The sequence below is a fragment of the Embiotoca jacksoni genome, unplaced genomic scaffold, assembly GCF_022577435.1.
Source record: "Embiotoca jacksoni isolate LCO1_2020_lvr unplaced genomic scaffold, fEmbJac1.0.p SCAF_12, whole genome shotgun sequence".
NCBI lineage: Eukaryota > Metazoa > Chordata > Actinopteri > Embiotocidae > Embiotoca > Embiotoca jacksoni.
In genome coordinates, this window is record NW_027185252.1 from 360636 (window position 1) to 504814 (window position 144179).

At 43.4% G+C, this 144179-nt stretch overlaps 4 protein-coding genes across 4 annotated transcripts in view; 2 read left to right on the top strand and 2 right to left on the bottom strand.

Annotated features, from left to right (window-relative positions):
• Nucleotides 1-29341, top strand: part of atrnl1a (attractin-like 1a) — a 197228-nt gene extending 167887 nt beyond the window's left edge. The window contains 2 exon segments of the mRNA XM_069144142.1: nt 15208-15322; nt 27484-29341. Of these exon segments, the coding sequence (XP_069000243.1) occupies nt 15208-15322; nt 27484-27605 (237 nt within the window). The 3' untranslated portion in view covers nt 27606-29341.
• A 7498-nt stretch (nt 29342-36839) lies between these two features.
• On the bottom strand, nt 36840-120488 carry gfra1a (gdnf family receptor alpha 1a). The gene is made up of 10 exons (XM_069144145.1): nt 119756-120488; nt 118886-119194; nt 117905-117985; nt 60431-60609; nt 58968-59140; nt 56966-57075; nt 55427-55561; nt 48642-48826; nt 42209-42256; nt 36840-40032 (listed from the first exon to the last, which is right to left on the bottom strand). The coding sequence occupies exons 1-10, from the start codon at nt 119793-119795 to the stop codon at nt 39880-39882; spliced, it is 1413 nt and encodes a 470-aa protein (XP_069000246.1). The 5' UTR covers nt 119796-120488; the 3' UTR covers nt 36840-39879.
• A 2262-nt stretch (nt 120489-122750) lies between these two features.
• ccdc172 (coiled-coil domain containing 172) lies at nt 122751-132479 on the top strand. Its single transcript, XM_069144095.1, has 8 exons — nt 122751-122829; nt 122968-123053; nt 124848-124964; nt 125515-125680; nt 126604-126705; nt 127765-127867; nt 131932-132019; nt 132268-132479. The coding sequence occupies exons 1-8, from the start codon at nt 122751-122753 to the stop codon at nt 132289-132291; spliced, it is 765 nt and encodes a 254-aa protein (XP_069000196.1). The 3' UTR covers nt 132292-132479.
• Nucleotides 132480-134229: 1750 nt separating this feature from the next.
• On the bottom strand, nt 134230-136023 carry LOC138194964 (uncharacterized). The gene is made up of 6 exons (XM_069144018.1): nt 135916-136023; nt 135751-135842; nt 135511-135625; nt 134848-134960; nt 134628-134742; nt 134230-134466 (listed from the first exon to the last, which is right to left on the bottom strand). The coding sequence occupies exons 1-6, from the start codon at nt 135962-135964 to the stop codon at nt 134291-134293; spliced, it is 660 nt and encodes a 219-aa protein (XP_069000119.1). The 5' UTR covers nt 135965-136023; the 3' UTR covers nt 134230-134290.
• Nucleotides 136024-144179: the final 8156 nt, after the last annotated feature.

Sequence of the window (144179 nt, forward strand, 5' to 3'; positions counted from 1 at the left end):
TCCTTCACTACTATTTTTCCCCGGGTCAGACGAGTCCTGTAAATGACCAGGACTTAGTTTCTTTTATTTTAACTGCAAGGAACACCAACTTGACAAATAACGTGAGGCTTATAAATCTCTGTTCGTTTGAAATAGTTTATAAAATTTGATTTGATTTGTTCTTCTTTGGGATTTTAGAGCAAGTTTACGGTCTCGATAAGCAGCTCCAGTTAAAAGTACAAACCTGTTTCCCAAAAAGTTGGGACGCTGTGTAAAATGTAAATAAAAACAAAATGGAGTGATTTGCAAACCATGTAAACACACATTTTATTGCAAATTGACCAAAGACAACATATCAAATGTTAAAACTGAGAAGTTGTATTGTTTTATAAAAAATATTTGCTCATTTAGAATTTGATGCCAGCAACCGGTTTCAAAACAGTTGGGGTCATGTTTTGCATCACCTGTTCTTTTTACAACACTCTGTAAATGTGTGGGAACTGAGGAGAGATCAGTTGCTGGAGTTTTGAAAGTGAAATGTTGTCCCATTGTTGCCTGATATAGGATTTCAGCTGATCAACAGTTCAAGGGTCTCCTTTGGCAAGCTACCCATACCACGTTCAGTGATACCACGTTCAGTGATGCTCGCTTGCAACTGTGCACAGACAACAAGCCGGGTGGTCCCTCTCCTCTTTAACCCGGTGGACGGCAGCGTCCACGATATCCAAAAAGAATCAAACAAATTTTCATTCGTCAGACCGCAGGACAGTTTTCCACTTCGCCTCGGTCCGTCCTAAATGCGCTCGGCCGTGTAGAGCTTTATATTTGCATTCTTGCGTAATTAAACAACAAGTCACACGAGGTCCTCCAGCTTTGCGTATAAAATAGTTTTTTCCCTCCTTTACTGCAAATCTTTTCCTCTTTCTCTTCTCTCTCTTTCTCTTTCTCTCTCTCTCTCTCTCTCCTCATTAATCCACCTCCTCCTCTCCCTCCTTCTTCTTCTGCCTGACTCTGTCCATCACGTAGTTTAGTGCCAGTTTCAGGTTCAGCTGACTAAGCAGGAGCTCCTATTATGTACTGAACACTCTGCCAGTGAATACACTGTGTGTGTGTGTGTGTGTGTGTGTGTGTGTGTGTGTGTGTGTGTGTGTGTGTGTGTGTGTGTGTGTGTGTGTGTGTGTGTGTGTCCTTGCCAGCATCAGTTCTGATAAAAGCATGTGTATTAAAGAGGTACAAACATGCAGTAAATCTGAATCCATGCTGATGTGTGTGTGACAGCTGATGGGTGAAGACAGTAGAAGTGATTTGGGGACTGAGGGAACGTTTCTATATTACAGAACAGAGAGTTGTACCCTACATTTTTGCTGCTTTTTCTTTTACGCTCACACGGGAAAACTTTGGGAGGTTTTGGCCCTTTATTAAATTTCTCCGAGTTTTACCCACAAGACACTCAAACTTATCAAATTCTTCCTGAACAGCTGCTGTATACAAGAACAAATAACTTTTTGGTTTCCTCAGAGGAACTCCGTCAGAACGTTTAGCTGCTGTCAGATCTCATCTTTACTCGTGATCAGACTCCGTGTCACGAGGAGAAAAGTTTCTGATGAAAACTTCATTCCTCCGAAGATGGCCTTTAAGGATCAAACAGGAGTTAAAGGGAACTTACTGATCTGTGAAGGCAACCGCCGACTCACTGTGATGGTTTTTAATTAGAAACCAGGAGCTACGAGAGTTACTTAGTTTGTGACCCAACTTCCCTCCGCATCAAACAGTTATCTACAATTTGTAAGAATCAATTATTTAAATCACAGAAAACAAATCACAGACATTCATCATTTTACAGTTTACTGGACATCAAGTTGTTTGTAGGTTTTATTATAGTTTGTTAATAAACGTATGATATATGAATATGATATTAAAATGAAGGGTCCAGCAGAATATTCGAATTGTCGTTAATATATAAAAAAAAATAGTTCTTACTTACTCTGTTTTTACCGGCGCCTGGTTGTAATGCGTTTCTCCCGTCAGAAGGTGGCGGTAATGCACCAAAAAGCTGTTTGACAACTGCCATTAAAAAAACCATTAGAATAAGAGGAAGCTGCGTTGCTAGGAGATTAGCGACTCGGTGCAAACAACATAAACATGCAAAGATGACTACATCCGCCACAGTTACGCACCGAGCAGACGGTCCAGCCATCGGTCAATATTCAGACGAAGTGAGTTTGATGTTGGACGCATTTCAAAGATGAAACTGAAGCTTGTAACGTTGAGAAACTCTCGTCTCGACCAACCACGAATGAGCGTCGGATATTTCAAACCTTTAAAGCTCCTGGGAAACTCAAACTGGACTTCTTTGATTGTGTTTTTTTTTGTCCTCCTTTGTACAACACGTCCTCTCATGCAGGTACAGTTACGTACGTCAAAAAATATCTATAAAAAAGTGAGAAATGTTCAGTGTGCTTCAATCCAACTGGGCCTCTTTAAGTCTTCAGATGTGTCGTCCAACCGTATAAATTCTCCAATTTAGCGTGATGAATTGCACAAATGGAGGATTATGGAGCGCACTTCCAAAGAGTCTCTCTTTGAAGGCGTTTGTGATACACACACAAAAACAACAACACTGAAGCAGACGTGTGAGGAGCAAAAAAACGCTCTGAAATAGGAGCTTAAATCTTTCTCACCTTCTGACACGGAACCAACTTCTCCGTGAAGTCGGACGTCCGTCTGCTTTTAAACGTGATAAAAACATTGTTGGATGTTTTTTTTGCACTTTGACTACCATCAGTTTGAACAGTGACGATCCCGCTCGGCCTCGCTGACCTGTCACATCCTCAAAATGGACGAAAACAAAACCCAACTTTTTATTTTTTGTCTTTAAATCTCTGACGACGTCTGGATGTGTTCGTATGTCTGCTGAGAGCTGGCAGCCATGTTCTTTATCAGTAGTTTGGTTCCTCCTACTGACGAGTGTCTCTGTGTTCTCGTCTTTCCTCCGTGATCGATCTCTCCTCCACCCGACCCCCACCTTCCTCCCCCCTTCCTCCTCTGCAGTCTGTCAATACTGAGTTTAGAGGAAAAAACATTTTCAGGAACGATGATGGTCTTTGGAGCGTCGTTATGTGGGTTCACGTGCACGTGTGCACATTTGTACAGTGCATTTATGTGTGTGTGTGTGTGTGTGTGTGTGTGTGTGTGTGTGTGTGTGTATGTGTGTGTGTGTGTGTGTGTGTGAGAGAGAGTGTGTGTGTGTGTCTCTAAGCTGCTCCCCTATGGACGCCACTACACATCCTCAGCAGTCAGAAAACACATTAATCTTTCCAGCACTAATAGTGAGAAGAGAGGAGTGTGTGTGTGTGTGTGTGTGTGTGTGTGTGTGTGTGTGTGTGTGTGTGTGTGTGTGTGTGTGTGTGTGTGTGTGTGTGTGTGTGTGTGTGTGTTGTTGTTGTGCGGCCGAATTTGGGTTAAAACCCATATTTATGAGGACAAACACACACTGTGAGGACATTTAGGCTGATCCTTCCAGCCTTAATGAGTCCCTCCAGGAAATCTTACGATCGTCATGATTAACACAAATTAAAGCAATTCTCCGCAATATTTGAGGAAGCTTAAATTTTTGTCTAATTCCAGTGATTTTTCCACAAAAAACAATCGACAAGAGAAGTATTACGACATAAAGTATTCTTTTCAAAAGAATTAACAAAAATAACCAATAAATCGTTTTGTTTTTTTACTTTGAGCCGTGTGGTTTAGACTCAGGTTTTAGATTAGGATTAAGATAAGAAGCTAAGGAAAGCCTAATGTCTGCACAAAGACAAGTGATTGTGTGTGTGTGTGTGTGTGTGTGTGTGTGTGTGTGTGTGTGTGTGTGTGTGTGTGGAGGAGGGCAGTGAATAAAAGATATGCTCCACCTCTAATATTAAGAAGAGGCAAAAAAAAAAGAAAGAAGAAGAAGTGTGTCTTTCATGAGGCATTAGAGAGATGATTAATTTGCGGGTGTCGGTGATGGAGGGATTGAACGGGGGGGGGGGGGGGTGTTAAGGAGTGTGTGTGGGGGGGGGGGGGGGCTTCTGTCCTCCAGCAGTAATAGGATTGTTCGCTCACTGACGTGCTGATTAAAATGGAAATTCAACTCAACTCCCGACACACACACGCACACACACGCGCACACACACACACACACACACACACACACACACACACACACACACACACACACACACACACATACACACACACACACACCCATGTGCTCAATATGCAGGTGTGTAGAGAAGGATGCGACCCGGTGTCCCGCAAACCGAGGAACGCGAGACGAGAAATAACAGACAAGAAATAAAACCAAGAGAGGAGCGATGAAGCTGAGGAGGAGACGGAGGAGATGAACGGAGGAGGAGACGGAGGAGGAGACGGGACGAAGGAAGGAAGGAGAGGTGGAGGAGGAAAGTTGGAGTTCACTCAGGTTCAGAAAGTCTCCGAAATGTTTCATGAACACTGAAGAGGAAACTGAACGTTTGAGCTGCGTTCACAAGAACAGATTTAGCAGCTGATTAACCGGAAACTCGTTTTTCCTCCTCCTCCTCGTTTCTCCTCTTTCTCCTCGTTTCTCCTCTTTCTCCTCGTTTCTCCTCTTCCTCCTCGTTTCTCCTCCTCCTCCTCATTTCTCCTCTTCCTCCTCCTTATTTCTCCTCTTCCTCCTCGTTTCTCCTCCTGTTTTCTCCTTTTCTCCTCCTCTTTTCTCCTTCTCCTCCTCCTCTTTTCTCCTTCTCCTCTTTTCTCCTCTTCCTCCTCTTTTCTCCTCCTCCTCCTCTTTTCTCCTCTTCCTCCTCATTTCTCCTCTTCCTCCTCCTCTTTTCTCCTCCTCTTCCTCCTCCTCTCGTCTCCGCGGCGTCTCCTCATGTTTCCTCCCTCCGACTGTTCTTCTGACCTTCTAAGCTTCTTTTCTCGTCCTCCTCTTCTCCTCCTGCTTCTCACTCTTTCATCTCCTCGTTTCCTCTCCTCTCTCCTCCTCTTGTTTTGTGTCCTTGTGTTTTGTTTCATCTCATCTCTCCGTTTCTCTGCTCGTCCATGTTTCCTTTCCTCTCCTTCCCTTTTCACCTCCTTCTTTTTATCTCCTTGTCTCCTCTCCTCGCCTCCTTGCTTCTCCTCTGCTCTCTTTTTTCTTTCACCTCGTTTTCTTTTTTCCATTTATCTCCTTTTTTTCAATCCTTGCTTGCTTCCTCCCTTATGTCCTCGTTCCTTCTCTCGTCCTCTCATCCTTCCTCCTTTCCTTTCCCCCGTCTCCTCCTCCTCGTCTCCTCCCCTGTTTCCTCTTCCTCCTCCTCCTCCTCCTCCTCGCCGCTCCGTGTCAGCGCGTTCGTACCTTTGAGAGGACGGCCTGCAGGAAGCTGTCACCAAGACACAACAGCTTCTTTCTGTTTACTCGTTTACAACAAAGTGTTTACGAGACACGAAGCTCAGCTTTTATGGAGAGGAGAAGAAAAGAGGAGGAGGAGGAAGAGGAGAAGAAAGGAGGAGGAGGAGGAGGAGGAGGAGGAGGGCCGGCGTGTCTCCTGTTGGATCTCTCTGATTACAGGGATAAAGATACCACTTTGTGCCGGAAAATCTCCTCTCACTCTCAGAGCTCCGGGGGATTTTCGTTTTTTGTTTTTTTTCTTTCTTAGAAATACCTCAAACATGTTGCGTCTCCGCCGGCTAACGGCTGAATCCAAACCAAAATGCAAACTGCTCTTTTTTGTTTTTTATTCTTCTGTTCATTAAAGGAAATAGTCCGGTTGTTGTTCGTTTTTTTTTTTTTTTTTTTTTAGCAAATTGCATTTTCCTTTTCAAAAGTCTCCTCACAACAAACTAACGCTGCGTTCAAATGTCGGTCGTATTCAGGAGTTGTGACGTCTTTTGCTGACGTTTACAGAAAGGTCAGAGGTCGTGGAAGTTCATGTTCGGTTGGACGCTCAGATAATATCTTGTCATTTTAAATCAAGTAGCGTTTGTCTCCATAACTTAGATAACGGCCTCATCTTCTCCCCTCTGTGACGTCGTATTCGCTCCATCACGTGACTACTTTCTGAATCCATCTTTCATTTTTGCGCCGTGTTTCAACGCGAGCTTCTAACAAACGAGAAAATAACCGATTTTGCCCCTTTTTTAAACTTCCTCCGGAGAAACACGGCCGACGCGAGACGTTAATCTGCGTGAAACAATCACTGATCATCATTTGTGCGAACACCTGCAGACTGTCATCCCTGTGTGGCACGTAATTGCTTGTCCGTGGTCTGTCGAGGTCAAAGTCATTGACTTTGTCTCCGACTGTTTGTGACGTGGCTCCCTGCTGCAGCTGTCTGCATCTGGGAGGTGAAACACGACAAAACATCTCTTCAACGCCGGATCAGAACACAGACGGTACGACAGGACTGCCGTATGTGTTGATGCTTAAAGTTTAAAGTATATTCATTTTTTTACTCCGACTGATCAATATGTGTCTAATTAAAACAAAATCAGGCCGAAAACATCGCGGAGGAAACATCTGAGTTGCGTCTCTCCCTCCATTCAGGTACCTCAGAGGATCTTAAGCCCCAAATTGTGGACCTGATCTGAAACAAACCTTCTCGAAACTGACGTGAATATCATTTTTCCAGGACTTATTTTACTTTCATGCAGAAGGATCCTAAATTCAGCTTTAAGTACCTTTTTAAGAAATCATCCTGCTAAAACATGTTCCAAACCTAAAGTAGAAATATCCCGTGGATAAGCACGTCAAATGCTCTCTCCACACCGACACACACACACACACACACACCGACACACACACACACACACCGACACACACACACACACACACACACACACACACACACACACACACACACACACACACACACACACACACACACACACACTCACACACACACACACACTCACACACACACACTATCTGTCCGGCTCCCTGATCAGCACCGTTTCTTCTCAATCCTGCGGACTCCCCGGAGAGAGCAGCGACAGACACAGACAGAGAGAGAGAGAGAGCAGGAAATGAAAGGAAAAAAGGAGGTTTGAGGTGGACGGAGGATTGGACAAGACAATTTTCTGCCCCGCGGGGGTGGACATGCATGGGCGGCCTAATCGGCTAAGGAGGGCGCGGCGGGGGGGTGCACTCTCCACACCTCAGGGGTCAGAGAGCGAGGCTTTGTGTATCTGTGTGGTCCCATGTGTAGACCGATCTGAGATGTGTTCGACCCGAGGAGGGAGGGGGTGTGGTGGGGGGGGTGGGTGGGTGGGGGGGGGGTCAGAGCCCCTCGGCCCGGCATCGAGCCTTTTGTGTCACTTTAAAGGCACTTAAAATGCCACCAGGGAGGATGATGAAGAGGAAGAGTGGAAGAAGAAGGAACGAGGGTAGAAGTGATAAATCACGACTTTAAATAACCTTCAGACATTTTTTTTCGTCTCTTAATTAAATTCCTCAGCAGTCGACTCAATCTTGCGGACTGAAAGACTTGTTTCATTTCAAAATCCGACTTCAGCCAAGTGCAGATGAAGTAAGTGTTCGTTGAACCGGCTTCACCCACGGGAGCTTATTTGTGTGGACTTTCGATAGCCAAGTATCGGAGAATACATTTTATGGTAATCAGTTTTGTTCGAGGCTCAAAGATGTTATAATTCCTGGACTGCTTTTACGTCATTGAATTAAGTTTGGATTTATCAAAAAACTAAAAGAAAAACAAAAGCCTCCATAGACTCCCATTCAATGAGTTCAGTCTGCTTCAGGAAGATGACCGCTACTACAGCGCCATCACCTTCATGGCCACACCTGAGCAGGTAACACAGAGCTAGTAAAAGTGTTCGTAGCTTCAGGTCTGAAAAATGGTTCTGATCCAGAAGTGTCTTCAGCTGCAATACCAGCGAGTGCCACTAGAGGTCGGCTCCAAAAAGCCTCCGACTCCATAGACTCCCATTCAACTTCTCTCATCAAATCCAAAGTGAATAAAATGTGTCCATCAGTTATCTCGGTGTTGTTAGCTAAAGTCACTCCTTCTTATTAGTTTTCTGGAGGTCCATCTGAAAATAATCCCTCATTCATTAGAAAAGAAGATTCAAGAAGACCTGTTTTTGGGGGGCGTGTCTTTGACAGGCCTGTGGTGCAGTCAGGTTACAGCTATCGGTGGGTGGGCGTAGTATCGTCAGGTTTCCAATCAGATCGGTCAGATCCATCGCTGGCTCCTCCCCCAGCTCATCCAAATATGGTCACTTCCTGCTCCAAACCGCTCCGACCTAACAAACATGGTGACGGACAGAATCTGAACTGGAGGATTCATAACGTTCACAAACCGACAGGTGACGTCACTACTGGCTGCTGATTGGTTAATACTGAAAGGGAAACACTGCAGACCGCTGATTCGTGTGTGAGCGACACCGGACGTCCTGCTCAAACCCACCACCGGACGTCCTGCTCAAACCCACCACCGGACGTCCTGCTCAAACCCACCACCGGACGTCCTGCTCAAACCCACCACCGGACGTCCTGCTCAAACCCACCACCGGACGTCCTGCTCAAACCCACCACCGGACGTCCTGCTCAAACCCACCCACCACCGGACGTCCTGCTCAAACCCACCACCGGACGTCCTGCTCAAACCCACCACTGGTCACCAAGCTACTGTTACGGCTGCAGTTTTTTTTTTAATTCATTGGACTACTTGATTAATAGCAACACACAAAAACCACAGTATAGTGAACCGAGGAGGTGCAGAAGTTCCTGCTTGTGCGTGATGACATCACCGCAGATTCATGCTGAATCACGGGGCCAGAAAGGTACCGGGTACCGTAGGCGAGTAGAGCCGGTACCTGCAGCAGAAAAAGAGCTTTAGAGAGTCAGAGAAAGATCCTGGTTCTGTTTCACATGACAAATGTTCAAATTCGTGGGTTTTGGCTGTAACAGAAATCACCCGACACGACGTGATCACATCTCCACTGAATCTTTTATCACTCGCAAAATGTAAAAACGCTCGAACCCCACGTAGACCCGATAAAGGAATCAGCGTAACGGAATCAGATTTGGATTCAAAGCCATTTTCAGATTTGATAAAACTCTTGTCAAAACTCTGTATAGATCGCCGGCGCTTCACACACACACACACACACACACACACACACACACACACACACACACACACACACACACACACACACACACACACACACACACGCTTAAGCTTTGAACACAGACGTTTTAGAAGTGTAACATCCAGACAATCAGCGTAGCGGAGATCCTGCTGCGTGTTGAGATTGCGCTCGAGGCTTTTTTTTAGTTGTTGATATGCACGAAGATAAAGAGGAGCGCTGCTTCCAGGAGATGAACCTGATACCCCTCCTGTAATGCCAGGATTTTTTTTTTTTTTCCTCCACTCGTTAGAAAGCGTTCGGGTGAAGCCTTATTTGACCTCTACTGTCAGTGTAAATGTGTATGCGGAGCGTGCCTGGCATTTATTTCAGGATTTACCTAAAACAAATAAAAAATAAAAACCTATTAAAGCAAGTGTAGTCCGGTTTAAACGCTTTTTACAAACAGCATTTATCCCCCTGACCTCCAGCCACTTTATTAAATTATACTGTTTGTTAATTGCCGTTGACGTTGCTGCAAGTCTCAGCTGCAGATTTTAGGGTGAAAGGTCAGCCTTCAAATATTCAAGCAAATCTGTTATTTCCAGTAAAGTCTGACCTCAACCTTTGAGGTAAAACAAAAAAAAACAGCACAAAATATTTCTCTCAGATCTCAGTGATCAGTCAGTGAGTTTTTCCTTCGAATCCTTTTCTTTAAAATTTTTACACTTTTAGACTTTTTTGAATTTTTGAATGGTCACTATATGTTTATACTCCACCTGGTAGTAATGCGTTTCTACCGCCAGAAGGTGGCGGTAATCCGCCTAAAAGCTGTTTGCCGACCGTGGTTACGCAACAAAGTTTGATGGCTTTTGTTGAGCCCGATTTTAATAATATAGAATTTTATTTTGATGCTGTATAATAGTCTGCTTGGTGTACGTGGTTGGTTACTTCTTTGTTTATTTGGATGATTGGATCAAGAAGTTTAGCACATTTTGATATTTCCCCCCCCGACTACGTCCAGATCCGGAAATTCAGTGAAAGCTGTTCGAGAACACAACAAGCAGCAAACAGCAGTGATTCAGAGGAAGATAAACTTTTGCTTCGATGTCTTCGGGCCTCGGACAGTTTATCTCCGCTGCTGCTGTCGCGGCGCTCGCTTCCTATAAACTCTTCAATTGACCACTTTTGTTCATCCGGGGACATAAAAACGAAACGGCTGTTGCAACGGCCGTTTGCTCGAAGCAAGTAAGCAGAGACGATCGGAGAGGAGATGGCAAACGCAAAAAGCGAAGAGATGAGGAAGGAAGCTGCGAGAGGAGGAAGATGAAAGCAGCAGAGAGGTGAGACTGACACTTTGTCGAATGACCTCACGCCTCCGAATTTTCTTCTTTCGTCTCTTGTTATCTTTGATAAATGAAAAGGACAAAACACGCAGAAAGAAATGGACTCAAAAGAAAGTGCAGCGTAACGTGACCTCGCCTGAATTTTTTTTTTTTTTTTTTTTTCAGGTTGTTTAATGGGAAGAGAAAGTGTTTGTGAGTTACCGTCGGTTTCATGAACCGATGCTGCACAATAAAAGCATGTTGACGCAACCAAGACCAAAAGGACCAAAAAAACCAAACAGCCGTTAGCTTTCAATCGTCAGGCCGACGTGCTCGAATCCGACTCCGTCTGTTCTCACAGGAAGTTAGATGATATCAAATCTGTATTTAACAGATTCTTGACTAATCTGTACACATGAATAAAAAGATCTCTTGTAAAGTCAATATTAATACAGGTTTTTAGTAGCATGTAGACGTGAGGGTCAAAATCTATTGCTGAGGTTTCCTTCTGGATCTGTCGGTGTGATGTGATGTTACTCTGCGGCTGATTAAAGAGAGAAAGTGACTTAAAAAACAATTAAAAGTGACTTCATTCTACGATGAAAGCCTGAAAGACGGTTGGTCCAATTTTGATCAAATAACCTGCTGTTAATTGTAGATGATTTTCTGGGCACAAAAGGATTTTTGTAAAACACACAAAAGAAGCCGGGATGTTTGAGTGATGGCGATCTGCAAGCCAACAAACCTCTGCACGCTTCCAACTTCATAAACAATATCTGAGAGATCGTATAAAAATAAAAGTCTGGCCGCTCTGGCACTCACCAAAGATTAAACCGATAGAACAAACGGCTGAAATTGCTCCAATATTGCCAAGTTGCCAATTTCGACATAACGCGCAGTCAGCAAAACCCGCTCTCTGAGCCGAAATGACATTTTATATTTAACATTTAAATAAAACGAGAGTGATTTCTCTGTCGGGTCAGAACCTCTGTGCTGTCAGCTCTTCTACCTCGACACACAACTCAGCAGGCTTTTTAACGTTTACTTAAATGCCCACCTGGACTCCGCCCACTTCACTAAACGTCTCCACTCAGCCCTCTTCTCTTTCTTTCTTTTTTGTTTTGTTCCTTCAGTCTCTCCGTCTCACTTACCGTGATTAGTTCGGGACGGGAGCCAGAGAAAAGCTCTTACTGTCGACACATCACACCGCTTCTGCTTCATCATTGACTTTCTCTCTCTCTCTTTCAGACACACACACACACACACACACACACACACACACACACACACACACACACACACACACACACACACACACACACACACACACACACCTCTATCATTTTGTGAAGCAGACTGTTATAAAGCAGTAAGTCTGACGTGTGATGTGTTGAGGGCCGACATGCTAATTATGCAACGCACACACACAAGTTCTTCAACAACCGTGTGTGTGTGTGTGTGTGTGTGTGTGTGTGTGTGTGTGTGTGTGTGTGTGTGTGTGTGTGTGTGTGTGTGTGTGTGAAGGTTCATTGCTAGAACTACTTGGCAGTGCTGTAAACTGACCATGCAGGAACTATAAGTGTACAATACACTGTTTATTAAAGTGTTAAGGTCTGAAAAATGGTTCTGATCCAGAAGTGTCTTCAGCTGCAATACCAGCGAGTGCCACTAGAGGTCGGCTCCAAAAAGCCTCTGGCTCCATAGACTCCCATTCAACTTCTCTCATCAAATCCAAAGTGAATAAAATGTGTCCATCAGTTATCTCGGTGTTGTTAGCTAAAGTCACTCCTTCTTATTAGTTTTCTGGAGGTCCATCTGAAAATAATCCCTCATTCATTAGAAAAGAAGATTCAAGAAGACCTGTTTTTGGGGGCGTGTCTGTTTGATTGACAGGCCTGTGGTGCAGTCAGGTTACAGCTATCAGTGGGCGGGACGTAGTATCATCAGGTTTCCGTTGAAATCATTTGACCTGCAGTTTCAATTACAGTCATGGCAAGACATTAAATGAGAATTAATGAATTAATTATCAAAGCTGTATGTCTTTTCAAGTTTTGATAGTAAATAAAGCACACACTTCCATGTGCTTGCATGACCTTTTTTTTGACTCTGCACGTATCTTTACTGCTTCCTGAAGTGTGACTTTTAATTATGTTTTTACGCAATTAAGCAGAAATGATTTCCTGGAGGAAACAGCAGGATTCATGTAAACGTGACGTCACCGTGTGCGCTCTGTTTTTCTTTTTGATGCATCTTAGGTCAAAGGAGATAGTAGGTCATAACTGTACACACACACACACACACACACACACACACACACACACACACACACACACACACACACACACACACACACACACAGAGCTGCCGTTGCCGTTGGAAACCACGAACTAACTAAGTGAACATTAGTTGTTTATGTATGTTAATGACTGAAATGTGTGTCTGAGTGCATTTTACAAACACAAGGAAACATCACTTTGAGGACTAACAAACACCTGTTGCTCATTTGTCTCGTTAGTTCATCCTTCTTCATCCTCTTAAGAACTTTCAACCAGAATGAAATGACTCATCTTTTCGTCCGTTCTCTCAATCTGGAGAAAGAGTGCTTGTTAATAAGAAGTTCTCAGGTAATAAGTTCCCGCGTGTGTGTGTGTGTGTGTGTGTGTGTGTGTGTGTGTGTGTGTGTTTGTAGTTAGTGTGGAATTCATCATTTCTTGACACTGTGAAAACAAACCGAGGAGCCTCCAGCCTCTAATTACGCCGTGCGCTCCAGCACTTAAACCTATTAGCGCCGGAGGGGATGTTTACATGTGTGTGTCCTCTCTGTTTGTACCGAGGATGTCCAAGAAGACGGCGTGAGGTTGGCAACTGTGTTGGTAGGAACCAACTGCGTCGTCCTCTAATTACTCCGTGCTCTGTCTGCTGCCTGTTTAATGATGTTACGTGGGATTATTTCATCCGGTTTTCAAATGTCAAACAGTTGGAATTTTAAGTCCTCCGTAGTGATCAAATATTTGTAAAGCCATTTATTCTAAAATCTTTATTTGTGTTTACACTATTGAGCACAGATGGTGGAGTTGTGCTTTGAGCTGGCCATTTTTAACCCATTTGATTGTTGAATTTGTGCCTCACAGTTTGTGTGTTACATATTTAATATTCCCTCGTGTGTTTGTTTTAAAAAAGAAACATGTTTTCTTGTTTTTGGGGTCATTTTATTCACAGTGAAAAAGGGACAGGAGCTTTTTCATCGCACCTTTGTTGAATAAGGTTACGAGTCAAAAATACAAACGCAGAAAAACTATCTAAATTATGTTTATTCATGCTTTTTCCAACAATATCGCTGCAGTAGCTCTTCATCCTTTTTGTCAACATCATTTGGGGTTTTCAACATTTGGCCAATGGAAAATCTGTCCAAGATGTTCACCGTTGAAGTGTATGAAGGGCAGATTGTCATGATTGTTCCATCAAATTGATTTCTTTATTTCACATCATTTAGACACACAAAGCCTCGAGCATTGATCCAATAATCGAAGTACCGAAAGGCTTCAAACTACAGCTGTTTTTATCTCCTCAAATTTTGAGTGGTTTAAAATGTCAGAAAATATTGACAAACTGCTTTTCTAAAAAGCAAATTTTAGCAAAATGTTGTACATTATTAACATATAATTTGGATGATTCATTATCAGAATTGTTGTTGACTAATCGTTTTAGCTTCTTTGAGTTCTGCATGTTTCTGTATTCAGTTTATCTGTGGTGACGTCAGTAAACTGGTAGATGAAACAAATTAATGTGTTTAAAAAAAAAAAGGAAATATGGGAGACAGGCTGAGAAAGCCTTTTTACATGCAGTATATATACATATATATGTGTGTGTGTGTGTGTGTGTGTGTGTGTGTGTGTGTGTGTGTGTGTGTGTGTGTGTGTGTGTGTGTGTGTGTGTGTGTCCACTTCCCCCACAGACCACATTACTAAAAAGCGTCTGTCTCTGTGACCTCTGTGGTCCAGTGTGGCCGAAGGGTCAAAACCAGATCAATATCTCAGTGACTCCTGCTCTTGTGAATTCAGATGAAATGTAACACCATCCATAGACATGAGGTATTATTACACACATATGTGTACAGTGTATACAATGAGTCCCAGCGGGCCTGTACATATAGGGAGGGTTGTTATTGATTCAGATCTCAGTCCTTTTTCTAGATATTTAATGTGGGGATTTATAGGAGGCTTATGGGATGGATGGATAGATGGATGGATGGATGGATGGATGGATGGATGGATAGACGGTTGGTGGATGGATGGATGGATGAGCGTGTGTGTGGTTCCTTTACATACATTCAGTCAGACAAACAGTCAGACAGACAGACAGACAGTCAATCAGTCAGTCAGACAGACAGTCAGTCAATCAGTCAGTCAGACAGACAGTCAGTCAGACAGTCTGGTCTCTACATCAGCAGCGCAGCAGGTGGAGCTCCGCAGGCTGCCGGTGAGTCCTGTTTCCCCCAGCTGGGAGCTCTGCTCCTGGGGGAGGAGGCAGCAGTCCTCCTCGATGGGAGCGTCATGTGTCTCCTTAGGCACACACACACACACACACACACACACACACACACACACACACACACACACACACACACACACACACACACACACACACTGCTGCTGGTGGTGATCGCGTCTGTTCTCCTTGTAACACAATATTGTTTTGCATCTTTGTCCTGACTATGTGTTTCGTTCCAGTGTGTATTTGTTGTGTACTTATCTTTTTGGTGTGTGTGTGTGTGTGTGTGTGTGTGTGTGTGTGTGTGTGTGTGTGTGTGCAGGCGGTGCCGAAGCCCATCGCCATGGAGCCGTGTTGGGGCAGCAGAGCAGGCGTCCTGACGGTGCTGCTGTACCTGCCGAGAGTCCCGTCTGGGATACCTCCGCCGGGACAGTCCGGTGCGATCCTCACACAGTACACAACACACACAAATAAAACGACACGTAACGGCTTATTTATTCATTATTCAGACGTGATAAACATCTGAGACACTTAAATGAATGTGAAGCTTGTGTATTTTCACTTCTGCAGGTTTGTTGGTTTGTTGGGGGAGTAATTACCTTCTAATCTGACGTTGGTGACGTTCTTATATTCTTACCATATATTGTCTCGCGCTCTCTGGAGGTAAAAAAACCAAAACAAAAACATAATTTCGGAGGCCGGTTGTTCATAACGACCGGCTGCAGGTAACGCAGACGGTGTTTCAGTCCACCTGTCAGCTACCGTTGACTCTTCATGATTTAAGCGTGACACATATGAACCCCCCCCCCACCCCACCCCCGCTGGTTATGTCTCTGCTTTCGTTGTTGTAAAAGCGTCAGCTGTCTCCGAACCCGTGAAATCACACATCTTCACCGTTTGTCATCCTTTTTTTGGTATTTTTTTAGGAGCTGATGTGTTTCTTTTAGCGAGCGGTGCTCTTCGTCGTGCCTCGCGGCAGCTTCCCGTCAGCTTTCGTGCGCAACAGGCTCTGGCATTTTAAACAAAAGCCGAGTAAACACAGTTGGAAAAAAAAAGAAAGAAATGCGGTGGCACCCGAGGCATCATCAAACGTGGCTGTCATCATTAGAGCAGGCTTCTTTCGTAGCCCAAAGGTTACACGTTCGATTCCCTGCGAGTTCATTTCCTCAGTCGCAGCACACCAAAGACTCTTTCAACTTGAGAGCGCCGACAGTTTTAATGCCTGAAATGTAAACGTGGAGCTCAGAGGCTGTGGAGTTTATCACTTATTTAAATTTCTTTTTTATGTGTGTCTGCATCCAACAGAGGCAATTAACGGAGAAGCAGTTTGTTTCTTTGGTCTACAATCAGATAACGTTTCTTCCAGCACGAGTCGTAAAGTTTATTGAGTCATTGAAGTACAAATCTGAACATTAGATCTACTATCATCTGTTTATTCTGACTTCAAATCAAGCTGCAACCAACGGTGACGTCATCGTTGGTTCGTGGCCGTTATGAAGCCTTCAGTTCGGATTCTGTTTGTCGCCATCTTTGCTAGTTCGGTTTGGAGCAGGAAGTGACCATATTTGGACGAGCGACGATACTACGCCCCGCCCACCGATAGCTGTAACCTGACTGCACCACAGGCCTGTCAATCAAACAGACACGCCCCCAAAAACAGGTCTTCTTGAATCTTCTTTTCTAATGAATGAGGGATTATTTTCAGATGGACCTCCAGAAAACTAATAAGAAGGAGTGACTTTAGCTAACAACACCGAGATAACTGATGGACACATTTTATTCACTTTGGATTTGATGAGAGAAGTTGAATGGGAGTCTATGGAGCCGGAGGCTTTTTGGAGCCGACCTCTAGTGGCACTCGCTGGTATTGCAGCTGAAGACTCCTCTACATCGCCCGCTTTTTTAGCATTTAAATAAGTTGAAAATGTCGATTAATATTGTTGACAAAAGTCTTTTATTGATTCCAGCTTCCTCCTTTCTTTCGTTTTTATAGTTTTGTTACTTGAATATCTTCCATAAAAACAGTGGTGCATCTTTTTTTCTTTGGTCAGCTGCTCTGCGTTATTCTTTAAACCAAAACAAATGCAGAGAGCAGAAAAAGTCCCAGGAAGGAAGCAATTTGACAGAAATTTTCCAAACATATGTTTGAAATCTAAAAGGTATTTTCCTGTGTTACCAGTTTGTTCTTTTTAGCTGCACTGGCGTGTTCTTCGCTGCAGGATGATGCATTATTCAGAAAATCTCTTCACATACCTTAAAATCGGTCTGATGTGGTCAAACCTTTCCTGTTTTTTCCCTCCAACACTCACTGTTGGATCAATTGTTCCCCTCAATGAGACTTCCTGAGTCTTTCCTCCGTCGGAGCTCATGTTACCCTGTAGATGTACGACACCTGATATCCCCCCGTCGCTCCGCCCGACCACCGAACTTATGTGGAAATCGGTGAAAAGGCAGCAACACTTCCTTCTGGAGCTAAAACGTGCTGACCCTGCAGCTTTCTGCAGGGTCAGCACGGCTCTTCTTGTCCTCGGTAGTTGGTAGTCGGTAGTTCTGGTATGTAACCGGAGTCGGTGTCGGACGCTTCTGCTCCTCCAGGCAGGAGGTGAAAAGCTCCGACGTGACGACGGAGGAAACGAGCAGAGCAGACGGGAAAAAAAACAGAAGCACTTTGTGAGAAAGGCAATTTTCTGGAGGTGGAAGGAGCATCGCGTTGGAGCCTTTGTCTCTGTGGTCCGTCGATGTGACGTATCGCCCGCTGCAAAGGATTGTGGGTCAGAACAGCCGGAGTAGCATGCTGAGCTGCAGACTGTAAAAATACAACCAGGATGTAGTAGAACATCCTGGTACTTTTTAGCATCCTATTGAGAGACACACACACACACACACACACACACACACACACACACACACACACACACACACACACACACTGCTCCGTTTACAGACATTTTAAATTGCTCAATAGAGTTAAGTTCCTGTAATTTAGACTCAAGCTTACACTAGCTGATGTTTTGGGCATTAGTTCATCACCAAAGGCTACAGACTCATTTTTTGAGGAAATTAGAGGTGATAAGAGGCTCGTCGTTCCAGTCAGGCGGCTCTGTGTGTGTGTGTGTGTGTGTGTGTGTGTGTGTGTGTGTGTGTGTGTGTGTGTGTGTGTGTGTGTGTGTGTTTTAAGTAGTGATCACTGAACTCATACGTGAAAAACAGAAAGCAATGACGTACATCCGAGGGCGTAAATACACACGATACAATTACAGAAAAAAACAAAAAACACCAAAAGGCACATGAGAGTGTTGGAATAAAAAAAATAGAAAATAAATAAAAAACCTCGCCCACCCATCTGCTTCTCGCTCCTGTCCTCCCTCCGTCCTCCCCAGAGACGCCCTTGCGTCGGGTCAGACAGCAGTCCTCCATTGATGTTACCGACGTGAAGTCACTGCGGGCTAGCTCCGCCCACTCTCGGTGGGAGACACTTCAAGAGGAATCCTCGATGAGCGAGCCTTATTTTAGCTCGCCCCCTTCTCTGGTTTCGGCTCTTTGTTTTTTCTCTTCTCGTCCCGCGTTGCTCGGCTCCCCGGAGGTGTTACCATCAACTGACCCTTCGCGGGCGAGAAGGAAGAAAGACAGAAGAAGAAAAAGTCGCACAACTTACAGTTTCTCAGCTGCCAATAGATCGGCCAGTGTTCCTCTTCTTCCTCTCTTCTTCTTCATATCTACGGAGACTCCCACAACTCCTACATGTCCTGATCACTCATTCCTCGCTGATGTGCAGCAGCTTCGCGTTTCACTTTTCAGTATCCGAGCTCCATCAAAGCTGGATTTCAGCTCCTGTATCTGCATCGAAGATTTTTAGTTGAAATGATCCACAGAATGTAAAGGAACAGGAAAAGAAAGAAATATATTGCGTTGTATTGTTATTTGAACATATGTGATTTGATCTCCGCCCCTTTTTCAAAACTGAAAGTTTAAAGAAGATCAAACTGGCAGATGATTCAGTCATCAGCAGTAATACAGGAGCACTGGTGATATTGTTCCAGTCATTTGATGAGTTTTCCAGTGTGACATGTTCCCTCTTGAGCTCACACTTTAAGCCCGGTACAGTCTGCTCTAATATATCAGTACCAGGAGATCAAATTAACGGTTCAGATCTGGACCACAGAGCACCTCTATTATCCTCGCGCCTCGGCGGAAACAGCAAAGACGGTGAGCACTTCTGTTTGTGCATTAAGTGAAGCTCTGGATGTGAAACCGTGCGTCGAGGAGGCGTCTGATCTGGGGGAGACAGAAACTTTTAAACTTTTAAAAGAACACAAGTCTTAAAGCCAAATCAAATTCTCTAATAAAGGAATCTTTTATATATATATATATATATATATATATATATATATATATATATATATATATCCAGAAATCCAGAGAAGGACTCGCTGCAGTTCGACAGCCTGACAGCTGCCGTCGGCACTTATTGCAGAGGACAGCCAACACATGGTGGCTGCCTCTAAGAGCCAGTCACACAGATTAGGGACAGCTTGACCGCTGAGTGACTGTTTGACTGATTTAAAGTCACAGTGTCCTGACGTGATGGACGGAGCAGGAGAGAAAAAAGAGTGACAGGATGGCTGAAACAGAAACCAGCGTTTTCCCTCTTCAATCCTGCAGCTGCAGTTCTTCCATTTTTTTTAATTTTATTTTTATTTTTTATCATTTGTATTAATAGATTTACCAGGATGCAGATATTTCTCAGCTCAGTTCAGCAGAGTTGTCAAGGATGGAGGGAAAAAAAAAAAAAAAAAAAAAAAAAAGAGAGCGAGACTACGTCTTCTTCTTCTTCTCCCCGAGCTCAGATATTGGGTCAATAGAGACGCCGGCGCTGCAAGTATTCACAGCCGGCCTTTCTTCCTGCGCTAATCTGCCTATTCAGTACTGGAGATAGACCCGGGAATATCGGGGGGGGGAGGGGGGGGGACTACAGGTTCTGTAATATGTTGAGTGTTTGCAAGTAAAAATAGAAAGAGAGACAAAGAGTTTGAGAGAGGAAAAGGCGATAAGTGAGGCAGACCTTAAGTTCCTAGAAAAGAGTGAAGTGAGTGAAAGCATGTGGAGAAGTTGGAGATGCATCGGGGGGGGGGGGGGGGCAGACAGCAGGAGATCAGTGGCTGAAGGAGCTGTTAAATGAGTACGGTGGGTGCTGAGGGTCCGAGGCGACCCCCCCCCCCCCCACCCCCAGCCTGATTTGCATATCATCGCTGCGGTGAAAGCAGAGGCTGTGATAAATCCACTAAAACTGACTGGAAGTAGAAAAGAAAGAATAATCCGACCATCTCTCCTGTTCTTTGGATTTCTCCCACATTTATTATCTTCTCATTGTTAAAATGTCAATCAGATCTCCTGCAGCAACATTTCTATTAAATCACTAGACAGGTTTTAGACGTATTTCTGCAAAATAACAGATGAAACTGCTCGCTTTAAACGTATTTAACAGGAAGTGACAAAACTACGTAATTAACACCAGTAACTGTGATACTCAAGCAAAGTGAAAAATACTTTTTCCAATTTAGTGTTCCTTTGTTAACTTTTCTTTTATTATGTTAGTGTGGTTCATACCCAATTTTATTTAAATCCATTTTAAGAAAAAGATAATTAAATGTATTAGTGAGGTAAATGCTGAAGTGTCTTAAGCTGCAATACCACCGAGTGCCACTAGATGTTGGCTCCAAAAACGGCTCAGACTCCATAGACTCCCATTCAACTTCTTTCATGAAATCAAGTCAACACATTTTTTATAACAAGTCATGATGGTGTCACTCCTTCTTATTAGTTTTCTGGATGTCCATCTGAAAATAATCCCTCATTCATTAGATATTAGACTTCAAAAAGGAGGTATTGTTGCGTTTGATTGACAGGTCTGTGGTGCAGTCAGGTTACAGCTAGCGGTGGGCGGGACGTAGTATCGTCAGGTTTCCAATCAGATCGGTCAGATCCACCTCTCTCGTCCAAATATGGTCACTTCCTGCTCCGAACTAGCAAATATGGTGACGGACAAAATCAGAATTTGGGGCTTCAGAACTGCAGTTTACAAACCAACGGGTGACGTCACAGTTCGTCAATGCCATGATGGTATCAGAGTTCGGTACCCAGCCCTGTTAGCCAAATACACTATTTGTATTTCAGTTAGAGTTTTTTTTTCCAACCAGATGGGATTTAGCCGGCAGCTGGCCTCGCTCATCAAATAAAACTGAAATTAATTGAGAGCAATATCGTAGTAGCAGTCTTGTGTTTGGATTTAATAACTTTTAACAGTTTTCTTTTCCAAAGACTGCGGTTCAGTTTTAAATTATTCATTTAACGTTCTTCTATCTTCCTCTAAATCCAACAATTTACATTGTGGCGGTACGAGAAAGGATGAACAGTTGTCTTCAAATCACGCTGAGTTCATAAAGCTTTCCCTCCTCCCGTCTCTCTGGTTCTCTCTCCTGTCCAAGCATCTTCAGTCTTTTGCTGTATCAGAATCCACTTTATTATTCCTGGGCAGGAAATTGATTTTAGCTATTTGCATAAAAGCAAAAAACAAAACAAAAACAATGAAAACATATAATAGGAGATAACACTTAAAAAAAACAACACTTGGATTAATTAATTAAACCTCAGTCGGGTTATTTTGCTTTGCTGCAGTCTAATTGTGCAGCGAACAAAGAAAGTATTCATTTCTTCTGCTGCTTTATAAATTGCTCAGTCGATCAGTGAAGAAGGTCCGAATTTATCTAAAGACTGGTCTCTCTGCAAATAGATAGTTCTGTAGTTTTTACAGCAGTTTATTTAAGAAACTTTTAATTGCCTAAATTATTTGTAGGACAACTCCAGAACAGTTCATTTGCAAGAGCAGGAAGGAAGACTCTGTTTTGAAGGTACTTTCCATCTGTTTCTTACCCGGGGTGAGATGAGGAGATCGATATGATCCCGGTGGCGGCAGAGCAACAAGAGCAGCACGTTAGCCGAGCAGCAGATGTTCAGACATATCGAGCTGCGCTCTGGAAGCATTCACAGTTTGTATGACTAGCTTAGCTCGAATCTGATCGGAAACCTGGCGATACTACGTCCCGCCCACCAACTGTCAATCAAACAGACACGCCCCCAAAAACAGGTCTTCTTGAATCTTCTTTTCTAATGAATGAGGGATTATTTTCAGATGGACCTCCAGAAAACTAATAAGAAGGAGTGACTTTAGCTAACAACACCGAGATAACTGATGGACACATTTTATTCACTTTGGATTTGATGAGAGAAGTTGAATGGGAGTCTATGGAGCCGGAGGCTTTTTGGAGCCGACCTCTAGTGGCACTCGCTGGTATTGCAGCTGAAGACACTTCTGGATCGGAACCATTTTACAGACCTGGAAGCTACGAACACTTTTATATCCAGTCTGTGATTTAGCCTAAATAAAATACGGTCTCTAGCCGAACGACAAATGTTTAAAACTTGCTTGACGTGTGTTTATTATTATTGTTATGAACCAGCGGTTCACTTATATCTGTTGGGTGCATCGAGAAAAGCTGCAGCAAATATACTTCTACCATAATTTCAAGAAACAAGAGGTTTCTTTTGCCTCAGAGTTGACAGGAGTTGTTCAAATGATTTTTTTAAATCCTTAATCTATTCACTAAGTTTATAACTATATCAACCTCATTTAACTTTCCGGTTATTGACTCACAAATGCGTTTTTTAGAAATAAAAGTCTCTCCGTTCCTCAGACTGAGACCCTTGTGATTTCTCTATTGTCCTTTTTTTCTTGTCTGTGTCAACCTTGTCCTCCCTGCGTCCCACCGTCTCCCTCTGGGTGTCTCACTGGACTGATGCTTGACAGGAATCGGAGGACAAAGCTGGAAAACTCAGCTGCATTGACCCGGAGTGGATCTCCGATACTTTGATCCTCTCTGTCTTTGAAACCATCCACCCCACTGAGATGGACTCGCCTGCCCCCCCCCCCCCTCCCCCACTCCTTTATCTGTCTGCTCGTTGACTTTCAGTCAGATACTCAGTGGTGTTTATACACAGGAAACTCATGTATTCACTATGTGGACATGATGGTTTGAGAATGTTAAGTCACTCATCGTGAGCTTCAAAAGATATGTGTTTGATTGACAGGCCTGTGGTGCAGTCAGGTTACAGCTATCGGTGGGCGGGACGTAGTATCGTCAGGTTTCCAATCGGATCGGTCAGATCCACCGCTGGCTCCTCCCCCAGCTCGTCCAAATATGGTCACTTCCTGCTCCAAACCGCTCCGAACTAGCAAAGATGGTGACGGACAGAATCTGAACTGGAGGATTCATAACGTTCACAAACCAACGATGACATCACTGATGACATCACTGCTGGTTTGTCTTGTTCTAAAACGTGATATCTGCTAATATAAAAAGGGAGAAAAAAACTGCTATTAATGTGATTTTGCAGAACAGTTGTACAAATAAGAAGCTCTTCCTGAATTTACAAACTGGATCAGACACATTTAAAAAAAATCAGCAAAGGGAAGTGGAGGCAGGGTCAGGTCGCTGTAGGAACATAAATCACTGCTATTTTCTACGTCTCCAAAGCATGTGCACTGACCGTTTGGCCGTATTCTTCCACATACTTCTCACAGATATTTAGATTTTGAGTTGCAGGTAATTTAGAGACGTTTTACAAACTTCAGTCTGTAAACAAGAGTGAGGAAATGAAAGGCTTCCTGGTCAGGATCAAACCTGGATCTCACATGTGAACATCAAAGCAGTCGTAGTTGTGTGTCATGTTTTTTTTGTTTTTTTCTCTAAATCAGTGCCTCACGGATCCATTAATATTTGAATATCAACGTGTTTCTGTTTGACCGACTTTGAATTTCCTTTCTGTGTCGGAACAGCCGCTGCTCAGCTCTTTTTTTATGTTTACTATCACACTGGATCCTAAACAGGATCCCCCCCCCCCCCCCGCCCTCACCTCCCCCCGCACCTCCGTTCAGCCAGGCTTTGATGTTTAGGAGTGCAGGAGGTTTGTCACCAGGTTAGCGAGCGGGCTCCTCCCCTCACAGATGTTTTCCAGCTGCAGTCCCAGTTTTGCACATCGATATGCGTTCCTGGGGAATTTTGTCTCCTACTAATGACCCCATTAGTCTACCAGGAGATGTGTGTGTGTGTGTGTGTGTGTGTGTGTGTGTGTGTGTGTGTGTGTGTGTGTGTGTGTGTGTTAATGATGCGTCAACTCACCTGACAAAACAATCACATTAACGCGCCCGGTCGCCACGGCAGCAAACGAGCGCTTGCACTCACCTGCAGCATAAGTTGATTACTTTTGACCAATTTAATTTTGCAAATGAAGATGTGTGTGTTCACCTGGAAAAAAAATCAACACAATTATGACGGCAATTTGTCAGAGGAATATATTCAGATGTCATATCAGAAAAAGTTTTCTTTAATTTCCGTGAACTTTTCCCGTCTTGGTGAACTCTTTCATTGGACGTGGTTTTCAGTCGGAGAACTTGCTGATCGACGTGTACGATGACTGGAGGTTTTTGTGTTCGTTTGTTTTGTCGTCAAAGTGAAAATGTTGACAGTCCTGTTGCCTTTTTCTCGGCCTGAAGTCGTCCCTGTGAGCTTTAAGGTTATTGACAGCTGTCTGATCACAGCAGATTCAGTCTGTCATTTCTTTAACTGATCTGCCTCTTGTTTTGTTTTTTTTCCCAGTTTCTTCTTTTATTTGTCACCTGTCAATCATTTCGTAACTTTTTCACTTTCTTGTTTATATTTTCTGGCTGCGGGACATTTAAGCTCAAGTCCTCCTGCAGTTTGTAATGTGCAACATGACTTTTTAATGCTGATTAGACTTTTCAGTTTTTAATCACCTATAAATGAAACATCACTACATTTCTTCTTTGACTGTTCAGGCAATAAGTATTTCTGACTAATTTTTATTTTATAATGAAGCTACATACTTAACATGTGCAAAACAATATGCACAAAACAATACAAACCATCCCAAATACCACGAAAAAGTATTGATTATGTATATTAGGAGACTGGAACTTCTGCATGTCTTATAACACAAAACAACCAAACCAATCTAGCAACTGATTATTTGAAAGGCTGCACTAAACATTGTTTACCGACAAGATTATGTTTATGATTTATAAGCTCGTAAAATCTATGAACATTTTACAGAAGAGTTACAATAATTATTATCTTACTTGTTAACTTAACTGAAACTAAAACATCTGGATGTCTGTTTTGGACTTTTGGGGTTCTGTTAGGAATGAATCATTAGTTGTTTGTTGGCCTTAACATCCTGTCAAAAATAAAGATGTCGAGTCTGAAGAATGCTAAAAGAAGGCAAAACAATATCTACAGTGTTATTTTAGGTCAAAGATTTTAAAAACTGAGGACACGACCCCAGTGGCTGAAAGGCCATACAAGTAAAGTGGTAAATGTTTGTATGGAGGTGTGTTTACTCCTGAAACGCACAAATAACCTGCAACAATCACTCCTGGCATTTGGACGAGAACCACAAATTAGCATGAAGAGCGACAGAAAGCCAAACCGAGCTCACGCCGTAGCCAGAACAAACACCTCCAGCAGCCGAGCCAGGGAGGAAACAAAGAGGCGTAATGAACCTCAGTCCAACAGACCAGGTGCTGCGAGCCAATCACCTTCCCTCCAATCTTTGTGGATGAACAGAGCACATAACTGCTCGGCTGCCACGTTTCGACTGCACGGCTCGCTGTGTCAGAACTTTGCAAAAAATATGTGTGCGTGAGCGCACAGGTGCGCGCACACTTCGACGCAGAAACTTGTGGAGTCACGTACGCACACGAGGCCACGACACGCCGAGCGGCTGTGTAATCGGCTTTCCCCCTTTTCCACCCACCGACAAAAATCCCAAGAATCACTTGAGTGTGAAATGCTGAAAACATCCCGCTTCCAAATCATATCGAGAGCGCGGCAGATTCCCTCCACTGTTTGCCTGTTTTGTTTATTTGGCTTCTGCACGCCGGCAGATTGAGCGCCCGTCGTAATGACCGTGCATTGTCGGGCCCCGTGATTGTCGGGGCGGTGGGGGACGGGGGACGGGGGACGGGGGGAGGAAGAGGAGGGCGGGGGGCGGGGGAGTGGACGAAAGAGCTGCCACGACTCCGAATCCACATTAAACAACAGCGCAACTGCCAAGGTACCACAACGCTCCGAGGCATGTGATGCGTCCGGCTGCTCTCCGTGAAGAATCAAACAGCACACACAAGTTGTTTAGTAGAGAGGGAGAAAAAAAAGAGAAACAAGAATGGAGACAGACAGAGACAGGATGGAGGGAGATGCGCTTGAGCGACCTCGGCGTTATCCCCGTTGTCTGAAGCCAGACAACAACCGGCCAGAGAGACACGGACAAAACGTTTCCTGGATGTCGTGATTAGCAGCCCGCTGGTGGGAGGACAATTCTCCACCTGCCACACACGTTGAGGCAAAGTGGGGCTTTCACTTGTTTTTACTTCCTCCACAGTCTCAGTTCTCCTCCTGGCTTTTTCTTCGGCTCTCAATAATAGTTCAATATTGAAAATGGTGAATGTAACAGTTTTCAAAACCTCTTTTATTAAAGGAATACAACGAGATCAAATGTTTGATTGCTCTGAATCAATGAAACCCGGGTGGGCCCATCCTGTGGCTTTCCAAACTTTTAACTGAGCCTGTTATAACACAACAATTTCTTTATAAGAACTACACAAAATGTGAAGAGAAAAAAAAAATATTCAAAGAAGGTTTAACGGTGTTAAAAATTAGTCATGACCGCTATAAACACAAAACAAAAAGGGGCCTACAATAGAGCCTTGTGGAACTCCACACTTTATCAAAACTCTTCAGAACACATTTTTTAACGTGACTTCAAATCTAATTGTAAAAAAAAAAAAATGCTTATTGCACATATTTTTATGTTAGAAATTATGCATGTTTAGTGTTTTACTTAAGTTCATTGAAGACTTTCCTTTTGTGGTTTTGCAGGTCCTCCCCAAAGCAATTTTTTTTTTAATTAAAAATCTACAAATTTTTTTGCCATGATTTTTATCAAATCTGTGTAAAAATGTTCCAAAAAGTGGGAAAAGCTACAGCATTAAATAAACAAACAAAACCCTAAAAGCCAAAAAAACAAAAACTTGATAAAGAAGGGAAAAGTCATTCAGTTAATTTGATGCTCTGCACAATGATTCTGTTAAAGTGGTGTCCGAAATGACTTCACACCGTTTCTCCTTTACCAGTGCAACTAATTCTTCTCCTTTTAAAATGGTTATATAATCAGTTGTGTCTTGACGTGGTCGTGTACCTAAAAATCAAAAGAAGGCTCCCGATAAAACCTCACGGAACAAATATTCAGAAGCAGGAAAATATCCCGTATTTGAACAACAAAGATCGTGTATTAAAAAGTGCCCGCTCAGCAGGTGGTCGTTGGTGAGCTTCGGTTGGAGCCGTATCATCTCGCTGCAGTAACCTTTGTGTCACCTCAGCAGTGCCGCCCGTGGTGAAATGAAAGCATTTGTAGCGCTACCTGCCTCTGAGCTCCTGTTAACCCTCTGTTCTCTCCGGGGTTCCAGGTATCGCTATCGCCAGCGCCCTGGTGGACACGTCCCAACAGCGAGCGGCGGACTTCAAAGAGAGAGGCCTGGGCCTGAAGCACCGCAAACACACCGTGCACCATCAGGGCACCTGCGTATGAACTTCAACCAGCGGACGACGGATCCACCGGAGATATTCTTAATGCAGTTTAGACGCGGGGAAAATATTGTAATATTGTTGGATCTGGATGATGTTTCATCCTGCGGACGGAAAGTGTGTCTCCTGTCTGAGAATGGTACTTTCCCTCAGATAGAAGACTTCTTCATCATGTTTATCGTGATGAGCCAGGAAACAAAAAAATAAAAAAATAAATAAAAGGAAAACTTTTTTTGCAGACTGACAACAAGAATGTGATTCTCCACCACAGCTTCAGTCAGCAATTCTGGCCGGCTTTGGTTTTTTTCCCATTTTCATGCCACGAGTCTCGGACGGCTCTGTCACGCCGTCTGACATATTGACAGAGAAAAAAACAAAAAAACAACAACTTGTTTTTCCACCAGTAAACCAAACTTAAACGGCTTTTTAGCTTCGGAGGAAGATATCGAGCCGGAAATGAAGTCCTCCGGATTTACAAACCCGCCCTGACTTTCTCGGAGATAAAAACAACCACAAACGTTAACGAGATCAATGCCAGCCTCTTGCGGCGGGCGGGTAAAAAAGATTTGCTTCTCTGAAGGAAAAACAGTTTCATCTTGGAAGGTTTTTGCTACGAACATCATCCGTGTATAACTGTTGAAACTTTTATGAAATACGTGATTTTTTTTTTTTTTTTTTTTTCCCTGCGCCGACGTTTGGAGTTATAAATTTTGATATCGTGCTCAGGTCCTCTGCGATGGAAAAGGGTCCGCTATGTGTAGCTGCGGGCCTTCTGTACATCTCTATATGCACTACAAGTGAGATGCTTTGCCCGTACATTCGGACCCTCTGTGGGATTATATTATGCAACTGATCACCCAGACGTCATGTTTTATTTCTGGGGCCGCCGTGTAACCTCAAGGTCGGTATCATCGAACACCAACTACTGACGCTGTTCATGTATTCATCTTTATTCATTACTGTGAAAGCTCCGGCATACACCTTCTTCTCATGACCTCCAGTAAATATCACACCTGTTTATTTGTGACATATCTCAATATGGAATATTTATTAATTATGCAAATTAGCAGTTAATAATTTTGTAGATTTTACACATGCACTAAGTTTTTTGCATTTTTTTTTTTTTGGACTAAATATATGATTTTATAAAGAAAGTCTGCAGTATTTCCCCCCTCCTTTTATTGTTGGTTTTTCACTTGTACCCTCAGTGTCTTCACTCATTTCTAAATAATCTATATTTTATGCAAATCATAGCGAGTTTTCGTTTGATGTCCAGATGTTTTGTCGCCTCCTCACCAGTTAAACCTCCATTTTAATGTTGTAAAGTCACTTTTTATGAACTGCACACACACACAGTGAAGTTCTGTCTCCATGCACATGTATACTGTCTTATGTATTGAGCCCGGCTGTTTGTACATTCAGGGCGTTTTGTCTCGTCATGTCATTTTTGCACCAGTTTGTTTGCTGAGACTTCGATTAACAAAAGGGCAGCTCACCATAAAAATCTGTACATTTACAATTAAAAAAGGTTTTTGATGCCTCTTCATACGGTAATTGGATCTGATGTGCTGTGTGCGTTCTTCCCTCCGCTGTTGTCGGAAACCGTATCGATCGGTGTTCTCAGGCTGTCGACGGGGTCAGGTGACGAGAGCAGCCCACGCGTTCGACTCGGCCATCCGACCCGGCCGCTCGGGTTACGCAACGACCTGCCCAGCTTCCTGAAATCCAAAAGAAAAAACATTTGAGCACATTATGTGTTAATGTTACAGGTTGTCTATCATAACTAATTATTACTGTCCACATGATACTTAACTGTTACAACCTCCTGACCTGCAGGTCAAAAATGTCTCCTCAATGTTGGTCCATCAAATCAACTCCTCTACAGCGTCCAACAGCAGAGAGCTGGAGACAGATTGCAATATTCTGGATGTCAGACTGAACTTAACGATGTATTTCCAATATGACCTCTTTATTAGCTGCACAATCTGATGCAAAACAACAGTACTGTTAAAGAATCTGCTCTTATGATGCATCTGATGTTAAAGTTTAGAAACTGAGGAGACCAGTTTGCTGGAGTTTTGAAAGTGAGATGTGGTCCCATTCTTGCCATGCTGTTGTAATTACGTGTAGAATGTGGTTTGACATTATTTTGCCGAAATAAGAAAAACCTTCCCTGAAAAACAAAGTTGTCTGGATGGCGGCATACGTTGCTCCAAAACCTGAATATATCATTCAACATTAATGTTTCCCTCCCGGATGTGCAAGCTAGTCATGCCGTGTGCACTAATGCATCCCTGGACCATCACGGACGCTGGCTTTTTAACTGAGCGCCGATAACAAGCTGGATGGTCCCTCTTCCTCTTCAGTTAGAATTGCTGTTACTGAATTGCATTGGATTGTAGAGGAGTAACTAATGAAATTGCCAACAAATGAATTTGTTGTTCCGTTAGCTTTTGCATCACTTCCTGAAAAGTTGATATTAACTTCGTAAAAAGTCTTCTTTACACTCTCTCGTTCCGGCTCTTCACTTATTTGTCCCAGATATCCAGATGCAGTTTATAGACGTACATATAAAACAAATCCCTGTACTTCATGTCTCTGAACGCTGCTGTAACGAACATGACCGAGGATGACGTCCTGAGTTATGAAGCAGCGGGTTTTGGATTGTCCAGGTGATCGCAGCATCTTAAGAATTACACTCTTTTATGTAAATGTTCTTGTTTCCAGGGAGAAGCAGCGGTTTCGACGCTCAGCGTTTCAAAACCCTTCACAGTCAGCGACGCGGCGGTAAATACAAAGCTGGGTAAACAACGCTTTCCCCGTCACCTAACCACCTGCGTATGTCTTCGTTTACCTTAAATTAGTGAGATTAGATTATATTTGTTCCATTTTCTGGAATGATCATGTCACATTCACGACTTACATCCCTAATCAACCTTCATTTTTGGGCAAACTATCAACAAAAAGGTCTAAATCTGAATCCTTTTTTTCACACCCTGTTTGTCTTCCTTCCTGTGAAAGTCTAGTTTGGAACTTGAAAGGCCTCTGAACATTACATGAGGTCAACGCTGCCGCTGTCGCCACCATTAGTGACCAGGAAGGAGATAAGTGCTCCTTTTTACGTTCTCAGCTCACTTTATTATTTATTTTTTTACCTCAAGATAAAAGACTGCAGTATTTAGCGTTAAGTGGACTGCTGGCATCTCGGCTGTTGTCGATACCTGCACGTCAGAGGCAGCAGGAAGTGGTGCACTTTCCCTTTTATCCTGATCTAAGATGTTTTTAAACCAGTTCGGGGGATGAAAGGAGTTCTTTTTTTTTTTTTTAGGAGGAAAAGTCAATGCAAGAGGCTCAATACTTAACAACAAAAACAACTAAATTACAAAGTGGGTAACAAGAAAAAGAAAGAAAGAGAAGCGGCCTCGTTAAATTAACGGCGTTCTGCTGCTATCGGACTGTTTGGATAAACCCTGAACATCTGTTTGATCAGTCAATTAGTTTGTGGCAGGAAATTGAGACAAAGAGCCCGAAACACGAGTCCCACATGTTCACGTGTTTGGAAACACACCAACCGCTATTTCCCACGAATTATGTTTATGCGTGACAGTAACGGGTTCGGTTCAGGTTTAACGTCCTGAACGTCAAACAACCTCCACCATCATCTTCTTTTCACCTTAACTCAGTAGTTTCAGCTGCCATAAACATAAACGACACACAGGGAGTCTAAATCTGAAATATGTTGCACCATAAACAAGAAGAAACAACATTTCCATTCAGGTGTCACACCGCCAACAGCTGCATAGACGGATCCGCGTTAGCCGACATTACATTACGTGTACATAATCAGTAGATAAACATGAGTAAATATTTACTCCAAAACATTTGAAAAAGTGTCAATAAATTCACTTATATAACAACCAGACCAAGAGTTCGCTACACAAATATAAAAAATAAAAAAATAAAAAATGTAACCTGCGGGTGACGGTAAAGTTTTGGCTTCATTGTATAAAAGTAGACGTAGTGCCGAGGCCGATGCTGAAGTGCGTTCAACTGCAGTACCACCGAGGGCCACTAGGTGTTGGCTCCATAGACTCCCATTCAACTAGTCTCATAAAATAAAAACTTCCACTATCGGTGGGCGGAGCATAGTTTCCTCAGGATTCCAATCAGATCATTTAGATCCACTGCTGGCTCCTCCCCCAGCTCGTCCAAATATGGTCACTTCCTGCTCCAAACCGCTCCAAACTAGCAAAGATGGCGACAGACAGAATCTGAACTGGAGACTTTGCTGCTTGTGGTTTTACTAAAGCGATTACAAAAAGTGTCCTCTTTGTCCTTTTAAAGGCATGTTTAGTGATAAAAATGTTCTTTTCCATTTCTCTTTCTCCTCTGTCTGCTTACGGTATCTTCACCCCCCCCCCCCCCCTCCCCGTCTCTCACCTCCCCCTTGTTCAGGACTCAGGGTCATCTGAGACACATCCCCGTGATTGATGCCCCATCCAGGCCTCAATCTTTATGCCATTACGGGGCCAATTGCGGCGGGTAATTTGGGCCACAGTCTGAGGACAAGTGACCGAGTCAGTCAGGACGGGGGAGGGAGGGGTTGGTGGACGTCAGCGCCTTCCCCCACGCAATCCCAGCATGCACTGCTCCGTCCATAAGTGGCCTTCTGAGCCAACAAAGCGTCCCCCTTCTTTTGTTTTTTTCTTCCCCTCCCACCACACAAAGGGCAGAGATGTGAAGGGTGAAAGCGAAGGACTGAAGCTATTGACGCGATGCATCAGCTCGATTATGTGAGTAGTAACCACTGTCAGCTGACCGGTCGAGGTGACCGGTCAGACTTTGTTTTCCACTCCGGTGGAAATGTTCTGTAATCTGGCCTCCATCTTATTCTATTTTAGGACTTCAGTGCGGCTCTCTGGCTGATGGATGTTATATGAGTCACTGATTTACATTTTTTTAAAGCTTTTGTTTTACAAAAAAAAAAATTAACAATCCAAAAACTGAAGTTTGGTTAAAAAAGATAAACAAAAACATGTTATTCATACACACAGTGATATATATTCATATTCACAAAGTTTTTGGATACATTTAGTTTTTATCTTATGACATTATTTTTATGGCCGTCTTTACTGAGGAAGTTTTAATTAATGTTCCAATAGCATCATTGAAAAAAGCTGTTTCAAATCAATTATGTGACCATCTGCACATGAACTGTGTGTTTGAAGATTTTCAGTCTGGATTTTAGAGGGCAGCATAACACAGAAAGTTCCCAAAGATCTTCTTACTGCTTCAGACAATAGACTCCTTTCTGTAGACATTAGTGCTGCAAGTTGACACCAGTGATCACAACAACACGTCAATGATGACTCTTCCACTCACACAAGAGTCAGTCATGGAGTTCCACAGGGCTCTATGCTAGGGCCGATACTTTTTGATTCATATTAATAGGAAGCGCTGCGTTGATTTCTACTTTTATGCAAATGACACGCAGCTATATTTATCCAAAAATGAAACAAATCTCTTTGTCAGACTTCATTTGACCTGAACTGCCTCTGAACTTAACTGTCTAACCCCGAAGCGACAACCGACGGTGACGTCACCCGTTGGTCTGTGAACGGCTGTTACGAAGCCTCGAGTTCGTCCTCGGCCTTTAGTACCGCTGTGAGGAACCTTGGAGTTACGTCATTTAACTCGCACAAAGAAAGTGACAAGAACTGCCGTCTTTCAACATCTTTGAAAGTCAGAACATCCTGCCTCTGTTACTTCTAGGTTTTACTGTTGTAAGTCCTTATAACCACGATGTCCTAATAACTCTCTGAAAAGCTTCCAGTCGACCCAAAATGCTGCAGTGAGTTACAGTATTTCTCCCATATTCATTGGCCTTCTGTAAAATGATCGGATTCAGCATCCTTCTCCTTTCATAAAAAAAAAATCCCTTATAGTTATCAATTGTGTTCCTGGGCTATTTTTTTATTGTAATAGTACCTCTCACTAAATCCTGTTATTGTCTGTAACTCAGTCTTACAGCAATAAATAAAAAGTTCCATCATTTGAGTTATAAACAACCTGCCTAATTAAACTCTGATTATAAATAACCAAAGATGATTACGACGAACACATCTATTAGTATTCATAACCTATTTGTCACAATGACTTGAATTGGCCACGCAGGAGTTTTACTGCGTCGCACAGCAATTCCCCAGTGATGCATTAATAGATGTTAATCTGCACCGGTGTCAGGAGACCCGGTGTGTTTATGTGAAGTTTTATGGTCTCCTCTTATAAACTGTCCATTAATGAATAGAGCTTCGGTATCGATGAACTATAAAAAAAATATAATATGAGGAGGCTTGTTATGTGTGAGGAGATGAGACCTCTGGATGATGGTCAATTCTAATGACGAGTCTGGTTCAGGTTATTATTCATATGAATCACCTCGTCCTAAAAATCCTCGATGCTGAAGTCAAGGTGTTTATTACATTACAAATCTCCACAATATCTTTCCCCAGAGAGAGAGAGAGAAGAAAAAGAGCCACAACAAGAGTTAAAGCGGCACAAATCAAAACTCCATGAGACTCAGGTTGTGACTAGAAATTATTATTTTGCAGGTCTTGTGTGCTGCAGAGAAAACTTTTGATGTCACTTGCTGCAATATGACAAAATACAACAACAATTTTTTTTTTTTTTTTTTTGCATCAACCGCCGTAAGCTTGTTTACATGGGAGATATATATATTAAAAAAAAAAAAGACTGGAGCTCATTAATTCTGTGCATCAAATATTTTATAACTTGAAAAACAAATATTTATTTGAAATTTATTGCAAAGTAAATGTTGCTTTCTAAGATATGACGTAACCATTTACAAAAGAATTATGACTCAGCGTTAAATATTCAAACTTCCACTGTACTGTAAGATCTGAAACACCATTTCATTTTCTTGCTGTAAAGCACTTTGAGCTTTTGACTTTATTATTGTATTATTATATGTCACTGATTCTAAATGAGGCCAGAAACCACTACAAATAGTTCGGGAGCAGCTTTCATTTTACTTTGTGTTCGCCCTGATTAGATGAATTCTACGGGCGTGTTTACAGGTTGAAAAAGAAATCAACTAGAAATTAGCTTCTGCATCTGAAGGTGTTTCAGTGTCAGATTTTTCCAAAATCCTCTGTTAAAATTACACTCTGTTCTGTATCTGAACAAGAATGAATAAAGCAATTTTAGGCTTCACTAGATTACACTGTGATTAATTTGATTTTAGGAAACTCTGTAAAAGAAAAAGATCATTTGCATTTGAAGCAGGTTCAAATAATCTAACTGTGAGAAAATACGACTTTGAGGTGTCAATGAAGCTCGTTCCTGTCAATTTCAACAATGGTGTAATTTGCCTGTGGAACAAACTGCCATTCCTTCTCACTCTGCAGTCAGGTCATTATTACTGTACAAAAAGCCAGGTGATACCCGCCTGCGCTCCACAGCCTTCATCACACTCAGGACTCACATCCACGAGCACAGAGACGGAAAAAAAAAAAAAAAGAAGCACTTTAATGACTCATAATAGACTCAATCTCTGCATGTGAAACGCTGCCTGCTATCAAAAATCCAATTCCCCACACTTACCGGACGTATTAGATAAGCTGTCTTTACAGTTCTGTTTTGAACTTGTGGGGGTTTAGTTTCAGGACTCTGTAAAGTATTTGCGTGACACTATAAGCTTTGTTTTAAACTGCGGAGGAAGGACCTGAACCCGGAGCACGACCAGTCTGAATGTTCATGTGTACATGTTTTATTCTGAAATAGAAAATATATTACGGTGAACGGACTTCCTTAAAGTTTTTGGAGTGTAACTTGCATTTATTTTTTTTTAATTCATTTCGTGTCAAACTTATCAGGTCTGTGTGTCTGTGGAGAAATCATTTAAATTATTAATTACAAAAAAGAACAGCAACATTTTTGGGGGGAAATACTTCCTCTATGTTACCTTATCTAATTAAGAATAAGTATAACTTGTCCTGAACAGTGACTCAGATATTACCTGCAGCCTCCTGCAACAAGTGATGTGCATTCATGTCCACTCCCCTGAACGTACTCCATTCTTGGTGAATCTGTGTCGAGCCTCGAGGACGTGCTGTTCAGCCAGTGGGTGACTTCTTAGATAATGGAGCGCGATGACTAAAAGGTTTACCGAAATGTCAGACTCATTTTCTTACATTTGATCATGGGGAACATGTCAGATAATTTTCCCGTCATCACCTTCTCCTCTGATGTTTTATCAGTGATGTTCATAATGTCGTCGACGTCAGTAATTATCAACATTTCACGTGATAATCTGAACATAAATGGAAGCAGGGTGACCAGAGATTGTTTGTTCATGGCATTTCTCCATGAGTCAGAAAGCTTTATAATTATGTTATAAGTTGAGAGTGGAGCGTCCAAATTATGATAAAAAAAAAAAGTCAAACTATAGCATGATCAGCCAGCCGGAGGAGTGGAAGAGGGAGATTTCTGGAGAAGGGAAGTGGAGAGCAACACACCAACCTACCAGAACTTGAAAAGAAAGACGAGGAATGACAGAAACGAGACGAAAGGATATCGGGGGGGTGGGGGGGGGGGGACATGCTGTGACAGACACGTCCAAAATATCATAAAAATGGCTCAAATCATCTTTTACGGCTGGCACAGCTGCACTCCACTAATCACCTGCCTGAAGAAGATCTTATTGATAAAAATGTTGCACATGAATTATTATTCATAAAACGTTGTGGGATTACAGCAGTTCATGGACTTTTTTTTCCTGCTATCAAGATTCCCTTCGGCCCAGCACCTGCTGAAACTCTTTTTGTCTTGGATGTCCGTACCCTTTAGTGCACCCTGCTTTTGTTTCTCCCCATGCAGCAGTAGATAATAACAGTATCACAGGGTGCTCAGTCAGCTGGATGTGCCCCCCCCCCCCCCCCCCCCCCCCCCCATGTTAGATGGCCACATCTTTAAAAAAGTTGTGAGAAACCTCAGATGACTCCTGCTTCTATCGTTATGCTCCCTGGGGCTCGGCAGCCCGAGGTCAGCACCATTAACTCCCGAGGTCTCATCGGCCTCTTCGGGATCACCACCGATGACCTCGACCTTTTCTTTCAATCACCTGTCACCTGTCCGTCTTCCCCACCGGTTTGTCCGCCCGTCCGTCTTCTTTTTCCATCTTCCTGCGGCGAAATAACGTCACGTACAAACAGTCTGGGTGATTTAACCGTTTTTTAATTATAACTTTTGTACAATAGATTTTACATTTTCACAAGCTAAGAAGTTAATGATGCCAGATAGCTGAGGGAGTCTGCATCTTCCAAATAACAACAAAAACAAGCCATTTCTGGTGACAACAGATGGGATGGCGATGGACAGCAAACGTCTTTACCATCTTTACTCTTTAAATCCTCCTTCTCATGTCAAGGAGGTGAGGAAGTGACCTCCGCTTTGAGGCCGTCTGAACCGCCTCTATAAACTTTACTCTCTTATATATATATGTGTATATATTCCAGGGCCCAAGGAGATATGACGCTGGGATTCAAATATAAAATGATCAGACATCCTGTAAGACACTTTTCGGAGAAATGTCATCAGTCCCGGTCGGGTTTTTGTCGTGTAACAACATTTCTCTTTAACTTTCCATCCGAACTGCACAGATTCAATTTGTGGGAATTTCTTCCCACAAGCCAAACTCAGGTCAAATACACCGTAAAAAAAACAACAACCTTCGAAGGCATGGTGCAGAATATACAGAATATATTTGTCTTTGAACGTAAACTTTATTTCACCATGCAATGTGTTTTCTCTCTCGTTCGACTTCCAGCTGTCGTCGGTGTGATTATTTTAGCGGTGAAACCAGAATAATTCCCACGACTGCACCGAAAAACTGGTAAAAAAGTTGAACGATTTAAACGTGCGGCGGTTCCGCCTCATTCACTTCAACTCATCGAAACAGCAAACAATTCGTAAAAGATACAAAAATAAGTTTAAACCTCGGCCCAAAGAAAAAAAACAAGAAAAGAATCAACACTATATTTAAGCAACGCCATAAATGGGGCTATGGTACAAAACAATATGCTTCTAGGAAATACAGTCATCTTTAACTACAATAGGAGAGTTACACTGATATCCTCTTTCTCAGATGCAATAATAATATCATGTACATAATGGGAGAAATATACATTTAAGTTGTTATAAAAAAACAAAAACAAAAACAAATATTCTGGCTTATTCAATGTACTCTATGTCGTATCTGAATGTCAAAATAGCTCACAATGCTCTGAAATAGAATATCATCAGACATTTATTTGTCCAATTCATAGTTTCAGCCAAGTACATACAGTGCATATACCATGTTTATGCTCGGTAAATAACATTTAGGTTCTACTATGTACATTAATGTTGTTTTTGGAGAAGCTACATGAACCTAAGCAGCGAGACATCAACGCTGCCGTCAGCGTGAGCAGCTGAACATGCCGCGGTGAGGTATGGAAACGTCCCGGTCAACGAGCTGCAGGGAAGTCCGTCCCAAATGAAAAGCTTGGATTTATTGGTAGGGGAGGAGGGGGGGGGGGGGGTGTCCTAAACCATTCATCTGATAACATCAGGTTACCCACCAGTCCTCGGGAGCAGACATACAAAATACACTTCATAAGTCACGTTTTAAAAGAATAAAAAGTACAAAATAAAACACAGAACTGAGCGTTTGCTGAAACTCGTTCCCCCGAAACAGCAGCTGTCCGATCACAGCTTAGCAACCGTAACTAGGCACAGCTGGTCTGTCAAAATGTCAAACTCCTCCCTGAAGGATCATTTTTTTGCCAGATCAACAAATTTCTCATACGGCCGTAGACGGCATTCAAATTTGGAAATCGATGAGTTTTAATTTGTGAAAAATTTCAAGAAACATTTGAAATCAACGGCAAATTCTTTCTACCGATTTGGAGTCTTTGACGGCGCGCTGCTGCGTCTGAACACCGAACTCGACCGTCGGCGCTGACGGTCGCGAAGGTCGGCTGGATTTTAACAAACGGTCAGTTAGCACTTCTGCCCCGAACACAAAAACACGCTTCGACGGTTTGAGGCAACGAAGTTGCACCACAGAAGAGACAGAAGACGACGCGCTGATTTTACTGTTGACAACAATCGACAAACACTAAGCGTGCTCTCTGAGGCTCGACGCGGCGAAGTACGGCCAAATCGGAAAGAAAAGAAAACTGCGGCGGCGGCTCTCGAACCTTCGGTGAAGAGACTCTGAACGCGACTCGGACAACTACGAGTTTGTACAATCAGCGATGGGCGGAGCGGGTCGGGCCGTCCGCGGCGGCGTCCCGTCCCCGCCGGCGTCCCGTCCCCGCCGACGTCCCGTCCCCGCCGTCTCCGAGCGACTCCGGCGGCTGAGAAACGAGGTGGAAAGAAAAGAAATCAGAAAGCGTGGCGCTGCGTGTGTTCCCGTGTGTCTTCGTCTGAGCGCGTGAACACGTGTGTTTCATGGAACTTCGTCCGTGTGCTTTTGCCAGCGGCGACGTGTTCAGTTTGAGCTGCAGTTCGGGCGCAGATGTTGTTGTTTGGTTTTATTTAAGTTGACCGATGTTCGTCCTGAATAAAAAGCCTTTTTTTTCCCTACAGTCGGGTAAACGTGCACGTGGACCTTCTCATTGAGCTCATAAAAAATGTAAAATACCAGAAGACGTCATTATCAAAACATACACTGACCACAGAGGAGACTGAGTGACACCTAGAAAGGCTGCCCGAGTGAAAACACCTTTACTGAACTGAGTGACTTTTTTTTTTTTTTTTTTTTAGGCGAAAGATCCCACCGATAGGCTCGACACACACAGACGTGGGGGAACCGATGCTAATTTACATTATGTTGACCGTTCCTCCAGTACTTTCTCGTCTCTCCGACCCGAGCGAGCGTCACACGAAGACGCTTTAAATCCCCCTTTTTATTTTTTTCTCAAATCGACACACACCGCCAAAACTGAGTTAACATGTAGAGCAGATCACTGTTTTAGCACGCAGCTGCAATGCAACAACAAAAAAAGCAACAGCAATAAATCAACAAAGTTTCCCAAAAATTCATAAAAAAACAAAACAAAGTAGGAATCAAAAGAGAGATCGAATCCAGAGGGAAACAAAAGTACAACAGGTATTACTGAAAAGAAAGGATATCATTTCTTCTTTTGCTTTTTCTTTTATACAAATGTGTGTTTGTCAGTCCCTTCGTAGCTCGTTGCTGCGGAGCGGCGAGGCTACAAGCAGCCCGGCGAGGAGAACGCCGGCAGGCTGCAGTACCAGAGCCAGACCAGCGGGGGCAGCAGGGAGGCCGGGCCCGCGGGCCGTCTGGAGGCAGCCGAGTTTCTCAGGATGGCGTTGGACGTGCTGGGACCGTCTATCTGAGGGTCCTGAGAGGGATCAGAGGGAAAAAAAACGGTAAAAAGAAAACAAAAAAACAGAGAACCCGGTTCTCCGGATGTCCCGTGCATCCAGACGTTGTTGTTTCCTGCTCGTAAGTGGACGCGTGCTGCGTTCAAATGGAGCTTGTGAGGTCGTGGTTACAACATAAGAAGTCGTGCGCAAGTCGTGTGCTTGGCGTTCAAGTCGTAAAGGCACTGTTGCTAGGCAACGGGGACGGCGTCCTAGAAACTTAAAAAGGTTAAAGGAAATTTAAAAGTCCCGACACCGGGAATACCACAAGAGGGCGCCGTTCATACGGACTCTTCTCGTGTACGCGGTGAATACGTAAATACATCTGAACGCAGCAAGCGACTGAAGTTCAGAAAGAACAAAGTTCAGGGAAAATTTGGAGGAAACTCAACTGAGCTGCTGATTATCAATACAAAAATAAAAATAAAGTAAACAGTCGGATGTATCGCAGTTTCTTCCTTTTAATTTTGTGACATTGCTTTCATACTACTTTGTTAGTATCCTGGAGAACGACGCCTACTTTCCACCCGACACACAAGCTTTTAGTCTTTTTTTCCGTTTCAGTCCGCTGGATATAATTTACAAAGATGTTAAATTACAACATGTTTTTGCAGGTTTCTGTTTTTTTTAAACGAGTCAGCTGGAGAAAGATTTTCAAACCAAGTCGAGGAAATCAAAATCTGACATCTGAAATGAGACAACAAGCTTTTTGTCATTTGTGAAATCAAGAACTCGTTCTGAAGAAAATGATCCCGTGTTGCTTCGATCCTAAAAGCTTTACTTTCCATCTTTCAAAGTGTCCGTGTGTCCGGAGACAACGTGGACCGGCCGGTCTGGACGTCCAGATTGCCGCGCCGGACAGTTTCATGAATCAGCGGTGGCAGCTGCCTCTGGATCTCATCCGCAGCACAGCTTTTTGTTTTTTGTCCGACAGCTTGATGAATGACGATCAAACATGAACAACAATGACATAAAACGCCGCCAAGCATTTCAGGCGAAGCGTCACTTTTCTTTCTTCTCAACGGATTGAAGGGAGTATTTATCCGACTACCCGTAACACACACTGCACAAATCCATTACACGACGAAACCCGGGAGGTTTGTTTGGCATCTCGTATCCACGGAGACGTTTCCATCGCATCCGAGAAGTGACACGAATTCAATAAAGGGATCGATTAAAAAAATAAAATAAAAAAATCCTCAAAATATGAATCTGCTGCGACGCATTAAAACATCAAAAGGTAGTTTTTTCTAAAGCGAAATGCCACAGAAAAAGTACATCTGCGTGTGCTTCTTTGAATTTGCATGTGTGTGTGTGTGTGTGTGTGTGTGTGTGTGTGTGTGTGTGTGTGTGTGTGTGTGTGTACGCCAGAGCTTCACAGAGCGCTAATAAAGCTGCGAGCTAACGGCTGGGTCATCTCCCCCAGACCTGGCCCAGCCTCCATTAAATGTCAATCCAGCGCATAACAGTGCCTTATTATTGTACAATGACATTTGCAGTGAACTTTAAAAGCCACCAGATAAGCAAGCGATCCCATTTCAGCCTCAAAGGAAACTACAAAAGACGAGGAGTTTACAGAGGAGGCAGGAGGAAGGATTGCCGTGGCAACCACTCTGAGGGAGGGAGGTCAGAGGTTTCCAGCAGCGAGGGCGGATTAAGAGTCGGGGATGATTTGGTAACTTGCGATGTTGCCTTGTGATCCCAAATAAAATGGTTTTCTGGGATAAAATTGAAAGTGTTTGATTTTTTGCCACAGAAAAAGTTGTGTGCCGTTTTTTTATTTTTTTTTAATCAAATTTAATCAAAAGATCGACCGCAAATTTTGACCTCAAAACATCGATATTCTAATAATCAGCTCGCAGAAAGACAATTTTCCGCTCCGGTTATTTTGCACTTTGATTTCCTGTCGAAGTCTGTCAGTGTTTTCGAACATCTTTACAGACCTCCGACTAACTGCAAGATAAAAGGTGTGAAAAGATTCATTCTGACTTCTGTAGGGAAAAAAAAAGTCTCAAATGAAGTGACAACGATGGCCGCCAAGACAGTGAAACACTGAATTATTCAGAACGACTGAATATCTGGTCGGTTCGAGGTTCAGCAGGAAGTGGGAGTTCTTCTTGTGGGGATGGTTTTTCCTAATAACGATAAACTTACCACGCAGAGGACTCCGTCCACACTCGAGTTGGACTTCAGCTTCTGAGCCTGCAACAGAAAAAAACACAGAAAACACGGGTTTGTTGGAGAATCGGCAGTAATTCATCTGCTCTGAGCAACGATCGATGAAACGATCTAATGAGGGGAAATATTCTGTCCGTACGTTAAAGGTAAATACGACACGTCGGAGGTTCAGACGCTGCGGCTGAACTTGGTATCACCGGCCGCCGTCCCGCCGATCGGATCGTAAAAGCAGATTGGAAACGAAAGCCAAACTGGAAAAACTACAATAACCTTGGGTGAGTTTCACCCCGAGAGCCCGTTAAACTTTTAGAGCCTGCGATATTTACACTCAGAGGAGAACAGGGTGTGTGTGTGTGTGTGTGTGTGTGTGTGTGTGTGTGTGTGTGTGTGTGTGTGTGTGTGTGTGTGTGTGTGTGTGTGTGTGTGAACGAAGGTTAGAGGCTGACGACAGCCGTGACTGTGTTCATATCAGAAGATTAAAGGTACAACATGAGCGTATTAAAAAACGACTTGGTTACGACTTGTTCAGGATCACCTTCAAAATAAAAGAGCGCTGACTTTCACCAGGTGAGCTTCTGGTCTCCGGTGTTGAAGGTACCAACTCGGACCTTCTCCCCAACACTTACTGAAGGTGGATTTAAGGAGTGGACGATGTCCCCTCGCTCCCACGGTGAGACACACACAGACATCAGAGGACACAAACCGCTTCTGCAAAAGGCAGCACGGCTATAAAGCAAGTGTCCGTCACTGAGTGAGTGAGAGATCAAGGTTACACCGCGACTTTTCAAATTAAAAGCCCTCCAGGTTTCACACAGGGTTTCAGCCATATACCAGGCTTTCACAATAAATGGGTTTTTATGAGTTAAATCTTTTATTAAAACTCTTTATTTGACACTCATCTAACCAGTTTGGCCACACAAGAGTTGTAAGGAAAACATCTGTGTAATTGTAGATATGCTAAGCTTTTCAAAATAAAGCACAACGTCAGAGTTTCCTCTCAGGAAGGGAAGCGTGTACTCAAGACCTCTTTTCTCCAGTTTCAAAATATTACATAATTAAATAATGAATATTCATGAACAGAACAAAATAGCACAAATATATTTGTAGAAGTGAGTGCATTAGTAATCATCCGTGTGTCCTCTGTCTGGACTCTTCAGGTAAACATCTGAACACATTACAAGTGATTACCACTTTTACTGATTGCAAACCCACCGTGAGCCAATTTCATGATTTGCAGCGCAGGTTTTGTAATCAGCGTCTTGAACATATTTCTGTTGTGTGTGTACTTGTGTTAAACATCTGATTAGAGTTTGGGTGTTTTTTGTGCTGCAGGTTTAGGCCTAAAAATAAATAAATATAATCATCCCTTTACTTTCTAATGACCCGCAGACGGATTCTCTGTATTCAGGACGGATGCTGTAAGACAATTTAACTCCGGTTTTGGCTTCTGTGTGTGTGTGTGTGTGTGTGTGTGTGTGTGTGTGTGTGTGTGTGTGTGTGTGTGCAGGCTGTAGGTGTGACAGAATAATAAATGGCTCCAGTATTACAGTGCAGTGAATTCAGACCCAAAATAGGAGGCTGGAGAATATAGCTGGCATGCTAATCCAGTAAAGTGAGGAACTGTATTCGGCTATTTCACCTTTACTTTCAGCGCTACCCCCCCCAAAAGAAAAAAAAGAAAGCTTGGGGTGGAATGAGGCCTATAAATCACGGCGTATTTGCAGGCCTCTGCATAAAGACGCAAACAGAAGAACCAGCCGAGAATTTCAAGTGTGTGAAAATCCACTAAACGCGATGAGCATCAGGTTGTTTTTCACCGCGAGGTACCATCTGTGTTTCAGAGACGCGTTACGAGTTTTAAACATCCTGAGAGACAATAATGACTTTAGACTTTTACAGCTCGTTTTGCTGACGTCGGAGATCTTTGAAAATGTTTTCGACAACAAAACATTTTGGAAATTTGAAATTATCCGAATGTGAATGTTAAGGACGCAGATGGAGGCAGCGTCCACATCTGCTGCTGCATTGTTTTTATTGTAATGTTTTCCATGATGACTCAAAACAAACAAATGCAGCCATTTAGAGGCTGATCTTTACAGGTTTTGTTTTGCAGCAACAACTATTGTAAATATCAGTTATTAATGTCCTGATGGGACATTTTCTTTTTTAAACAAACAAACGCAGCCATTTAGCCGCATTTTTTAACTCTTCTGTCCTGTTTTGGGCTTGTTGTTGTATATTTTTTACGTATACATTTACGAGATGTTTGATATACAACAAAGGTTAACAGGTCTTCTTGAATCTTCTTTTCTAATGAATGAGGGATTATTTTCAGATGGACCTCCAGAAAACTAATAAGAAGGAGTGACTTTAGCTAACAACACCGAGATAACTGATGGACACATTTTATTCACTTTGGATTTGATGAGAGAAGTTGAATGGGAGTCTATGGAGCCGGAGGCTTTTTGGAGCCGACCTCTAGTGGCACTCGCTGGTATTGCAGCAGAAGACACTTCTGTTATCGGAACCATTTTTCAGACCTGGAAGTTACGAACACTTTTACACATTTATATACACTATTTACATATGGTTCTCATCTCAAAGATGAAACTACAGACACGCTTCTTATCAATACTGCCGACAGTGTTTTCTGAGGATTATCCAGAGTGAGTGGGAAACACGTAACTGCTGAGTGTTTAAAATGCAATAAAATGTATTCCTGTTGTTGTTTTTTTCAATGCGATCAGCACCACAGAGGAAATTCAACTGACCTCTACTGTAATAGAATCCAAACTCTTGTCGGAGATGGAAGAACGACAGCAAATAACTGCGTCAGTCGAAATCACTGGGATTATTGTAATTTGGGTGAACTGACCCTTTAAATTGCATCGTGCACTTACGTATCATTTACATCAAAACTATACAAACCTGCATAAATTGTGAGCCTCGTAATATTAAAATAAACTGCCATGCTCATAGAAATCCCCCCCACCCCCCCCAAAAAAAGATTGCGTCTTCCTGCCTCGTGCGTCCACGTGTTTTTTCTGATTTGCCTAATACCTGCCTGCTTTCGGAAAAAGTCACATTAGCATGTGGTCCATTTCCATATTTGTCCAGGACACTTCCTGCCTGGCTTCGGAGTCAACTATATTCATAAGGAGAGGCTGCCGGAGCCGCCGGGGGGGTTTGGAAACTGTGTGTGCGCGTTTTATTTGCGGTGTGTTTTTTGCTGCGAGGGCCAGCGAGTCCTTCTGTGATGAAAGAGGACCGCAGACGTTCTCGTGTTTTTAATTCCCTCTAAAAAAAAAAAAAAAACTAAACAGGGAAAAAGGGAGAAGGTTTCTTTAAACAGAGAAAATCACACACACAAAAAAATCTTTTGACTCAGGTTGAAGCTTGTGGTCAAAATTCATTTTAAAATATCTCGACTGAACGTTTCACGAAGACGGATTGTTGAACTTGACCTCCTTCATCTAAAAATAAAGATCGGCTGTTTCCTTCTTTTCTTTTCCAGCGGAGGTAAACGCACCTTTGAAAGTTTGTGCCGGACTCTCATTGGCTGGAAGTGGAAATGTTCTGAGGCCACTGGTTAATGGTTGTTATTCTGCATGTGTGTGTGTGTGTGTGTGTGTGTGTGTGTGTGTGTGTGTGTGTGTGTGTGTGTGTGTGTGTGTGTGTGTGTGTGAGAGAGAGAGAGGGAGATCAACGAGCAGAGTGGAGTGAGTCTTCTGACAGGCCTGTCCCCCGAGTGTGTCATTACAACAACGTGGTCCGACTTCATGCTCGCAAAACACAGAGCTGTACACTCATAAAAATCACACACATACATGCATGAAAGCACACTCCCGTACACCAAAGATGTTGTACACACACACACACACACACACACACACACACACACACACACAGACGTATACAGACACACATACACACACACACACACACACACACACACACACACACAGACTAGGAAAGTGGTTAAACACAACAACTCTCTCATTAACTTGTATCTGACGTGCTATCAGAGCAGTGCCAACAGCACACACGCATCAGTACACCACCGCAGCTCATTATCAGCACAGACTCTGTGTGTGTGTGTGTGTGTGTGTGTGTGTGTGTGTGTGTGTGTGTGTGTGTGTGTGTGTGTGTGTGTGTGTGTGTGTGTGTGTGCAGCCGTACAGTCCTGCAAGTTTAGTTCACCCAGAAAGAAAGTGTAGATAGACACAATTACACACTCCAGCCTGTGCGCGCACACACACACACACACACACACACACACACACACACACACACACACACACACACACACACACACACACACTCTTTTAAATTCTAGTCTTGTTTTCCTGAAAACAGTCGTGGACACACAGTCAGAGACGCGATCTTGCGACCGACCGACTCGTTCTCAGGATGAAGTGAAGATGACGTTGAACGTGTCACCGACGCCGAGATCATCTGCAGCTTTTCCGACGGTCCTGAATATTAAAATGCAACTTTCAATCTGCGAGAAGGTGCAATCAAAAAGTTCGGAGACGACTCGTGTTGCACGCGGACAGAAGAGTGATGACCAGAAAGCACGCATCAAATTTGGAGTCGAATGTTCGGGGCAGTAGGAAGAAGTGGGAGTCCGAGCCGGAGGGGAACAACAGTTGTGTTGTTGTAGGTGGGGAACTTGTACGTTTTCAACGTGCTCCGTCATGTGGGGGGGGACCACGTTGCCATGGCGCCACGTTTTCTCACAGGAATTTAGTGACTTCCTGGATTTAGAAAGCCGTCTTTCAATAATGACACAGCTTTCAATTTCCAGTTTAGAATCTTTCAGCTCATTGTTTTGGTTTTTCACAACCCACAACTTGTGATTCTGCTCTTATAAACCCAGTTTCTAACACAAGCAGCAGTAATTTCTGGGATAAACCCCGCCCCAAACTGCAGGGAGGCGGAGTTAGCGAGCAGCTGGTGAACACAGAGTCACGATTTGAATTTCATTCGTCAGCCGGCCAGAAACTCGTCTCCCAATGAATTTTAATGATGCTTTGTGTTTGCGTCTAACACTCACATTTCCCATTAAAATTCAATCAGGTGATAATATGTGAATAATTTGTTTACATCTTGTTCTGCTGCCCTTCAAAAAAAAAAAACACAAACATCCGTCAATACAACTTGAAGATTTCTGAGTGTTTCAGTTACAGTGTTGTGAAATATCTGCAGATTGAGGCTGTTTAAAGTCAAAGACACCAGACTCCCGTATCATAACAGACATAATTCACGTGACGACTGCAACAGATCGGAGCACCGTAAACAGAAAGAAGAACATAAAAATAAAAAGAGATGTTTGTAGTTAAAGATTGCCGTTTGAAGAAACGATGAAGGTGGATGTTCCTGCGAGCGTCTGTGAACAGTAACTTTAGTGATTTTTATGACGCTGCGGTATTATTGGATGTGAAATCCCCCCCCCCCCCCCCTCCCGTCATCGCTCTACTGGTAATGATAGTATTATCCTCACTTCCTCCCCGACCTGAGGAGGAGCCCGTCGCCGGCGCTCAGGATTGCTGCGAGTGATCCGTCCGTTTCATCAGCCAGATAACTGTCGCTCCTGCAGAGCAGGAGTGGATGATCCCGCCGAGAAATACCGTTTCACAGCCTAATTGGGCGCAGCGGGGGCTTTACAGGTACACACACAAGTACACACACACGTACACACACAGGTACACACACACGGGTACACACACGGGTACACACACACAGGTACACACACACAGGTACACACACGTACACACACGGGTACACACACGTACACACACAGGTACACACACACGTACACACACAGGTACACACACACGGGTACACACACGGGTACACACACACAGGTACACACACACAGGTACACACACGTACACACACGGGTACACACACGTACACACACGGGTACACACACAGGTACACACAAAGGTACACACACGTACACACACAGGTACACACACACACAGGAGTGTGTGAGCGGCTCAGCTGACACACCGAATCCACATCAATATTTTCTCAAATATTTTAATGTAATTCGCATTTTTCTGTGTAAAATTGTAGGAATTGTAAAAAAATTGCAAATTGAGAAAGAAAAATGCCCTTTTTTTTTTTTTTTTTTTTTTTTTTAAAGCACTATCTGATGAAGGTATGAATTAGTAATCACTTCCTGTGATAATAATCGTGCTGCACAACAACGACTCTTTGGTAATAAAGTGAGTTTTGTTTAAAAAGACGTACTTTATGCCGTCAATACTTTCAGCACAGCTTCTGCTGACCACAGTTTTTAGCGAAAAAATTAACCACAGAAATAAGACAAACAGTGTGTGTGTGTGTGTGTGTGTGTGTGTGTGTGTGTGTGTGTGTGTGTGTGTGTGTGTGTGTGTCTCACCTGTAAGCTGCCACAGAAGTGGTAAATGCCCGGGTCTGTGTTGATGTGGTTGTCGATGGTGTTGGGGTTGTTGCGTTCACGGTTCCTCTGGTAGGGGGTGGTGGTGGAGGTGGTGGTCTGGACGGGGGACATCGGCTGCCACACGCCGACGTCCGTCCCGTTCCCAAAGGCCTGGATGGCGTTACCTGCAGAGGTCAGAGGTCAGGGACCAAACTTTAAATCTATCCAGAAGCACAAATCTTGCTTGTTTTTTTTACTCAGGTTTACAGAACGATGCTTTTTCTGAACTAATACGATCTCTCGTTGTTGGTAAAGTTTGGGTTTATACGACAGAAGCGGGGTCATTTTAGCACCGAGCTGGGTTCCCCTCGTGTAAATAAAACTGTATATCGCACAAGTCCAAAACCACAATTAAAGCAGCGGTAGAAGGTACTTAGGTTTTTTTGTTATCGCTTCCCTCCATTATAAATTCACCGCACCGTCAAAAACCTGAGTGCTGATGTGGCTATTTACCATTAGAGTCCATTAGCGGCCCTATTAATAGCTTTTTCTATGGCTTTGATGTAAAACACACACACACACACACACACACACACACATCAGAGGAAAGCTGAGCTTCACAGAGCTGCTGTTTGAACGTAATCATATTCTCTCCTCCTATAGTGAATTATGACCCTGATACTTGTGGTGAAGGAAAACAGAGCTCATCTGCATAACGACTCTTTAACCCCACTGAAATAGTCATACATACATGTGCAGAAACACACAGGTTATGTCTGTATGACGTAGCCACATCTTTGACAAATTTAAATATTAAAAACAGTCAAATTAACACGACTAACAGTGTCGATGATTCATTTAATCTGGGTTTAAAAATGATTGCATACATTAATGAGATGCTTTGTGACATTTGTAAATAATAATGTGCAAATACAAAGCTGTAATTTTGATTGTGTTCTGTTAAAATATGAAATATTTACATGCAGTTTATTCCCTTTATTCAAGCAGTAACCCATCAATCTTTTTCTTTGAGTATTATTGGCTCAATCTGATTTGATTGATTGGTCCTCTGATTATGATGTCGACAACAGTCAGATTTGTTCTGAAATCTGTCAAGAGACACTCGATCAGAAGATATTCATCACTAAAGGAATCACTGCAGCTGAGTTTTTTGCGGTTTCCACGTCTGTGGAAACAACCGAAACCATGACAACGCAGGAAGAAGAGCTGGTAAAATAAAGAGCGGAGGACCGAGCACAGGACCCTGAGGGACGCCACGGCGATTACAAGTTTTGGTTATATGGATGTCTGTCAGTGAGGTTGGATGTTCACCGGACGCACCGGGTTCTGGTACGAGGAGTTTTATTGTTAACAGTAAAGTTGAAAGTGTCTTTCCATGTGAATGGATTTGCTGACTCGACACCAAACAAATCTTTAAGTCCGAAAGTTGCATCGCAGGGCCGGAGGAGGTCATGCAGACGTGCCGGTCGGATGATTGATGGCAGGTATTTCTCCCGTGAGTGAACCCTCATGGTCTGTGTGTGCTCGGCCTCTCAGCAAGTTAATAATTAAATTCCTGTTGCAACTTTGACAGACAGCCGTTAGAAAAATGCGGATTTCTCGAAGAAATAAATCAACTTTACCTCATTTTGCATTTTTTTAAATTTTTTTTTTACATCTGCGATATTAGTGTAGCAGTACAGGAGAATATTGAACTGGACCGAGTCCAGAACTACTGAACAAAAACACGGTCTCATCCTGCTCTCTTCCTTCTGATTAAACTCTTCCAGACCCGGAAAAGAACCTTTGAGTTGGTTGCACTCTGCAAATTTAATAAATCTGACTATTAATCTTGGAATAAGTAAAGTCAGGAGACTCCCTCGCTTTCTCCTGCTCTCCATCTCCCTCACAGACAAACATAATTTCATAAGTGCTTTCATTTATGTGGAGTCTATGAAGCTGTAAAGGTCATTACTGCCGTTTGTGTGTCGGTTTATTAGAGTTGACAATCACTGAAAAGAAAAGAGAAAGAAAAAAGGGATGATTGTATTTAATTCACCACAAGTTCGGGACGTTAATTTCTGTATTTTTGTTTTAATGTTTTGTTTGATATTTTCCAAGTGCTGAGAAGAAAAAAAAAAAAAAAAAGCTTTTCAAAAGTGCTGGCACTCACATCTGAGATGCAACATTCAGCACAAAATAAGTCACCTCTGTCGATATCCTGCAGCCCTGACGGCTGCGACTTCGCTCATAAGTGAGCGTGTGCATGTTTAATTTTCGCTTATGTGCGTCGCTGCTGGCTTTGTGTCGAGGCGGCAGAAGGCTGACGAGCGCATTGCGAGCGTTGATGGGCTCTTTTTCTTCCGTCTCCTAATTACGCAACGCTAACAAACGGCGAGTTTGCGTGTCAGATTCAGGATGTCAGACGTGCGTGTGTGTTCAGTTTGTGTGTTTCTGTTATTCCAAATGAAATGAGTCGCCTCCGGCAGGTGGAAGTCGTTCGGTGTTCGGTTCACTACAATAACCAGAAGTTTGTTTGGAGATCGAAATCAATTTTAAAATTACAAAACAAATTACAAATAATTATAGAGCGAGTGTATTTTTTATTTTTTTTTAGAGTCATTTACTCACCAGATAATAAATGACCTTCGTCCGGTTACCTGAAGTGGAAACTAAAATGTGCTTTCTGCTCACATTTAACAGTTACGAGGCATTTTATTTATTTATTTATCGCAAGTTTTTATGGCTTCACCTCACTCCATGCAGATTAAACTTCGAGGAGTGAAAGTATTACTTTAAGGGCACAGCACTAATCCTTCAGGACATTTGCATAATAAACCCAGAGACTCTGCTGCTGTTTACTCAGGATGCATTAAAAAAACACAAAAACAACAATGCAGCGCTCCTGTTGACTGAACAAACACGCTGATCTACAAGATACACTGAGAGTACTGGGGTTATATCACCAAACAAACACACACATTTGTACACGAGGTCCTTTACGAATGCTAATGTTAAAAGTGTTGTTTTTTAAGAATTAAATCCCATGTATTTGTACATTAGGGGGCGCTAGTGAGTCAGTGTCGCGTCCAGGCAGTCTGACTTCAGTTTGGTGTTTCACTGGAATTTGCGACCAATCAGATTCTGACCGGCAGGTTTGGTGAGGCTGGTCGGACTCACCGTACCATCTTGTGGTACAAAATGGTATTACGAGACAGGCGCTAGCTGGTTAGCACGCTAACTTCAGCAGCTGTCTACTGCGACACAACACTCAAACGTCTCAAAGTTATAATAACAGCATCTTGACCAACAATATAACAAATAGCGAAATAAAATTCATGTTAATTGAAATATTTGAGGTTGTTTGTGGCTCAAAAAGTGGCAAATAGTCAAACTTCCAAAAATAACTCCTCAGTTTCAAGGTCAGAAGTCACATTTCTAAAGAACAAAGCTCCAAACATTCATTTCACCTTCATGACACGATATCATCTTCCCGCCGAGGCACGTGTTGGTGTTAGCGGATGTCTACATTACCGCTTTATCTCACTTTACATGTTCCAGGTTTGTTGTAACACTAGGATTATGTTAGACGGCGTGACCTTTGCATACTGAGAGAAACGGGGAGGCATCGCGCCGGAGGAGCTTTGAATACATTTTACAGCTCCGGTGTCTTCTTCAGGAATATTAAAGCGGCGGATCCGAACCTCACGGAATAACTCGGATAAGTCGGAAGATGAATTCCACATTATTCCAAAAACAAATGTTTTTAAGGGGATAACAACTTGCAAACTACTGAATTAAGAGCAGATCAATTCAACTATGTCCATCTGTCGTGTGAGTTCAGACAAATCCAGCGACCAGCTCAGTAAATTCTTTGTCCGACAAAGAATCAAAAATGAACTCCAGCCTCAGAACAGAAAGTCCTCTGTTTTTTTTCTTTCTTTTCATATTAGCCTCTTTCTGTCTGTTCTCTTTCTTTTATTTCTTTTTCTCTGAGTTTCTCGCTAGTCATGACCCTGTAGCCGGGCGTGTGTCAGGCTCTTCAGAGTTGTCAGTTCCAGTTACTGCTGAGCAAGCTTAATGAGAGGAGAAAGAGGGAGGGCATGAATGGAGGAGGAGGAAGAGGAGGAGGAGGAAGAGGAGGAGGAGGAGGAGGAGGGAGAAATGGAGACAAAAGAGGAGATGGGACGACGATGCAGAAAAAGAAGTGAGATGGAGCACGAGAAGGGAGGAGAGCGAGCGAGAGGAAGGAGTTGTAATGGGAGAAATAAGGGAGCGGCGGAGGAACGAGGAGAAGAAGTGAGGCTGATAATGAAAAGATTCCTCCCGTCTGCTCGTCACTCGACTCCCAACAGAGCGAATGAACGCAAATAACGGATGTAAAGACGGAGCTTCATTTAACTCACATTAAGCCTCATGTCCATCTCACACTGATAATGAAACACACAAAATCACGCCGCTATATACAGAAATGTGCATTAAGTGTCTCTCACACACACACACACACACACACACACACACACACACACACACACACACACACACACACACACACTGACTCCAGCAGCCCTTATTATCTACACTAGACCGACCTCGTTAACCCCGACTGGTTAAAAAGACAACAGAGCAGAGAAAACATGACAAGGAGGGAGGAGGAGGAGGAGGAGGAGGAGGAAGAGGAGGAGGAGGAGGAGCTGGAAGGGGAGAGGGTGGAGAGGGTGGAGAGGGAAGTGGGGGGGGTTAATAGAAGAGAAGACAAATGAGAGTGAAAGTGAGGCGAGTTGGTGAAAATGAGGCTGCGTCTTGTCGGCGTTTTCTCATCTGCTAACTGTCACTCTGACGGAGGAAAATCCAAACCGCCCACTTGTCTGTTCTTCATGGTGACGGCAGCTTGCTATCCTCAGCTCACGCCGTCCGGACACGCCGACCACTTAGCCGCTCGACACAGGTGTCTCGCGGTCAATTGCTTCGTCAATCAAATGCCTAATTGATTCATTACCACGGCAACGGCGCAGCTCGAAGGCTGAGGATTCGAAAGACGACTTTAAAGCGACTGGAACCCGTAATTTTACAATAATAATGTATGATATTGTAATTTGAAAGATTTCGCAGCTTCGCTCGACTTTCACGAAGCTTTATAGCAAAGTTTCCATTCATTTACTGTTTTTGGTTCACTTTGGTAGCCGCTCTTATTTTGGCAGCAGCCGGGAAATGATATCAACAAAAGGAGCTCTAAGAGCCCATTGGACACTTCCTGATCAGCTGATTAGCTGGAGAGCCAAATATTTCCAACTGGTGACAGTGGAGACCAAAAATAGAGCAAAAAAAACCCCAAAGAGAAGACTGGTTTATATTCACCTTGTGACCTGAAAGTCAAAGATGATGTTGATCTGAACGTGGAAATAAGTTTGTTTTATCTTAACGATGATACGTCAACGCTGCGTTCACATTTTTTCTGCTCGCGAGTGGCCAAAAAATAAAAATCCGTTGTAGAGTTTAAAGTCGGATGATGTGAGATGTTTTCAGACAAAAACATCATCTAGTCTGAGTCAGTTTGTAGAAAACATTTAGTATTTCTCCGTTTAATTTCCTCGTACATGCCGGTAAAGTGAAGTATGAAACCCACGTCATCGTATTCCTACGACTCCTGAACCCGACACGACCCGAGAGGACTCACCGCTCGGAAAAAACACTTTGTTAAAGTGCTGTTCAAGAGCTTCTTTTTTTCCTTTTCTTTTTTCAACACGTTACTCAGATAAAAATCACAAGCTTCACTTTGGCCTTTGATCGAGTTATTAATGGTCTTTACATCAATTAAGAAAAAGCTCATTCCCACCGACACCCCCCCCAAAAAAAAGTGTCAGTCGAGGGTGGATTAAAGTAAAACATGTCAAGAGAGTGAAAGATGAATATTCAACTGGACATTTGTTCTGGGGTGTTTTACAAACCTTTACCTCCACTCATGTCTGCATCTCCTCTCCAAACTGCCTTTTATGCTCAGATAAAGCAGATGAGAGATGTTTGAACCCATCATCTGCCCCCCCCCCCCCCCCCCCCGCCCCCACATGGGAATCAATGCACGATCACATTACATTTAAAAACGGTGTTGTGGAGGACGGCGACGGCCGACTGACACCGAGTGGACGATCACAACCGGACGGCTTATCGCCCCGTGAGTCCTGCAACGCATCGAGCTCGGCTAGAAATAGGTGTGTTTATATGTGGAACAAGAGTCAGAGAGAGGCTGTGTGTGTGTGTGTGTGTGTGTGTGTGTGTGTGTGTGTGTGTGTGTGTGTGTGTGTGTGTGTGTGTGTTTGAGGATGGGTTTTGTTAATTAAAGTTATTCTGTAAGAGGATGAAGAAGCCACTTTCTGTCAAAAGATCTGGAGCGGTAGTTTCTGCTGCAGCGCACAGGACCTCACACACACACACACACACACACACACACACACACACACACACACACACACACACACACACACACACACACACACACACACACACACACAGTGCTGCAATGGGACTGCTTTCTCTACAATGCAGCGGGATAACAATGCAAAGCATGGCAATGGGATATATTTGGGAAGAGAAGGAGAGACAGGAGAAGAAAAGGAAGATGATAAAAGTGCAGAAGAGGAAGAAAAAAAAAAGAAAAGAAAAGAGCAGCAGAAGCAGAGTGGATGGAAATAGACGGTAACGGTGCAGAACTCAGAGGAGCAGATAAAGACTAAGAAAATGTGGAAAAAACCCACAGAATATATAAGCTGTGTGGAGGGAGAACTTACGGAGGCAGGTGTTCTCTGTGAAGAACTCGGTGAACCTGTCGCACTCGTCCTTGTTGTTGCCGCTGTTGCTGCAGTCGCAGTACGGCGACACGCTGATCTTGGGCGAGCGCAGGTAGTTGGGCGTCATCACGGTACCTGCGACAAGTCGGGACACAACCGGACATCGGTGCGCTCGTCTGATTCACGTGAACCACAAAACTCATTCACTTTATTTCAAACCCTTTTTACGAGTCAGTTTTTCATCCCGTGTCGACTGATTTGATATGAAATGAAATCACGCTTGTGTTTATTTCTCTTTCTCTGGTTTCCGTGTGCAGGACTAACGCAGAGCGGTGGACTTTCTGCAGCGTGCCGAGAAGCCGGAGTGAAGAATGGGCTTCCTCTCTGTGAGGGAAAGTAAATAGCTTCAGTCAGTGATTTCTCACTCCCCCAATGGATCGCTCCCTCACGCTGGCCGCACTCCAACTCACGGGCTTTTTGTTTTGCAGTAGGAAGAATGAATCGGCTCTATATATGTGGACAGAGTAGTGTGTGTGTGTGTGAGGGTTGGTTTAGGTGACTTGCGAGGACGCGGCTCTTTGACAGCTCTACTGTGGCGGTGAGCGTATAAAGGAGCGGAGAGAGACCGTCTGGTTGGGGAACATTAGGACTGAGACTGGAGAAATAAAGCTCGGTTGTTTGTCCTTAATTTCCATCAAGTTCAACTGTGACTTCGCTAAAAATGAGTCCAACCGTAGAAACATGAGATCAAACAGGTGAGACGTTCCAGTGTTCGTAGCTTCAGGTCTGTAAAATGGTTCCGATCCAGAAGTGTCTTCAGCTGCAATACCAGCGAGTGCCACTAGAGGTCGGCTCCAAAAAGCCTCCGGCTCCATAGACTCCCATTCAACTTCTCTCATCAAATCCAAAGTGAATAAAATGTGTCCATCAGTTATCTCGGTGTTGTTAGCTAAAGTCACTCCTTCTTATTAGTTTTCTGGAGGTCCATCTGAAAATAATCCCTCATTCATTAGAAAAGAAGATTCAAGAAGACCTGTTTTTGGGGCGTGTCTGTTTGATTGACAGGCCTGTGGTGCAGTCAGGTTACAGCTATCGGTGGGCGGGACGTAGTATCGTCAGGTTTCCAATCAGATCAATCAGATCAACCGCTGGCTCCTCCCCCAGCTTGTCCAAATATGGTCACTTCCTGCTCCAAACTGCTCCGAACTAGCAAGATGGTGACGGACAGAATCTGAACTGGAGGCTTCATAATGTTCACAAACCAACGATGACATCACTGATGGATGATGACATCACTGATGGATGATGGTTGTTTAGCAACAACTGATATCAAGCAATCGAAACAAAAGTAAAATCCAAGTAGAAAAAAAGCTTAATTCATCTTTAAAAATGTCTTTCTAAGTTATATTTGAAGACTTGATCGAAAAAATTTCATTAGCAACAACCCACGGAGACCTGGAGCGCAATCCCGAAGACGAACGCCCCCCCCCTCCCCACCTCCTCCGGGGTGATTACTATGAAGTGTTTGTGTGAACTCACCGATCAGACCCGAGTACGAGAGGAGGCAGTCGGCGTAGTTCTCCTTCAGACAGCCTGACAGCGAACGAGGCTCCGGCTGGCAGTTAACAAAGAAGTCAGCGAGTCGTGATCTGAAACACAGATAAAAAAAAAACCAACGTTTCAAAGCCACTCATGATTCGACCTCTAATATGTATTTCAGATGGCCGATGTGTCCTGTAAACGAGCGTCCCGCTGGAAGTCGTTTTTTCCTGAATTCAATTAGCCGTATTAAGATGACCCTCTTACGGCTCGTCTACATCCTGGAGGGAACGAGGCCGAAGGCAATTCTCCACCCGAGTCTGTTCTGTTTTCATTTCACTGCCTGAACAAACGTTTGTTTACTCTATTCACCACAGGGAGCAGCGACTTGTGAAATGGAAATTGGGGTTTTGGATTCCAGAAGAATTCACCATCTGAAGTGAGATTAAGTGTGATATACTGCCTCAAAAAAACCTTTCATGTCACCTTTTGGACTCAAACATCTCAGAGGGAAAGCCACCGTATTCCCAGCGGTAAACGCTCTGCTCTTATGTAGCCACCTTTTTACCTTCGCGGTCGACTTTGCTTTCCAATTTTTCTGCCTCCCATTCAGTCACACTTCGCTGGAGGCGGCGCTGCCGTGAAGGTGCTCGCCTGCCGATCGGTGGGCAACTCGGGGTTCAGTGTGTTTCCCAAGGACACCCTGGGATGTGGAGAGGAACCGAGGTCCAGTTCTACCATCTGAGCCGCAGTTACCCGATCTGGATCTTATTTCTGAAGGTTTACTGATCAGTCATCGTTGGTACTGAGTGAATGTTTATTTTTCCCAAATTTGAACAAATCCCCTCAAGCCGTTCTTTACATGCTACGTTTACAAGAACAAGACGGGAACATGAGGTCACAGGGACTTTGACCTTTGACCACCATACTCTCATCAGTTCATCTTTGAGGCCAGGTGAACAGTTGCTCTACATTTGAAGAAATTCCATCTGAGGCGTTCCTGAGATATCATGTTCGTGTGAATGTGTTGAATTGGGGGTCACAGTGACATTGACCTTTGACCCCCAAAATTGAATCAGATCATCCTCGGTATCAAGTGAATGGTTTTGCCAATTTTGACCAACTTCCCTGAAGACGTTCTTGAAATATCGCGCGTTCACGAGAACGGGACGGACAACCCGAAAAAACAGAATCTTAAAATCTGAACCCGAGAATCTCATCGATCTTGCGTCGTTTAAATTTATCCTCTTTATGTGAAACTGAAAACAAAACAAACAAACAAAACAAACTCCACAAACACAGGTGTTGAAATTTCGATTCAGCAAGTCCAAAACAGATTTCTGTGTTTATCTGAATGTGAAGCCTGAAAACTAAATTCACATCTCTGATATAATGTTTTTGTTATAATTTACTTCGACACTGTTGGTTTGGTTTTCATCTGATTTTTACTTTTTATTTTTAAAGTTGTGACATCACCGTCTCTTTCCAAGGCAAACCGTACGATTAGCACAAACAGTACGAGGCGCACACACACACACACACACACACACACACACACACACACACACACACACACACACACACACACACACACACACACCAAGTATTCAGCTGCTAATTTGACTGTTTAATGCAGGATGCTGCCACATAATGGACGACCCCGTGTGCAGACGTCGACCCCGGGCCCCCCCTCCCCCCCGACACCATATCAAATCATAAGGACTATAATTACCAGTTTCCCATCTGTACATCTCACACCACTGAGAGTCCTGTTAGCCGTATAAATAGAACATTTTTAACTCTCACATCCTCTGCAGTGAAACATCATGTTATTACAGTCCTGTGCAGCAGGTTAGTAGCTGGGGGAAGAAATATAGTTCATGTTTACGTCTTTTAAATCTGTGTGGAGCGTTAACTGATCGAAGACGGCTCCCGTAATGAGCGAGAAACAAGAAGAAGAACTGATTTTCAGAAAATGAAAGCCGACGGATACGTGTCCGACCTGCAGATGTAGTTGGTCTTGCAGGACGCCTGCAGCTCCAGACAGTTGGGTTTCTGCTTCTCTTCGTAGGAGCAGACGGGGACGATGGTCTGACGCCGGCGTTCGGAGCACGCCGTCTGGTCGCTGATCGGGCACGAGCAGAACAACATGCCGTAGCTGTGCTTCGGAGGAACCTGCGGAGGACGAGACGACAGCGCCACGATGAAGAGGGGAAGAAGACAGCTCGTCTTTTGTGGTTTCAGAGACGTTTCTTAGAAAAAAAATGTGTTGATCAATTTCCTGCATTTCTGCATTTTACCACTGTATTTTATTTCTTAAACTACTCTGCAACTTTTATGCTATTTTTAGCTTGTTTAATGATTTAATGACTGTTTTTAATGTTTCAATCAATGTTCTTAATTGTTTTCTTTTGCCTCATGTTTTGATGTTTTTAATGGTTTTATATGAAACACTTTGAATTGCCTTGTTGTTGAAATGTGCTCTACAAATAAACTTGCCTTGCCTAGAAATCCTCTCTGTTGCTAGGGTGGTTGCTAAGGGTCGGACTACGTCCTGCAGTAGTAAACATTGCGTACGTATAAGAGGCTGCTGAGGCGGCTGATTGTTTTCCAGTTGTTTGTCATGGAAATGAAGAAACAAAACAGTTTTACATTTTGAGAGCGAATTAAAAACCATTTACTGCAAATTTGAAGAAACCAATAAGGAGAATTTGATGTCAATGTTTTCATTCTGCTGCCTACTTGACATTGCTTCAATACAATAAGGCTTCAATAAACTGTGATGCTAATATGTCGGACGGCAGTGCAGATGGATGCAGAGCTGTGACAGTCGGGCTACAACAGAAGAATGTAATCACAGTTTTATCTCCGACACAAAGAAAAACTCGAAGCTTCGGGCTGAAAAAAACAACGAAAGAAAAACACCACGACACATCACACAAAGATGAACAATGTCATACATTCTTTGTAGTTTTATATTTATTCATATTGCAGCTCAGTCGAGGCAGTGCCAGCAAAGTTATTCCAAAAGGGGACATCACAGGAGCTCGGGTGTAATTACAACGCTTGACGTCGGGCGTTTTTTTTTTTTTTTTACAATATGGAACAAAGAGCGAAAACATCTTTTGTGTTTGATGACTGAATCAATGTCAGAGCTCGGCACTGGGAAAAAGAACCACCCCCCTCCCCCCCCCCAAAAAAAAGGCCCGCATGATTATTTATTGTGATTTTTGACAACTTATCCACTTCAAAATCGCTGCTCCTTTTGAAGCAGGTCCTTTGTGCTGGACATTCGGCTTTTATCAGATATCAGTCGTTTGGAAAACCTCCTGTGTGTGTGTGTGTGTGTGTGTGTGTGTGTGTGTGTGTGTGTGTGTGTGTGTGTGTGTGTGTGTGTGTGTGTGTGTGCTTTTCTATATATTTTTTTCTCTTTCTGTGATAAGGTCGTGTCGGCGGGTGCCTCGCCTTGTCGAAGAACTGCCGCAGGGCCTTGTGGCACTTCCTCCTGTTGCAGACCTCGGCGGTGGAGACCCGGCTGGTGCACGGGCTGATGTAGGCCGAGCGGTACTTCTTGCACGTGTCGTTCAGGTTGCAGGCCTTGGCGGCGTTGAGGCAGTTGTTCTCTCGGGCCACCGCGGGTTCACCTGGAGACGAGGAGACGAGGAGACGAGGAGACAAGGGGAGGAAAAAAAAAAATAGAGAAGAAAGGGTTACAATTTCATCGAGATGTTCTTGGTGGTTTCTTTTCCTCAAACGAAAGACGAAAGCAGGCAAAGAGATAACCGGATTAAATAAAGATATCATGCAAGATTTCATAAGAACTTTCTGCATCAAAAACAACCGTTAAAGTGCAATAGTTCATTAGAGAGTTGTGAGATGACATCTTAACTTAATGTGCTAAAATAAAAATAAAAAATCACGGATCCAAACCAAAAACCAAACACCTGTGAGACGTAGCTTTCGATGGTGTCAGATCCGTCTCATAATTCATAAACGCGTATTTCCAATGGTCACAAATATTTATTGTTTCAAATATATGTAATTATAAATGAAAGTTGATCAAATTCACATATAAACGCAGTGAAGTTCAAAAAATAAAAGCGCATCCATATGAGCAGATGCCGTTCAGTTTTAATGATGCTCTGATTTTCTTCACGCAGTCTACTTGTACTTTCAAAGTTAATAATGCAGACAAACTATTTCCAAAGCGACTTGTTTATTTCATGTCTTTATGTAAGAATTACATGTCAAAATCACATCTTTTTTTTTACACTAAAAACATTTGATCTGAGAGGCTCAAACACAAACAACACACCTACAGATCCCATCATCACTCAACAAAGGCTGCAGCGTTTCCACAACACGGTACCGAAATAAAGAGAGGCGGTGGCGTAATGATGCTCTCTCAAATTTAGTAAATAACCCGGCAACGCAGTTATCTTTCAGTGTGTGTGTGTGTGTGTGTGTGTGTGTGTGTGTGTGTGTGTGTGTGTGTGTCAACGCCAGATCTCGTCTCACTTCCTGCTTCGCCTGAATCAAACAGCTTCTCCTCATCCACATGGCATGTATGTATGTATGTATGTATGTATGTATGTATGTATGTATGTATGTATGTTTGTATGTATGTATGTATGTATGTATGTATGTATGTATGTATGTATGTATGTATGTATGTATGTATGTATGTATGTATGTATGCATGTATGTATGTATGTATGTGTGTACACTGTACATGTCTGTGAAGAGCTCCTATAGTGATCAGTCTCCCGAGCGCTGCCTTGCTCATCAGTCAGCCGGCACTAATTGCCTGTATTCTCCTCCATCCACCATTAATTCATATTTTTATACACTTCTTCCCCTTTTTAGTGAAAACGGAGCAAAAAAACAAAACCAAAAAAAGTTTTTTTTTTCTTTCTTTCTTCTCTCTCTCTCTCTAACGAGCTTCAATTAAAATGGGTGAAGCCCGTCGTGACAAACATACAGAAGTGTGTAAGTGTGTGTGTGTGTGTGTGTGTGTGTGTGTGTGTGTGTGTGTTAGCGAGTCCACGAACCGATCGGCAAAGCAAACTGTGTTAATAAGATGCAACACATCAAGGCGTGGGAGGAGAGAGGAGAGGGGGAGGGAGATTAAAAGGGACACAAATACATGCGAGGGGGGGAGGGGGGGTGAACTGACAATGTATTAATTGCTAACCGGGCGGATGCTGTTTGAGGAGAAAAAAAAAAAATGATGCCGACTCACTCGTTTGGCTGAATTTGTCCTGTTACTTTCGTTTATTTTATTTTTTTTAACTTTGTCCTCAATTTTGGCCATCTTCCCTTCACTTGCCCCGCCCCCTTTCTCTCTCTCTCCTCCCTGGTGGCCCCGCCTCCTTTTGGGCCACACCCTCCCCCTGGTTTGGCACTACGAACACCTCTGGAAGACGAACTCAAAAGAAAAAGGGGGTGCCAAATTCAATCTTATGCAACGACGCACACACAAATAAATAAAAGTAAAATGCTCATTATATTGCAGGAAGTTGCACATGTTTTATTGGAGATTCAGCTGTGGAACAAACTACCTGTAGATATCAGGGAAGCTAGCTCAATAAATACTGTTAAAACAACATATAAAACTTTTAAAACGCCTCATTTCATTTCCATATTTTGTTAAATGTTCCTTTTACATTAGTTTTCATGTCCATGTATGAAAGGTGCTATCCAAATCTAGTTTATCGTTATTTATGTTTATTTTTTTTTGCGTGTTCTGGTCGCTACGGCAACCGCATGATGCATAACGAGTGGATTAGTTACGTTTCAAGAGTTTTCAAAAGCATTTCGAATCACAAACGTCTGACCAGTAAAGGCTTTAAATAAACGTTTTTTTTTATCCATAATCTGAGCGCCTGAATTTCATTTTTTGTGACCATTGAGCGTCAAAACAAACCCGACGGATTCCCGGATCCACATACTGACCTTTTCGCCTCTGTATCACATTTATATATCAGATTTGCTTCGATAACTTCAGCCAATACGACACGCAGCAACAACAAAGCTTTACAGTATGTGATGCTCCGTCATCCTCCCTGACCGGAGGAACTCGCTGCTCGGCCATCCGTCTTCATGATTTCTAAACTGTAGAAATGTGACAGCATCAAATCTCTTCCAAACTATTCCCTCAACCGCTTTTCATCTGAAGAGAAAAATCAGGCCGTGCACTTGTGAAATCACGTTTTAGTTTCAAGCCTGGAAAACCCGTGTTTCATTTTTCTTGACGGGATTTTTTTTTTTAGCTTTCAAGTTGCGGTGAAATATGTCATCATCTAAAGATGAACGATGATGGATTTCAGAGGTTTCATTCATCTATTTACATGTAAGAGTTTTTCTTCAGAAGTTTTGCTTCTTATTCTTTTTTTTACTTTTCATGCAGTTTAGAGGGAGGAGAGTTCGCTTCTGTAGCTACCATTTCCAGAGCTCCCCTAAACGCCTCACATGCATGATACGGCCAATTTCCCAACGCTCCCTGAACGCCTCCTCGTGCAGGTCATCGATAGGCGCCAACTAGCCGGCCGTGCAGGAGAAGCCACCGGTCAGGGTCGGACAATATGGAGCCAAAAATTAGCAAAGTTTTGTATAAGCGTAGCAAAAAGTTTTTGGTTTTTTTTTGTGACACAATAAAGATTAAAAAGTAATTTGGTCTGTGACATCAAAATATGAAAGTTCAGCACTGAATCTTTCCAGCATTAAATCATTTCCTGTACATGTATGTGTGTGTGTGTTGCATTGGCGCGCACACACACACACACACACACACACACACACACACACACACACACACACACACACACAAACATGCCTACAGTATATCCCCCCCCCCCAGTGTCGTTGGTACACACACACACACATCTGCTGAACTCCCCCTGCACTCCTGGCAGATGGCATTGTCTTTCAAAAAACCCGCAGAAACACACACACATTTGTTCACACACGCAGACTGTGCGCTCTGACAGGGCCCACACAGGGTTAGGAGGGCCGGGGCCATCTGGAGGCACCCCCCCCCCCCCGGCCCCCCTTCGGCGGGCTCATGTTTCCGATCCAGCCTCAAAATTGATTATCATGTCGCCTGTTTCCTCCAGTCCCGCTGCCACTCCTCCCTCCCCCCCCCCCCCCCCACCTAATTTCAATTACCACAGGGTCGAATCCTGACCTCGGCCCCCCTCCACCACTCCTCAGGTCCCTCTCTTCTTTGTCTTCCCTCCTTTCTCTTCTCTGCTGTCTGTGCTCCTCTTTCACTTTCTTTCCTTCTCCATCACCATCAATCCGTTCTCCAAACTTCCCGTCTCATTTATTTCTGCAGCATCCTGTCTGTGGAGGCCCGACGAGGGTCGATCAATAAAGGTCCGAGACTGCTGCTGGTGCCCGTGGACGGAGCAGCAGGAAGGTGCAACCCTGACGAGGAACTGGTGCAAATTTCGGCGCTCGATCATCATCGGTTCCCGAGTTACACAAGTTTTTTTGCGAACAGCGGACCGAGTTTGCGTCGGCGACGATTTACGCACCCGAAGCCTGAAAGTGAAATCCGGGGGGAGGGGGAGGGGGGTTAAGTGGGGGGGGGGTGGTGGTACTAGGAGCACTTGACAGGTGTGTTTGTTTCCGCTGCTGCAGAGCTGCGAGCGGAGTGGAAACAGTGTGAGACTGCCTATAATTCAACCAGCTCTTTGTTTGCTAAGTAGAATAAATGCAGGGATTTGTCCTGGTGGCGTGGCTGCAGGGGGATTACAGAACAAACATGCCGTGGGGGGGGGGGGGGCACCCAGACAGTGAAAGCTTGAAGACACACGAATGGGTATAAATGAACATTTTAGCATTCTGCCAGGCTCGACTCTCAAACTGAACAAACACAGAAGATACGTTGAGCACAACCTAAAACAAATACACGTTTATTAGAAAATGTTTTGAGCTTATTAGAATCATTGAGGTCGGCGATCAAACGCAAGTTCTGTTTGCAATTGTCTGAATTAACATTTTTATATAATTGTCAAATAAATATATTCAAACTGTTGGGACTTGTGATTGGCTTGTGAGTGACCATATTTGGATGAGCTGGGGGAGGAGCCAGCGGTGGATCTGACCGATGTGATCGGAAACCTGACGATACTACGTCCCGCCCACCGATAGCTGTAACCTGACTGCACCACAGGCCTGTCAATCAAACAGACACGCCCCCAAAAACAGGTCTTCTTGAATCTTCTTTTCTAATGAATGAGGGATTATTTTCAGATGGACCTCCAGAAAACTAATAAGAAGGAGTGACTTTAGCTAACAACACCGAGATAACTGATGGACACATTTTATTCACTTTGGATTTGATGAGAGAAGTTGAATGGGAGTCTATGGAGCCGGAGGCTTTTTGGAGCCGACCTCTAGTGGCACTCACTGGTATTGCAGCTGAAGACACTTCTGGATCGGAACCATTTTTCAGACCTGAAGCTACGAACACTTTTATATAGTCTTTGATTTCTCCACTTAACATTTTCAAGAGCAATTCAGCAGCAAGTGAGACATTTATTCTCCAGGTTGCTTGTTCATGGTATAAATATCTGTCTGTTTAATCTGTATTGTTGCACAACACAAACTAATTCGGAAACCAGAATTCTTTTGACTCATATTTGTATTAAATCCACAGTTCAAAGTGTGTTTTCTGCCTCCGTGTGAACAGTGTTGGCCGTCTACGCACGGTTTAGCGCCGCTATTTGTCTTGATTTGAAAATGCGATGTTCACGTTTAATTTCCCCTCGGAAATTTAGCCGGTAAACTGAGTTAATCTTGTTCCTTGTCTCCGAGCGTGTTGATTATTCATTGTCTAAATTATTTTCCTTTGCACCTCCTACCCACTTTGAGAAATTACGGCGCCGTCAGATTCAATAGAAAAAAATCTAACATAATAAACGAGGCCTGAGGTTCTCTTCTCTGTGAATCCGCTGCCTCTTTCGGTTGATTATCAGTGGTGAGTTACACCGTCGTCCTCTTTAATGGGTCCAACGCTGGAAAATGCAAGACAAGCAAAAAAAAACCAAAAAAAAACGCAGAGAGCCTCAAGGTTTACTCTTCCTTTCTCGGGCCTCTTGCTTATTTGTCTGTGACTTCATCCTTTTCTTTCAGTGCTTTTTTAGATCCTCTCCTGGCATTCCTCACATCCTTTCTCTTTTCTGTGTGCTTAATAACCCCCCCCCCCCCTCCCCCACCTTCCTCCTCCAAACGCTGCCTCACTGCAATAAAGCCACATGGCACTCGCTGCAGCAAATACCATAACTCACAGTTCCTGGTAATTGATCCCTGCAGTGCAACAGTCTCTCTCTCTCTCTCTCTCCCTCTCCCCCCCCCCCCCCCCACCAGCACTTTTCCTTCCCGCCCTTCCATCTATATCTCTTCCTCCTCCATCACATCTCGTCATCTCTCCCCAATTTTCTCCGATTCCCTTGAATTGATTGAGCGTTATTGGCACGCGGTCCAATAAAAACCTGCCAAAGACAATTATTTCCTGCGTCTGCCGTTAAGGCTGCTTTCTTGTTTCCAGTCTTATACTTCTTCCCTTCTGCCAACAAATCTCTTCACCTCGTTTCAGTCCATCCTGCCGCGGTGACATTACGAGCCGGGTCTCGACGGGGGTGGGGGGAGGGGTGGGGAAGGGGCGGCGCTCACCTGAATTCAGAACAGGTGTTTTCGGCACTTCATCGGCGCCTCCAATTTCATACATGAAACTTATTTTTTCTTGCCTTAAATTTCACCTTTGCTGCAAATAGCCCCGTCCTCATAACCTGAGATTATTCACGCTGGAACTGATGGAGGAGGAGAAATCACCCCTTCAGCTTTATGTCGGCAGCTCTATCCCATCCCAAAACTTATTTCCCTTTTTTGAAACCCCCCGCGGTCGGCAGTGTAATATCAACAAGCTATTAGCGGTATGGCTCTCAGTCGTCGAGGGGTTGCCTTCGACACCTCGGGAGCTAGACGTACCCTTGCGTGGTTTGAATCCCGGCCGAGTTTCCGACTCTGATTCGGTCCCGGCTTTTCAAACTGAATGCTAAAAAGTGGACGCTAAAACCCCCAAAATGCTGTCTTTTTTTTTTTTTTTTCAACATGTACGCTCAGAAGTTTGATCGAACTACTCGCAGCCATGTTACGGTCCACCTTCGGCATTTCTGAAATTAGCTCTTAAGCAAGGAATCATTCAAGCAGACAAGTTAGTGAGATTAACATAAACTAACCTCCCAGCAGGATAATCCGTGAAGACTTCGCCGAGTGGTGAACTAACCTGCTGGCGAGCGAGTTAGTCGGCCGACAAACAAGAGGTTGTTCGGCCCGGCGCCACGGCAACGGGCGTGATGCTGTGTTCGTATGAGAAGAGTCTGTATGAACGGCGCCCTCTTGTGGCATTTATTTAAAAATCGTCTCTAAGACACGAGAAGTTCATGTTTGGTTGGATGTTAAGCTAAACTATTATAATTTTGCTTGCTAAATGTTTTTTCTTGGTGCCTAAACTTAAGACGTCTTACTTTTCACGCCTAAACGAGGCCGATCGAGACCCTCTCACAGAATAACGAGATTTACGAGACTAAATCAGACGTAGCCTGCTCGCTGGTTCGTTCGTTTGCGTGCTAACGGTGTCGTCTCTGAGGACGGTGAGGAAACAACGCGATGCCCAACTGCCATTAAAGTCTCTCAGAGAAACAGAGCGACACAAGTCACGTCTCGTCAGGAGCTCAGCAGAACCAGAAAGCTAAACGTGGAGCCGAGTGGGAGGAAGAGGGAGCGATTCGCTTCGGCTCTCCGCAGCCGTGAGTCTCCAGCGAGGCCCGTTTCATAACCCGTCTGCCAGCGTGGAGATCAGCCGGTGAGAGCAGGCCCACGGGGCTGCAGCACAACGACACGGCTCTTTAATAATCTCCACAAACACGTTCTGGTACAGTACGGTCCAGTACGGTACAGTACACCCCCCCCCCCCTACACCCTCCAGCTCAAAGTCTGCTACCACCAGTCACCTGAAGCTACAAGCACCACTTTTCTTTATGAATTACCATAAAGTTGCTGCTATCCAACTTACTTGAGGCATACAGATGTTTTTAAAAGGAGATAATCACGGCTGAAGATGTGCAAACAACACGTTAATGAACGTGCCGACACATCGGACTCACGTGTCGTTGCTTCACAAGCAAACCGTGCCGTTAAGCTAAACAGAAAAAAAAATCAAAAAAATCTGCAACCTCCTTTTTTTATCAAGTAATTTAAGTTATGAATACGACTCATAATCAGCCAGTCAGACATTAAAACCAACAAGACATCACATCAGGTTTTGTGCATGCCGGTTCACTCGTCGCCGTCCTGAATGGAGCCGAGCCTTCGTCTGTGACCTGTTCGCCCCCCCGCCGAGCGAAGCAGCTCTGCTGTAAATGATGAGCGCCGTGCTGATTTCCCGGTTAAGTACCGTCGCACGTTTGGTTTCCAGCGTTCGGCGGAAAAAGGGGGTCAAGTGCTGCGAAGAACTGTGAAGAACTTTCAGAGCACACGACTCAGGGCTGAGCGGCGCCGCCTGCTTCCTGTCAGACTCCCTCCCGGGAACGCCGCCATCTGCTCCGTGCCGCCACGTATTTATCCTCCTCTTCTTTTGTTCCCGTTTGTCGACATCGCCGAGCGTGTTTGTAGGTTTTGTTTAATGAGGCGGAAGACGGCGAAATGTTCCGACACGTTGGCCGGACTTTTTTCTGTGAGGTGTCCCCAGATGTTGCAGAAGTTGCTTTTCACAAAAAAAAAAAAAAAAAAAAATATTATTTTGACACTTTAAAAAAGATCAAAATGTGCAACTGATCCTTACGACGAACATCCTGGTACTTTTCTAGTATGTACGAAGGATATTGGAGAGCACCGTTACCAGGGAACATTTTATTCTCAACGTGCCGGATACAAACCGCCATCTGGCTTCTACCAATGCATCATCCCCCCCCCCCCCCCACCCCCCCCCACCCCACCCCTCCGAGCTGCCACCTTCATACCTGAACAACACCTCCTCAGCGGCCATTTCCTTCAGTTTAATATAACCAGCCTTTCTGTCTCCTCCGCCCCCCCGCCCCCACCTCCACCCCCGTCCCCCAAATCGCCCGTCCCCGCTCCCCAGCCTCCCACACATCTCCCGGCCCGTCCTCGACACGCAGTCCCTCTCTGAACATCGAGCAGTCGGCCGAGGAGACTGATGTCGGACATCGAACAACCGGAGAGCCTGTTTGCTCCCGCCGTGAGTGCGAGTCGCGAGCACATGGAGCGTGAATGTATTCAGCAGCTCGCCTCCCGGTCTGTCACGTTGATTTACAGTAGTGGCAGCGATGTGCCAATGAATTTGTTACGCAGCCGGTGTAGTGGAGTGGAGCTGGAGGGACGGTGGGGGGGGTATTGTTGTCTGTAATTAGTCCTGCTGGTGCCCTCTCAGGTGTATACGTGCGAGAGAACGAGCGGCGGTGGAGAAGCAGCCGATAGGAGGGACAGAAACGTGACACCGATAAACAGTTCACCGTTGATAGTCAGCACTTTTGTTGATCTGAGAAAAGAAAAAGAAAAAAAAACGTGGAAGATTTTCTCTTTCATCCTCTCGAGGAGAACAAAAGCACAGCCTCGTTTCCGTCGGCCGTCTTTATGACAGGAGGCGGTGACGGCAGCTGAAAGCAGTCTGACGGGTTCCAGGACTTTTTCAGATCGATACCAAAAGGGCCGGCGGCGCAGGCAGCAGAGGGAGAATCTGTCAGTGCCGGGATCACCTGCAGTCAAGATTTAGACTTTTCTTTTTAATCTTCCAGCCCTGAACTCAACTCTGAACGAGGACCGGGTATCCAGGCAGATATCTGAGACCCAAACAGATGACACACTAGACATAAAATGCACTTAAATGACAGAACAGCTGAGCGCTTACGAGAGACGAGCGCAGGACTTTTCCGTCTGGTCCTTTTTAAATGTCTCAGTCCCCTGAGAGCTCTACGAGGTTTGTGGACGTGTCCGCGGTCCAGAGTACTTTGACAAGCTGCAGGTGGTTGTTGCATCTTTTAATTTTTTAATTTGATCTCCCCTGCTGTCAATCATCTCTCTCAGGAAAGGACACTGATGTATGCAGACACGAGAGTCAAGAACTGAGTCAACACATTCAGCAGCTTCCTGAAAAAGAGGCTTTTTCACACGACATGAACAGAACTCAGCGGAGGTCGAATAAAAGATGAGAACGAAGTCAACATGCATCATTTTATAACACCACGAACTCTGCTTTGCTTCGTGTTATCTTCCTCTTCTTCAAGCTTCTGACTTAACGCCGGTCTGCCTGTGAAGTCGGCGGGTTTTAGGTCAAAGTAGGAGGACTGTGCACGCAATCAAACATTATGATATCAATACAGCAACATGGCAACACAACCTTTTAAAGTCTGCGGACAAATAATTAGATAACAGTTGGGTTTGTTTTTTTGCTTATCAGGAAAAATCTGACAAACTTGCTCGTATTGATGGCGAAAAATCCAGAATTCCCAGGAATCAGATTTGCGACAGCAGTGCTCCACATCTGGGAGTAGAAACCGCTGCAGACGTATCTGTGCACGTTATGGTGCATTTAAAAGGGTCTCGCAATGATTGAAGAGGACCAGGAACATGGAAAACATTTCCGCTACGCTAAAATATCTTCCGCCGCAAACTAAAAACACACCTCTTCAGACTTCACCTTGAACAGGAGAACTTTAGTAGCTTAAAATAGAACTTACTGATAGAAGTTTGTAGTTTGGCTTTCTGGAAGAAATTGTATTTTATTGATTCTTGTTGTTCTGGGTTTTGAACCCTCATGGTTGAAATGCACTTATTGTAAGTCGCTTTGGAGAAAAGCGTCAGATAAATGAAATGAAATGTAAAAAATATGTTCGATTGTTGTTTTAATCGGAGCATTTTTCCCCTCGAATCGCCAGATAATCACATCTATTTGAAAGGTTGTGTGAGATGAGATGCCATTTTCAGAGACTATAAAAGATATATATTTAAAAAAAAAAGAAAATGATCTGCTGGTTGATCAAGACAAAGAGCAACAACTGCAGCATTTCCAGAATCGCTCTGATCACCATAAAAAAATAAAATAAAATCCAAATCCATGTCCATCAGATCAATGAGCTGATTAATGAAGTGACTTTACAGAGTCCATCTGTCGGATGTGTTTTTTTGATGTATGGATTAATAAACAGGAAAGATGCATTCGCTGCCTGACCGTCACTACTTCTTATATCTGATCTGCAGGGATGCCGACCACACATCCAAACGTCTTGACGTGTTTCTTTTCTGCATACGTTCATTGGAACAATGCTAATTGGCTGCGGAGACGGTCAGCTCTCTCTCTCCTCTACGAGCTCCAGCAGATACAGGACAGCTTTCTTTTTTTTTTTCTTTTTTTGATGGATGATGTTCATTTTCTAAGCTGTGTCTCGGACACTTTAGGTGCATACAACCCACTTTGTTTTTAGGGGTGCTGCATGTTTTTAATTTAACATCCAAGACGCGTAAAAGTCGGGCTGGAAGATGGATGAGAACTCTTCTACCTCCGCTGGCAGGTTGGAAGTGGAAAAAAAACATGAGTTGGAGGAGGAGGAGGAGGAGGGAGGAGGAGGAGGAGGGAGGAAGATAGAGAGGCGTTTGAAAAGCAGCCTTATAAGGGAAAATAAAAAGGAAAGAGAAGTGAGCGCCGCAGACAAGCGTCCAGACTGCTGACAAAGGCGGATGAGATGAGAGGAGGGAAGAAAGACGAGAGGCCGAGACGCAGGAAGGGAGAAGTGGGGAAGGAGTCGGAGGAAAGAGACAAAAGCTAAAGTGGCGTTTGGGGGAAGAAAAGCGTAGCGGGAGAAGACGAGAACAATGTGGTGGTAAAAGAGAAAACAAAAGGAAGAGAGACAAGAGAGGAAGAGCACCTGCTGTATATTTCCCTGTTAACCTTTTTTTTTTTTTTTTTACTGGAGGAAAGTCTGCTGTCTCATTCGCTTATGTGAGGAATTTTAACTTTTATCTGCTGGTAGAGGAATTTTTATTCTTTATTTTTTCAGAACATATCTTCACCTTTAAACACACAACATATTAGTGAACAAACAGGGCTGCCCATACCGTATGTATTCTTCCACAAACATATATATTGAGCACCGCTGCTGCCTCACTGTTATCTGACTATTTTCCAACCTACACTTTAGTTCTGAGAAGTTTTTTTCTCTCTTTCAAACAGACTCAGGCGGTCATTCAATTCAGCACGCCGAAAAAAGCCTAAATGTAGGAGAAGATCAATGTGGGCGGAGTCAAACGCAAAACTTCGAGATGTTTAGACCTGCAGGAGATGTGTAGTCCACAAATCACCTCTGCCTGGAAGACTGGTCTTTTCAATCAATCTATGATTTCAAGTGAACTGACAAACCCTTAGATAACTTTGATCAACAGATACTGTATTCGATGACAGAAAACATGAAATACATGGAAGAGGTGGGCAACACATTGAAAAGGTTTGTGTTGCATTGTTTAATCAATTTGAAAACGTTATTTTGTCCTCTGACCACAGATTGTTTATAAAAGTGTTCGTAGCTTCAGGTCTGTAAAATGGTTCCGATGCAGAAGTGCCTTAAAGCTGCAATACCAGCGAGTGCCGCTAGAGGTCGGCTCCAAAAAGCCTCCGGCTCCATAGACTCCCATTCAACTTCTCTCATCAAATCCAAAGTGAATAAAATGTGTCCATCAGTTATCTCGGTGTTGTTAGCTAAAGTCACTCCTTCTTATTAGTTTTCTGGAGGTCCATCTGAAAATAATCCCTCATTCATTAGAAAAGAAGATTCAAGAAGACCTGTTTTTGGGGCGTGTCTGTTTGATTGACAGGCCTGTGGTGCAGTCAGGTTACAGCTATCGGTGGGCGGGACGTAGTATCATCAGGTTTCCAATCAGATCGGTCAGATCCACCGCTGGCTCCTCCCCCAGCTCATCCAAATATGGTCACTTCCTGCTCCAAACCGCTCCGAACTAACAAACATGGTGACGGACAGAATCTGAACTGGAGGATTCATAACGTTCACAAAGCAACGATGACGTCACTGCTGGTTGCTGCTCACATATAATTCAGCACTTCTTAGTCAAACAGATTTCTCTTCATGCAACTTTCAACAAAACGGAGTCGCCGTACGAGAAATTAGAGTCACACATCAGCTGCACGTCGTCTGACCGAATCGATATAAAAATCCCGACATTTTAAGTGTTACACGATGAAATCTCTCCGGAGCGCTGCTTCTGGTGGGTGAACGGGGGGCGATGAGGTCATGATTAAATGAGATTAGTTAATGATTACTTAATGACTCGACAGGCGACCCCGGGCTCATTTACTGACCGATGACTTCCCCCCTGCTCGTTATTTGGCAACATGAGAACAAGCGGGTGAGTGTGCTCTAATTACATCCGCTGGCTCGCCTCAAAAGCTGCAGAGTTATAAAAAAAAAACTAAAAACCCACAAGTAGCAGAAGTGAACTTTCAGCGGAGAAGTTTTGTCCAGAAAAAAAGCGCCATGTCGTCAATTTTTGTATTTACTGCTTTTGTCCAAATCTTCCTGCTTTACTGTGTTTTTCTTCCTCTTTCCGTTCGCCACCGTTAATCTTTTACTTTTAGTCTCTCGCCGCCCTCCGCCCTCCTCCCTCCTCCCTCCTCCCCCGCGTTTCATCCAATAACTCCATCCAGCATCTTTCAATAAAATCAATCCCAAACAGAAAAGCACTCAGAAGAAATAAACAGCTGCCTCTCCGTCCGTTCGGCTGCTAAAAACACCGTCGCCGCGGTTATTTTATGAATCAGTGAATCAGTGACTCGGGATCCGTGAGCTGTTTTCTATCCATCACAACAAGGTGAGAGCGAAGAAGAAAACCTCTCAGACGTGTTGAGCGCGGCGTCGTCCTTCACCGCGGCCACGCCGATACAGTTCGGCCTTTTTATTTACTTTTCTTTCTAAATTGCGTCAGGCTGTCTAGACGTCTTGTGATTTTCTTTATTTTGTCTTAAAAAAAAACAACATGTTGTTTTCTTCCAGTTTAGTTTCCAGTTAAGTGCGAGATTTTCCTGTTTATCAGCGCTGACCTCCAAAAGTTCACTTTTTAAACAGCAGCTGTTTTTTATTTTCTTGTTTGTTTCTTGTTTGTTTTCCTTGATTATTACCGAGCTGCAGAGGCAGTGACTGATGTCACATAATATCAGAGTTGCTGTAACTACCAGTAATTATCTGTTTTCCGTTGGTGAAAGGCATCAAAGTCAGCGTCACTGTTATACTCATTATTACAACGAGGGCATTTTTTCTGAAAGCTCAGATGAATCTGACTCGATGCCAAAAAGTAAAGAAACGAGGGATGTCTCATCTCAGCCAGCGTAAAAGATGAATTTAAGAGATTCAGCAGTAAATTGAACAAGCAGAGAAACAACTGCCAACCAAACATTCCCTCATTATTATTATCATACTTTTCAAATCAGAGTCCTATAGAGTCACTATTAACAGCGTGGTAGCGAACAATTGACCTGCTAACGACATTTCTTTGAGGAACTGGAGCGAAAGTTTGTCTTGTAGTTCAGTTTTTTTTGTTTTCTTTGTTTATTAATGACGACATTAGTGTTTGATTTTTGCCAACAACTTAAGTTGGGTTCATTTTACACATGAATTGAAGAAAAAAATGTGACAAAAGAAAACACAGTCAGTTTCCCCAAATACTGTTTGAAACGAGCTTTTAGCTTCTTAAATAAAAGGCCGGTGAGCTGAAATGTTTGCGTCCCGTTTCTCGACCGATCGCTGAAACTTCAACAGAGCTTTCTTCATCCTCTTCGCTAAATCCTGTTTGTTGTCGAAATCCACTGTGTGTCTTTATGATTGAACAGGGATAGAGCTGTGTGTGTGTGTGTGTGTGTGTGTGTGTGTGTGTGTGTGTGTGTGTGTGTGTGTGTGTGTGTGTGTGTGTGTGGTGTGTTTATAGTGGAATATAAATTTGCCAGTGTGTCTGTGTGTTTTAGGTGTTTCTCTAAAGGTTCGTGTACTCAAACCTGTCGGGTTTACGGCTCCATGTTTGCCCGTTCAGCTGCGTGTGTGTGTGTGTGTGTGTGTGTGTGTGTGTGTGTGTGTGTGTGTGTGTGTGTGTGTGTGTGTGTGTGTGTGTGTGGTTACTCTGTGTAGATGCCTGCCTGTAGTTTATGGATATTCATTACAGAACCATTACAGCAGAGGTTACACGGGACGGGGGGGATGTTTTATCTGCTAATGCATAAAACACAATCTCCCAAACACACACACACACACACACACACACACACACACATACACACATACACACACATACACACACACACACACACACACACATACACACACATACACACACACATACACACACACACACACACACACATACACACACACACACACACACACACACACACACACACATACACACACACACACACACACACACACACACACACACACACACACACACACACACACACATACACACACACACACACACACACACACACATACACACACACACACACATACACACACACATACACACACACACACACACACACACACACACACACACATACACACACACACACACACACACACACACACACTCACACACACACACACACACACACACACACACACATACACACACACACACACACACACACACACACACACACATACACACACACACACACATACACACACACACACACACACACACACACACACACACATACACACACACATACACACACACACACACACACACACACACACACACACATCTCTCGACACCTCAGGAATGGAAGCATCTATCATCCCCGCGGATCGACCGGCGCGTCGGTGACGCCGCATATCGAGAATGATGAGAAACAAATCACCCAAACTCGCTCGTATCTGCGACTTCCCGTACAATTGAATCAGAGCGAGTCACGGCGGCGAGTCAGCGGCCGTTCGTTGCCGCGACTCACTTGCAATTTTGTGCTTCATTAAAATCGGAGCGCGTCGACGGCGTTGACGGACTTTTCACCAGGCGAACTTTTCATTACTTTTTCCTTTTATTGGCGTTCCTCTCTCTCCGTGACCATCGATCGCGCATTCCTCACCGGATCGATGCCGTCGATCGGCACAGCTGATTTCATCATGTGACGGTAACTGGCCGCCCGAGGCGCTGTCACGTGAAATAATGGGCGCTTTTATTTACTACTCGCTCTATTCAACGAGCACTTACAGAAAAAGATTGAGCTGCACATGTTCTGCTTTTGAAGGCAATCACGGAGGAAGCCGGAGCAGCCTGCTGCCATCAACGTGATATACAGAGATAATATATAATCAATGTGAGGAGATGTTGTGTCTTAAATTAATGCAATGATTAATGTAAACAATGTGTGGTTTAAATGTTCCTGTAAATGTCCGAACGCTGCCACAGATGGCAAAAAACAAACAAACAAACAAACAAACAAGAAAGAAAGAAATGAAGTTAAATTATGGAGGAGTTTAAATCAGTGTATATGGGTTTAAGAAAGAAAAGCAAAAAGAGTTGACGGCGATCGTCGTGAACAAACTGTGTGTCGGGGAGTGAAGAATGTAAAACTGTCCTCAGACGTCCTGTAAGTGTCCCACGCCGCCACAGATGGCAAAAAACAAACAAACATGGATGTTCGTTAAAGCCCAAACAAGCAGAGCGCATTAATTATGGGAACACAGAGGCAGTGTTTTCAAAAGTAGGTCTTTTAAAATAAAACATTTTTTGAGGGTTCCTCATTGCTGCTGGTGTTGTTTGGTATGTTTAGTTTTTCTTTTGTTTGGAGGAACTTATTACAAATGAAGCTTGTGTGTGTGTGTGTGTGTGGGTGGCTGGAGAGGGGGGGGGGGGGGGGGGGGGCTCCCCGTGTGCTGGTGGTCATGTTCAGGAGATAAACACAGGACATTAGCTGCAGGCTGGATGAGCCTCTGGGGCAACATGAAGTAATCTGCTCTAATAGACAGCACACATTCACTCGCTGCACCCGGAGCGTTCAGGCGGTCGCTTCATCGCCGCTGGACTGAACAGAAAGGATTAGGAGGAGGGAAGGGAAGGAAAGGGAAGGAAAGGAAAGGAAAGGAAAGGAAAGGAAAGGAAAGGAAAGGAAAGGAAAGGAAAGGAAAGGAAAGGAAAGGAAAGTTAAATGTTAACTCCTGGCGAGGGCACTGGATTAAAACCAGAACCAACCACTCTGTGAAGAATCATTCTGTTTAAAAAAAAACTTTCGATGACTCAACCTTGACTGAAGCGCAGCACTAACATTTTTAATATGAAACTCTTGTCAGGTAACAATGAAAAACCCCCGATGCGAAGTTAATAAACGATGCTGGAGTGAGTTTAACCTCATTACAACTGTAAGGTCCTTGTTTTTATTCCTAATGTGAGCATATTTAAAGAAAGAATTATCTGAATTAATCAGTATGGCTGAATATAAATATACAGAAGATCAGATTTGCATATTTGGGACATAAAGTCGGTTTAATATGACGTTCTGCTTAAGAAAGAAATCAGAGTATGTTTTATTTTAAATGAGGGAAAAACTAAAATACTGTGTTGTTTTTGTTTGTTTTTTTATATTTCTGTGGGGACAACGTGGAGAAATATGGTCTGACACGAGTGAAGGAGGGAAGGAAAGAAGGAAGAGAAAGAAAGGAAGGAAGTAAAGAAGGAAGGAAAAGGAACTTCTGCATCCTGTGATGAGTTTCCAGTAAACAGGTATGAAAGTAACAACTGCATCATTTTAAGAGGTTAAAGAGCCAAACAGGCTGGAAACTGACCTCTTTGTTTTATTGTGAAAGGGCTTTCACTTCAGCACGCCTCTTTGTTTTATTGTGAAAGGGCTTTCACTTCAGCACGCCTCTTTGTTTTATTGTGAAAGGGCTTTCACTTCAACACACACTGCTGAGAGCTCAGCCTGGTGTTGGAGACGGTGACAGACTGACGGAGACTTAGAGAGGAAGACAAGTGACCGGAAACGGGGGACGCCGGCATGTAGGAAGACGTCTCTGCGCGTCTGCAGAGTAACCGTGGAAACGCGGCGTCTGAGCATCAACGAAAGGCCGAGGAGGCCGCGTTGCATTCATCAAACCTCCCGGTGAGCGCTCATCAGGACCTTCACGACGTCCCTGGAGACGACGGAGACGGACTCCATTTATCCGAACGGAGACGTCTCCTCCTTCGCTTGTTTCCACGCCGTCGCTCTTCTTCAGTTCGTCTCTCTCGCTAACTGCTCCTCAGCGACTTCGCCTGCTTCCCGTGAACTTTCCCCTCCGATGTATTTCTGTGTTTCTGTTTGCTGATGAGAGGAACTGTATCGAGTGCATGCGGCCGTTTTAATCAGGGACACATGGAGCCGATCCAGAAGCTCTGGACCCATTACTGAAACAATTAATAACTGATCAAGTTACTCACACACACACACACACACACACACACACACACACACACACACACACACACACACACACACACACACACACAAGCTGGCACATGTCAAACTTAGTCAGCTCTACCCGACAGACTTAAACGATTAAAAAAAATAAACGATAAATATTCACTTAACATTCCTTGAAATGACCAAATATTTATGTACAAGTTGCAAAAAACAACAAAAAACAACAACTATGTTTGCAGTTTTGCATCGTTCCTTTTTCTTTGTTGCGTCTTAATTTCTAAGGCAGCTCCAAAGGGTCACAAGTTAAAGTGCCAATTTTACATGTCATAGTCAATTTATGACTAAAGGCATCACATACCGGGCGCGTGGATTATAACAACATTTTTTAAAGCTATTGTGATAACAGGAAGTGACCATATTTGGACGAGCTGGGGGATCTGACTGATCTAATTGGAAACCTGACGATACTACGTCCCGCCCACCGATAGCTGTAACCTGACTGCACCACAGGCCTGTCAATCAAACAGACACGCCCCCAAAAACAGGTCTTCTTGAATCTTCTTTTCTAATGAATGAGGGATTATTTTCAGATGGACCTCCAGAAAACTAATAAGAAGGAGTGACTTTAGCTAACAACACCGAGATAACTGATGGACACATTTTATTCACTTTGGATTTGATGAGAGAAGTTGAATGGGAGTCTATGGAGCCGGAGGCTTTTTGGAGCCGACCTCTAGTGGCACTCGCTGGTATTGCAGCTGAAGACACTTCTGGATCAGAACCATTTTTCAGACGTATGTCCACTTTTATATTCAGTCTATGATTAAAAATCCAGTTAACCAACAGGCTCAACGAATCATCTGATATTTAATTTTAAAACATTCCACTTTAAAATAAATAAAAAAAAATCTCCATCACATTGAGCTTCAAGGTAGTTTTTACTTGTGGAATATTATGTAAAGAAGTTTGAGGTTTGTGAAACTAAAACTTTGGTTGAAGTTTGGGGCCATGAATAAATAAATGCAAAATAATTCTTGAAACAATTAAAACTTTCCTCCGAGCGAAACTGAACTCGTGTCAGCAGCAGTGAAAGCAGATGTACAGTAGACTCCCGCCCACCGCCGGAGACACGACACTCACTGCATTATCTCACCGAAGAATTAGACTTTCGTGAAAAGACTAATTCAAAGTAAAAACAGATTTATTTTTTTTACTTGGACTCTTCAGCACTTTTGTTATTTGCATTTTAAGATGTAGATAATTTGAAAAAAACTCTAAACTGTAGGACAACAAGGAGGGGGGGGGGGTGGAGAGGATGACCTGCTCCAGATGGTAGGAACATCGTCTGGCGCTCTTAAAGCTTCAACGTGACAGCTCACAGAGTGCGCTGGTCACATGACACCTCAAGTGATAATTTAAGACGGCCGCATGAAGTCGGACCGTGAGAATCGAAAAGGACGGCAGATGAAATGACAGGAAGAGTGCGTTGCTGTGGGAGCAGCATCAATACAGTTCAACTGGGAATCACGGGGACGCGTGAAAATGGACACGCTTGTCCACCACAGCAAAACGTGAAATAGCCACGCCTTGGGCGGTCTATGCTGGATGAAAATGAAACTCAATCTTGACTACAAGAAAATGAAACCTACTGCATGCTTTGAAAATGAAACTATTTGCAAAAACACATGGTTGGTGTTAGAAAACAAACAAAAAAAACAACTCAAGAAAAACGTGGTCACCTCTTGAATTTGAACCTCATCGTACCGCATGGCAAATACCTCCATGACACCCATAAAAATGTCCTTTGTACTTCATATCAAGACCTCCGTTGCGGGACTTCGGTCACATGATTTCGCGTCACATGACATTTGCGTGCGTGTAAGTTTCACGCTTACAAAACGTGTAACTTTCACGCCTGGACAGCCCAAAGTGTGACCATCTCACATTTTGCTGTAGTGGACAGGCGTGTCTATTTCACGCTTTGCCCTGATAGAGCCATTCAAGCATTCCCACATGTAGTTTTGGTTCCGTATTGATCGTACAGAGCTGCAAGCAAGCAGGTTAAAGTCCCACTGAAAACGATGGTTCTTTGTTTTTTCTAGTAAAGAAGTTTTCAGCTGCTTCTTGGTGTATAATATATAAAACAAGAGCAAGACATCGCGGCCTAATCTCCATCGTGATGCCTTTCCTGACGGCTCAGCAGGTAGAACGGCACAAACCCCCGTCAGGATTAGACTTGTCACAGCTGGAAGGTTTCACACGAACGCGCACGTTCTCCGAGGACGCCATCAAACACAGGTGTTACCGACTTCCTCGCGGAAAAGCACCGGCAGTGTCTGTGGGTACAAAATTTGCTAGAAGATAACCCCCCCCCTTTTTTTTTTTTTTCCTCACAGTGTAAATTACATGACAAAGGCATGACAAAAACTGCATGCGCACGACTGCAAATACAGTTTGGGAAATGAATCGCAAAACTAATTTCTAAACTTTTTTTTCTGGTGATGCTGCTTGTCTTCCTGGGATTTTTGCCAACAGGATATAAAAGAAAAGAAAGTAGACCAATCTTTGAAAATGGAGCGAACGAGGTGAAATAAGAGTCAAAAAAAACAAAACAAAGGAAAAAGGAATATGGGACATGGTTTCCTGCATGAACTATAAAACTCGTCTCATTACTTTCTTGCCGCGGGGTAAAAAAAAAAGAAAAAGAAATCCCTCCTGTCTGTTAAGTAGACGGCTGTTATGATGAAGGAGGCCACGAGGCGACGAGTGACGCTCCGCAGATCCAACGAACGGCCGGACAGCGTCACACTGTAGATCCTTATCTGCACAGATGAAGCCTGTAACCTGTAAATCTCCCCGTCGTCCATCAGCCTCTGACAGTGTTTGAATAACAGTTCGGTTCTGAACTATTGTGCGACGACGGAGGAGTGACCGTATACTGTGAACTCTGCTGTGACCTTTGACCTGCCAGAAACACTCCACATAACGGCGACTTGCCCTCGTGTTATGCGTCTTGTTCTAGTCGACTGTAAAAATCCATTCTACCAAGTACCAAGTTAAATAAACCGGTTTGGCTGTAAATACACTCGTGAGTAAAACTACTTCTTATAGCTGTCCATCAAAAAAAAAGATTAAAAGTAGATTTCTTTTCTTAAAAAGTCGCTGAAATAATATAAATGAAGAATCTCAAATTCAATGTTTTTTTCGATTCATTTATCATATCTGGATACTTTTTTATTGTTTTTATTTCATCTTTATAATTTTCCGAACCTTTTATTAAATTGTCCGTGATCTATAAATTGCTGATTTTTAAAAGACTAAAGTGCAAAAGTTCAAATCCTGGTGAACAAACTGACTTCTGAGCTTTAATGGGAGTAAATTGAAGCCCCCGCTGCTCCGCTGGAGTCTCCATATATGAATTTTGGGAACTAAAAAAGGCAAAACAATGACAACAAAGTAAAAGTTCTCAGTACAAAATGAATCACGAGTGTATTAAACATCCACCCACAGTTTGTCCTTAATGGGCCTCAGAGAAGTAATAGTCCGTCTTTAAGACGAGTTCCTGGTACTGGAGATGCTGCCCCCCCCCCATTTATTCCCCCCCTCTACCCCCCCCAAACCCTCCACCCTCTGGACACACTCCAGAAGTCAGATCCTCTCCACCCCTGGTGAAAAAGCATGGATGATCCCAGGTTGTAAAGATGATGGAGAAGATAAACAACATGGGGGAGGGAGGAGGAGGGGGCAGCAGGAGAGAGCAGCCTCCCCTGTTGTTTTGCTTGAGCGGCCATTCATCAGGTGCTCAGGTTGTTGGACCATCTATTCCTCTATCCTTTTAGCCATGTCGTTGAGATATGGCCTGGCAGAGCGGTGGGCAAAGGAAATGGGCTGTCGGCCTGCTTCCTCGGGGGCGGAGGGGGAGGGGAGGTGGGGGTGGAGGGAGCTGGATTTATCTCCTTCAGTGGGAGTCTCAGAGAGGATCAGACCAAAAACCCCAAATCCCCCGTCAGAACAGAACTGGATGATCCAAACAATCGCTGCTTCAACTCACCGTCTGAGTCCTGCTCGGCGAGAAGCGGCAGAAACAACAAGACACCTGAAAACAGCCACAGACACTTCAAACTGCTGATGCACGACCACCACAGCTCCTGCAGCGATGCATGTAACAAGTGTGACGTCACACCAGTCCCTCAAGGAAATTGCATTCTTGCAATGATCACAAGAATTGATGAAAATTCAACAAACTGTGAGGAGAAGCTTTGAAAAATTGCAGGAGTTTGCAATTTCGTCAAAATAAAGGTTCTCAATAGCAGTTCTGCTGAAAGAGATTGGAGCATAAACTAAATCCTTTTCAAAATAAACCTTATCACTGATTTACGGTGAGCAGGGCTCTTCAACCTGTCCTCATCATCATCCAAACAAACCGCATGACAACAAACTGCAAAACACAGGAAGTGGCAGGACTCTGTGGTGTGATGGGAATTAGGTGACACGTAAATCATAAACAATCATGAATTATATTCGTAAGTGTTTTTTGTTTTTACCACCTAACAATTGTCGCGTTCGCGCACACACTGTGTTGACCTAATATTATATAAAGAGCAATTAAAGCACTTCTTTTTTTTACAGATGTACCCTTTTTATTTTATTCTGCAGTCACAGACTTCAATCTCAGAACTGTTTCCGCGTCTTTGAGTCCGAGTTCAGAAAAAATAAAAAGTAAAAACAAGTTCCTTCTTCAACCAAGAAGCTAACTAAACAACAACTTTGCTGTAGAGGAGGCAGATGAGGTAACTCGCTGATGGAAAGCGGAGGAAATACAGGTAGCGGGGGTGACGGTTTCACGACCGCCCGCTGGGTTTTTGATGTGTTTGAGAGGCCGTGCGAGCACGTTGGCTACGGGGAACAACGGAGGTGAACTTCGGCGGAGGAGGGAGGCCGACTGCAGCCGGCGATTAAAGAACAGGTGAAGGCGTTTTTTTTTTTTTTTTTTTTTTTTTTTTTCATCCGCAAGCGGGCCGCGTTGAAAGACCGAGCGGTGCCGCAGAAACAGAAGGAGCCGTGAGAGCAGACGGAAACCAGAATATAAAGGTCCATATCCATTTCTCTTCAAGTTATTTACCCAAAACAACGCAAATTGAATTTACCTTTTATTACTGACGGTCTAATAATCAACTCTTCAGAAAAAAAAAAAAAAAAAATCTGTTTGGGAAAGAAACGGCTTTATTTATTCAATTAAAAGAGACAATGCCGGAGCGCAGAATTAATTCTCTTTTAACCGCTGCCAGCACAATATGGCTCAACCGACATCCATATTAAAGACCCTAGTGCATTAATTAAAATGTGAAGCAACCGGTGCACTCAACTGCAATTTGAGCACACAAAAGAATTCATTCATTTGGCCTAAAATAATCATTAAAACCGCTGCATATCCTGTGCCCCCCCTCCCTCCCAACTTAGCGTTGAGTTTTTCCCTCTTATTTATTCATTGAATGTCTATTAACCTGAAGGCATTTCACAGAGAGAGTAATGTATTATTCAATATAGGTTGATATTGAGGTGCCGACACTCCGAAACAATATTTATTGGAAACAAATGTGAAATAAATCTGCAGTTACAGAACGGAGAGACGGCGAGGAAGACAGAGGAGGGAGACTACTTTAGAAATATTTTAAAATAAAACAAAATATAAAGTGTCGGATTTACTGATTTATGTTGTCGTACAACCGATCAGGACCACTCTGTTTTTTTTGTGCGTTCTGCATGCCAGCAAACATTTTCTGACAATAATGTGATTTTCAGCCTCCAGGCTAAAATACTGACAAACGCAGTTTCACAAGTTATTGACCGTCTAGTTTGTTGGACACGGTGTGACCTTGAAAGATCTGGGTCAAACAGCTGCGCATGCTTCCTCAAGTGCAGGACACACACACACACACACACACACACACACACACACACACACACACACACACACACACACACACACACACACACTGATAGTAGTAATTGTCCATCCCCCCTTCCCTGCAGCTACACTTTAATTTGGTGAAACACGCAACTCAAGCTTTTCCATTATTTGGACACCTTCCACATCATAAGTAAACACCTTAATATGTTTTTTTCAGCCAATTACAATATATTACACGCTTTTGCAAAAATATATCTGAAGTAGACAATGACACATATTTTGGTGAACACTCACTAACTCAATGTACCAAACGACAGGCTGTCGTACAGAACCGTCCAGGGAGGATGACACACGATTGGTATACAAATCTATGTGCGTCAATGTGGAGACTTATTTTGGCCTTTAAAGCACTTAACTCACTGTTAATGCTGCCAAAATACACAGTGACAATTCAGTCACAGCAGTGGTGGATTTACTAACTGCAACAAATAAATCACAAGATGACTACAACTTTAAAACTTTAATGGAAAAAGCTGAGTAAGTGGCGAGCCTGTTTTTAAGCCTCCAGTCTGGAATTTCGCCATTTTGGGGTTTTTTTTGGAGCCAGGAGTGACCATATTTGAACGAGGTAAGGCTGGGTGGGGGTGGGGGGGGGTGGTGGTGGATCTAACTGAGAGTCCAAGGACACTTTGCCCTTGAACAAATCATTGTGTGAATATATGGGTCTAACCATACCATGGAGGAATACGTTTCCAGTTGTTGCATCCTAACGGGCGTAGACCTCGAGACTATCGGAGCGGCCTTTAACCAATCAGCATTGACCTACATATGTGCTAAAAACTCTACCAGCACTATGACAACATTTAGAAAAAAAATGCTTGACTTCGATGTCGCATTAAAAATGGAAGTATTTTCAGAAGGACCACCAGAACACTGATCCGAAGGAGGGAAGTTAGTTAATGACACCCTGAAACATTTCCTGACTTTGTATTTCATGAGAGAAGTTGAGTTTTACTTTTCAGACCTGGAGACTGCGTTCATTTTTTTATACACAATCAATGGGATGTATCATCAGGAACTCTTTGTTCCCTTTAAATACAGTACGAGGCACTCTGAACGACATTGAAAGTGCAAAATAACCTGAGTGCTATTCTTCCATGCTCATGAAATAAAAGCGCTACAATCACTATTATCCATTTTGGTCAACATTATAAAGCGGTATAAAGTAGTTAATTCTGACAGCAGCTTTTAATGAGTTTTGATTCCACTATAATTTACACACAAAAAACAACTTTAAAAAGGTTTTGAAAGCACAAAATCCTCAGATTTTGAGGAGGCTGTATAATTATAGTAATATCCACTGAGAAAATAAAAAGCAGTAATTTTATATAAGCAACAGAAAATGGCAATCTTCCAAGCCACAGGGGAGCCGGACGTTTCCTGCACTTCTAATGGCTGTGAAGGTTTATATCAAAGCTCTTCTCAGAGGTGAAGGAACCCGCCAAGCAGAGTGTAAAGAGTGGACCTCAGCACTGACTACAAGTAAAGTGCAATCCTTATCATTTTTGATAGTTTCCCGCGCACAAATGCAAGTCATCCCATCCAAGTGCACTCTGAGTGGCCTGTTGTAAAAGAAACACACAAAAACAAACAAAACAAAAAATCGCCCTCTCAGACTCCATTATTTTCCTGGTCGTCTTCCATCGCGGCTTTCGCTGATACGTCTCAACGTTTAAGCGAAGGGAAGATAAAAAAAAAAAAAAAAAAAGAAGCGCACGCCGAACTGTTTCCTGTCAAAATTTCCATCACGCTGGTGTGATAGCTGCAGGTGGAGAACACAAGCAGCATGTTTCTCTCTGGAAATCTCCCTGTTTAATTTCCCAGGCCGCCCGCCTGTCCGCCCGCCCGCCCGCCATCCTGAGAGGATGTGTTAAATGTGCTTGGCCTGGGGATGTTTGATTTCTCTCTGCTGTGCTCCCTTCCATCTGACAGATTGGAATAATAAGGAGAGCTAATTGGAGAGGCTGCTCGTATACTGATTACATGCGATTCAAAAAAATAAATAATAATTTTGAAGAAGCATCCATCTCTCTCTTTCGCTCTCTAGATACAGAACGTATATAAATTCCTCTCCGTCTCCGTTTGGATTTCACACGAGCCGTTTCCAGGAGTTTTTGAGAAGTGTGCGCTTCCACGATACCCGATATACTGCGGCAAAGTGTGTGTATGTTTCGTTTGTGTGTGTGTGTGTGTGTGTGTGTGTGTGTGTGTGTGTGTGTGTGTGTGTGTGCCCTTATATATGTCTGAGGACTCTCTCCAGCTTCCTCCAGCCAGCTGATAACCGCATGTTGGGACTCATTTCCAATTCTGCTGTTTAGCATTACGACGCCGACGTCTTAATCCGGGGGAGAAAAAAAAATCAATGCCTAATAACCTATGAAAATGTACAATTGCTGTTTTTACCATTGCCGGAGGCCTCGTCTGCATCTCCTGGGTATTAAGACTATAAATATGACCGCATTAGCAAAACACAGGAGCAGGCTAAAGTTTTCGGCCGATACCGAAGACTCGAGCTAAGTGGCTAAGTGGAAAACAAAGCGGCTCCCTTTTTCGCTGTTAGGAAACCACTTCATCAGTCACTCATCAGCAGCGAGCGTGCGCCTGCTAATTCTACCTCGTATTCTTTAAAGACGGAGGCTTTGAAATAAATCCAAGCCGCTTAAGTATCAATGCATTAAAAAAAAAATAAAAAAAAATAGACTCAGTTTGAGTGCCGAGCATTATCGTAGTTCATTCAAGCAAGAACAAAAAAGCACACAGCTGCTTCAAGACGCTGCTTCTTTCTCCTGCATGAGCTCCTTCTTATTCTACACTTTGATTTTTTTTTTTATTACAGCCGATGAATGATGCCACTGCTGCAGAGAAGACAAACAGAAGATTACATTGGGTTTTTTTTCGGCACGCTTTTCCCCCCTCCAGCTTTAACTTCTGCTGTCTCTCTAAAATGGAGTTAATATTGACTGGTGTTAAGCAAACTGAGCCGCTGCTGAAGATTTGTCTTTTGAATGTCACCTCACACGTTTTTCTCCCTCTGCTGCAGTGAAAGTGTGCATCCTCTTTTGAGGTCTTCTTCTCTGTCTGTTGGTCAATGTTGGTTTCTTTTCACCATGACGACGATGTTCGAGAAATTCGGCGTTGTGCTTAAATCTAACTGACCCGTAACCGAGCGGCGACGAGCAGCGACGTCACCCGTTGGGTTTGTGAACGGCCGTTATGAAGCCTCGGGTTTGGGTTTTTGGTCGGCGCCATCTTTGGTAGTTCGGAGCGGTTTGGAGCAGGAAGTGACCATATTTGGGCGAGCCGGGGGGGAGGAGCCAGCGGTAGATCTGACTCGATCTGATTGGAAACGATACTGCTGTAACCTGACTGCACCACAGACCTGTCAATCAAACAGACACGCCCCCAAAAACAGGTCTTCTTGAATCTTCTTTTCTAATGAATGAGGGATTATTTTCAGATGGACCTCCAGAAAACTAATAAGAAGGAGTGACTTTAGCTAACAACACCGAGATAACTGATGGACACATTTTATTCACTTTGGATTTGATGAGAGAAGTTGAATGGGAGTCTATGGAGCCGGAGGCTTTTTGGAGCCGACCTCTAGTGGCACTCGCTGGTATTACAGCTGAAAACACTTCTGCATTGGAACCATTTTTGGGTGCCGGAAGCTACGAACACGTTTATATACAGACTAACCCAAGATGTGATAATTAGACAACAACTTATTTTGTCACTAAAGTTGCAGAATATAGAATGTATAAAATCTGACTACTAAATATGCAGTTCAGTATTGAGTTTATACTGAATTTCATGCGTTCCAGTCATAGCTTCCTGTTATGGTCCAGAAATCGTCAAGACAGCGACTCTCCATAAATTTGTGCTGAGCTCAGGTGTGTGCAGGTCCATGCGTTTACGTTTTATCTGTCCCGTTGGGGAGCTGCAGGAAAGATTGTCGCTGGCGATGCCGAGCAGGAAAAGACCTGGCTTCACCGGATGTAAACAGCTTCGGATGAATACAGGGGCTTAACGGGCACACGAATCACTGCAGAGCTTAGCTATGGCCTCCATCACACACACACACACACACACACACACACACACACACACACACACACACACACACACACACACACACACACACACACACACACACACACACACACACACACACACACACACACACACCTCCGAGAGAGACGAGACCAAAGAGACCCTTAAAAAACATGCCGAGCCTCACGTGTAACAATCTGTTCATCGATTAGCAGTTCAACAGGTGTTTTTCCATCATTTATAGACCAAAGAGTTACTTCATGCACGCGATGTCAAAGCTACAAGCAGCTCGTATACATATGGATAATGCTTGTCAGATATCATCCATCCGACCTTCCTTGCCGAAGCATCTTCTTAATAACGTTCATAACTTGTGCCCGGCGAGAGCACTTCTGCCCGGCCTTGACAACTTCGATAGCTCTTTGGAAAAATCAATGCTCAGAGAGAAGTGAACCAGCGCCCGAGGCTGAGAGAGAAGGATACGGGCAGGTGAAGAGAGAACGGCGGGGCGGCAGACGAAGTAAGATGTAAGGAAGAAGAGAAAAATACACAAGATAATATTCCACATCAGCTTATCTTCATTGGCTCCCGCTAAAATCAAGAACACAATTTAAAATCCTTCTAATGACCCCTGAACCGTCCTTTAGTTATGCTGCTATGTACCGAGGGCGGACCTCCCATGATGCACTGAGGATGTGCATCTATATGCCACCGGTGCATGCCGTTGGCTTTGATGCGTCTCTCTTCCTGCACCTGTCTGCAGGTATCTCTGGTTGCAGAGCTGCATGTTTCTGACGTGCTTTTACTCCCCCCACAAACCTGCCGAGGGTTCATCATGTGTTGTCTCTCTATGAAGTCGTTTCCTATCTCCTCTCACCCCGACAGGTTGAGACAGATGGCCGAGAGGAGAATTCAAGAGAAGACATTTGAAGAGATTTGGCTTTCTCTTAGTAAATGCATCCATTCAACTTAAATTTCCAATGATGATTAAAGAGACAAGGCAAAACAAATAGTGAACCTGTGCTGCAAAACCAATAAATCAAAGCCCATTAGAAGTATTCATTATGGAGTTAAGCCATCCGCAGCAGACTTTAGTGTACAGCAAAGGAAATCAACATGATAATTGGTAAACAAAACATATTCCTTCATGAATTGAGAGTTTGGCAAACACTTTAAAGTCCCTGTCTGGGCATGTTTGAGAGTTTCTTTTCTTAACTTTTGTCAAGACACTTTACAGGTGACTGCTCCAGTGGTGCTGTATATTATTATGGTATCTAAGATTGTGGGTCATGCTGACAGTTTGTGAATACCCGTAGGTTCCTGGCTGGATGTAAAGTGACTTCAGTCTGCAGTTAAGACTTCCTGATGTATCAACCCAACAACTGTTTCCACAACTATCCAAATCAGCAGTCCAACTAGTGCAAGGTTAAAGAAACACAACATATAGCAGACAGGCTACCAGAGTAGCACACGAGGGGGGTGAGTGTGCTTCTAACACGCAAGTTATTGGATATTATTAGAAAAAGAAATGGCGGGTTAATCACCAAGAAGCTGCCTTATAATGGTCAACAAAGTGGTGAATAAAAGTGGTAAAATTGCTGAATTCTGAATTCAGAGTCCATTTCTTGGGAAATATTCTGTAATGAAATGTGGATGATCCTGAACCGGGATGTAACATATCATAACTATATGATATATATATATACATACTGTGTCCAAAGCAACTGAGAGATTTAAGAGAAGCATTTTTCTGTACTTCCCTATTTTGAAGGATAAAAGTATCAGAAGTAGTGGAGTTACTTCATCTCATGTCCAACATGCTCTGACAGCAAAAGTGACAAAAGTACCGCTCGGACTCCCTCTAATGATCTTGTATGACAGACAAGTGCAAGAGGAGGTTAAAAAAAATACTAAAAGAGTAGAGAAGGAGAGGTAGAAAGGATTTATTTCTACTTAACGATAAGAACCAAGTGCAGCAAGTCGAGGGGGGAGATATGGGAGATGTAATTCAGGAGGGGAGCGAGGGACGTGAAGTATTTCTTGAGGAGATGACAGCTCAGATAAGAGCAGGAGATATGGAGGAACTCAGCTGGTCATGTCCAACTGGGAAGCTCGCTTTGCCGCTGGAGGAGAGCGGAGAAGTCCAAAGAGTTTCTTTGCTCAGCATTCAAATGGTCATAACTAAAAACTAAATGAAAATTTAGACCAGGACTTCAATGTCAACTCAGTAGATACGATTATGACTTAGAGTAAAACTATAATCTGCCGTGTATTGTCCTTATCGAACAGAACATGTCCTTTTTGTTGTTGTTGTTAGTAGCTTCTTTCCAGAAGCGCTGACATCAGCACTTCACGATGTGATGACATTAGTCCTCTGGATGTGTAAGAGGAATAAAACTCGGCCCAGCAGGAAGAAGGACACATGCTACTCCTGGCAGGTTTCACTACATTATCAAAGAGGGATAAATGACTCGGGATTCATTACTAGTGGAAAATAGAAGAATATTATTTTCACGTCTAGAATTTCTTTCACAGAACGTAATGATACGCAATTAATCAATGTGATGGCCTGTCTGGGATCTAAAGGGTGCTGGTGAGCTGAATCCATCCAGAGAGCAGCTGAGGTGGTCACACATACTGACAAGAGTCGTAACTGGACATTCATTTGTAGATGGAAATATGAAAATCTGGGGAACATCTGGGTGAAAACTAAAATTTAAGACGTCCAGACTGCGTAACACTGTAGTTACAACAGCGTTGAAATGTAAGTACTCTGGTTCTCAGTCAGATCCACCTCTCGTTCCTCCCCCCTCAGCTAAGTCCATATATGGTCACTTCTGGTTCCCAAAAATTTGTAGCTAGATCCGTATAAGCAAACTTCCTGTGTCGCAGTAAAATCCTTCCCACACACACACACACACACACACACACACACACACACACACACACACACCGTATGCTAATGAAATCTGGAGCTTAGACGTGTTGCCATGGCGAACACATCCCATGTGTGTTCCTTAAAAGGGGGAGAGAGAGAGAGAGAGAGAGAGAGAGAGAGAGAGGGAGAGAGAGTCACCCACATGGTAATGAGTGTGAAGTATATTTCCTGACAGGAGGAGACAAGTAGTGCTAAAACAAACGCCGTCTCTTTACCTGTGAGCAGCCGATATAACGCACACAAATTATTCCAGCCAAATTCAACTGACACTTAAGTCGGGGTGTGTGTGTGTGTGTGTGTGTGTGTGTGTGTGTGTGTGTGTGTGTGTGTGTGTGTGTGTGTGTGTGTGTGTGTGTGTGTGCGTGAACATTTATGCGTCTCTGAATTCATGTTTGGACGTTTTATGTGCTTGAATTTGATCTCCCCGGCTGCATGTTTTTTTTCTCTTGATTCACGTAGCGCTCCCCGACACGAGACGTAAAAACGCGCCGCCTCCTCTCGTTCCGTCAATCAGGCGAGCTGATTAGATCGAAGTGTCAGCGCCAGGACAGATTACACCCGGCGAGAGGCAAGAAAAGAAAGGAGAGAGAAAAAAAAAAAGCAATAACACACTTCCCGGCCCTCAATCTGTTGCTTTTTTTTTTTTTTTTTCAACTTTGTTTCACAGATAGACTCTTCTCACTTTCAATATCTGACAACATCACAATTCACACACAAAAAAAAGAAGCAACAAGAGGTTTTTTTTTTTTTGATCAATCGCGCCGCTACAGCTCGCTCCCTCCGTCTGCCATTAACATACATTCAGAAACATATTTAACCAGAGACAGTGTTTGGTTTTCTCCTTAAAAGGAAGAAGAGTGAAACGACACACACATACAACGACGGTGCCACTTTACATCCTCTCTAGTAAATCTGATCAAAGTCAGCAATCATGCGTCTGACAGAGTGGACAGGTCAGGTGATTCCAATCAATCAGCCCGCCGGCCAATCAACAAGAACACACCAACAAAACACAAAAAGGACCATGAAGAGGTCAATCAAAGCAATCAATCAAATGTTCATACAACCGGAAGAACAGTCAAATCTGGGTTCTTTGATTTGGAAGTCTGAAAAAAAAAACGAGGTTATAAAATATGTATATTTTATCACATATTTTCTTTTTCACCTGCCAAAACCACAATGAATGCGATGAACCACAAGTCCAGACAACTTTTCACGGCGTCGTCATCGATTCAGGAACTCTTCATTAATACGCACACTTTTGCAACTCGGCTGCATTAACATCATTTTTTTTGCGACACCTCCCGCTACACCGATGGATCTGTTCATTCATGTTCTCCTTTGGTGCAAGTTAAAAAAAAAACAAAAAAAACTTGAATACTGGATACACAACTTAATTATGGTGTGAAAGGGCTCCCTGCAATGAGCTTCTCTAATTGGCTCCCCCTCTCTGTGAGACCAATCAAAACGGTTGGTAATTGGAGCAGCGGGGGGGCGGAGGGGGAGGAGGGGGAGGAGGTCACACAGGACGCTGCCTCACTCCATCAGATTCTTCTCTGGTTCACTCCTTCCTGCTTGTTGACTTCCTCCGACTCTCAGTGTGCGTTCACAACCTTCACTTGGCTGCTACCACATCAGGACTCGATAAACCGTTTATAAAAGTGTTCGTAACTTCCAGGTCTGAAAAAAGGTTCTGATCCAGAAGTGTCTTCAGCTGCAATACCAGCGAGTGCCACTAGAGGTCGGCTCCAAAAAGCCTCCGGCTCCATAGACTCCCATTCAACTTCTCTCATCAAATCCAAAGTGAATAAAATGTGTCCATCAGTTATCTCGGTGTTGTTAGCTAAAGTCACTCCTTCTTATTAGTTTTCTGGAGGTCCATCTGAAAATAATCCCTCATTCATTAGAAAAGAAGATTCAAGAAGACCTGTTTTTGGGGGCGTGTCTGTTTGATTGACAGGCCTGTGGTGCAGTCAGGTTACAGCTGTCGGTGGGCGGGACGTCGTATTGTCAAGTTTCCAATCAGATCAGTCAGATCCACCGCTGGCCCCTCCCCCAGCTCTTCCAAATATGGTCACTTCCTGCTCCAAACGCTCCGAACTAACAAAGATGGCGTTTGTGCTGAATGTTAAAACCAAACTCCACCATGTTCCCTATCGGTGCATAAAAAAACAAAGAAAATCATTCAATAGTATAAAAACATTTACAGTTACACAAAACTAGTGAAGTAGTTTGACAGCTGCTGTGGAAGAGTTGGCTCTGAGCCGAAATCCTCAGCGCTGCCACGGGGGGGAAGTTACGTCTGGTTTTGGCAACAAAATTCAGCCCCTTAATGCATTTCAACACCTTCCCGCTCCGCATGTGAAGCCACGTTAAATTCAATCCCCCGTAACTCACAGCTGCCATTCGTTTTTTTCTGGCTCTCACTTTCCATTAATCATAAACGGCGTAACGTATCGGTGACATGCGGCAGGATAACAACAGTTGGTTCGGGCCCCATCGCGCTCTTCTTCGCGGGTCCTTGTGTTTCCACGCACGAATTCAATTACGCTCTGCCGAGACTTCGCGCCGGCTACCACGCCGTTGACTTCACCTTCCCTCTGGACGTGATTCTTTCCGTGTAGACGCTGAGATTAGCTGCAGCCGCTACGCGTCTGGAGACGCACGTGTTCTCCACGTCCTGATTTATGGTTTAGAAATAAACGCTTTCCACACTTAAGCCCCTGAAGACACTCGAGGGGAGCGGGGAGGGAAGCGTCTCGGCGTCTTATTTCCCTCAGCGGACCGGATTCAGTTTCATCAACCGGGTTTCTTATTACACCTCGACTCGGGCTTTGAGTCAAACTTTCCAACATTTTAGTAAACGGAAATACACTAAAATAAATGACTTACTAAAAAAAAATAATCACATGACCTCTTTACCCAGTTTACCCACAGACAAAGGCTCAAACGCCAACACCTCTTTGACATCCAAATCCCTCCATATTCACCCTCCTCCTCCTCCTCCTCCTCCTCTTCCTCCCTCCAGAGCCTATAATGGTAATAAGAAATGGTTTCAGAACCTCCCCCCTCCAACTGATTTAATTCTTTGTGTAAATACACTGCGGGCCAGGAGAGCGGAGAGCAGGCGAGCCCATCGTAACAGCAGCTCGAGCACATAATCCCAACTACAACAAGGCACAAAGAGAGGAGGAGGAGGAGGGGAGGAAGAGGAGGAGGAGGTAGGAGGAGATGATACAACTCAAACAACCCCCCCCCCCCCCAAAAAAAAAAAAAAAAAAAAAAAAAAAAAATCTTTCAGAGGTCCAAACAGCTACAAAACAGAAATATTTCAGTTGGATGTTTACTGATGATTCTGCAAAAAAAAAAAAACATTTTGGGATTAAACACTATTTGGCCAATATTGCAGCTTTTATTTTATTTTTTATGAGTGACTCACTAATAAGTGGGAAAAAAAACATACCATAACTGTTACGTAACCTTTCAACGCCAAATAGAAAAGCATCGTCTCAGATTTTGGTCTCGGTTGTTTGTAAAATTAGACAAAGTGAAAACGGACCTCTGAACATGCGGACGACAAACTTTCAATGCATTTACAGACGCGGAGATAAATGCAGATTTGTCATCGAAAAAAGAAAAGATGTCAAGCATTAGTGTATGAATATGGGAGTTATTAAACCCCTCATGTAAAAGGCCGCCTGAAGAAGCTCTCCGTGCTCATTTTTGAAGTTTTAAAGTCCACTTGTTAAACTCTCTGAAGTTCCTGCCTTCACGCACAGTTCACCTTAATCTGGAACGTTTAAGATCCTCCAACATTCATACAAAAAAAAAAGAAAATTAAAAGAGTTCCCTCGTGAACGTGAAGCCGAAATGACCTCGGGCTCCGTCGGGGATGAAAACTCGCTCTTGACCAACAGATGAACCGCTGCGTTAACGCCGTCGTTACACTTCGTCACGCTGCAGATACGAAACCAAACTAAAAAGACCTCGATGGAAAACATGAAGACAAAAAAAAAAAAAACTGAGTGACTTCGCCGTTTAATTGTTCGCTGAGTGTGAACGCTGGCCTCTAATTCTGTCTGAAAGCACGTCAGCCGCCGCCGCCGCCGCAGATGAATGAACTTATCGCGTCGAGGCCGAGGTTATTCTGGGGTGTAAATCTCTCGCCGGGAAAAAAAAAACAAAACAACAAGTCAAACATCTTAAGACGGAGGGTGGGTTGAGTGTGGGAATACATTACTTTTGAGTTCCCACTTGTAAAATGAAATTGGTTTCCTTGCCAGTCGTAAGCGCATTTGCACTGAGTACATTTCAACCTTCACTTCCCCAAGTTAAGATGCAGGAAGCACCAGCGCTTTGCATGTAAATCTCTCCAAAGTTTAAGCACACAGCCTACGCTCGCTGGCTCGCTCTATCGGTCCCTTTTCTTTAACGCGCACACACACACACACACACACACACACACACACACACACACACACACAAAGCTGCACAGCAAATCCAACTCTTGACTTTAACTCTCTAAAACTCTATAACTTGAATTTCCCATGAAATACACCGTGGGGCGTTTTTTTTCTAAAACGAGTCGATGGCAGAGTCGGGAGTTCAAGTGCACACACACACACACACACACACACACACACACACACACACACACACACACACACAAACACACACACACACACACATAGCTACATGCTTAAATTCATATTTATTCAACATCTCCGTGTAACCAGACAATATGTTTCTTCTGTCTCTGACCACTCAGCAGCCTGTTCTGCAAAAAAACAATCAGCTACAAACACGAGCTTGCTTTTCTAGATGACATCTAATAGTTAACTTAAATGGAACAGGAACAATTGCTTGTGTTTTTATTTTATTTTTTATTTTGAAGCATCAGCAGAATTTCCCATTTCCAGATGCACTCAAAGGTTTTATGCAACAACAAAAAAAAAAATCAATCAACCAATCAAATACTGTCTGTTAAAACGATAACAAAAGCAAAAGAAAGGAAGTTCGGTGTCCTCATTCAAAGTTGTTTCCCAGGTGTATGTGTGGCCAGCGAAGGAATTTAACCCTCCAACATGGCGTTTTGTTGGTGGTTCTGCTGAAACCTGACCGCTGCAGAAAAGCCACAAATTACACACTCGGCCCCCCCGTGACTGTGACCGGTCCACATCAGCGACTACTGCTTTGAAAAAAAATAAAAAGAATAATAATAAAAGGCCCAGCATCTCGTCGGGGTTAAAAAAAAACCAAAAAAACCCTGTTTGACTTGGACCACAGACACTTTGCGTACAGCCAAAGAAAAGTTCATTATGACGTTCAAACGTCAGATCCAAACCAAACTAGAAAATCAAATGCAGCATAACTGAAGAGTTCAGCAGCCGTGGGTCCAAACGTCCAATATTTACATCATTATCTTCTTCGTTTACCCGCTAACACACACACACACACACACACACACACACACACACACACTCATGAAACTCAATCTGACCTCCGGCGTTCTGGCACCGAAGCCCTGCTGCCGTCATGTGTTCCTCGATAAGTAAAAAAAAACAACAACATTTGATTTGTAATTTTTTGTGTCGTATATTTCTGAATCTAATAAGATCTTTCGAGTCCTGGATGTTGTTTCAAGGAAGGCGGAAACAAAAGCTGAACTCAGTGTGCTTGTAGCTGATAAAAAAAGACCCACTGGTGGTTTCAGTAACATGAAGGCGAGCAGTTCGTCACCAAATCTGCATTGAACTACAGCCTTTAAAAATATTTAAAAACCATCTGTGCCGACTGTTTCACAGTCAACACCAGAACCTTTGATTTGGACTTGAGTCGGACTGAAGTCACAAAAAAACTACAGTCGGGCTCTGAAGCTCTCATGTTTCACTACTTCAGACACCAGACTGGATATAAAAGAGTTCGCAGCTTCAGGTCTGAAAAATAGTTCTGACGCAGAAGTGTCTGAAGCTGCAATACCAGCGAGTGCCACTAGAGGTCGGCTCCAAAAAGCCTCAGGCTCCATAGACTCCCATTCAACTTCTATTGAATCACAGCGTCTTATTTTACATTTTATTCCCCATTATATGATGATTTAAGGGCTCCGTGTTCAAGTCACGTTCTTCTCTGATAGTTGCTGTCTTCGACCCACGAACATACAAACAGTGAAACCGCCGTCTGCCTCCGTCTTCGCTACGACGCCGTCGCTCTCCCGACAAAACTTCTTCCCTTCTTTGCCGAACTCCTCCAGAGATCAGAGTGAAGAGTCGGAGAAGGCTCGGCGGGGTCGCAGCTACCGCGGGGAAGGAGATGCCCTCGCTTATTTTTCAGTCTGCAAACTCTTTGTGTGTGTGTGTGTGTGTGTGTGTGTGTGTGTGTGTGTGTGTGTGTGTGTGTCGACATCGGTGATTTAAAAGGATTATTCTCCACAGGCCTGACAGCAGAGTATTGTGAATCACCCATCAGGACACCAGGATCTCTGCAGCGCACAAAACAAGGCCGACTCGGCGCACGCTCTCACACGCGCACACGCACACGCACACGCACACATTAGCAGGTTATTTTGCTGCGCTGCCCTCTCACTGGTCCAATTGCACACTACGTCCCTTTCCACCTCCCCCCCCTCCGGCGGGCCGGTGATAAGTAGCGCGCTCTCGGTCGACGTGAAGCTGTGAATAATAGATGAAGTACAAGTTGTCGAGCGACCGCGGCGGCGGAGGACTCACACGACGGACGCCACGTCGCCGTTCGCCCACTTCCTGTTTCTCCGTCTCTATCGGAACGAACTGGATTGAAAAAACTACCGCTTTTTTTTTTTTTTTTTTTTTTAAATATATATATATATTTTTTTACATTTTCAAATAACATGATTCAGACTCTTCTCACTGGCGCTGTCTGAGAGCCTCGAGTGGTTCGACTCGCCTGTTCACTTCACTGTTTATGGTCTTCTTTGACCTTAAAACCACTCACACCGTGTCTGTCTCAATCCATGAAACACAAGCAGCATCCCCACACACACACACACACACACACACACACACACACACACACACACACACACACACACACACACACACACACCAGTCTCTGTTCCCTGGAGGTGCTGCGGTCATGCCAGCTCTAATTCTCATAATGCTCTTTTTGTACGTGTTATTTCGAAGCTCTCCCGGGATGCTGTTTGTCATTATCGTTTCTTTTTAGCATGCATGTACATAAATGTGTGTGTGTGTGTGTGTGTGTGTGTGTGTGTGTGTGTGTGTGTGTGTGTGTGTGTCAGCATGGTGTGAACAGTCGCTGTGACATCTTGTGAGGTGTTTGTGGCTCGGTGCCGTGTCACCTGTGGGTGCAGCGGTGGGCAGATCTCTCTCTCTCTCTCTCTCTCCCTCTCTCCCTCTCTCTCTCTCTCTCTCTCTCTCTCCCTCTCTCCCTCTCTCTCTCTCTCTCTCTCTCTCCCTCTCTCGCTCTCTCCCTCTCTCTCTCTCTCTCTCTCTCTCTCTCTCTCTCTCTCTCTCTCGTTATTCGGCTGCAAACGCCAGAAACGAACACGACGCCGTGAGGAAGGAGAGCAGCGTCGCTGCTAAAATACGACAATTATCACGTCAGGGAACGAACGTCGCTTTGGACATCTGCAAGTTTTTTTTTTTTTTTTTTTCTTAAAAGCTCTTTTGCTCCGACAGTTTTGTTCGTCGTTCCCGCCGGATGAGTCGGTCATTTTTTTTTTGCACCAAGTAAACTTCTCGATGAAATGTTGTTGTTGCTTTGTTTTGTTTAATTTCAGTAACAATCTGGCGAATATACAAAGTTGTAATATTGAAACACTTTTATAGGCTCCGCCGTTGACTATAATTTCGTTAAAAAGAAATAATAAAAAAAAGATTGTCGTATCTATTGAAAGAATCAATTCCAATAAACTGCAAGTGTATCAAAACAAAAATAAATCTTTGACATCAGTGCAGCAGGCCAGCTGAGAATCAGAAAATGGAAAATGTGTTTATCCTCCTCTTTTGTGAAACTGTGCACTTAACAATAAATAAACATTTACTTCGGCTTAAATGGAACTTTTTCTTTCCAAAAGATTTTTTCTTTTCAACTCAACACAACTAACTAAAGTCAAGAAAAACCGAATACTGCAGCGTCACCGTTTGAACGGTGACCTTTACCGTCCTGACGTATTTCATACATTTCCATCTTTTACGGTCTGATATCAGCGCAGTCTCTTCCACCTCATCCATTAGCTCTATTTTATATTTTATTTTAAACATTTAGCATTGTTACACAACAAAAATAACATATTTACCCCCCGAGCTCTGTTTCTAATTAATCATCAGTATTTCACATTGCGGCGGTGAGAATAATGCCGAGTGTGTAAGAATGCAGCGAGAGGATAAAGGCTCCGGGTGTGGTCCCTCCGCCGACTCCTCTCACTTAAAGAATGCTGATTTAGAATAAGCTCTCTCTTTCAGACAGTCATGACTCATCCAGTTTCGGGAGGAGATTTTTATTTTTTTTCTCATTTAATGATAATGGCTCATCCAAGAGACGCTGGGGGCCAAATCTCCTGAGCTGACGAGTCATCGAGATGATGACGGCGTTTTCTGGGAGGTGGAGAGAAACCGTGAGGAAAACTTAATGGGTTTCTCTGCTACGTGGTCAAAGGTGCGCTCGCGCTGTTTTTCTTCAAGTCCAGTCTGAGTTCAAATATTAAGAAGATGGATGAGTAGCAAGTAATACATTATGGACAAGAGTGAGAATCATTCAAGTCCACAGACTGTTTATTAAAAGTGGACGTAGCTCCTGGGTAACGGTTCCGATGCAGAAGTGTTTTCAGCTGCAATACCAGCGAGTGCCACTAGAGGTCGGCTCCAAAAAGCCTCCGGCTCCATAGACTCCCATTCAACTTCTCTCATCAAATCCAAAGTGAATAAAATGTGTCCATCAGTTATCTCGGTGTTGTTAGCTAAAGTCACTCCTTCTTCTTAGTTTTCTGGAGGTCCATCTGAAAATAATCCCTCATTCATTAGAAAAGAAGATTCAAGAAGACCTGTTTTTGGGGGCGTGTCTCTTTGATTGACAGGCCTGTGGTGCGGTCAGGTTACAGCTATCGGTGGGCGGGACGTAGTATCGTCAAGTTTCCAATCAGATCGGTCAGATCCACCGCTGGCTCCTCCCCCAGCTCGTCCAAATATGGTCACTTCCTGCTCCAAACCGCTCCGAACTAACAAACATGGTGACGGACAGAATCTGAACTGGAGGATTCATAACGTTCAAAAACCAACAATGACATCACTGATGGTTGCTGCTTGCTCAAGTCACATAATCAGTCAGTGAGATAAAAGCTCTGCTTTAAAAGATATTTCATGGTTTACAATATGAGCTGCAGGTTAAGCTAAAAACAGGCTGTTTGAGTTCCAGAAAATTGACGTAACAAAAGTCACTCAATAATTTGCTGTCTTTTACATGTAAATTAGTAAAAATGAAGAATTATTCCTTTAAAATACAGCAGAAAACTCAAAAAATGTAGAAATTATAATGAAGTAAAGTACCATTTCCTCAAAACAGTGCATGGTAGAAAGTAAAGTTACTTTCTACCTCCGATTTAAAGGTCTGATGCTGTGAGCGAAAACAACTTTGACGTATTAGAATCATTAAAAGCCGAGACGTCTGATTCTTGGTGACTTCTGAACAACACAACCACCTTTTTCTACCTTTCCTCACGTTCTTTGTGGCTTTTATCTCCAACCGTCAGCTGCCTGGGAACCGCCAAACTCAACCTCTTCTCACGATGCGCTTTCACATCCTTTCACCGAGAAGCTGAACTTTTTTTGGCTTCAGAACGTATTTTGACCTGCCTGGAAAACAACAAAAAGGAGCCCAGGAGTGCAGCTGCTTTCCAACCGTTCTGGTTTTAATCTGACGTGGAGCAGCTCTCCACATGACAGCTTCTGGAGATGGAACAAGTTTAGAAAGCGTGTGAAAAAAAAAAAATCCTTTGATATCATTCAGTTTAAAGGTTTCACCATTTAACCATCTTTCCTGTTACAATTAAAAACACCTTTCTGGTTTGTTTTGTCAGAGATGAAACTCCAGTTCAAATGTTGCCCGTTGCCATCTTGATAGTCTCGAGCGGTTCCGAGCAGGAAGTGACCATATTTGGACGAGCTGTGGGAGGAGCCAGAGGTGGATCTGACTGATCTGATTGGAAACCCGATGATACTCCCGCCCACCAATAGCTGTAACCTGACTGCACCTGAGGCCTGTCAATCAAACAGACACGCCCCCAAAAACAGGTCTTCTTGAATCTTCTTTTCTAATGAATGAGGGATTATTTTCAGATGGACCTCCAGAAAACTAATAAGAAGGAGTGACTTTAGCTAACAACACCGAGATAACTGATGGACACATTTTATTCACTTTGGATTTGATGACAGAAGTTGAATGGGAGTCTATGGAGCCGGAGGCTTTTTGGAGCCGACCTCTAGTGGCACTCGCTGGTATTGCAGCTGAAGACACTTCTGGATCAGAACCTTTTTACAGACCTGGAAGTTACGAACACTTTTATAAACGGTTTATCGAGTCCTGATGTGGTAGCAGCCAAGTGAAGGTTGTGAACGCACACTGAGAGTCGGAGGAAGTCAACAAGCAGGAAGGAGTGAACCAGAGAAGAATCTGATGGAGTGAGGCAGCGTCCTGTGTGACCTCCTCCCCCTCCTCCCCCCCGCTGCTCCAATTAACAACCGTTTTGATTGGTCTCACAGAGAGGGGGAGCCAATTAGAGAAGCTCATTGCAGGGAGCCCTTTCACACCATAATTAAGTTGTGTATCCAGTATTCAAGTTTTTTTTGTTTTTTTTTTAACTTGCACCAAAGGAGAACATGAATGAACAGATCCATCGGTGTAGCGGGAGGTGTCGCAAAAAAAAAGATGTTAATGCAGCCGAGTTGCAAAAGTGTGCGTATTAATGAAGAGTTCCTGAATCGATGACGACGCCGTGAAAAGTTGTCTGGACTTGTGGTTCATCGCATTCATTGTGGTTTTGGCAGGTGAAAAAGAAAATATGTGATAAAATATACATATTTTATAACCTCGTTTTTTTTTTTCAGACTTCCAAATCGAAGAACCCAGATTTGACTGTTCTTCCGGTTGTATGAACATTTGATTGATTGCTTTGATTGACCTCTTCATGGTCCTTTTTGTGTTTTGTTGGTGTGTTCTTGTTGATTGGCCGGCGGGCTGATTGATTGGAATCACCTGACCTGTCCACTCTGTCAGACGCATGATTGCTGACTTTGATCAGATTTACTAGAGAGAATGTAAAGTGGCACCGTCGTTGTATGTGTGTGTCTAGTGGCACTCGGTGGTATTGCAGCTTAAGACACTTCTGCATCATTTTTCAGACCTTTTATGGCATTATTTATGCTTTTATCTATTCTTTTAATGAACACGAACAATTCTGATGCTTTTTTTTTGCCGTTGTTTTGAAAATCTTCATCCATCAAATAATAAAAACATAAAGTCTTCACCAAACAGGTACAAAGTTGATTTTGTGGCTTCTGTTAATGACAAGTCAGTTTCCACAGTCAGGCAGGCACGAACTATACTTAGTACTCAAAGAAGGAGGTGAAATCTGATCCTACACTGATTCCCATTTAGCTTCTGTTTCACTGTCAACTCTGAACAATTGCTTCTCAAAAAAGTGTGTAAGCGGCAGTTCACGAAGCCCGTTTATTTCCTCGTTTTTCCAATCCTCACCGCAGCACCATGAACGACGATTATTAAGTGAGATGATGAATCTTTTTTAAAATGACAATTTTTGGGAGAAACAGTATTTACAGTTAAGCCCCTCAGCAGCCTCCATATTCCTGTCAGAGAACACAAGGATTGGAGTTTTTAATTAATCGGAAACGCCGGCGAAGTTACGCGCACACGCACACGCACACACACACACACACACACACACACACACACACACACACACACACACACACACACACAAAAGCACCAGCGATACAAATCCCTTGTATGTCTCAGCCAACCCGGTATCACGGCAAAACTTGAACTGGACACGGCGGTCCACGACAGCGAAACGTGAAATAGCCACGCTTCGTGCCGGTCTAGGCGTGACAGTTACACGTTTTCCTGTAGTGGACGAAAATGAAACCTACTTCATGCCGTGAGCCTTGTGATTCACAGGGAAAATTAAACATATAGAAAAACTCGACAAAAACGTTGTCACCTGGATGGAAGTCTGTGACTAAGACCAAGACGTCCCTCCTGCCTCCTAATAAATGACATTTACTTGCGTGGAAGTTTCACGCTTTCGAAACGTGTCACGCCTAGACCGGCCGAAACGTGTCTATTTCACGTTTCGCTGTAGTGAACCGGCGTGTCTATTTCAAATTTTTGCCACGATACTCGGTCGTCTTGTCATACTTGTATCATAATGTAAAATTACTCAACGTGTCCTTGCAAATTGGCACCGCTGCTTCCCACCAGTCATGTCAGAAACATGTCGACTTAAAATGCAGCACATCACGGGGGGAGAAGCAGCAACAGGTACCACACGTGAACATCTATGAACAGAAAACATGCATCAAAGTAGGCGGGGCGAAAAAAAAACACCAGCGAAAACCAGAAGAGAAAACGGGGAAGAGAGCGAGACGACGCATGTTGGCCCTCAGGTTTAATCACAACACACAATTCAGCATGATTCAACCTCACAACCTCATTGATGTAATCCCGCCTCCAGCAAAGCTCACAGCACAACGTTGTGTGTGTGTGTGTGTGTGTGTGTGTGTGTGTGTGTGTGTGTGTGTGTGTGTGTGTGTTTTCCAGTGAGTGTGCATTTCTGTGTATCTGGTTAGTTGTGCATGCAAACAGATGTGTTTGTCAGTAGTAAATGCCCGTGCCGTCGCAGTCCAGCCCTGACAGCCTATTAGCATGCCACGTGTCCGTGTCCGTGAGTCCACATGTGCAGATCCCCCCCACCCAGAACAAAACGCAATGAATTGTAAAAAAAAAAAAAAAGAAAAGACAAAATTAATTCACAAAAGACGCAGCGAGTTAACTTTTTTTCAGCAGTCCTTGGTGCAAAAAAATTTAATATTTCCGCTCACACCATCATCACAGCCGGCAATAAGCTGTTTTTTTGGCCATAAAACTAATGTAGCAGTCACAGACATTGACTGCCCTCTAAAATGGAAATTCATAAGCCAAAATGGCACAGTGGGAATATCAAAATATGACATATCCTCACACACACAATCTTCTCGTTGTCTCTTGCCACCTCCCCATTTCCACTCCTCCATCTCCTCTCCTGGGTTTTTTTCTACAGAGAATCACATCTGCTGTGGAAATTCTTCTGAAGGACATGTCAACCCCTCGCTGACAGAGCTGACTAAGCAGACAGACGGACGGACATGTCTCTCAGACACTCCCGAAACCACAATCTATAACCGGCTTCATCGCCTACCGCGGAGGTCAGACGGATCCGGGGTCACGTGTCTCGAGCAGATATGTTAAAATCCCGTTGCAAACTTTGAAATGTCGATTTAAAACTGTAATTCTGTCGGGAAACAATTTGGTTTTGGCTTGTTTGAGACGTGGTCCGCATTGTCAGTGCTAGAGATGTTATAGGAAATAACTGCAGGAAACCACCCGAATGTGGTTTTATGGGTTTTGAACGGACAGATGATATTTAATAACTGGGAAGTTCTTCGCGCTTGGAAAGTCTAGCGTGAACAAAATGAGCTGGAGGAAACTTCTTCTGCTCAATGTGCTTTAAACTAGAACACCAAAAACTTGAAATTATGAAAAAAGAACATAGATACAGTATGTTTGCTGTATAACAGGAAATATATTTAGATTTTAGTTTTGAAATATGCAGTTGGACTTTATGTCAAGAAACAATCGTGCATGCTCAAACACACACACACAAAAACACACAACTCCATTTCGTTACCCAGTATGGCCCAATTGGGATGAGCCCTCCTGTTTCTACTGGGGTCCTGAAGTTCCGTGGAGGAGGGGCTCCCTCTGCCCAGAGCGGGCTCTCTGCCCTGGGATACCCTGCCCTGGGCGCCCCCCCTGCCTGGAGCCGAAGTGGCAGAGCTGCTCCAAGGTTCCCCACCCTCTGTAAGAGATGCGCTTCATTCAGCACCAACCAACCAACATCCATCGGAGGGGGGCGGGGGGTGGGGAGGAGTGGGGTTTCACAAAGGTCACAGGGAGGTCAAGAGGTGTGTGTGTGTGTGTGTGTGTGTGGGAGGGGGGGGGGGGGAGAAGATCAAACAAGAACCAGGGGGAAGGGGGTGGGAAAAAAGAACATTCAAGATCATTCCACTGACGGGCAGGAAGAGACATTCTGGGTGTGTTTGTAGGTGAAGGAGCTAAAAGGAGCTAAAAGGAGCTAAAAGGAGCGAGCTGTCTGATCGAAGGGAGGAGGAGCTCTGAGACGGCTCGGTGTGCTGCAGGACAGAAGAAGGAAGAAGGACCTGCAGCCCGTCGCGTCACCGAGGGAGTATAGTTCTTGTCTGCAGCAGGACACTGGGAGAAGGGAGTCATCAAGGAGATCACAACCGGTCCCCACCCCTCCCACCGCCCACCTCCCACCCCCACACCGCAAAACTACCACAACAAATCTGGGGAGGTGTTTTATCTAGATTACCAGTTGACAAACTGCACAGCGGCTGCAGCAAAAGATCGCTTTGTTTAGCCCACTTATAGTGTGAAGAGAGAGTGTACACACACACACACACACACACACACACACACACACACACACACACACACACACAATAGCGTGCAACCAAATCGATCGAACGGTCACGCCACCAGCGTGGCATGAAAGAAAAAACCCAGAGAACAGAAAGCATCTGAAGCTTCCTGCTAAATTGGGGGCGCGCAGTTACAGTTTTTTTTTGTGGTTTTTTTTTTTAGGAGGACTGTTGTGGATAAAACAAATGCAAATGTATGTATCAATGACCTCATTTAATACTCGGAGAGCAAAGACTGGCACGGAACAAGAGCCCAGCTGGATGCTGTGTGTGTGTGTGTGTGTGTGTGTGTGTGTGTGTGTGTGTGTGTGTGTGCGTGTGTGCGTGTGTGTGTAAAAGGCCATGTTTGCTTTTCAGGGATGCTTGTTGCTCTGTGATCAAAAGAAGAAGCACAAGGGAGGAAGAAAGAAGAAGAAGAAAAAAAAGAAAAGCTATTAGCTATTATTCTCCAAAGAGAGCTGTTTGTTCGTTAGTTTGTTAGTTCGGCTTTAATCGTTCGCGCGGAGGCTGTTGACCAACACGATCGCAGCAAGTGGAAGTTTCTGATTTCGATCGACCGGCCGGAGAAACGTGGAGCGTGTCGAGCAGGAGGAAAAAAAAAACAACAAAAAAACGACGCGTCGGCGCTCTACGACTCAAAATGTTCTGGAAGAATCACGATGGAGACTTTAGACTCTCTGGAAGTTCACTGTTCTTCCAGTACGAGCTGACGGTCCGTGAGAAGCTGAGCGTGATTACGAACGATTGGCCGATTTCAAGCAAAACGACGATAAGAAATTGTTAATCTGAAATATTTGATTTCTATTTTTTTTTTATTTTTTGTCACTTCCTGGTGGGTTTAATATCGTGGGTGAGGTATCAAATTCAATCCGAAAAAATTACTCATTTATTTGATTTTTTTTAATATTAATTACAAAACAAACATTTGTATGCTAGTTTATTATTATTATTTATGGTTTTTTGAAGTCGTCTTTGCGTGTTTCCTCCTCGTTCGTACCGGGACGTCTTAATATTAATGTCCGGCTGGCAAAACAGCTTTTCGGCGCATTACCGCCACCTTCTGACAGGAGTAATGCGTTATAACCAGGCGCTGGTAAAAACAGGGGAAATAATAACGATAGTCAGATAGACGAATCGATTTTGCAGATTATAACGACCGAATATCCTAATTTCACTAGTCACTCCTACAGAAAAGTATATTAAATAATAAACACTTTATTTTTTATACAAGTTTGTATTTTGTACAGGATCGAACCATAAACAAAGAACAATAGTTTTTATGACCCTTTTGTTTCTTCGTTGTTGGACCATTTTTTTTTTAATCAAATGCAAAACTGCCCCTGAGTTGTTTTTGCACAGTTAAAGTATGATATTAAACTCTTCATAACGATCCACAAAGAAGAAAGCAAAACAAGCTCAGTTAAACTACTACAGTGTTAACATCCTCCCTGTTAGGTTAGGTTAGGTTAGGTAGTTACTTTATTAATCCCCAAGGGGAATTTTTTTTCCGCTACAGCAGCATACAGAAGCAATAAGATAATAATAGAACAATAGAAAAGCAATAAAATAGCAGTAAAATAGCAGTAAAAACTATAAAATATAAATATAAAATATAAAATACACAGTATATACAGTACAGTCTATATATATATATTATATACAACTGTTGACAGCTGAAGGTGAAAGCTGCCTCCTCTAGATTTTAAACAATGTGCTAGATAAAATTTTTAAAAAAAGAAGTCAAACTGTCTGATATTGAGACATTTCAACAATTCCAAGCATAACTTTACAAATCCACTTCTATAACAGAGCGGAGGAGCGGCGCTCAGAGCGGCCCGGTTCGCCACGGCCGAGTATGAAATTCTATTAAGACACAACGGCACAAGTGAAAGCCCCGACGGCCGGAGCCGAGGCGAGTTAATCCCGCGAGTTGACTGTGTGCAGCTGAGGGCTTAGAGCGGCGGCTTAACGCGAGGCCGCGGCTTTGGCACACCTGCTGGTGGTCATTCATGCCTCGGCCAGCTGAGCGGGACAGCAACGCGATTACAACGCGTCGTTATTAACTACGCTGCGTTAGGAGCAGCCGCTCTTCGTCCGGGATTCAAATGTAGCTCAGCTGTGTTCGAATTAAGTGTTCGTGGTGTTCGGGCCGGATTTGAAATTCACTGCAAGTGCGCAGACACGACTGGCAGCAGCGATTAGAGCTAAAGGTTCAAAAGATGTTTTAATATTATTTAAATGACTACATGTCAATGTGAACAGGTTTACATGTTGAAATATAATCATTAAACCACTGGGAAAAAATGGGTTAAATTTGCCTAAAAAAATGATTTCAAGAAAACCTTTTAAATTCCCGCGATTTTTCTGCAAAAATAAATGTTGTCATCAGAATCTGTGCTGAAAGTATGAACGGCATAAAGTCAGTCTTTTCAAAACAAACACGGAAAATCAACAATCACAAAAGAAAATGAGGGACTGAGTGATTAACTACAACCCATCTACCATATTTCACTTAAACATACATGTAATATCATCTTAAATACAGCATAAACAGATTTCTTCAAACCCCACCACACAAAGAGGATCTAACTTATTTTCTAAAACTTCTGCAGCTCTTAATTTGACATTTTTGGTGGCCCAGACCTGCCTGGCTGCATGTGTGCACACATATTGCTGTGTAACTACCTGCGTAGGTGTCTGCAGCTGTGTATGTGGAAAAGTTAATTGTCCATATTTGCATGCAGCATAAAGCAGCGGCGGGGAGGCGGACCTGGCACGCGCTCCCTCCCGCTGATTTGAGCTGTCAGCCGCATTTATTAACTATGATGAATCACCCCTCCACCTCACATCCAATCAAAGGCCTCTCGCGGGGGACTCAAATCTGGTCACCTTTAACTAAATGATTTTTCTTGGCCCGTGGTGCGACCGCCGGCGATTGGGACCGGCAACCCCCGACGCTGCTGTTCTGCCAACGGGCCCACATCTGGATCGCTCATTTTTGGAAACAGTGTGGTGGATTTAGTGGCCGGCTGACATGCAGCTGAACGGGGAAGAAGAAGGTTTTTCAGAGAGCCTCGGTTGGAGTGAGGAAATATAAGGAGCTCTGAATACGAAAGGTATTCACCCGACCTTGCCTTTAGGATTTGGATTAAATGTGAGCTGGGTTCTGTTCCCGGTACATAATGTAGTAGATCCTTCAATGTAACCTGACAGCTACCACTGAATCACAATAATCTTCCACAGTAGTAGAGGCATTTTCCTTTAGTCTTGCCTTTCCTCCCAAACCTCCAATCCATCTATATTAAACTAAACATGAACACGTACACATTCCTGCATGCTTTGTGCTAGAAAAAAAAAAAAAAAAAAAAAAATGTTTAAATCAGCTGCACAGATATGAGAGAAGGTCAGTGAGAACACAGAACAGGCTGAGAACATTAAGAGTCCGGGTGGAACCGTACACCTCCAACCTTGTTGAAGGATAAAGCCTTTTTGTTTTTTTGCCCTCAGCCTGAACGGAAAGAGCTCGGCCAGGACAGAAGGAGGCAACAAAAAAAAGAAAAGAGAGCAATCAATAGATTCTTGTAGACACAGCCTCAAGTTTCCAATCTAACACAGCGCCGTATTGATTAGGCTTCGAGGCACGGGGACAGTCATGTCAGCAGTGGATTTGGGAGTCTTTAACGGAACAAAACTGCTGTGCAGGGGATGTGTGGGGGGGGGGGGGGCGTGGAAGAGCGATATCTGCACTGCAAACAAACAAATTGCTGTAGATGAGGACTCTCGTGATGACAGTATGAAGATGTCATGTCACGTCAGAGAGCACAGAAAACACAAAATGTGGGAAAAATGTAAACAAATAGAGAGATGACTTGAACACAAAGTTAAACATTTGCAACTTCATCGGCCTCAGCTGTTTCGCATGTTAGCATGACGATGTCAGCAGCTGTTGAGACTCTGGACTATATTGTTAAAAAAAGAAGCTTTTGACTGTCAGCAGACTAATTCATGGTGTCACACGTCCTAAGTTTTAAAATGTATTTTGTCAGAAAAAAAAAAAGGTATCTGGACATCTTGGTGTCACAACGGTAGGACGGTTCCCCAAACAAAGACGGTTCTGAGGTGGCTTGTGTTGCTGAAAACTAGTTTTACACGGGATAAACCATCAATGTCACCATGGAGAGAAAAAACATCAGGAAAAGACAGAAAAAAAAGTCCAAACAGAGGTTGTTTTTTTTCACAATGAATCAAAACCAAGATCTTTCCCAAATCTCATAGCCTCATCTCCAAGATGAGAAAATGTCATGCTTCATACATCCAGTCCGTGGTTATCGAAATGTAATTGGGAAAACAATTTAGTCATATCTAAAAACAGAAGTTCCAGGAGCGGATGACTGACGCGCAGAAAAAAAAAGAAGAGCAGCTCTTCTAGTAGGTTGAACGATCTGATCTCCGGGGAGGCGAGTCATTCAGTCTGCAGGGTGAACGAGCAGCTTTCAGGGAAATGATGCAAAAACCAGGAAACGGATGACTTCATCAGATGGGCTGCTTGTTTCTAGAACAGCACTAATGAACCGATTTATCTCCCGATCGTTTCTGATCAAGTATCGCGTTTGATATCGACGACCTTTTTAACCATGATTGAGCTGTCGACATCCTGTGTTTGTTTGTTTGTTTGTTTATTTAGATCCGTGTTAGCCTTTTGCATGGCAGCATCTACTCTTCCTGGAGTCTTCATATTTCACACAGTGACAATACAAATCACTACAGTTAATGGTGCGTTCAGGCAGCTGGGAAGTGGGAAAGTTCCCACTTGGTAACCTCCAACTTTTCCAGTTGAGAGCGTTCACATGACAACAACAAAAAGGCAATGGCAACAAAGTAACGGCAGCAAAGTAACGGCAAAAAGTATCGGCAGCAAAGTAACGGCAGTAAAGTAACGGCAACAAAGTAACGGCAGCAAAGTAAGTAACAGCGACAAAGTAACGGAAACAAGTAACGACCGCGTGGGTCGGCTGTTACCGTCATTGTCTGTCAACACAGTAATTAGGATTGTTATACGCCACAACACCCGGCTCCAACTACTACGACCTGAATTAACCGTAAACTGACTTCTTTTGGCGCTGACCATGTGCATCTCTTCCTTTCACCACAAACGTCGTCATGTCAAGTGACATCAGACCGATTTCTCGGAGCTCTCAAAAACCTACGACTTTCCCACTTCCGACAGTCGTTCGGGTGATTTCTCCCACTCGGAGGTCGGAACTTTCCCACTTCCCTATTTGCTTAAAAAAAAAGAAAAAAGAAAGCGATGCACTTGTTTAAAAAAAAATTGCACGAAATCAGCCCGGTGGCAAACAGTCGGAAACATGGTTTATGTCCGGAGAAACTCCAGCCACAAACACATTTTAATGAATAAGTGTGAAAGCAGGGAACGGTAGGGAGAAAGAAAAAAAACACAAACGTGCTCAGTCAACCAACAAATACAAAATAAAGTTAAGAGAACAGGCCGGATACTCTGCCTCTCTCCCAAAGATAGCACATAATAAATTAGGTTTCTACCTCTGTAACTCCCCCCCCCCCCCCCTCCTGCCTCCATCACACACACACACACACACAGATAGCGGTAGACACTCTTATCTGTGAGCATTGGCAGCTCATAATGAGAGTGACTTCCTCTGCAGCCAGCGGTTGAGCTGTGCTGACAGCCTCTCAGCCGTGTGTGTGTGTGTGTGTGTGTGTGTGTGTGTGTGTGTGTGTGTGTGTGTGTGTGTGTGTGTGTGTGTGTGTGTGTGTGTGTGTGTGTCAGCACAGCAGGATTTGAAGTGCTTGACAAGCAGGGGTGTGTGCGTGTGTGTGGGGGGGACGCACACTTTACAGATGTTCTCACACTCTCAACACACACACACACAGACTCCACCGCGACTCCGCTTCAAGGTTGATTTGGGTGGTGTACGAGGGAGGAGGAGGAGGACGGAGACGCGTTTGAAGTCTTGACACATGGAAGAGACACAACGTGGAAGCTTTCGGTGCGTCGGGACTCGCGAGTGGGTGAAACATACAAGAGAAGCCAACTGGGAGGAGGACAGAGCTTAAGGAGAGAGTTTAAGCCGAGCAGACGTCAGTACACAACGATTGTGGGGTGGTGGAGGTGGGAGGTGGTGGTGGTGGTGTGTGTGTGTGGGGGGGGGGGGGGGATTCATTACAAGCCAGGAGAACACGGCTGTGATTACTGCCGGTAGGACAAATCTTGGAACATGCAAAGGAGGGTTGGAGATAAATAGCTCAAACCTTTTTTTTTTTTTTTTTTAAGGAACAGCTCCTGGTTGTCCTTGACGAGTAAAGAGGACCGGAGACGAGAGTTCAAGTTAATTCCCTGAAAGAAAAAAAAAAAAAACTGCCCTGTTTACGATAAAGTTCTGAAGCACGAACCGCGGTCGGAGATAAATGCTAATATTATCACTTCAGAAGCAGCCGCAACAACTGGAAAAAAGGTCGCAGAGAAAATGATAGTCGTATAAAACTCATCTTTATTCATTGTGTTTCCTGGAATCTGTGATTCTCTTATCCCGGTTTTTCAACCCCGTCATTCACGTCAGGTCAGAGACGATTACACTCTCTTTGAGCACATTTTCCTACTCGTGCTAAATGACCAATGACGATGATGACGATGATGATGATGATGATGATGATGATGAGAATGATAATAAGAAGACGGTCCCATCGCTGTGTAATCTGCCCAAAAAAAGGTCCCACTTCCCAGAAGCAGAAAAATGTTCCACGTTCTTTTAAGTGGAGGTTTGGACGTAGAAACTGAAAGCCGAGCGGTCGATACGAGCTGCGTATTTAATATGTTTACAGACAGTGAAAGTGCTGAAATGAAGAGACACGAGACAAAAAAATCAAAATCAAACGACCTGCAGCAGCGAGTCGTTCATGAAAACCACCGTCCGTTTCTGCTTTCCATTTTCCAGCAACCGTTAAATTCTACGTCCACTCAAATCTCACAAAAACGATGCTGCGTGTGTGTTTCTGTGTGTGTGTGTTTCTGTGTGTGTGTGTTTCTGTGTGTGTGTGTTTCTGTGTGTGTGTGTTTCTGTGTGCGTGTGTTTCTGTGTGTGTGTGTTTCTGTGTGTGTGTTTCTGCGTGTGTGTTTCTGTGTGTTTTTGTGTGTGTGCTTCTGCGTGTGTGTGTTTCTGTGTGTGTGTCCGTGTGTGTGTGTGTGTTTCTGTGTGTGTGTTTCTGCGTGTGTGTGTTTCTGTGTGTGTGTCCGTGTGTGTGTGTGTGTTTCTGTGTGTTTCTGTGTGTGTGTCCGTGTGTGTGTGTGTGTTTCTGTGTGTGTGTTTCTATTTCTGTGTGTTTCTGTGTGTGTTTCCGTGTGTGTGTGTGTGTGTTTCTGTGTGTGTGTGTTTCTGTGTGTTTCTGTGTGTGTGTCCGTGTGTGTTTCTGTGTGTGTGTGTTTCTGTGTGTTTCTGTGTGTGTGTCCGTGTGTGTTTCTGTGTGTGTGTTTCTATTTCTGTGTGTTTCTGTGTGTGTTTCCGTGTGTGTGTGTGTTTCTGTGTGTGTGTCCGTGTGTGTTTCTGTGTGTGTGTTTCTGTTTCTGTGTGTTTCTGTGTGTGTTTCCGTGTGTGTGTGTGTTTCTGCGTGTGTGTTTCTGTGTGTGTTTCCGTGTGTGTTTCTGTGTGTGTGTTTCTGTTTCTGTGTGTTTCTGTGTGTGTTTCCGTGTGTGTGTGTGTTTCTGTGTGTGTTTCCGTGTGTGTGTTTCCCTTCCTGCATGGATCACTGACTCATAAACATGGGAGACCGGTGAGGCGGCCATTTCATCTCGACTCTGTGCTCTCTCTCTCGCGGTGGGATTGAAGGTGATTTGTTTCGGGGGTTTTTCCCGGCCACCTTTTTGTTCACTGATTTTGACGAAGCTCTCGAAGTTCCAGAAAGAAAAATGTAACGCGTGCAAGCAAAAGAGATTCAGCTTGTCAAATCTCACGCCGACGTACTTCTACGGTCGATGTGTTTCACGCGTGTTGCTCAATGTGAGATGAAACCAACAGCGGCTCCATAGGAAGAACTCAAGACATGAAAACAAGGTCGAGCTGCTGGAGAGAGGACGAAGAGGAGAAGATGAAGACGCTGAGATCAACAGCCGGATTAAAGGAAAAAAAAAAAAAAAAGTGAGTTCTTAATATTTCCTTCCATTCAGCGGCTTCCAGATGTGACAGAACGAATATGATGGAGGTAGCAAACACCCGAGAGGAGCTACGTGAAAAAAACCTTTTAACACATTACAATTGACAATTATCACCTAAAGAGAAAAAAAAACCCAAAGTGGTGACAGCTGCTTCCTGCTGCTGGATCTTAAAGAGAGAAGTAAAAGAGCTGAAAATAATTAGCTGGATTAACCTCAGTGGCGCTGCTCTGTGTGTGCAAACAATTAGCTGGAAGGTTTGATCCCTTCTCATCACTGTTTTGTCAATGTTTTATACGTCTTGTACAAAGTGTGTGTTTCATAATTGAAATGATATTCTTCAAAAAAGTTCTTAAACGTGCAACGGCCGCTTCCAGAGATCGACAGTGACTCGTGATCAGAGATGACGACGACGACATGAGGAAAAATATGAGCGCCCCACCGGCATGCCGTTGGGGAACAGGTGTCGGTGTGTGTGTGTGTGTGTGTGTGTGTGTGTGTGTGTGTGTGTGTGTGTATCACTGTGTGTGTGTGTGTGTGTGTGTTTGGGTGTCAGAGGAGATTAGAGGCTTCGGTCAGAGACGTGGGGTCGATCATGGTATCACAGGATCAGCGTGGCCGCCCTATTGTTCCTATACAGCCGGGAGATCACCGAGTCGCAGCGCCTCACTGACATTCTTCAATTGTTGCACTATTTGCCCACCGAGTGATGAACCTCTCACTATGAAACGCTCTTTTTATACCCAATCATGTTACTGATCTGTTGCCAGTTAATTTAATTAGTTGTGAAATGTGTGACGTGTTTTTTTTTTTTTTTTTTTGTCTTCACACAACTTTTTTTGAAACGAGTTGCTGCCATCAAATTCTAAATAAACCCCAAACATTCTCCATTTCCACATTTGATATGTTGTCGTTGGTCTAATTGCGATTAAATATGGGTTTATGAGAATTTCAAAATCACTGTGCTCTGTTGTTTATTTACATTTTACACCGCGTCCCAACGTTGTATTATTTTGGGTATTTTCCGGTTTAAACGTGAAGTTAATGTAGAAAATGTGCAGGTGATTAAAAACAAAAGACCAAAACAAAGAGACTTGCACTCAAAATATTCTCCAATATAAAGTTGGGCGCAGAAACAAGGCCTAACATCTGCAACTGAGACTCCCCCAGAGAAAGCTTTTCGTTTTGTTCCCTTTCAGACGATGTGTGTCGTGGCTTTTTTTTTTTTTTCCCCTCGCTCAGTTCAGCGAGCTGAAACATACCAGACTGTCTGAGCGATCAGAAAAGGCTCTCATCATTTCTGCCGTCTCCCGTCACCTCGCCCTCCCTTTCATTTACACAACGGAGCAGAAGAGGCAGAGCGACCTCCTGCTCGCTGTCCTCTCATCTCCTCACCTTGCTATCCACTGATTAACCCTCTTCAGCTTCACCTCCATCCACTCGGTCGTTCCCACGCTCATCACCATTCACTCTGTTTCAATAAACTCTCTGATTCTTCTGTCCAGCAGCAGCAACAGTGAAAAAAAGAAAACACTTCGCAGCTTCCTCAGACGCCTCAATTTGAAAATGCGTTATGCCCCGCCCCCTTTCCTCGACGTAGCCAAGATGGCGACCGTTCATCGTGGAAAGTGTCTGTCGTTTTGGTTTTTGGAGCGTTTTGAGTGCATCGTCCTGGTACTTGTACTGACTGTTTCTGTACTCGACAGCGTGAACACACTGATGCGCTCAGAGTTAGTACGCAGGTACAACATCTGGAACACAAGTACAACATCTGGAACACAAGTACAACATCTGGAACACAGCAACAGTTCAGTGACAGACCCAGAGAACATAAACAGGCTTCTATAGACTAGCACCGAAAGACCTAATGGATAACGATGGTTCCCAAACAACGGGTCGTGGCCTTTGAAGGGGTCCCAAGATAAATCTGAAGGGATCACAGGATGATTGAGGGAAAAAAATAAAAAGATTCATCTGTTTATGTTTTCTGACTTTTCCTTTTTGAATAGTTTTCCCTCCTCAGCCTATAAAAACATGTCAATCAAACTTTTTGTGAAAGATTGCAATGAAAGTTTCACATGAAGATTCATTTGAAGGGATAACAAGCCAAAAATGATGGAAACCGATAAGTCAACACACAAACACACACAAAAAAATAGCAATTCTGTTTGAGGCAGAAATGAGCAGTTAATCAACGTAAAAAGAGGCATTTAAAACGTAGACGGAGAGCTCGCCATCACTACAAGAACGACCACATACATCCGTCTCCGACCGTCGAGTGGCAGCACCTGCCTGCCATGTGAACTACGACCCCGTCGCACACACACAGTTTCAGCACTGACGGCACGGCTGGCATATTAACAGCCAGAAAACATACGGCGTTCTCCTTTTAAAGTCCACCCCGTCTTCTCCAGAGAGCAGTCAGACGAATGAACAGGCTTTACAGGAGGAAAAATAAATAAATATAAATCTGCATCCTCAAATCTTGTGTTTCTATAGCGGCAAATTGATCCTGAAGTCGGAGCCTAGTCCAAAATTTTGATGTTCCTGTATCTCACCGCCCACATAATGATCTCACCCGACTGTGGGGGAAGAAGCATCGGTTTGAGAGCAAATCAGCTTTATTGTGAAATAAAAAAAATTTAAAAATGACAAGAGGAAACGGAAAGAAAAGAGTCCTCTCTATCAAAAGAGGGTCAAACCATCAGCCTTGTTCTGTGAGGATGTGGAGGCAGAGGAGCACGCCGGTTCGATTGGACGCGGCTCTCGTCACCTGCGGTGTGATAATGAAAATGTAAGCACACACGCACACGCACACGCACACGCACACGCACACGCATGTCAGGCTCGCTAATACCCACAACAACTGTCTCCACCGTGGGGACCGAGGAGGACGTGCGAGCGGCCGTGAAGAGGGGAATAATACCGCCATCTAGAGGCCGGAGTCTGCAGCTCTGCCACAACACACACACACACACACACACACACACACACACACACACACACACACACACACACACACACACAGAGCTCCGAGCAGCGTAAAAAAAAAATGCTCGTCACGCTTTCACAGAAACTACTCACTCTTTCTCAACAAGTGGATTCAAACAGCCAGAAACAGGAAGACGGCAACAACGACACAGAGCCCCCCCCCCCCCACCACCACCACCACCACACCCCATTCAGCATCTATCCACTGCTTGATGACACTCAGAAGAACTATAGCTCCCCCCCCTCCCCCCCATGCAAGGTCACTTCCAGCCAGCATGCGATACTGCTGGGGTGAGAACAAGGAGGAAAGAGAGAGAGAGGGGGACAGATAGTGGAGAGGAGGAGGAAGAGGAGGGTGTGTGTGTGTGTGGGGGGGGGGGGGGGGTAAATACTTGACACACACACAGATAACCTTCGATGAGAGGCATGCACACAGCTGGGAGCGCCAAAAAAAAAACAGATCTCAACTGAGAGACGGGTGACCAACGGGAAAAATCACAAAAAATGTTTTTTTTAAAAAGTAGGAAAAGACAGAAGCGTAAGTCTTACCGATGATGGGGGCCAGACGGAAGATGTCGGACAGACGGCTGTTCACGGGCTCATACGGAGAATCCTCCAAGAAGTCGTTACCTGCAGAGGAGGAGAGACGACAACAACAACATGTTAAATAAGATTGTTTACCATCCATCACCCCCCGCCCCCCTTTACATCGGCCTGCATGTGACCACAGTGTGTGTGTGTGTGTGTGTGTGTGTGTGGGGGGGGGGGGGGGGTATTTGGGTCAGTCGATATCCAACGCTGGCACACAGCCACACGCTTGATTAGGCAGGTTGGTCAACTGGGTTGTGCAACTGGAAGTCTGGACTGGCTGACGGATGAGCATGGATGCATTTTTAGGGACTAAAAGCCCCCCCCCCCCCCATCCCGACACCCACCCACTATGATCAACACTTTAAGATGGCCCAGCCAGCGCTGAGAGGGCTTCACGCTCCATTAACCCTCCAAGGAAAAGTGATTTAGGAGGTCAGAAAAGTATATCTCCTGGCCTCTGTAGGCCCAAGACAGAGGCCGAAATCTGAATGAAAAGTTGTCACATGATCACATCGCTTGTGTAGTACGTGTGTGTGTGTGTGTGTGTGTGTGTGTGTGTGTGTGTGTGTGTGTGTGTGTGTGTGTGTTTGTGGTCCAGCAGGGATTGGGGGAGGGAAGGAGTATTAGTGGGAGGAGCTGGAGTAACTAATCATCTTGCTCCTTTTACAGGACAGATCAAAAAACTGTGAGAGGAATGTTCATTTCAGATGAACTATAGCTGCAGGGTGAATGGAGCAGCCAACCCCCCCCACCCCCTCCACACCCCCCAAAAATAATACAAAAAAACCCTGAGGGACTTTGTGTGGCATCCCCCCCAGAAAATAACTGTCTGTGCTGTTTCTTTTATTCTCTGACAGATAGATCAGCTCTAAATCTGTATAACTTCAGGGGGCTGAAGGGGGGCAAAACAAAAAGTTCCCAGAAAATGTTGCAGCCCACCTTGTAACGTCTGATAGATCCCCCAGTAGATGCGCAGGCAGTTCTTCTCCTTCTTCATGCCCCGTTTACATCGGCAGTTGTACAGCGGGCTCTGCTTCAGCGCGTCCATGGCGCTCCGGCACTCGTCCTTCGCCTCCAGGCCGGCCACCAGGCTGAAGTTGGTCTCCTTGCCGCCGGCCGCGCACTGCCTCATCGTGCGGTACTTGGTGCTGCACCCTTGCTCCTTCATACACTGCTCGTTGGCCCTCACGCAGTCCAGCCGGGCGGCCCCCGCGCGCAGACTCTCCTCCGCGGAACACATCTGCACATCTAGCGGGGTGGAGGTGACAGAAGTGGTGTTTAATAAAAAAAAACAAAAAACAAAAAAAAACACAAGACTAATGAGGCTCTTTTCGTGTGTCTGTTGCTTGCTCACGTCTTCTTCACTGGGAACATTAAAAGCTTAAGCTTGCTTTCAGGGATTAAAATATCATACAGAGATGAGCTTTTCATACAAGGTCGCCATAAAATGATCCATAGAGGCTGAAAACACTAATTGACATTAGTTACTGGAACCACTTTGATCCACGCTGTCAGTTCTCTGACAGTTTCAACCAGACCGAATGGAAACAGTTGATGAAACATTTCTAACTCTTGTTGGATGAGGCAGTACCAGCTCCTGATTGACTTTTTTTAATTTTTTTTTTTGAATCAGTTTGGACTCCTGTCCACGGAGCCGAACCACGCTGCAGACTCTCCCGGCAGCCTCTGCAGGCTTCCTCGTATTACTGTTAACAGGAATCTCGCTACTAAAACATGACACATAATACATTTGGCATTTTTCGTATTAAAACGAGCAGCTTGCTGGCGCCTATATCAAGTCCAACTCACCTAAAAGAGGCAGAAGAACATACAGCACCGCGAGGATCATCGTTCTCCTTTTGGCACGTGAAAAACACACACACAAAAAAAACCTTTTTGCAGGAACGTAATGTGTGCGAAGTAAAAAAAAAAAAAAAGAATAAAAAAAGAGACTTTTAGTTTAATTCCCAGGGTACTTCCACTGTATTGAAATCCATTGTAAAGCGTGTAGCAGTGCGCGCTCCGCTGTAGACACAGAACAGATCCAGCTCGAGAATTAATTCCTCCTCCAAAAGAAGAAGAAGAAAAACAAAAAAAAGTGTCCAGTTCCGATCTTATACCAACAAAAAAAACCAAAAAAAAAAAAAAGAAAAGAAGAAGAAGCACTTGTTTCTTTTATTTCCCCCTTTTTTTTTTCTTTCTTTTTTTTTCCCGGGGCTGGTGGTCGTCTCAAAGCCAGGAGACAAAAGACAAGGGGGGAATCAGCAGCAGCGAAAACGGGCGAGTGTCCTCCAAGTCCAGCCAGTGGGATGCTTTGCGTCTGAGCGCGCGCAGCCAACTGGAGACCCACTGCTGTCTGCAGCGCGTTCAGCCCGCGTGCACCCCCCTTCTCTCGCGCGCTAACCAAGTACAGTAATCTTATGAATTTACCATGAAAGACCTTTTCTCCATCACAACAAAAGCTCGCTCCCTTTTTAACGCAGCACAGAAAGTAAAACGGTTATTAGCCGAAGATTACAAATGCATTTCTTTAGGGATGTTTTGTAATCCTTTTTTTAATTTTTTTTATTTCGAGTAAACTTTTCAGTTTTAGTGAATGAATCTGAACGAGCTTTTTAGTCTATTAAAAATGCACGATGAGGACACATTTGTTCTGAAATGAAACACCGACCAACCCTCTTGCATGTGCATGCGTGTGTGTGTGTGGGCTGCTTTTAACATTTGAACTGACAGCCACAGGGGCAAAGAGCACGACTCCTCTTCTCGTTTTTTCATGGCATGATTAATATAGCAGCAGAAAGCTCAGGTGGCAGTTTCGTCAGACGTGGACCACCTCCTCTCTGCTCCTCTCGGAGAATGGACACATGGCAAGCCCCCTTTTTCATGATATTTCAAGCATGTGTGTTTGTATGCGTGCGTGTGTGTGTGTGTGTGTGTGTGGCTCCTCCCCAGCCTCTGCTTGTCATGTTAATCTCATTTGCAAAAAAAACCCACAAAAAAAACTGTTACGCAACAGTGGCTGTCAACTGTTGGAGAGAGTAGACTGCTAAGTATCTGGGTAAATGGCGCGCACACACACACACACACACACGTTTCTGGAGGTATAAAATAAAGTGCCAACTATAAATATATGTTTTAGCTCCTCTGCACTGAGAGGGGAAAAAAAAGAAAAAGAAAAAAGAAACTGCCCTCAGACGTCACGGAGGAGAGTGGACACATGAGAGACTGCCGCCATCTGTTGGTGATGTTCAAGAAAAAAGGGGCACGATGTGCCTTCACAATCTATATTTCATGCAAGAATCCGACATCAATTTATTGTCAATTCATTATCATAAAAAAAAAAATTTAATTTTTTTTTTAAAAAAACAGGGATGATGCATAACTCTCCCTGCAGCCCATATGGTGTAATCCCACTCGGCTAAAAAACAAAAAAGAAGCATACAGCTGAACCAATCAGGCATTAGATGCATTCAGAGATCATCTTATTAGATGATCACTGAAAAAAAACCCTCCTGTATTGAAAATGAAGTCGTGAAGATGAGGTGGGTAGAGATGAATTAACCTCTGCAGAGTGCAGTCACTTAAAAAAAAAAAAAAAGCCTTTCAGTTGTGTTAAAAAGAACATGGGAACAATTGAAGGAGGGCTCAGACTGCTATATGTGGGATAATTGTCTGCTTTTTACAATCTGATGACTCAGCTGTTCTAAAAGTCTCCAAAGGGAAACCTGCCAGTCTCAGTCTGGTGAGTTATGAACAAAAAAAGCTTAATCAATACGTGATATTAATTTAGCAAATGAATGTCAGGATGATGTAAGTCCCTCCCAGGACTGTTAATGCGATTCATGGCACCGAACCGGATCAGAAGCTTTTTCTTTTTTAATTTCTTTCTTTTTAGCTCCAGTTTAGTGAAAGCTGGGACAAAACATTGGTCAAAAGTCAAGGGATTTTTTTTTTTGTGACAAATGCACCCAAGTGGGTCCATGAATTGCTGGTGTTAACTGATGTTAACTGGTGTTAACTGGTGTTAACTGATGTTAATTGGTGTTAACTGGTATTAATTGGTGTTAACTGGTGTTAACTGGTGTTAATTGGTGTTAATTGGTGTTAACTGATGGTAATTGGTGTTAACTGGTGTTAATTGGTGTTAACTGATGTTAATTGGTGTTAACTGGTGTTAATTGGTGTTAACTGATGGTAATTGGTGTTAACTGGTGTTAATTGGTGTTAACTGATGTTAATTGGTGTTAACTGGTGTTAATTGGTGTTAACTGATGGTAATTGGTGTTAACTGATGCTTCATCCACTACGTTCATTAATGGATAGATTGCTGCACATGTTATTTTTCGCCAGTTCTTTTTTTTTTTACTTTTTTTTTTTTTTTTTTAGGTTTTACAAAATTACATCTGGTAAAGTTTCGACTCTTTTCAAGTAGTAAAAGTGTAAAATAAAATACAGTGGTTATTTTATTAAACGGGAAAATTAGCGATACGTAACGAAAACAAACCGACCGGTGTCAGCCGCGGTGCATGACGGGAGTTGTATATTTATTTATTTATATTTTATTTATACATTTTTACTTTTGTTAATTGTTACTCTACTGTCCTATTATTTACATATTGATACCTTTTCTGTACTAAATAATGAGTACTTATCGACTCTGTTTGTAAATGAACATCTTGTTCAATAAAGTTCTTAAAAAAAACAATAAAAAAAAAAACACGAAGTAGCCGCTAGTTAGCTTAACATACAGTCGGAGCTATTTCTTTGATTTCAGATTACTTTTTAAACCCGCGACAGAATCCAAATGAGTTTAGACAAACTCTTCCAACAAATACTTCTGACCGAACAACAATTAAGTGAACAGACACACGAATTCAAACACGGTACGGTTTCCTGCGTTAGTTAGCAAACGAGCTAAGGGCTAGTTACGATGCTAGGTTCTCAAAACAAACAAACAAACAAACAAACAGTTTATGTTTACACGCTGTGACGCTGAATAAATAAACACTGACTGTCTCCAGTTAAAGTGGCCATCACCAGGTGCAGGGAGGAGATCCGGAGCGCCTCTGAAGAGGATGAGAAGACCAACCAGGAAGTGGACCAAACGGTGAAGTTTAGTTCTTATTAAAGTTGTTTTTAAAGTCGTTCAAACATTTAAAACTTATTTTCGTGACTCGAAGAGAAAACCACGTTTTTAAAATCAGTTTAAATCTCTTTTAAAAACAGACTTTTAAAAACAGACTTTTGCTGATTTCAGTGACGAACTCTTGATTTCTTCTTTAATCCTGTTTTTATTTTATTTTATTTGTTTTTATAGTTTTATACAATCATTGTGTTGTTAAAGGCTTCTCAGTATTTGCTTATTATTTTTTTATATTATGGCTTATTTTATGTGAATATCTTAGTAACTAGAGTTTAGAAAAGTGCCATACAAACAGAGTTTATTATTATTTAGATTTATAAATCATTTATATGAATATTATACTAATATTAAATTAATATTTAATATTAATTAAATATTAATATATTTTAATTATATTATATAACATATTATATTTTAATATGTTAATATAAATTAATATTATATTAATATAAATATATTATTTATATTAATATTCATTAATATAATATATATAAATCATAGTCTGATGGGAGTAAAGGAGCCTATTCAAATGATTTATACATCAAAATAATAATAAACTCTAGTTACAAAGAGATTCACATTAAATAAGCCATAAAAAAAAAAAAAAGAAGCAAATGCTGAGAAGCCTTTAACAACACAACGATTGGTGTCCTACACTTTGGAAAAGTCTCACAGTTAAAGTTATCTGAAGTACTGTGATGATGTTGATTGGTTTGGACCAGTAGGAAGTTTAAATTGTTGTTTTGTTTTTGTACAAATGTAACCTGAAACCTGAAAGTCATTTCAAAGTCATCTTCTGGAGAAGGAAACATCCTCATAAGAAGTATTGGTTCATATTTTCCTCTTGTATCATTTTCCCGGTTCACTTATCGTCTGATGTCTTTGTGAAGCTGAGACGGGACGTAAAGAGGAAGACAATCCCATTTATTACTGTTTTACCTCGAGACAAAGTGTGAGTGGACGCGCGACGTTAAAGAAGTGCATATTGGCATATTGATGAGCCGATTTGCTTTATGATGAAAAAAAAAAAAAAAAACCTGCTTCATCTTCGACCGTTCGTTTCATCAACAATTGATCGCGAGTGCCACCGTAAAAAAAAAAAAAAAAAAAATCAATGACTAATTTCCACCGGATAACATTAGTGAAACCTTTTAAGCAGGTGTGAGATACGATGTCAAAAAGGCCTCCGGCTCTGTGACCTTTTCAGAAATATCGCTAACTTCTTCCCGCGCTTGTAAAAGCGGACGTCCGATCAAAAGAGCAAATTGGAAATAGAAAAACCACGCTGAGGACGAGGCTACGCGTCCGTCTGTGAGGACGGGAGGCCTTCCTGCACCGACTCTTGAGGAGGCGGGTATATTGAGATGGTTTCCATCGTCCAGACGTGCAGGCTGTGTTTACAGCTCTCGTGATGAAACGCTTTGTGAGAACCGCCTCGTTTTAAAAACAACTCGGAGGCCGATTGCGCTCACCAGTTAAAAAGAAAAGACAAAAACGTCCACACAACACAAGACGACAATCAAACTCACTTCCTGCCTGAAGGGCCGAAAGAAACAGATTGAAAACTGTGTTCCTTTCTATTACAATTCGAGGGAGTCTACGTCTCTCTTTTCTTTGAGGGGCGTAATTACACCAGCTGAAGAAGTAAACGAGAAACATTTGAGCGGCGAATGAAAGATTTGAAAAAAAACGGGTTTGTTTTTTGTCTCTCGTCTGTACGTCCGTCTCCGTCTCCGTCTCCCGTGTTTTGCGCTGCAGGCTCAGCGGTTGTCTGCGACGAAGCTGCAGCACCGGCTGACTGAGAAAAGCGAAGAGCGGATGCGGAAGCGAGCGGAGGAGCTGCTGCGCCGGAAGAAGCATCTCGGCGAACGTCTGGTGGGTTTCAATCAATATTTTACGACTCAAAGTCGGACCGCTTTTGTGCAAACGTGGAAAACCGACAGTCGTCTTCTCGTATCTGAACACACAGAGAGAGAGAGAGAGAGAGAGCTCGGGAATAATCGTCTCTGATTGGTGACTCAACAAGTGTGTTTAACTGAATCATAGAGATTCAAAACGAGCTGCGACGATTCACGTCTTATTTCATCTGATCAATCGATTGATCAAACGAAGGGGGGAGGGGGAAAGAGGGGGGGGATTGTCCATCCGTAACTTCGCAGTTTTGTCAGTGGACTTATTGTCTTTCGGCCTCCCGAGCCACTGAACTGAGAATCGCTTCAAATTTCTTCAAAAGGCTGTCGAGGTCGTCAAGAAGTATTTTTGTAAGTGAAGTCAGACGGGGGTGTGACAGAAGGGTAAAATATAGATAAAGGTTTTTATTTTATTTTTTCAGATTTCATCATCAATAGAAGTCGGCAGCTTCACAAGCAGCTGAAGTGTCGTCGTCGTCATTTTTTTTTTTTTTTTTTTTTTTTTTTCTTGCCAGGCCGAGATAAAGAAGGAGTCGAGAGATGAAGAGGAAAAGTTCCTTCGGGAGATCTCGAGGTTCAACGATGACTTCGGTCTTCGAGGGAACGGAGAGACGGCGTCGGAGAGCCGGACGCTCGCCGAGCTCACGGACCTGCGGAGGGAGGCGGAGTCGCTACACGGAGGTCATGTGATGCCCGGGTTTTAATTTTAAAACCCGACTGCTCATGTTGTGCAGAAGAAGTGGAAGTAAATACAGGTTTTCTGATTTTAAAACGGTAGCTTGAAGTATCTGAAATCAGGTATGTTATTCATTACTGAGTGGAGTTAAACTAACTAGTTGTTCTCTGGTAGGAATAAAAGAACAAGTTTATGGAATTGGAGCCAAAATATCTTATTTCATAATATGTCCATCAAACCATCTAAACAGTCTGATTCCAGTCATAAAATACACATGAAGTAATTCTGTTCACACTGAGGTGATGATCAGATTTGGGGTTTGAAAGTTAAAGGTACAGGAACTCAATGTGCTAAATCTATTTTCTCTAATATCACGAGTGCATAAATGTACAAAGAATAAATAATGAAATAAACTTTACGGTTCTCGCCCACTAAACTACACAGTTCTCATAAATACGAAGCTCGTTAGGTGTAAAGTCTCCTATTTATCATTTTAGATTTCAAATCTGTGCAGCTCACTCTCAAAACACTCACGAGACCTCGCTGCGAACATGACGTCGTTCATAAAATAATAATAATAAAATATCGAAAAGGTTTTGACTCCAGCAAAAGTTTTTTGTTCGTTGGCTTGAAGGCAGTTTGAAAACTTGGAAAAACAAATATATAGTGTTTGTGAGTTTTACGTCATTATTGAGGTTAATTAAAAGAACTTCTGCAGTTGTTTGAAGAGACGTCTCCATGGCAACGGTTGATTCAGCGCAGTGTTCTCCTGTTTGTTTTTTGTTTTTTTTAAGTGAACATTTAAAGTGAATTACAAAACATGCTTACATTGCACCTTTTCAGATTAAGGTTCCTTTTGTTGTGCTGTGCAGTTACTATTAAATATAAAGTTGAGGTCTGACTGTCTTCTCTCTCCTTCTGCTGTCAGAGATGGAGCTGATGAGCAGCAGGAACAGTCACATGATCTCCGTGGACGCAGACAAGAGGACGCTCCTGCTTCAGCTGCGCGGCCTGGACGACACCCTGAAAGGTGAAATCGTGATTCATGATCCAGATCTTAGAGATCATAATGCTAAACACTCTGCATGTGTCTTCCTGCCCCCGTTTTGTTGTTTGAAGTATGTTCCCACGGTGACGGCCGACGGCAGCTTTCCAACCTGTTTAGTCAGACTTGCTGACGAGGCGGTTTCAATCTGGAGCCCAGATGTTGGATGTAATCATGTTAGTGTCTGGCTTCGGGATGGAGGTTGGAAACGAGATCACTGGTGTGAACGAGGTTTTTTTTCTGAGGTCGGTGTTAAAGGGGCTCGATTCACACGTTCAGTGAGAAGAAGACGTTTTTTTCCCTTTAGGTTTTCTTTATAATATTATTATTTTGGCTACGTCGACCCACAGTCTACCACGTTTTTTAAACTTGCATCTGTCCCAAGCGATGACAAGCAGTGACGACACCCGTTTGGTTTGTGAACGTTATGAATCCTCCAGTTCAGATTCTGTCCGTCACCATCTTTGCTAGTTTGGAGCGGCGTCGAGCAGGAAGTGACCATATTTGGGTGAGCTGGGGGAGGAGCCAGCGGTGGATCTGACTGATCTGACCGATCTGATTGAGAACCTGACGATACTACGTCCCGCCCACCGATAGCTGTAACCTGACTGCACCACAGGCCTGTCAATCAAACAGACACGCCCCCAAAAACAGGTCTTCTTGAATCTTGAGTCTATGGAGCCGGAGGCTTTTTGGAGCCGACCTCTAGTGGCACTCGCTGGTATTGCAGCTGAAGACACTTCTGGATCAGAACCATTTTACAGCTACGAACACTTTCATATATCCAGCCTGCGTTCTGTCCTTTACTTTCTTATTATTATAATGCGTCCTCCCTCAAATACATCTTCAATTAACACGACGAGTGCGTTGAAGTCCGTTTGCATCAAAAGTCAGTCACAGAGCAACGCCTGCAGAAAAGGTAAAGATATAATCCAAATCTCATCCCATCGTCTCAACCGATGTCTCAAATGTCTTAAAAAATGCAGCTGCGTTACGCGGCCGTCATTTTTTATTTCCCGCTGTTTTCCCTCCCTGACTGCTAAGAGCTGGATCGGCAGCTGAGCGACGGCGAGGCCACGACGGCGTCTCTGAGATCCGAGAGGCTGTTTGTCAGTCAGAAGCCTCTCGCCGACGCCGCCTGTCAGAGGTGAGTACCGGAGGAAGAAGCAAAACAAAGTGTAAACAGATAAATATTTAGCAGTCCGTGAACTCGGACGCTTTCTTCTCACCACGACTCGGCGGTTTCTCTTTTTAATACAACTTAAAGGGACGGAGGAAAAGAAGCGCTACGTGGCATCGTAGGTGTTATTTACAAGCTTTGGGATGTGAAGAAGTGCTGAACGGAGCAGTCGGCTCTCGTCTCCTCACGCTGCTGCTGGCCGGAGTCCACATCCTGAAGAAGTGTAAATAACAGCATTAAGACCACGTGGCGTAATTAAGGCTTTGATCTGCAGCGTACTTCATTCAGGAAAACAAAGAAGGAGGAGCGTTCACACCGACCGTTTACCCACAAATAAATACAGTTTGGGTCGTCACGCTTTACCAGGGAAGATATTCACTTTTCTACACAAACTGAGCAAACAGGGAATCAAACATCTCTAAACGTCAGAGACAATAACACTGGAAAAAAGTCATCGTTAAAACTTCCTCACACGGAAACACTTTGCCTCATCAGGTGAAGTTGGCTAAACGTATTTTTCTCCAATTGTGACAGATACTACGTCCCGCCCACCGATAGCTGTAACCTGACTGCACCACAGGCCTGTCAATCAAACAGACACGCCCCCAAAAACAGGTCTTCTTGAATCTTCTTTTCTAATGAATGAGGGATTATTTTCAGATGGACCTCCAGAAAACTAATAAGAAGGAGTGACTTTAGCTAACAACACCGAGATAACTGATGGACACATTTTATTCACTTTGGATTTGATGAGAGAAGTTGAATGGGAGTCTATGGAGCCGGAGGCTTTTTGGAGCCGACCTCTAGTGGCACTCGCTGGTATTGCAGCTTGCGTATTAGTCTCCGACTTTTTTCAATTCTCAAGTGTCATTAGATATTATTTTATTTTACAGTATACTGCAGCAGTAAATCTACATATGTTGACGTTACTGGAGCCAAACGTTATATTTGATATAAAATGACGTGATGGACGGCAACATTTAGCACCGCTGTCCTCTCGTCACCGTAGAAACTGAATCAGATGTAGAATATGAATTGCGGATCTATTGAAAGCGGACTGGTTCTGCAGGTGAATGCTGGTCCACCGTGTTTCCACACAAAGAGACTTCCTTTATTTAATTAAAGGATGGAGATCAATAGTGTTCCAGGAAAGAAGGGTCATTGTTGTCTCTGATGCCACTACTTTGGATAATGTCTTCTCTACTGCGCTACGGATGGGAAGTGATTAACGAATCCGCAGACTTATCGAGATGATGGAGGATTTTTTTTCGGCACTTTCAGTTTATGAATCTAACTTTTAAACATGTATTTATATATTTTTACAACTTTTAAAAGACATTTTATTCCCGTCTTTCCTTGCCTTCTCTTCCGTCCTTGCTTGACTTTATTTATATTTCCTGTCCCGTCTTCATGTCCTGGTCTTCTCCTCGCTGTACACCCCCCTCCCCTCTCTCAGCATGGCCTTAAATCACGCATGTGGGGTAGCATGTCCTGTTCATCCATCAGCCTCATTAAACATACTCGCTCCTTCATTTGCCTCAAGGAAGTGCTGAGGATGTGGCTTTGGACAGAGCCCCCCCCCCCACCCGTACACCCGCCCTCAGTCATTCTTATGATCATCCGTTTGGAAGTGAGACCATCAATCGTGTCTTCAGCCCCTTTAAAACGCATATTTAACTCTCCGCTTATTGATTGTTGGAAATTGAATGCATGTCAATGTGAATGAGTGCTGCGGCCTTTTAAAAAGTGTTCAGTGTGCAAAACAGGGAAGGGCCGGCGCCGATGGTTCACGGCGGCACAATAGAAAGACATCGTGGTTGAGGATTGAGAATTTAAGAGTTTCGTGGATTTTTTTTTTTTTTTTCACTTTCTTATCATTGTTTAAATATTTGTGTGGGTTTCTTTAAAAATGTCACTACGCTACAGAAATCTAATGAAGAAACCAAACAAAACACAGATATCACCAAAATCTAAAAGAATTCACGGTGAAACTTTCAAACACGACTGTTGTTGTGGGTTTTTTTCAGCCGGTGAAAATGTAATTTCAGCCTGGCTGTTTTATTGTTTCATTAACTCCCAATAAAAGAAGAAAGTCATGTGCGGCTCCATTATAGATCCTTCTCACACACACACACACACACACACACACACACACACACACACACACACACACACACACACACACACACACACACACACACACACACACACACACACTCCGTCAGGTACTGCAGCTCAAAGGCCAGAGAGACAAACTGAACCCAGTAACACAATTGGACGTGTGTTTATGAAATTAGAGTGTAAAATATTTACTTTGCTGCCATAAGACTCGACTGCTTTTAAAGAGAGAAGAAGCTGACGGTAACCGAGGGGTCGAGGTCTCAACTTCATATTTCTGGGTTCTTTAAGGTCCATTTTTGAGCCATTGTTTTTATAAAGTGTTTCATCTCATCGTGTTAAATACGGAAAAAAACCTGTCCTTTTTGTACATTAAATGTATTTTAATAGCTCACCGCTGATTTTAGTGTTAAGACTGTTCACTCAGATCATTTTCTTTCCTTTCTTTGCCTGAATTTCCTCTTACGCTGCGTTCCAGATGTTCTACTTGCGTTCCAGATGTTCTACTTGCGTTCCAGATGTTCTACTTGTGTTCCAGATGTTCTACTTGTGTACTAACTTTCACTATTTTGAGTACATGAGTGCAGAAACACGCAGTACACTGAAAACGCGCCCAATAAAAGAAACGTGAAACTTTCCACCCGAAGCGGTCGCCATCTCGGCTACGTAGAGGAAAGGGGGCGGGGCCAAAGGGTTCTCAAATTAAAGGCGCCGGAGGAAGCTGCGGCGCAGACGTGTTTAGTGTGTCAGTGTTTTTGCGTACGAGCTAACTATTTGTTAGCGTTACTAACAGACGTGTTCTCATCATCAGATTTAGATTCACTGCGGTGAACCGGAGGACGATCTGACATTATTCGAGCGCCATGTCGTTCCTCCTGCATCCGTCTCTCCGACGCACTTTAAAGCCCGTCGAGAACGATCCAACTGGATGAACTGGATGTGAGAGAAATGTTCTGCTCCTGATTTATTGCTGTCAGATAGTTGTGCGCTCTGTAATTTGTCCCCCGGGGGTTCCTCTGTTTCAGGAGGCCCCCAGAGACACTCGCACAATAACAGGGACCAGACGACAGGCTGACGGCAGCGTGAAGAGTCGATGAACCGTTTTGGATTATTAGCGCGGCTCTCGATTCGATTTCATTTATCATACAGGGTGTTTATATTTCACATTAACAAGATTATTCCTCCGTTCGCTCAGTTACTTTGATCAGGTACAACAACAGACGGGATATAAAAGTGTTCGTAGCTTCAGGTCTGTAAAATGGTTCTGATCCAGAAGTGTCTTCAGCTGCAATACCAGCGAGTGCCACTAGAGGTCGGCTCCAAAAAGCCTCCGGCTCCATAGACTCCCATTCAACTTCTCTCATCAAATCCAAAGTGAATAAAATGTGTCCATCAGTTATCTCGGTGTTGTTAGCTAAAGTCACTCCTTCTTATTAGTTTTCTGGAGGTCCATCTGAAAATAATCCCTCATTCATTAGAAAAGAAGATTCAAGAAGACCTGTTTTGGGGGGCGTGTCTGTTTGATTGACAGGCCTGTGGTGCAGTCAGGTTACAGCTATCGGTGGGCGGGACGTCAAACTCTGGACGTCCGAACATGTCGGACCAGTTATGACTTTAATCTGTTTAATTGACACCAACTGTTACTGAATGTTAATCTGGTTGTTTAAAAAAAAAGATAATTATTAATATTATAGTGAAAAATACTTTCATGGTGTTTATGTAGTTTTTACCTTCAGTGATAGAAAGAAAAAAAGAAAATGCAAACTAATTAACAGGAAAAAAATCAAGTAGTTTAAACTCAATATTTCAAACCCAAAATGCTGAAGCTGCTTTTTTTTTTTTTTTTTTTTTTTTTTTTTTCCAGATTTTCATATTATCATAGTTTTACTGACGTGGTTTGATTTGCTCACCAGGCTGAGGACGGAGCTGGAGTTTTACAAAGAAGGAGAACTGGAGCGTCTCAGAGAAGCTCTCAGCTCAGAGATCCAGTTCCTGCAGTCAGTAAGTTACCGTGTTATAAATACAGCTTTAATTCAAGTTAACAGAACGACTTCAGTTCATCAGAGTGAGACATTATCTGCATTTCAGTTCAGGTAAAAGAAATACTAACTTTCAGATATATCGGTATTCATTTTCCAAACTCGGCCATACTCCTGCTCGGTCTCCGGCGGCTTCTTTATGCAGCTTTCATCACGTTTTATTTTCTGTCTGTCTCTTCCTGTTGTTTTTTGTTTTTTTAATATTTGCAGAAGCTGGACAGCAGCCAGGGATGAGAGCAGCATTAGAGATCGGCTCAGTGAGGATACAGGAAGGTCGCCGCCGGTTCACCGTTTGTCTCTTCTGTTAGAAAACAAACACGCTGCTGAATAGACGGCAGAGAAGAAGAAAGAAGACAGGAAGGGAACAAGATTATAAACTAAAACCTCTGCTAATATTTATCCAAATAGAGCGTTCAGCTTCATGTTAGAATTGTTTTTTCCTATTTGATATTTACTTTATATTTGTTGTTTAGACACAATGAAAATTTCCGTGCTGAAATGTGTTGACCATCTTTTCCTCTTTCTATCTCTTAACTAGTTGCTTTAATTTAATTTATTGCTTCTTTAATGTAACTCATCTGTACAAAACTAACACACATGCATAAGGGGAGGATTTCAAAATATGGTTTTATACTGCCCTCTAGTGTACAAAGAGTAGTATTGCTATAATCTGTGTTGAGGCAAAATAGAGATTGAAAAAGGGTTGAGCAACATGCAAACATGCCGTCTGGGTAAAATAAATACTTCATAATAACATTTATTGTAATTCAAATGATTTTGATTTCAAAAGTGCCCAAAAAAATAAAAGAAAACACTATTAAAGTGCAAATCAATTATATAGATATTTTAACATTGGTGATATCTAAATGTTTTCCAGATGTTCATGTGTGATTGTAAAACCAGCCACTTGTATTCTGCTGTCCAGAAATGTATTTGATGATGTAGGAAATATTTCCATCAGATTTTTTTGGACCCTGACTGCAGATATTTATTATCATGATAAATTATTTGTGAAGTCGGCCTCTGATCTCGAGTCTGAAGGCTCATAGATCATCACAAAGGTGTTGGACAAGGTCAGACCGGCCATGACAGACTTTTATTATTATGTTTTTGCCACAAAAAATTAAGAGCACTTTACCATCTGAAATATTCTGTCGATGAGGGATGCTGGAGATGATTCAGATACTAAAAAGCTGCAAGAAAACATCACAAGAAAAGGAAAAAAGAAAAGACTCAGTCTGCTGCCCTCTGCTGGACGATCTGTGGCATTACAAGCTGTTAATCCTTCGAGCCCACAGACGGTTATTTCAATAATTGATGATTAGACAGTCTGTCTGCCGGCAACGAGCGGGTCAGTCGGGTCGTCTTCTCTCTGATGAGAGTGATTACTAATAGAATGACGTGCGATGTCGATGGGCCACCTAATGAGATTCTGCAATCTCATTTTGACTTTGTTTGACCTTGACCTCAGAGCGCTGAGTCTCATCTGGATGTGTTTGCAAAAAAGAAAAAGAAATGTGAGAGCAGACAGAGGAGCGGACGCGGCGGTCCATTTGGCCGAGTGGTTAACCTCATTTTTAAAAGATGCTCTCGTCCACGGTTCGCAGTGGAGCTCATAAAAGTGAGCGACAATTAGTGAGATGAAGTCAGACGGAGAGTCGAGACACCTGCAGGTGTATCCGTCTCTATTATTAAGTGGCTGCTGCACTGATAGTTGTGTTTACTTTGTTCAGATTCTGTCCGTCACCATCTTGATAGTTCGGAGCAGGAAGTGACCATATTTGGACGAGCTGGGGGAGGAGCCAGCGGTGGATCTGACCGATCTGATTGGAAACCTGACGATACTACGTCCCGCCCACCGATAGCTGTAACCTGACTGCACCACAAGCCTGTCAATCAAACAGACACGCCCCCAAAAACAGGTCTTCTTGAATCTTCTTTTCTAATGAATGAGGGATTATTTTCAGATGGACCTCCAGAAAACTAATAAGAAGGAGTGACTTTAGCTAACAACACCGAGATAACTGATGGACACATTTTATTCACTTTGGATTTGATGAGAGAAGTTGAATGGGAGTCTATGGAGCCGGAGGCTTTTTGGAGCCGACCTCTAGTGGCACTCGCTGGTATTGCAGCTTGCAACGAATGTAAAGCTGAACTACGAATGCAAACTGAGGTTCAGGAACACATTTATTGAAACTTTAATGACATGTTTGACGTACTTATATCACATTCATCCACATACTAAACACGCGGACTGCGGTTCTCCCTGAACGCCTCGACTCTTCAGCTCGGCGATGAAGCCGTCCATGACGTCGTTCTCCAGCCGGCTGCTGCTCTTCGTCGTCAGGCAGTCCTGATATTTTGGAAAATACGCCGTCTTTGCTCCAGAAACTTGAATCGATGCTTCTGGAAAAGAAAAAAGAAAAAACTGTAACTTTACATCTGAACATCAAGTGTGGCCTTAAACAGACAGTTCAACATGAAAATGTAATCAAGCACAACTGGACGGAGGAAAGTTGATCTGAGCAGCGTGCAGATAGTTAATAATAAACTTCGGCCAGCCGTACCGTTGCACACAGCCAGCCGGTTCCCTCCTACGTACTGAGATTGCCACTCGTATCTCGTTTGCTCGCTGCATTCATCGAACGGGCGACTCATCCTGAGAAAACCAAAATCAAAACCCTGTGAAAGAAGATCCAAATTATTAAAAACAAAAACAAATAAAATCCTCCCACGTTTCTTCTGATGCAGATTTTATACTAAAAACAGATAAATAAATGTGCTGACGTGGTTGCAGAGCGGTTTGCAGAAGCGCCTGCTGGCGACGGTGACGCAGGCCAGCCCTCCGTTACCGGGCACCTCGGCCGGGCGGCACTTCTCGGGCTCGGCACCCTGGCAGTCTGTAAATCATCATGAATATTTAATCAACGAGAGCCATCAAACATTCAAACCGTTCAGATGTCCGTTCTGAGAGTTTCTGTTTATCAGCAAACATTTTTAAAGCTCCCGTTCTGTTAAAAGCTAAAAAGAAATCCACATTAAATCTGATCAAACTTGTCCAATAAATCCCACAGGGAAATTTCCGGGTCTTCAAGAGTCCATCTGTAGATATGAAACCACAACACACGACTTAGAGAGTCTTCAGTTGGTAAACAAAAACAACTTCAACTTGCCAATAAGGGTTCGACTTCAAGAGATAATAATACTTTTGATAGACTGGACTGTGTGAAGATATTCATCGGCATCATTGCAGTTTACTTCAGTCTAAACATTGTTTCTGCAATTTTATTTTGAACAATCTTTGTTTCCATAATGTAAGTTTGTGCACCACTAAAGTAAAGTCCAGAATAATCTTTAATTAAATCAGAGCGAAAACACACAAATAGTTATAGATGCAAACAGATGGAAATACAGAAAAACAGACTGTAAACATGAAGAAGAAGGTGGTACCCGTCAGCTGGTGTTTGTGCAGCGTGTCGGTCACGTTCTTCACGGAGGTCAGCAGTGCAGCCGTCTGTCGTGTGCTCCAATTGGACGGCAGGTTTTCAACACACTCTGCTGCCTCCTATTGGTCGATATCAAGACAACACTTCATTCCCACCTCGGTGTGATTTCTTTTTTTTGTCCAATAAACAGTGAGAGCTACATTAATGTGCACGTGTTTGAGGGTATGAACATGAACTATTTGACCTTGATATCAGCTGATAGACGCTGCAGGAGTTCAGTTTGTGAGCTGCAGCTCTGAAGGAAAGTTTCATGTTGAGCTGAAGAGGAGCACAAGACTGCAAAACAAACAAAAGGTGTTATTCATGCTGTTTGTGATCTTTACAATTTAAGAAAAACACGTTGAATCACCTGCGAGCGAGCAAAGCAGCGTCAGCGTCGTCCTCGAACTCGAAGCCATGTGCACCGAGTTTGTGTTTTGTTTTTTTCTGCCTCCAGGACTGAACGGCGACGGGTGAATTTATTGACTCGGTCTGCCGGAGCAAAGTTTACAGAGTTGGGAAATACTTCGTGGATCCGGCGGATTTTCCAGCATTTCACAAACTTTGATGCAACCTGAACTTTAAGCCCTGCAGAGCAACAAAGTCCATTTTATCTGCTCATTTCTTGCAACTAAGAAATTGTTGTTCAGATTTTGTTTTGTTTTTCAGTGCGTACTGTACATCCCTCCTCTGTGCTCATGGGGGAGCTGCTAGTACACACCAGCATGCTGTAATTACCCGTTTTTGTAGTGTGTTGTTCTTCAAACAGGATGTCACTACTACTTCTTAGTTGTGGGCGTTATTGTGAAACACACACACACACACACACACACACACACACACACACACACACACACACACACACACACACACACACACACACACACACCACCCCATCAGACACAATGGGTGACTCAGTGTCAGTCGGTAAGTTGTGCCACGGAGAGATGACTGTAAATAATTCACCGTGTTATTCATTATGGATGTCTGACGATCTGGGAGCGGATGAATTATTGAAGCTTTTAGGAAGACTGATTGAGCTCATTAACACAGAGAATTGCCTTTTATGTTTGATTTGAGGAACAAAGATTAGTCCTCCGAATGGACCTCCGGAGTTCTTATTATCTTCTTACCAACATGTCCTCCGCACGCTTCAAGGCTTTCGACTTTTTATTTTTTCCTCTCCCTCGTCTTTTTGTTTTTTTGGGGGGGGGAATTCTTCTCTGTATAACAAAAACTCTAACAATAGTAAAGTCATTCAACTTAGAGCATGAAACATGTTGCACAACAAGTAAAACAAAGTAAAATGTAGGGAAAAGCGTCATCTGTGAAACTACCAGGTTATGGATGCAATAATATGGATGCATGAAGTCATATTGTAAAAAACCTTTAACAGCTGCACGAACTCGAGGGAACACCTGCTTGTTTTTGTTTTTCATCTCATGGTCTTCCTCATCGACAGGATGAGGTCATCATCAAGAGGGCTTGAAGTGCCGTCCACTGACTTTGAGCTCTTCCCAAAAGCGTCGGTTGGTTAATTCAATGTATGGTCTCATATTTTGGGAAAAAACACTCTCTTGTCAGGAGGGTGCTACGTTACAGAGTTTGACCCTGACGGTGACCTTTAAAGATCGTTTAACACATTCGTACGTGGTCGACTTGGACTCTTTTGTTGCAGAAGGAGAGATTAATAATTACGATCATTGTTAATCAAACACTAAATAAGACCAAGAAGAAAATTCAAAGGCTGAAAAATGAAAATGAAAAACAACAAACTGCAGTTCCTTGAGTGGCCACTTGAGGGCTCCAGAAGCAAATCAGTCCCCACAAACACACATGTTAAAAGCAGAAATAAACCTGATACAAAACACGGTTTAAGTCTCTGTAGCTTATGTCCCCCGTTCATGACAACAGTACAAATCCTCTAAATTGTATGAAGGCCAACGGTGTGTTCAAACCAGGCGTGAAGCGAGTTATTCCCGCAGAGTCAACGCAAAGAAGCGAATGGGTGCGAATTCATGGCGGGCGACTCGAAAGGATTTAAAAATATTTAATTCGCTTTGTTTGTTCACAACATTTAATTCATCAATAACTGAGGGCGGGGCTGCTTTGAGTGACAGATGGGTACCGCGTCATTAGCTTCGATCTTTGTCCATTTTTGGGGGGATTATCCAGGAAGAAGGCGGAGTCAGGGACGGCTCAAACGGCCTCGTTGGAGACGCACCGAGCTCTTTAAAAAAAAAAAAAAACGCTCTTTAACGAGCCAACGAGTAACGTGAGGGGAGCGTTGACACACACACACACACACACACACACACACACACACACACACACACACATACAGAGAGGCCTCCCCATGTGACCTGCCTGCGGTACAAAAGTGATGATGAATGGCGTGTTTGATGGCAACAAGCTCTCCTCTCTGTTTAACCTTTCTCAAAAATACTGGTGACATTCTCCCCGGCGGCATTCCTCGCCCGCCAGGCATTGTGGCGAATTAGCCAGCCGTGGAAAAATAAATAAATAAACGGCCTCTCTGTTGTCAAATGATTCACACGGATGAGCCGCGGAGAAAACCCGAGCAAGTCGGAGCTAATTGGTATTCGAGAAAGACGCCGCTACCTGTTTTCAAAGACTTTTCCCCCATCGGAGAGGATCAGTGCGCCTCCGGGGAAAGTTTGAATGCAGTTGCAGCTGATGAATAGCTAATAATGTCTATTAGCTCATTTAATTACCTCTTCGCTTTTATCACAGTGCTGATTTATTTTCTTAAACGTGCACACACACACACACCACACGCACACACACACGCACATGCACACACACGCACACGCACGCGCACGCACACACACACGCACACACACACACACACACACACACACACACACACACACACGAGCCGCGGCGGTTTGCTGGATCGTCGTACGCCGTCCTAAAAACTGATCTTGGAAGATTAAATGTGCAAATGCCTTCGGAAGCAGGAGTTTAACACGGATATTCAACTCATGTGCTTGTAAAGATACAAACTGAACTGATTTTGTCAGCTTGAAAGAAAAAAAAAAAAAGCTTATCTGTCTGAAATAAAAATATAAAATCAAAGCAGAAGGAGAAAGACAAGCAGGGAACAGGTTGAAAGTGGGCCTGATAACTCCAGCTGTGCCACATCACACATCTGAAGAACAATTTTTAATTAACTATTTACAGTTATGGAAATATGTCTGCAGGTGGGAAGAAATCACAGAGTGTTTCTAAAAGAGTTCGTAGCTTCAGGTCTGTAAAATGGTTCTGATCCAGAAGAGTCTTCAGCTGCAATACCAGCGAGTGCCACTAGAGGTCGGCTCCAAAAAGCCTCCGGCTCCATAGACTCCCATTCAACTTCTCTCATCAAATTCTACGTTAATTCTACGTATTAGCTAAAGTCGCTCTTTCTTAATAAGTCATCTGAAAACAACCCGTGATTAATTAGAAAATATTTACTTCCTCACCCGGTCAGTCAAATGAACATTCAGATTGTTCAACACCTCCAGGAATGAAGAGAACATCCACGCAGCAGAGCAGCAGCCCAGCAGCCCAGAACACACACCAGATGGAGGAAACTATTAATTTATCAAATATTTATAGATGCAAAACAGAAAAAAAAAAAAAAAAAAAAAAAAAAAAAAAAAAAAAAAAAATGATGCCGCTGTCCCTGAACACCTGTTTCCCTGCCGGCTTCCCAGACTCTTGTTTACCACCTGTCTTCTTACATGCTTTCTCCTCTCCTGAACACCAGCGGGCCGGTTAGTTTACCTCGCTGCCTACTGCTTCTCCAGCTTGCTGTCTTGCAAGCTACTTACTTCTTTTCCAGTAAACGGACACATTTCATCTTTGCCTTTTTGCCCGTATTCCTGTTTGCCACCTACTTAATGCGTTTACCTCCCTGCTCGTCACTTCCTGCCTCTTTGCAATATCAAATATAGAAGATTATGACCCAGGCGGTTTGTGAGTTGGTTAATCACCACCTACGCATGTTTGTGTTCAACCCGGAACAACGAAACGCGACATAGCCACGCTTTGGGGTCGTCTAGGCGTGAAATGTACACGTTTTTTTCTACAGTGAACAAAAATGAAAACTACTGCGTGGTTACAGCCACGTGATTTACAAGAAAATGAAACTTTTGCAAAAACAAAAGGTTGGGGTTACTAAAAGTTACACGCTTACAAAATGTAAAACTTTCACGCATCGACAGACATTAACGTGCGTGTAAGTTTCACGTTTATAAACCGTGTAACTGTGGCGACATTCCAAAGCGTGGCTATTTCACGTTTTGCTGCAGTGGACGGGCGTGTCCATGTCACGCTTTGCTGTGATGCTAGGTTGTTAGTGACAGCGCGCCCGGCTGGTACCTGATCTTAAATGCAACTATGAGGAGCTGCTCACTGGATGATTTCATTCTTACTGTCATCTAGGTTTTTTTTTACAAATAAGTCGAGAAAGACACAAAATACATAAATCCACTTTAAGTAAAGCCAAATCTATGCGACTGAAAAAAAAAAGAGAAAAAGTTTGGAGCCTTTCTAAATTGGCAAAAACCTTCAGGATTTTTCTGGGATTTTCATCTCCTGAGACAAGAAGCCTCCTGCTGGCTTTGACATGGCTCCAGTCTTTAAACTTCACTGATGACAGATGCATCCGGGCCGGGCGGCCTCCTGCTGGGTGGATGTCTGGCACCGGCTGCTGGCACGTTTCCGACGTCGTCTGTCGGACCTCGACTGGATCTTCGTCTTCTGCGACGGGTGAGACGGCCCTTCGGATTACTTGCCACCGAACATCTGTGAGCTGTAAACACACGGAGAAGAAGAGGAGGGGCGGCGGGTGGGGGTGGGGGGGGAGGGGTGATGACAACAACAACAACAACAACAACAACGGGGCAACCTTTCGCTTCAGCTGTATTTAGCTTTTCTCTCCCAGTCGTTTCCCGGAGAGACCGACGCTGCTAATGGGTACTCAGGATGGTAAAAGGCTTTTCAGATTAGTGCTCCAAAAGCAGCTTTGGGACTGTCGCCGGTCCCGGTTCTCCCTCGTCGAAGGAGTTCGGTGTCTTTGGTGCATCCAAAGATGAAAAGTTTGCGTGATCTTCTGAAGGTGGAATTAAATGTTTGCTGTGTTTGGTTAGCGTGTTGGTGGCCTGTGCATTAAGTGGGTGTCGGTTTCCGTACGGGACGAGCGTGCACGCCTCTCCCCGGGTGAGTTATTGGTTTAATTTTGCCCCCTTCATGTGACTGTAAATGAACGCTATTTGAATAAAGCTACCGAGGCTCATAAAAGTGCCGGTGTTGAGATAGTGGATCTAGTTAAGTTCCTTCTGGCATCTCAAGTGGAGTGAGCTGGAGAGAAGAAACCTCCTCCACTCCTCTTCATCATCTTACGACATCTGTCTGATTCAGACTTTCTGGACTTTCATTTTTTTTCTTAGCATTAAAATCTGACTTGAAAGATCAGAAAACACCAGAGTCAAAGTATAATAAACCCACTCTCATCCAAATTTGCATTTCAGCCAGCTCTGCAGAAAATTCTATTCATTTCTTTTTTTTTCAAACTGTTTTGAAGAAAGAAAGAAAAAGACATTAAAAGAGCCTCATTCCAAGAAGGATATATCATTTCTAATAAATCAATTTTACAAAGAATTTGCTAATTGACATTCATAAGACATTTTTTCCCCCCTCAGACCCGGGTGATTATAAAAAGCAGAAAATGAAGCGATTTGTGAGGAAATGCCTTTACAGAAGTCATCTGAGCCGTTATCGTCAAGGCATTACGCCGTGATTTATTCATGAGGCCTCATGTCTCGGGTTGTAAATGATAAAACTTTCATGGCGTAACAACACAACGCAACATGTCTAGAGCACGTATGAACGTATTGAAACGCTCTGGTCGAGATCGGCGTTAACATGAAATTTGCATTTGTTTTGACGTGGAACAGGAATAAACAACACGTGTTGGTTGTGCATCTACTGATATGATGATCAGACTCCTACTGAGAGTCGACTGAACTTGAAGCTGCGAGATCTTTTCTAAACATTTCTTTAGTGCTGAATATAAATTCAATACCTTTTCCTGAGTGATACTTTCTGGGGTGCTCTTTTTGTTTCAATGGATTTTATAAAAAAAAAAAAATGAACTCACATACTACAGTGCACATGTTTTGTTATATTTATAAGCTCCTGCATAACCTACAGTTTACAGATGTTCCCCAAATGCCTCATACAGGTTTTACTCTTTAAATTTGGTACCGAATGATGAAGCATTTTTCTAGTTATCAGCTCTTTTGTCAGGAAAACTTCCCCAGCCTGTGACCCGGTGACCCCGTGACCCGGTGACCCCGTGACCCCGTGACCCCACAGATGTGCAAAGGGCGAACTGGACCAGATTACAAGATGACACATCACTCATTTAAATAAAAACTGCTCAGTATGAACGCCAAAATGTAAATATATATAATTAAAAGTTAAAATGTACCTGTTGAGATGTGAACTCTGAATAAACTCTATTTTGTGAAGTTCAGGGGACAAATCCAGGATTTCCTGCTCTGCTTCAGACATTTTGTAAATATAAAGTCAACGTGTGATTATAATCGATGTATTTTACTTTTTATCTCCCCCCCCACCCCTCAACTGTCTCTTTGTTTTTTTTTGTTACCTTTTAACGTTTCTCTCCGGTGTCGCAGCGCTGTACGTCTGTCAGGTTCACATCTCGGGACCTGAGCAGATGCTCCGCTGGACACGTCGGTGAGAGCGGCTCCATCCTCCATTATTTTTATTTAAATGTCACCGTTGTCTTGTGATTTCTCCATGCGTGAACACACACACACACACACACACACACACACACACACACACACACACACACACACACACACACGCACACAGTTCAGGTGAAGAACTCCAGCTCTTCATTTTAACACTAAACTGACAGAGAACTGAGCACCTTTAAAGCTGTTTAACGATGCGATCGCAAAAAAAAGAAAAGAAAAGAAAACGAGCAAGTACCAGATTTTTCTACATTCACGAGTCTCCCGGCTCGCGTGTTGGACGTGCAGCAGTCTCTCTTGTGCATCGGTTATTCTAACCTCTGCAGGGTTAAAATGTGTCCACTGATTGAATCAGCAGGATGCGAGCTGGAGCGCAGATGATTGCACCTCCCGAAGCTCGCTGACTAATAGATTGTTGAAGCAGCAGCAGCAGATGAGTTCAAGGTGCACGCAACCTTTTTCCTGCCGCGTGAACGCTCGCTCTGCTCGGAAATCTGTCCGGTTGTAAAATGCCAAGATGCTTTGGTGTGATGCAGCGAGCGTGAACGATATCCTGGAGGAAGGAACCGGGACTGAAGGTAGTGATTATCATTTATATTTCAAAGTCTGACGTAGATTTACATGCTCTCTTTTTTGAGGGGGATTTAAAAAGTGCATTTAAAATAAAATATTCTCTCTGCAAAAAAAATTACCAAAATTTAAAAACGGTGCATTTTAAGAAGTTTTTGCTCAGAGAAAAAGTCTTCGGTGGACACGGAAGCTGATTGGTTAAAATCAAGGGCCGGCTAATTTTGCAGCAGAACGAAAGGACAAAGATATAATTAATGGCACACATGATTTTTTTCCCGCTTTATTAAAGGTCATTTCATTCGTCGTATTGCTAGCTTTAAAAGTGTCGAAAAGAAAACCATGGTGATAATTTTATATAATTTTTTTTTTAATGAGGACAATAGTCGTAGGTGATTTTGGTTTAATTGAGAGTAAAATCTTACTGATTGAGTTTTTAATTCTATAATTATGCACCATTACTTTTTTTTTGTATTTTAGGCTACAAATGTGCCTCGTGTTGAGAAATAAAAACCACTGGAGAGAAAAAGTAGAGTGATTGAGGCAAAACACAAGTTTCTGGGACAGTTTTAGGATTATTTTTACGGCTTTGCTGCTTTATTGGACTTTATAGAGAAACAGTAAGATGAGCATGAGAGGCTGGATGACATGAGATATAAATCATCAGCTGGTGTCAGAGTCAGTCACTTATTTTATGGCTGCTGTACAAGGTGGGAAAGTTTTATTACCTCACGGGAGAGGAGAACTTTCCCTGATGCAGTTATTTAGCATGAAACTGATAGTGAACAGTTATTCTGAATTATCATTTTGTTTTCTTCAGACTGAAGTGCTGAGACAGGAGATGATTGGGATTTTATAACACCAGTACATTTGGGAAGTATTACAATTTTTAAATTTCTCTAAAATTGTAGCACTTTAAGCAACATTTTTCAGACTGAACAAGATGCAGTAAATAAAGGGACGTCATGTGATTTGATCTCAGGACAAACATGATTTTATGTAAATTATGAAGCCTCCAGTTCGGATTATGTCGGAGCTGTTTGGAGCAGGAAGTGACCATATTTGGACGAGCTGGGGGAGGAGCCAGTGGTGGATCTGACCGATCTGATTGGAAACCTGACAATACTACGTCCCGCCCACCGATAGCTGTAACCTGTCTGCACCACAGGCCTGTCAATCAAACAGACACGCCCCCCCCAAAACAGGTCTTCTTGAATCTTCTTTTCTAATGAATGAGGGATTATTTTCAGATGGACCTCCAGAAAACTAATAAGAA

Coding starts and splice junctions, on each gene's coding strand:
- LOC138194964 (XM_069144018.1), bottom strand. CDS start 135,964: ATGGCTTCGAGTTCGAGGACGACGCTGACGCTGCTTTGCTCGCTCGCA. Junction 134,743..134,847: donor GCAAACCGCTCTGCAACCAC/GTCAGCACATTT, acceptor CTTCTTTCACAG/GGTTTTGATTTTGGTTTTCT. Junction 134,467..134,627: donor CCGGCTGGCTGTGTGCAACG/GTACGGCTGGCC, acceptor TTTCTTTTCCAG/AAGCATCGATTCAAGTTTCT.
- ccdc172 (XM_069144095.1), top strand. CDS start 122,751: ATGAGTTTAGACAAACTCTTCCAACAAATACTTCTGACCGAACAACAA. Junction 122,830..122,967: donor GACACACGAATTCAAACACG/GTACGGTTTCCT, acceptor GACTGTCTCCAG/TTAAAGTGGCCATCACCAGG. Junction 124,965..125,514: donor AGCATCTCGGCGAACGTCTG/GTGGGTTTCAAT, acceptor TTTTCTTGCCAG/GCCGAGATAAAGAAGGAGTC.
- gfra1a (XM_069144145.1), bottom strand. CDS start 119,795: ATGATCCTCGCGGTGCTGTATGTTCTTCTGCCTCTTTTAG. Junction 55,562..56,965: donor CTCGTACTCGGGTCTGATCG/GTGAGTTCACAC, acceptor GACTTGTCGCAG/GTACCGTGATGACGCCCAAC. Junction 40,033..42,208: donor TGGACGGAGTCCTCTGCGTG/GTAAGTTTATCG, acceptor GATCCCTCTCAG/GACCCTCAGATAGACGGTCC.